Source organism: Malaclemys terrapin, chromosome 2, assembly GCF_027887155.1.
Source record: "Malaclemys terrapin pileata isolate rMalTer1 chromosome 2, rMalTer1.hap1, whole genome shotgun sequence".
NCBI lineage: Eukaryota > Metazoa > Chordata > Testudines > Emydidae > Malaclemys > Malaclemys terrapin.
The window spans coordinates 115,626,224-115,770,402 of NC_071506.1; the positions used below are offsets into that span (position 1 = coordinate 115,626,224).

General features: G+C 44.1%; 3 protein-coding genes across 5 annotated transcripts; 2 read left to right on the top strand and 1 right to left on the bottom strand.

Moving 5' to 3' along the window:
• Window positions 1–27,901: 27,901 nt before the first annotated feature.
• On the bottom strand, window positions 27,902–52,334 carry RIOK1 (RIO kinase 1). 2 transcript variants are annotated; one of them, XM_054019311.1, is made up of 18 exons: window positions 52,216–52,334; window positions 51,740–51,851; window positions 48,783–48,975; window positions 47,350–47,440; window positions 46,267–46,336; window positions 44,287–44,329; window positions 43,409–43,501; window positions 41,839–41,951; window positions 41,625–41,705; window positions 38,644–38,730; window positions 37,833–37,970; window positions 37,258–37,361; window positions 36,455–36,561; window positions 35,011–35,076; window positions 33,490–33,609; window positions 31,790–31,843; window positions 30,473–30,622; window positions 27,902–29,040 (listed from the first exon to the last, which is right to left on the bottom strand). In XM_054019311.1, the coding sequence occupies exons 2-18, from the start codon at window positions 51,832–51,834 to the stop codon at window positions 28,930–28,932; spliced, it is 1,716 nt and encodes a 571-aa protein (XP_053875286.1). In that variant the 5' UTR covers window positions 51,835–51,851; window positions 52,216–52,334; the 3' UTR covers window positions 27,902–28,929. The 2 variants fall into 2 exon arrangements, with proteins under 2 accessions (XP_053875286.1, XP_053875285.1); XM_054019310.1 differs by having other exon boundaries at window positions 52,184–52,334.
• Window positions 52,335–53,146: 812 nt separating this feature from the next.
• Window positions 53,147–83,599, top strand: CAGE1 (cancer antigen 1). Its single transcript, XM_054017591.1, has 14 exons — window positions 53,147–53,210; window positions 55,937–56,133; window positions 58,582–58,678; window positions 59,969–60,456; window positions 60,766–60,957; window positions 62,306–62,639; window positions 62,781–63,511; window positions 66,095–66,244; window positions 71,274–71,378; window positions 73,053–73,133; window positions 76,696–76,803; window positions 77,908–77,978; window positions 82,942–83,010; window positions 83,593–83,599. The coding sequence occupies exons 1-14, from the start codon at window positions 53,147–53,149 to the stop codon at window positions 83,597–83,599; spliced, it is 2,694 nt and encodes an 897-aa protein (XP_053873566.1).
• Window positions 83,600–87,920: 4,321 nt separating this feature from the next.
• Window positions 87,921–110,315, top strand: SSR1 (signal sequence receptor subunit 1). 2 transcript variants are annotated; one of them, XM_054019434.1, is made up of 9 exons: window positions 87,921–88,090; window positions 96,051–96,169; window positions 98,738–98,825; window positions 99,045–99,307; window positions 100,162–100,238; window positions 102,472–102,550; window positions 103,645–103,738; window positions 108,391–108,454; window positions 110,182–110,315. In XM_054019434.1, the coding sequence occupies exons 1-9, from the start codon at window positions 88,006–88,008 to the stop codon at window positions 110,186–110,188; spliced, it is 876 nt and encodes a 291-aa protein (XP_053875409.1). In that variant the 5' UTR covers window positions 87,921–88,005; the 3' UTR covers window positions 110,189–110,315. The 2 variants fall into 2 exon arrangements, with proteins under 2 accessions (XP_053875409.1, XP_053875410.1); XM_054019435.1 differs by having other exon boundaries at window positions 87,922–88,090; window positions 108,391–110,315.
• Window positions 110,316–144,179: the final 33,864 nt, after the last annotated feature.

Below are 144,179 nucleotides of genomic sequence, written 5' to 3' on the forward strand. Positions count from 1 at the left end.
ATCCAGTCTCAATTTTAAAGCTTCAAGTGATGGGGAATCCACCATATCCCTCAGTAAGCTGTTTCAATAGTTACTAACCTTCACTATTAAAAATTTGCCTCTTAAAAATATTTGGATCTAGGCTTACATGGGCGTTTACGGACATAGGTGCAGTGTTTCAATTGACAAACATTGATGTCCCTCATTAGTTCTCCCTCACCAGTCACTTAGACACAGATTATCATCCTATCTGACACAAAGAGACTCTGTTGCACAGTTATATGTGTGATTAAATAACAGTGTCAGGAGGAAAAGTCATCTCCATGGTCTCATTTTGGATTATGGATCATTAAATCAGTATCTTAACCTATTCTTCTCCCAGACTAGGTACATACAGTACCAGGACTGTTCAGTAATTCAGAGTAACTAGCCCCAAGAATTTGCATCTACTCCCGGAAACACTATAGACAATCACAATGTAACAGGTCTCAGCTCTATTAAAGCAAAAGGGAAAATCACAGCAACAAGGCGAAACATATCACACACTCCTAAGCCAAGTAAAACTGTGCTGCGTTGACCTCTAGCAACATCAAGCATTGCAGAAGGAACAAATTTTAGATTACATACATGTAAAATAATGCATTTAAGCAGACAATTCATTGATGTGTGTTACGAGTCTCCTAATAAGCACCTGCGGTTCTGGCTTTTAAATGTAACTAACAAAGAATATATTACTTGCAAACCATGTCTTTTTATCTTGCTGCAGGTAATAAACAAAGGATCTGCAGGAAATGTGAGCAAGGGGGTTTCAGGTGTCTGACATTAAGGATTGCTTTATATTGAGGGCCATATTGTGGCTGACTCTACATGACTGTGTGCAAGGAGCCTTCTTCCCCTCCCCTTGCCACCCTGACCACCTGCAATGTATGTGGAAGAAGCAGCACAGCACAAAGCTAGCTCCAGCAGAGGTGCTTGCCATCTCAAAGGAGGAGGGAATGAGATGGGGACATGACCATGGAGTTACCCAGAAATCCTCCTGGTGTTCCTACTCCAGTGTGGAGCCTCTGCATCCCCGATTGCAGAGCAGTGCATTAAAGACACAGTCTAGTCCAGCGGTCGGCAACCTTTCAGAAGTGGTGTGCCGAGTCTTCATTCATTCACTCTAATTTAAGGTTTTGCGTGCCAGTCATATATTTTAACGTTCTTAGAAGGTCTCTTTCTATAAGTCTATAATATAGAACTAAACTATTGTTGTATGTAAAGTAAATAAGGTTTTTAAAATGTTTAAGAAGCTTCATTTAAAATCAAATAAAATGGCAGAGCCCCCCGAACCAGTGGCCAGGACCCAGGCACTGTGAGTGCCACTGAAAATCAGCTCGTGTGCCATAGGTTACCTACCCCTGGTCTAGTCCATATTGTTTGACAATTGTGGAATGGTAGGCAGAACACTGTCACTGTTTGGCTTCTAAGTTAGGTGTGAACAATTCATTGATTGAGCACAGTAATTCTCATGTGTCTCTGGGAGGTGAGGATTTGTTCATTTCTGAGTGCTGGTGTGAGGATCACACTAGTAGACATTTTCCTGCAATTAATGCTGGATTACATTTTTCACAAGCAGTCCAGTGCCAGCCCAATTTCCTGGTGCCTTGGAGGGCTTGTCCTCCAGGTATTGTCTGGAGTCAGCTGGACAGTTGGACTTCATCCAGACAGGCTAGAATTTTATCCACTATTGTGTCTCCCATGAAGGGGGAGGACTATTGAATTGAGTGAGTCAAAACATCTGGAGTGCACTTATTATTAAAGGCCTGTTGGTTCAGTAACTGATGACATCTGAAGATATTGTGGACAAAAACAGCTAAACAGCAGGGTCCAGATTGTGACTATCGCCTACACAGATGCACAAGGGAGGTGGAGAGCACAAGAAAATTCCTCCCTTGCACATCTTGCAGATTGAACGGCCATAGCTACAATCCATGTTCAATCTCCTGAAATGGTGCTAGCCAACCAAAAGAGGGTGAGGAGGAGGTGAGGCCCAGGCCCTAAGCTCGCTCCACACCACCCAGCAGAACTGGCTGGTCAGACAAGGGAGCACATACTGTGCCCTCCGTCACACAAGCTGGGTGCATCAGGGGACAGATTCCTCCTGCATGGTTGGGAATTCCAGAAGATACTGCACCTCTCTGAGACACACTCCTCCAGACGCTCTGCCTGGGGTGAAGCAACTGTGCACTACCCTCTGTCCAGAGCTCTGGCTCATAATGACCAGAGAGTCCACAGAGCTGATCAGAAGAAGAGAGTTTCACACTTCTGGGCCAAATTCATCCCTAGTGTGACTCCTCTGAAATCAAGGGAGCTACACCAGTGGTGGTTTGCTCCACTATACTGTCCAGTTAGTGTTAGAATCAGTATTAGTAGGCATTGTGCATTTGTTATTGGTTTCTTTCTTAGCTTGTCATGTGTACATGTATCTCTGTATGCTGGGCTCAATGAATCTTTCTTGTTTATGCTATTCTTGGAGTGATGCTACTTCAGAGCGATCCAGCACTTGTGAGAAAAAACTGTGACAGGCCCACCCAAGAATATGGATGGGAAAAGGCTAAAATGCAAAGAGGGGAAGCAAGCTGAGGCATGGTGATTAGCTCCAGCATACAGAGGAACCTAAGAATTGCCATCCTCCTGGCCCAGACTAGCTGTTCATCTAGACCAGTATCCTGTCTCCCACAGTGGCCAGTGCCATGGGCTTCAGAGCTCAGTTCAAGGATGTCTGTGAGAGTGCATGACAGAATTCAAAATAATTTCTGTTTCAAGAGGAAGAAAAGAACAATTTTCCCTTTTTTTTTTGTATTTGTTACTTTGAAACTACCTGAAATACAACCAAAAAGTCTCCAGCCCAGCAATCCAGAGAAGCCTGAATCCTTCAAATCCCATGGCTGGGTGGCTCTGAGGAACCACATGGTACACTAAAAACATAGGTTGCTGCAACTGCAAGTCTCTGTTTACTCTGAGGCTGCCACATTGAAACTGAGCTCTTCCTGAGAAGAAGAGAAGCCCTTTCAGATCCAGAGGGATTGCCAAGTGCTCAGTCAGCAGTCAGTCTCAGTCTCAGGATTGAATGTAGCTGTCCTGAGAGCTCTGATCATTCTCGATAAGCCATACCCATGTGTAAGTGAAATACCTTCCGGGCAAGCCAGCTCCAATGTATTCTTTTCAAAGTTACACTAGAGCAGAGCCTTTAAAGGGACACGCCTTTATTCTGGGGAAGGAGCAGCAAGTTCCCCTCTAATGTCTTTTGCACAGCTTCCAGCTCCAATGAGGCTTGCTTTCTCACCAGTTAGCACTGGGTGTGGAAGGCAGGCAGCTTCCACCCTTCCCTATCCCTATCCCTGCTCTCGATAAAATGAAAATCCTCCACTTTCCAGCGCAGGTAGCAGCATGCACTGTGGGTGTTGTTTGCTTTTGTTCTAGAAGTGATACATTTAAGGTAATTAGCAGTTAGCCAAACAGAAAACACGAGGTAATATTTTTATAGGGGCTACTAGGCTGTGATTATATAAAAGGCCAGGATGCAAGTTGCTTGGAGAAAACAGAGCTTCCCTCAGCTAGGGGTAAACTTTCCTCCTTCATTCCAAACTAAAGAAAATATCTGCATTCCCTCCCCTCCCCATCACATGACAGAGTAGCAGCCCCACCACTGTATTGCAAAAGAGTGGAAAAAATACTTGCCATTCTCCACTCACACCCATTATCTCCTCCTATGTGTTCACCGCCTTTGAAAACTGTATATGACTCCCTGGCTTGACAATCAAACAAAGCAGGATTGTTCTGGTGTAAAATATATCTACACTAGTACAATGAGATACATTTGAGAGCAATACTTGTACCTAATAATGCAGACAATCGGCCCCCAGAGGTGGTGCTGATAGCCAGACTCCATCGAGAAGGCAGAGGGTTATGTACAATGCATTAGAAGTCAAAAAACAGACTTGTGGGTTCACAGTGCATTCTAACTTTTTAAGGGAATAATTTCACTCAGTGAAACTCAGACAAATGGAAACCCTTTCCCCAGAATGGTGTGACTGCTATATTAAAGTAAGTAGATCGTAATGGACTAGTTGTAATACCAATCAAGAGACAGAAAGTCCCCACCACCTCCTGCATGCAGACAGCAAGCAGAAGAAATGTACCAGGGATGCATTTAGAAATTTTAGATGATGCACTACCACAGAAAATGGGGCAAGGCAAAGAAAGAAAGAAAAGGAAAGTGGGTATTGGACTCAACTGGGGTACTACGTGCAATCATCCCCTTGTAGTATGTGTACGGGACAGGGGACTGACTCAGTGGTGAACAAAGGAAAGCCTCCCTGCTTTCAGAACGAGGAGTACTTGTGGCACCTTGGAGACTAACAAATTTATTTGAGCATAAGCTTTCATGGGCTAAAACCCACTTCATCGGATGCACACAGTGGAAAATACGGTAGGAAGATATATATATACACACACACAGAGAACATGAAAAAATGGGTGTTGCCATACCAACTATAACGAGAGTAATCAATTAAGGTGGGCTATTATCAGCAGGAGAAAAAAAACTTTTGTAGTGATAATCAGGATAGCCCATTTCCAATAGTTGACAAGAAAGTGTGAGTAACAGTAGGGGGAAAATTAGCAAGGGAAAATAGTTTTTACTTTGTGTAATGATCCATTCACTCCCAGTCTTTATTCAAGCCTAATTTAATGGTGTCCAGTTTGCAAATTAATTCCAATTCTGCAGTTTCTCGTTGGAGTCTGTTTTTAAAGTTTTTTTGTTGGAGTACTGCGATTTTGAGGTCTGTAATTGAGTGACCAGGGAGGTTGAAGTGTTCTCCGACTGGTTTTTGAATGTTATAATTCTTGACATCTGATTTGTGTCCATTTATTCTTTTGCGTAGAGACTGTCCGGTTTGGCCCATATACATGGCAGAGGGGCATTGCTGGCACATGATGACATATATCACATTGGTAGATGTGCAGGTGAATGAGCCTCTGATGGTGTGGCTGACGTGATTAGGTCCTATGATGGTGTCAAGACATCAAGAATTATAACATTCAAAAACCAGTCGGAGAACACTTCAACCTCCCTGGTCACTCAATTACAGACCTCAAAGTCGCAAAACTTCAACAAAAAAATGTCAGAAACAGACTCCAACGAGAAACTGCAGAATTGGAATTAATTTGCAATCTCTGCTCGTACCCAATGTGTGAACAAGAGCAACAACTCTCTTTGCCCATGCCAACTCTGTTGCATCATCTCCTGTGATGAGAATGCCAGAGATATGATGAGGATGATCCCAACTGACCATAGGCTGCTTAGCCTCTGGGATCTCAGGTCACTTCATACATTATTGGTTTCAGAACAAGAAATACAAGAACCAAAAGAAGCAGGTTTTCCAGCAGTTAGAGCAGGGGCCTGGAGGTAAGGAGAAATGGATTCTACTCCTGGCTCTGTTGCAAACTGACACTGTGGCTTTGAACCCCAATGTTCAAGCACGTACACACATCTGGAAACAAAAATGACCCTTTGGACAAAAAGTTCCAGCCTCATATGGTTAATAAAGTGCCCGTTGCAGGGATCCGGGCCTCACCCTGGTGTCCTGGCCAAGCCCCAGCTCGGGGATTCAATTCCACACCCTCTGCATTCTCAGCTGGGTCCAGTCCTCCTCCTCATTTCTTGCCCTTTCAAACGGCTGCTGTGTCCCAGGCCAGTGGTGGGGGAAGGGATCCCTTTACATCCCACACCCACCATTGAAAATGTTTTCAGAACATGGTCCATTTTCCAAAGTAGACAAGATACCCCAGAATTGTAAGGCATTATTTAGTGCCATTCCCTGGACTGACCCCATCCTGACCCCAGCATGCTCCATGATAGAACTCCGGCTGACAGGCACACTGCCTTCCAGTCATGGGCAGAGTTAATACTGGGTTATTGCAGGGTCACAGACCCTCCCAACATCACCTTGCTTCCATAGCAGGAGCAGTGGAACGGCACAGGACCCCCAGGACAGGAGAGGCCATTGCCTTTACAGAGAATCAGCTACACAGGCACCATTGCGATGGGCAGAGTGGCGTAAGGATGGCCAGTTTGGGCTTCAGGGGTGACATAGGGGCACCAGGAGGTGGGGATTAAGGGGCAGTTTATTTTTTAAAACAGTATAGCCAAGACTTGCACCTTTGACGTTTATGGCCTTGTGGCTAAGACATTAGACTAGGACTTAGGAAATCTGGGTTCGCTTCCTGGCTTTCTGTGTGACTTTGAGCAAGTCATTTAATCACTCTGTGCCTCCATTCCCCATCTTTTATATGGGGATAATAACTCTTCTTTTCACCCATCCTTAGTCTGGCATGTCTATTTAGTAAGTGCTTTGTGGCAGGGACTGTCTCTATCTGTGTGTTTGTACAGCAATGACCACAATTGTGCACCAATCTCACTTGAGGCCTCTAGACACTGTCAGAAAACAAAGAAATAATAGTTACAAGAAGTGTTTATATTACATCCTTCAGGGAGGTTGTGTTTTCACGCAAGGTTATAGCTAGGGTGAGTGAGGCACAAAGAGGTTAGGGCCAACATTTTAAAACTTGGATGCCAAACGTGAGGCATCCATATTTAGGCCCCTAAATAAATGGCCTGGTTTTCAGAGATGCTGAGCACCCAGCATCTGCCATTGAGAGTTATGCAGCTAAAAATTAGTGCAACAGTTTTAAAACTGTTTAGAAAACTGGTCACTTCCCAGGCCACAAACCATGATGTGTTAGCGCCCTGTGGTGGTATGATCCATTTCCCACTATCTGAAGGGGGAGTTGAAATGGAAGGGGCTCATCTCCGCCTGCCTGCAAAGAAGAACTTGCAGAATACCTTATCTTTATCCCACAGTATGAGGTACTTGCAGCCGCAGCGTCATCTTCCACTTCTGCCAGCAGAGTAGTGCCCATGGAGGGAGTCATCTGTGGCACTTTTAGGTACCCAGCGGAGCTCTACGCCATTAAAAAAAAAGTAACAGGACTAAAAAAAATGGAAAACGATGGAATCCACAACTTCTGCAAAGGTTGTGACAAACTTACCAGCTTAATGATTTCACAGCAAATCTGGGGGAAACATTATTATTAATTATTTGTATTCCTGTAGTTCCTATCGGCCAAAACTGGGATCATGGCCCCATTGTGCTAGGCGCTGCATGTATAATAGTAAAAGACCACACTTCCTATTCTAAAGGCTTTATAAGCTAAATAGGAAAGCGAGATGCCGGGTGGAAAAAAGGAAGCATCACTACCTTCATTTTTACAGATGAGGCACTAAGGGAGAAAAAATCACTTGCCCAAGATCACACAGTCTGTTGTAGAGCCAGGACTTGAATCCTAAACGTCCTGAATCCAAGCCTACTGCTGTAATCACAAGACCAGTCTTCCTTTTTCCAGCCCAGCATAAATACCTGATTTGCATGAACAAAAGGGGCTATTGTGCACATAAACTTGGCATGCGCATATATATGTGAGCAATAGCGTCCAACTAACTGTAAAAGCCTGGCCCATAATTTCCCTACACTGTACTATGCTGATTGCAGCTCAGTATTCTTCTAGAATAGGATACTAACATTATGACTTTGTTGTTTGCTGAAGGTGCTATATACACTTGGTAACTTGCCCATGAAGGCTCTGGTTATGTAGTACCTAACACAAATCCCAAAAGCCAACTAAAATGATTATTACCATCATGGTAATGTTGTGTCCAATTTCAAATAATGCAGAGTCCTTCTGCCGCCTGCATGCTGATTAATAACACTGTAATTATACCTGCCACTGACTGAGTTCTACACAGAGCTTATCATTGGATATCACAGTTTGGCAATGCCCTGAGAAACCCAGGCCCCTTCCAGCAATCAGTGGGAGCAGCTGCAGTCCCAGTGAGTAATATTTCCACCAGATTACAAATAAAACACTTCAGCAGAGCTGCCTTGGATTCACCCATAAACAAACCTGCTTTATCTCTCTTTCTCCAGCCTCAGCCCCTTCTCCCCACATAAACACAGAGAAGTCAGCGGATGAGATAAAAGAACTGCACATTCCATAGTCCAGTCAAGCTTCTGAGTCAGGACACCGTGCTTGGGAAAATGATATCTGAAGTACAGACAGGACACCAAGGGCATCAGAGTTTCAGTGACAAATCCAGTTTTTTTTCACTAAGATATAGCTGTCAGGAGTGAGGGGAAATAACATTACTAGGGCAGTTAATTAATAGCAGTTAACTCCCGCGATTAACTCAAAAAAATTAATCGCAATTTAAAAAATTAATCATGATTAATCATACTGTTAAACAATAGAATACAAATTGAAATTTGTTAAATATTTTTGGATGTTTTTCTACATTTTCAAATATATCGATTTCATTTACATCACTGAATACAAAGTATACAGTGTTCACTTTATATTATTTTTTATTGCAAATATTTTCACTGTAAAAAAAACAAAAGATAGTATTTTTCAATTCACCTCATACAAGTACTGTAGTGCAATCTCTTTATCATGAGCGTGCAACTTACTAATGTAAGTTTTTTTGTTACATAACTGCACTCAAAAACAGAACAATGTAAAACTTTAGAGCCTATGAGTCCACTCAGTCCTACTTCTTGTTCAGCCAATCGCTAAGAGAAACAAGTTTTTTTACATTTACGGGAGGTAATGCTGCCCTCTTCTTATTTACAATGTCACCTGAAAGTGAGAACAGGCGTTCGCATGACACTGTTGTAGCTGGCATTGCAAGATATTTACGTACCAGATGCGCTAAAGATTCATATGCCTCTTCATGCTTTGGCCATCATTCCAGAGGACATGCTTCCATGCCGATGACACTCATTAAAAAAATAATGCATTAATTACATTTGTGACTGAACTCCTTGGGGGAGAATTGTATGTCTCCTCCTCTGTTTTACCCTCATTCTGCCATATATTTCATGTTATAGCAATCTTGGATGATGACCCAGCACGTGTTCACTTTCACTACAAAATTGACAAAATGCAAAGAAGATACCAATGTGAAATTTCTAAAGATAGCTATAGCACTCGACCCCCAAGATTTAATAATCTGAAGTGCCTTCCAAAATCTGAGATGAGGTGTGGAGCATGCTTTCAGAAGTCTTAAAAGAGCAACACTCCGATGTGGAAACCACAGAACCCGAACCACCAAAAAAGAAAATCAATCTTCTGCTGGTGGCATCTGATTCAGATGATGAAAATGAACATGCATTAGTCCGCACAGCTTTGGATCTTTATCAAGGAGAACCCATCATCAGCCTGAACACATGTCCTCTGGAATGGTGGTTGAAGCATCAATGGACATAATCTTTAACGCATCTGACATGTAAATATCTTACAGCGCTGGCTACAACGCCATTCAAATGCCTGTTCTCACTTTCAGGTGACATTGTAAACAAGAAGCAGGCAGCATTATCTTCTGCGAATGTAAACAAACTTGTTTGTCTGAGCGATTGGCTGAATAAGAAGTAGGACTGATTGGACTCGTTTAACAGCGCAATTAATCGCGATTAATTCTTTTAATTGCTTGACAGTCCTAAACATTATCAATAGTTTTATAATTGTTATTATCTATAGATGCTTCAAGCCAGTCCCCATTTCTGTTTACACCATTCTCAGTGATGCTGTGGTGTCATTCCCTGATGTCACAGTGGACTGTCCTTTTCCCATGGAAGGCCATATGTTCAATGTGAAAGAAAGTGGAGTTTTCAACAGGGAAGGGTGTAATTAGTGTTGCACTGCTATTAATTCACAACGACCTTGGGGCAGGAGCACATACCCTTGTGCCCATGAGTCTTGTTTACTGTACAGTGGATTCCACTTATTAGCAACCGCTCAGTTCCCAGCAAAAAGATGCCATTATCCAGAACTTGTTACAAATAAGCAGAAGGCACGTTTGTGGGGCTGCAGTCAGGGAAGGAAGCACAGGGACGTACCGAGCTTACCCGCTGGTGCCAGGGCAGGACACAGCCCAGAGAGCACAGGGAGAAGTACCATGCAACCTGACTGCAGTTGGGGGATTTCTTCCCCAAAAAGGTGTTAGTAAGTGCCACGTATGTTGTCAATGTCCGAATCTCATTAATATTAAAGCCAGTGGGGTAGAAATGGTTCCCTGCAAAATGCTTTTATTAAGCAGAAGTTGTTAATACTGGGATTTCTATTAAGTGGAATCTACTGTAATTCCCTTTTCTTGAAGTGCTGAGTAGGGCTGGTCAGTTCTTACAGCAGAATTGCTCACTGGTTTGAGCTAGCATGATCATCTCATGTCCACCCTCCAGTCCTTATATGGACTGGTTGCAGCGATTGGCTTAAAACTAGTAGTATTGGGTTTAAAAGACTTTTTGGGGGGGGAGGGGAGGTGCCCCACCCTACTTTTGAGATGTGCTCCATAAACCTTGTATTGCTGAATAGCTGCACTTACACACCGCCTGCTGTTTAGAGTTCCCACCCAGATGTCTAGTGTCAACAGGTAATCATGCTGTTGCCATGGTGAGTCTTGCTACATGGAATTTGCTCCCCATAAAATCAATTGCATTTGATGCCTCCAGCTTTCCCCACTGGTGTCTCCCCCTGAAATCCATCTAATTAGGTGCCTCCCCTCAAAACTTTTTATTGCCAAGGTGGTGGTACAATGACGCTCAGTCCTATATTTATGACCATCTCTTTCAGTGCCTTTCCCTTTTCAAACTGGATTATTTGCTCCTAATCTTATAAATCAGATCCTTAGCTACACAACAGAATACTAACCAAATGCAATAAAATAAAAACACCATAAAATACCACCCACTTAAAATATAGACACTTATTAGCCTGGTCCTCAGCTGGTGTAATTAGTGTAGATCCACTGCAGTCACCAGCTATCTGTGTGTTTTGGCTACAAAGGATATGATATAAAAATAAAAATTCCCTGCCATTCTCACATGACAACAGTGGTACTAAAATAAAACCACTGGGCAAAATTTGGACTCAAATTGAGTTTCAAAGGGGTTTGAATTTGAGGTTCTGGTTTTTGTCCATCTCTAATAAAAAGAAAATGTGAAAAACAACCATATGTAGATTTATCAAGCTTTCTTCTTTCTCTCGCTGAATGGTGCCTGCTGGGTGTAGTCTTCATAAGTCAGATGCCATACATAAAACATGTGCCGCTCAAGGCAGAGTACTTCATTTACTGCCATTCAAGTTAGCCAGGGCTGCAGTGCCAGCTCATCGAACAAGGCACAGGACAATAATGCTCGGGAAGCAGCTTCAGTTTCAGCAATTAATGTAGCTTGGGAGACACCTGTGCCTGAAGCACTTTTGTTACACTCCAAAAAGCTGCTGAGTGTGGCTGAATGGTGGATGACACACAACGCTGTATATTATGTATTTTACACAGAAGGCGTTTGATCCAGGCCTCAGTGGTGGACACGGGGGTATGCTGTCCTTCTTTCCTTAAAAATGCAATATGGATTTTGATTGTAATTAACCTGGTCCTAAGTGGTTTGTCTGCAAGCAGAGAAATTAGGGGCCTGATCTTGCCTTCCTTGGAGACTCCAAACCTCCACTGACTTCATCAGTATCTAGGTATGATTCTGTGTTTTTAAGGGGGGAAATGGTTAGGGGGGGGGTTCATTTAAAAAAACAAAAAAACAAAAAAAAACAGCGCACATATGCAAATGTAGGTCTTGGTTAGCTCACTGCAGTGATGCCCAGTTTCTGCAGCACACTTGCACAGAACTGAATAGGTAGGGGACAACATCTCTGAAACACACAGGTAGTGTTCCAAGCCCCTCCACTCTCCTGTTTCTACAGGACAAATAAAATTCATAAGTGCAGCACTTCAGAGACTGAAAGGTTTCTTTCAACAAAAATCTCTTTGGGGAAGAGCGTTATCTCACACTGCTCAACAGGGACTCCTCTGGCTGATGAAGGAAGTGGTACATAACCTCTTTAGCACCAAAGGCCCGGCTACTCAGTGCCGCCCTGAGGATTCAGGGGGCCTGGGGCAAAGCAATTTTGGGGGGGCCCTTCCATAAAAAAAGTTGCAATACAATAGAATACTATATTCTGGTGGGGGCCCCTGCGTGGCCCGGGGCAAATTGCCCCACTTGCCCCCTGGGCAGCCCTGCGGCTGCTTGTCAGGAGCCTAAAGTCTGCACCTAGTTTGTATACAAGCTTGCATACATTTACAAAATATTTCAATCAGTGAAAAATGCAGACAGTTTTAAAAAAAAAAACTAAGCTCTGGAACCATGCAGAGCATTTTACAAATCACAGAGGCGTGTAGGAGAAAGGGAATCACTGGAAAGGCTGGCACTGCTTCTTCGAAGCTATCAAAATCTACGGTCAGTTCCATCAGAAGCACAAAATGCTGGAGGTTTCCATCAAAGGGAGCTTTGATTGTGCAAGGAATTCAAGATCAGCACCAACACCTAATACAGGGCCTGATCCAGTGTCCATTGGAGTCAATGGAAAGACTTCCCTCCACCACCTCATAGGAAAAAAATGTAGAGGCATTAAACTGATGTTAAATTGTTCTTGTTCCATGTCTTATGTATTCAGCCACTGCTGACACAGAATGGCAAGAGCAAGAGGGAAAATGTCATCTGCAATTCAAACAGATCACATATTTTGGGAGAAAAGGAAAACCACCACCTTTAGAAAAGGAAAACAAGCCTCCATGGTGCAGGCCCATGTGTGCAAGCTGACACGAGGTAGGTTTCACTTTACTAAAATTATTTTTAACCAACTTGCCTGCACCTGTCAGGGAGAAACTAACAACTTGCTATAATCACAGGGTTCCAGAGGGAGCATATCTCACACCCAGCTCTGGGGGAGTTAGAAAGTCTTAATAAATAGTATGTAACCAAAGTAAGCCTAGACTGCAAGATCAAAGGCTTTACCCATCATTCCGACTCATGGGAATGCGGAGTGCAGCTGTGCACATGAAAGGGTTACACCCAAAACTGAAATACATATGACAGCCAAGGTAGAAATTTTTGTTTCCAATCACAAAGATTCTTGCCTCCATCGTCCATGTTAATATGTAGCAGTCTCTCCCTGATAACGTCCCATTATTTTCTTCCACTCTCTTGCAACTCATTTAATTTTTCACTGTGTCCGGAAGGTCGCTTTCCGTAGGATTGGTCCCAGGCAAAGCAAAACTGAAAAATATAATCCTACTGTCTCTGGATGATAGGCCTGCCAGTCCAGACATGCTCCTGAAAAGATTTAATTCCTCTGATTCAGGGCCAGCTTCCCTGCTCACCTCTCATGCAAAGAATGTGATGGTTTTCCAGTTTCTCACATACCAAGGACCCAATTCACAAAATCTCAAGAGGTTTTCCTCAGAATTTTCTTCACAAAGGAAATGTGTTTATAAGTAAAACAAGTTCACACTCCTCTCCCTCCCCAACCACAATTAACTCTTCAGTATGCTCCCCAAGAACTGATTAAGTACAAAGGGATGGAGACACAGTTAGACATATATAAAAAGGTATCTCTGACTTAGACATGCAGGACCCAATCCTGTGAGGTGTTCAGCACCCTCCACTGCTATTGGGAGCACTCAGTTCCTCACAGAATTGAGAATAAAATTCATGAGATCTGAGGAGAAATGAAACAATAAACTGCCCTTTGAGGCTGCTAGTTAAATGCCAGAGGGAAGATGAGGCTTTGTGGATCACAGAAGCCATTTGCTAGGAGTAGACTCAAACACCACCAAAGTTCTTCCTAGTATAGATATTGAAAAATAAGAGATAAGATATTGCACCACAGATTATTTTGCTTTCCTTGGGATGGTTTGGAAGTCTGCTGCTGTCTTATTAGACTTTCCAGTGATGTCAGTTTGGGGCATGGCTTTAGTGACTAATTGTTCAAGGGTGGGTTTAAAGGAGTATGTAATTGTTGCAGGGTATGGCCAATATGGGAAAGTAGCATTATGAATGGATACATTCCAGAGCAGAGTTCTCAGTTACACCCTTGCACCTGATGAAGTCCCATATAATACTGGATAACTCTTACTAACGCTACAGACCAAGTTCCACTCTTAGTTATACCCGGGCAACCTGACTTCAGCTACACAGAATTGCTTAGGTAGCCATGATTACATGTCAAACAATGTATGTTGTCACTGACAGCTGTGTAGTACATGTACATCTTAAATCTTAAAATGTGTGGCCACCAAGTTACTGCATCAGGCAGTGTTTGTAAAATAGGCAATTGCTGACTTCAGTGGGATTGCATGGGTGTAACTGTAATTTATGAAAAAAGAAGAACAGGAGTACTTGTGGCACCTTAGAGACTAACAAATTTATTAGAGCATAAGCTTTCGTGGACTACAGCCCACTTCTTCGGATGCATATAGAATGGAACATATATTGAGGAGATATATATACACACATACAGAGAGCATAAACAGGTGGGAGTTGTCTTACCAACTCTGAGAGGCCAATTAATTAAGAGAAAAAAAACTTTTGAAGTGATAATCAAGCTAGCCCAGTACAGACAGTTTGATAATAAGTGTGAGAGTACTTACAAGGGGAGATAGAGTCAATGTTTGTACTTATTATCAAACTGTCTGTACTGGGCTAGCTTGATTATCACTTCAAAAGTTTTTTTTCTCTTAATTAATTGGCCTCTCAGAGTTGGTAAGACAACTCCCACCTGTTTATGCTCTCTGTATGTGTGTATATATATCTCCTCAATATATGTTCCATTCTATATGCATCCGAAGAAGTGGGCTGTAGTCCACGAAAGCTTATGCTCTAATAAATTTGTTAGTCTCTAAGGTGCCACAAGTACTCCTGTTCTTCTTTTTGCGGATACAGACTAACACGGCTGTTACTCTGAAACCTGTAATTTATGAGGGGATCATGAAAGAATCTCTGAACTGGAATATCAAGGGGAGCGCAGCCTTTACTGATGTTAATCTCCTTCTTCCTCCAACCACCTTTGCACTTTTCCCCTTGCTGTCCTTAATGCACTGACACAAAATCCCTAAAGAGAGCCATAAAGTTGCTCACTACCTTATCCTCCTCCGAACTCCTCCTCAAAGCTCACTTCTGCCATCATGCCTACCAAACGCTGTCAATTGATAATGGCTAGAATTAAACTGGGCATAGAGCTAGTCTGTGCAAAAACATGCTAGTATGGCTGTCACCTTGTCCTCCCTCGTCCCCACTCCCATCCATTTGTTTGTTCCAGCCAGGGGTTGTCTTTTGTCACTGACCAAGATTGTAAGTTCTTTGGAGGAGGGACTGGCTTTTTAATACTTGTACAGCACCAAAGGACAATGGTCCCTGATTGTGTCCTCCACATGCTATTGTATTACAAGTGATAATAAATAATTAGCAGAGCTGAGTAAGAAAGACTGCACAGAGCCCGCTTTTCCAATTCCGTGCTATCAGACTTTCATTTCATGAATCCCAAATTTACACATTTTTAAAACAGACCAAAAGGAAGCCATGTGTCCACTGATTTTAGTGTCTTTTCATCACATCGGAGCTGGAACTAGGGGTGCTGCCGTACCCCCTGGCTTGAAGTGGTTCCCATCATATACAGAGTTTACAGTTTGGTTCAATGATTCTCAGCACCCACACTATACAAATTGTTCCAGCTCCCCATTTCAACATTTATTTTATGATGCACTATGCTGCTTCTGACTGCAGCTTGGAAGCACCTAAAGCACATGTGGTACAATCAGCATCTTTTACAGCAGTCATTGTTTTGCAAACGTTAACCTGATGCAATAACTTGAGGGCCACACAATTTAAGAGTCCAAAAGGCTGCTCTAACTTGCACCATCTACCTGTGGTCCTAGATACACTTGAGCCAAGCACCCACTGCTGACCAAAGCGAGGCACCAGAGTACAGGGACAACTACAGCTGCTCTGTGCCACTAATGGATCTCCCTATGTAGGGGGATCTTCCCATGAGGCATCTCTCTTTTTCACACACACTCCCCCACCCGCACCCAAAGTACAGAACCTAAGGAAGTTCTCACCCCTGAACAGAACTTTCTCCTGTTTTCTTCAAGATTTGATTCAAATATGAAGCACTTTAAGTCACCCAGCAGCTGCATAGCCTGTTTCGCTACCTTTCAGTCTCTGAATTCGGAATACCTCCGGTCACCCAGTCAGCCCAAAGAGCCTCGCCCCTTATCCAATGTTCCACAGCGGTACTCCGTGCTCCCTAAGCTCTCCACAAAATGTACTCATTAATATATTTCAAAACAAATGAGGATCAGAGCAAAAAACCCTTTAGCTGTAGCTAATCTCTGCCAAGCACAATGTTCTTTCAGTGGTAAACAGTGTAACATGTAGATGGCTGTAGGATATTTTAAGACAGCTGTGGTAAAAGTGTGGTTCCACACAAAGAACTGACTGGTCACATAGCACTGGCTTCTCCTCCTTTCTAGCTGCTAAATGGCACTGGAAATACATTACTCTCATTATTATATCATTACTATCTATTTTTCCTTGTGTGTAACTGCTGTCATTACCACAAGGGTGTTCTTGGATCATCAGTGGGAGGGAAGATGGTCTAGGAGCCAATCTGTCCATTAAAATGTGGTCCACATTCTAAAAAAGTTTGAAAACCTCCATGTTAATATCTGTGAAACCAGCCTGCTGAGTTCAATCCTCTTTGAATGATTTTTTAAATGTAAAATCAATTGGTTTTTAAATGTGTATATTGTAATTGCAGGGCTGCGTTGGTTTTACTTTTGGGGGAGATTATGGTTAAGTTCCCCCTCTACTTTACTATTTAGTGACTAAGCACTGAGATCGCTATAGGAGGATAGCAATGACAATCGCTGGGGCACATCATAACAGAAAAGACTGTTAAAGATATGATATTTTTCATCTTCTCCAGTCCTTTTTAATCTCATCGTCAGGCAACGTCCATTGAAGTCTGGAGAGAGAGAGAGAGAGTGCCCATAATTACCTCTCCAGAACGGCCCCTTCTCCAAAATCCAAGTAAAAATTGTTTTTAAAGGAGCTGTGTAATTTTTTCTTCTGTTTACGTTAGTAACTGTGGCTGAGATTTTCATAGCTAACTAGGGATTTAGCCACACAACTCCCACTGAAATGGATTTCGCTGAGAGTTGTGCAGTTACATCCCCTAATTAGCTCTGAAGATCTCAACCAGTATCTCCCCTGTACCCATGCTTTGGGCCTCATCCTGCTCTCAACTTTCATTACCCACACTGGGCGTTGAGAGTGCTGAGCACCTCACAGGATTAAGCGTTTGTTTATACTGTACCCACACTGTGCCATGGTTTCACTCCACACTGTGGTGCTAGTGCTGCTGCACCAGAAGCAAGTCACTGCCCACACAGGGAGCATCCTAGCAAGCTGAAGCCACTCCGGAATTAAGTACGCCTCCTCCCTCCCTTCCCTTTACTTCGCCTCCCACGTAATCGGCGCTCAAGCTACTCTGAAGGATGTGGCCATGAGAAGGAGACAGAGGTAGGATGAACCAGAAAATGGGGGTGGGGGGCGAGCAAGCAGGTGCTCATTGCATATGGGTAGATTAATGGAAAAGTAACTGAAACAAACGAGTACCACAAACAAGTTACTGCAGCTCTGGGGGAATGGGACATTCTAGAGCAACAACATACAGGCTTTTCACAGGCTCTCTTTCATCTAGTTTTCCCATCCCCTGCAGTTGCCCCTTCACTTGAAACATAAGCATCATTGTGGCAGAGCAAGTTGTTTCTGGTATGAAAAATTACGGGAAAATAAGCCCACAGGTCATGCTTTTTTTATACAGAATCATAAAATACACTTTACATTTGCAAAGCTCCTTGTATCCCCCCATTTCCCAAAGCATGGACAATCTCATATATGGAGATATACCTATCTCAGAACTGGAAGGGACCCTGAAAGGTCATTGAGTCCAGCCCCCTGCCTTCACTAGCAGGGCTAAGTACTGATTTTGCCCCAGATCCCTAAGTGGCCCCCTCAAAGATTCAACTCACAACCCTGGGTTTAGCAGGCCAATGCTCAAACCACTGAGCTATCCCTCCCCGCCCCAATCTACAGTCTTGAGCCTACTAACACATCTGCAAGGGAGTAACTTTATGCACAAGTAGCTTCATTAAACTCAAGGTTACTCACATGCATAAGTATTTGCAAGACGGGAACCCATACAGAGTACCACTAAGGATATTTCAACACTGCAGTTGGGAACATGCTTCCCACCTCAGACAGAAAGACAGACACACACTAGCTCTGCTCAAGATATCTTGCTAAAAATAGCAGTGTAGCTGGGGGTGGCTCAAGCTAGCTGGCCGAGTGGGAACCCAGTGGGTCTTGGCAGGTTTGTCCTCAGGTGGTTAGCCTAAGCCGCCACCGACAATGGGGGGAGAGGGGGATCTTCCCATGAGGCGTCTCTCTTTTTCACACATACTCCCCCACCCGCACCCCGACAATACTGCTATTTTTAGTGCGCTAGCTCAAGCGAAGCGAACATCTGTCTATCTACCGAGCTGGGAAGAACACTCCCAGCTGCAGTGTAGGCATACCCTAAAAGTGCAGCCACCTCCCGTGTTGAAGGAAGCAAGCAGCCACCTGGTGCACAACATGCCAGGCAACAGTAGGATTAGGGAAGGAAATGTTTGGTTGGGACAAACTTTTACTCTTATCAAACACAGCAGGGGATCTATAATGCTGCACAGGATGTTGCTTTTGAAGGTCTCATCTAAGACAGCCACCCCCAGGGAGTGCATACAACTTGATTTTTAACTACACTTTAAAAAAAAAAAAAAAAAACACACACCTTTTTTTCCATTTTTAAATTAAATATTTTGTTAAGGAGCAGAAAATAAGTGCTGCAAAGAACAGATAGTTGAATGCTTGAGGTGGGTGTCACCTGTAACAGTTAATTGATGCTCTCGAAATAAGCAACCAAAAAAATAGTAGCTGCTCCATGGCTAGTGATTACCATCAGTACTATGTACTTGCTGAAGCATGTGGTATGGAGATCGCTTATTATTTAATTGCACAGAAAGCTACAGTTTGTACAACATGAATGTGGCCAGTCCTTGGACTGTCTTCTTTTGAATGAAGAAAAGACAGTTACCTTTTCTGTAACAGGTGTTCTACAAGATGTGTTGCTTATGTCTATTCCACAATAGGTGTGCATGCTTGCCACGAGCACCGATGCCAGAAGTTTTTCCCCTAGCAGTACCCATAGGGGAGCACCCTAGCAAACCCTGGAGTGGCGCCTCCATGGTGCAGTATAAGGGGCGCTGCACGCTCCTCCCACCCTCAGTTCCTTCTTGCCAGACAACTCCGACAGAGGGCAGGGCCGTAGCAATAAAGAACGTGGCCCCCTCCGAACGGTGGCCCCCTCCGAACATATGTCCGGGCGGGGCCCCTTACAATGCAGAAACTGGAATGTGGTAGTTATTTTGCCACTTTTAGGGGCCCCCTTCCTTGCGGGGCCCCCTTCGGTCGGAGGGTACGGAGGGCGCTTGCTATGCCTCTGACAGAGGGGAAGGAGGGCGGGATGTGGAACAGACATGAGCAACACATCTCGAAGAACACCAGTTACAGAAAAGGGAACTGTTTTTTCTTCTTCGAGTGATTGCTCATGTGTATTCCACAATAGGTGATTCCAAGCTATATCTGTTGGAGGTGGGAAGGAGTTCACAAACTCTCGGGACAGAGCACAGCCCTGCCGAACCCGGCTTCTTCCCTGGTCTGGGAGACAATTGTATAATGTGAGGTGAACGTGTGAACTGAAGACCACGTGGCAGCCCTACAAATGTCCTGAACGGGGACATGGGCCAAAAAGGCAGCCGAGGCCTGCACCCTAGTCAAGTGTGCCTTCACAATTGATGGCGGAGGGATTCCCGCCAGGTCATAACAGATATGGATACACAAAGTTGGAGAGCCGCTGAGTAGAGATCGGCCGACCTTTCATGCGCTCAGCCGAGGCGATGAACAGCTGCGAGGACTTTCTGAATGGCTTAGTCCGCTCCAGAGCCCATCTCACATCCAACGTGTGGAGGCGGTGCTCCTCACTGGACGTATGGGGCTTGGGGCAGAGGACCGGCAGAAAAATGTCCTGACCCATGTGATAGGTGGAAACCAGCCTTGGGAGGAATGAAGGGTGTGGGCAGAGCTGGACCTTATCTTCATGAAACACCATGTACGGGGGTTGGGAGGTTAGGGCCCTGAGTTCCAAGACCCACCTAGCCTATGTGATCACAACTAGGAAGGCTACTTTCCACTAGAGGTGCGACCAGGAGCACATGGCTAGCAGCTCAAATGGGGGCCACGTGAGACGGGTCAACACCTGGTTTAGGTCCCACAGCGGGACAGGGGGTCTAACATATGGGAAGAGGTGATCCAGCCCCTTAAGGAATCAGCCAGTCATAGCATGGGAGAATACTGGCTGGCCCTGCACTGGCGGACGGAAGGCCAATATGGCCACCAGGTGTACCTTGACTGACGAGGGCACCAGGCCCTGGGCTCTAAAGTGAAGGAGGTAGTCCAGAATCAGCTGGATCGGGGCGGCCACCAGGGAAATGCCCCACTCGTCCGCCCATCTGGAAAACCGAGACCACTTTGCCAAGTAGACTCGGCACGTGGAGGGCCGCCTGCTTTCTAAGAAGACGCACTGAACCCCTTCCGAGCAAGTCCTTTCCTCCCTACCTAACCATTGAGAAGCCACGCCATGAGGTGTAGTGCCACTAGGTTGGGGTGGAAGAGGCGGCCCGGGTCCTAGGAGAGCAGGTCCAGGCAGGATGACAATGGCCACGGTGGGGCCACCGCCAGACCCATGAGGGTCCCGTACCAATGTTGCCTGGGCCATACTGGGGCAATCAGAAGGACCTGGGCCTTGTCTGTCTTTATCTTTTCCAGGACCTTGCCAATCAGCGGGAACGGGGGAAAGGCATAGAGAAACTGGCCTGACCAGGACCGGAGGAAGGCATGGGATATAGCGCCCCGCCCCCCGGAGCAGAACCGGGGACAGCGATGGTTCTGCCGAGTTGTGAACAGGTCCACCTGGGAAGTTCCCCACACTTGGAAAAGTCTGTGCACCACCTCTTGGTGGAGAGACCACTCATGTTGAGAGGAGAAGTCCTTGCTCAAGTGATCTGCCCGCACGTTCCAGGCGCCTGGCAGATGGAAGGCCTGTAGGCAGATGTCGTGGGCTATACAAAAGTCCCACAGCCTGAGGGCTTCGCGGCAGAAGACAGAGAATCGGGCCCCGCCTTGCCTGTTGATGTAGAACATCGAGGCCATGTTGTCCATGAGGACCCTGACCACTCTACCCTCCAGGTGTGAGTGGAAGGCCATGCATGCCCGCCGTACTGCCCTGAGCTCCTTGACGTTTATGTGGAGGGTCAGATCCTGAGCCGACCACAGACCTTGGGTCTGAACATTCCCCACATAGGCCCCCCATCCCAGGTCCGACGTGTCGGATACCAGTTCCAGTGACGGGACCCTGCCCCTGAATGGGACCATTTGGAGCATGCTTCTCAGAGAGGACCACCACCACGATCACTGGCTCGGGCACCGTGAGGACTTTGTCCATCCTGTCCCTGGCCTGGGAGAACTCCGAGGCCAACCAGAGCTGGAGGGGCCTCATCTTGAGTCTCATGTGATGGACCACATACGTGCACGCCGACATGTGACCCAAGAGCTGGAGACATGCTCTGGCTGTTGTCACCGGAAACCTTGTGACCGTGTCGATGAGTCCCTTCAGGGTCTCAAACCTGTCCGGTGGGAGGGAGGCTCTGGCTGACGAGGTGTCCAAGACCACCCTGATAACCTCTATGCATTGTACCAGGACTAACGTGGACTTGGTGTTGTTTACCAACAGGACCAAAGTAGAGCACTTGGACAGGAGGAGCACCACATAATCCCGCACCTGCAACTGGGAGCTGCCCTTGACCAATCAGTCGTCCAGATAGGGGAAGATCTGGACCCCCTGGCACCTGAGGTAGGCCACTACCACCGACATACATTTCGTGAATACCCTGGGGGCAATGGACAGGCCAAACAGGAGGACTGTAAATTGGTAGTGTTCCTGCCCCACCATGAAACGGAGGAAGCGTCTTGTGCCCCTCGAATATATGAATGTGGAAGTACGCATCATGCAGATCGAGGGCAGCATACCAGCCCCCGGGATCCAGGGAGGGAATGATGGAGGCCAGGGAGACCATGTGGAACTTGAGCTTCACCATGTATTTATTCAGGCCTTGCAGGTCCAAGATGGGCCTGAGCCCCCCTTTGGCCTTCGGGATAAGGAAATGCCTTTGAACTCCCCCAGTACCGCTTCCACTGCTCCTAGGCCCAGGAGCTGCCCCACCTCCTGCCTGAGCAGAGCCTCATGCGAGGGGTTCCCCAAGAGGGACAGGGGCGGAGGGTGGTTGGGCGGGGTGGAAGTAAACTGGAGGGTGTAGCCCTGGGAGATGGTGTTGAGGATCCAGAAGTCTGAGGTCAGTCGCGACCACTCTGGGAGGAAAGCACACAACCGATTGGAGAAGGGAAGCTTTATTGAGGGTGGATCCCTGAGGAGAACTGGCAGGGTTGTCCTGTCAAAACCGCCTTTTCCCCACTTGCTTGTCCTTGGAGGACCCAGGCAGGGGGGCAGGCCGAGACTGCCTCTGTGGGGGCCGCTTATAGTCCCATGACTTTTTATAAGCAGTCTCTTATTTTGAATGGGTGGCCTGAGCGGGAGTCTGCTGCGGCTTAAACTTAGGTTTAGCTGGAGCCGGAACATAGAGACCCAGGGTCTGGAGAGTCGTGCGGGAGTCTTTCAGGCCATGCAGTTTTGTATCAATTTGTTCCGCAAACAGAGCTTTGCCATCAAACAGAAGGTCCTGCAGGGAGGTCTGCGCCTCGCTAGACATCCCAAAGAGCAGGAGCCATGATGCCCTTCTCATGGACACCGCAGAGGCCATGGACTGCGCGGCTGTGTCTGCTGTATCCGATGCTGCCTGCAGGGTTGCCCTGGCAGCCGCTGTGCCCTCCTCCGCCAGTGCTTTGAACTCCTTCTTGTCGCGCTCCTAGAGGTAGTCCTCGAACTTGGGCAGCAAGCCCCACAGATTGAACTCAGGAGAGCCTGGTGGTTCGTCACCCATAAGTGGAAGCTTGAGGACGAATAAATTTTTCTTTCAAATGAGTCCAGCCTCCTTGAATCTTTATTTTTTTGGGGTAGGGGCTGGTTGGCCCTGCCATTCCCTGTGGTTGACCAATTCGACCACCAGGGAGTTAGGAGCAGGGTGGGTGTATAAGTATTCATGCCCCTTGGCAGGTACAAAATACTTGCGTTCTGCTGTCTTAGAGATGGGGATCAATGAGGCTGGGGTTTGCCACAGGTCATTTGAAATTTTTGCCACCCCTTCATGGAGAAGCAAGGCCACCCTGCCCGGTGATGAGGAGGATAGTACATTAAACAGGGAGCCCGAGGGCTCCTCCATCTCTTCTGCCTGGAGGTGGAGGCTTGATGCCACCCTTTTTAACAGTTCTTAGTGGGCCCTAAAGTCCTCCTGCAGGACGAAGGGAGGAGGGGCCGTAATCACCTCATCTGGTACTCTGTGTCCACCAGCACTGGAGGGTCCACCACCTGGTCGGTCTCCAGGCACGGTGCTGAGGATGAACATCCCACCGACTCCTTCCTTGGAGGTCTGGAGAGGGAGACTGATGGTCCTTCTGAGGCTCTGGCCACTGAGCAAGCCCCCATTGGGGGCTGTGTCAGGGGCCACAGTGCCCACTGGTACCATTGGGCCAGCCACAGGGCCCGGTGCCACTGCACCTGCTGTGGCATCGGCAGAGCCGGCTGTTCGGCCTGGCCCATCGATGGATGACTACAAAGGGAGGCCAGGCTGATATACGACCTGCCGCTGTCCCTGGATCGGGAGGAGCGGCGGCGGCGGGAGCGATGCCAACCATGGGACCGCGATCCCGATATGGAGAACCGATATTGTCCGCAATCAGACGCCCGATGGCGAGACACCGGCAATTGATGCTCGGGACTGCTGAGGTGGTGTCGTGGCGGGGTCCTGGAGCGGGACGACAAATGGGAATGATGTCGACGTTGGTGCTGTGACCAGCTGCGATAGCCCCTCCGAGACAGGGACCTTTTGCGTCATCTGCCTTGGTCCTATTGATGTTTGCTCCTTGAGGCGGAGCGGTGCTGAGAGTCTCGGTCAGACGGAACCCAACCAGACAGCCTGGAGGGCGTCAAGGGCGATCCACATGGACTTTGCCCTGAACGGTTGCTGGGTGCTGAATGGCTTCAGGAACATGTATTCCACAATAGGTGTTCCCGACATCCCCTCGACTGAGACTGGTACCGAGACAGGGGCAACTGCGGAGATCCCAGCAGCGGATTGCCTCTGGAGCGCGGGGCCGACATTGGCCGTGCTCCTGGTACCGGCATGGACATAACATCCTGGGCCACCTGCGTGGAGGGCATCGGGACATCTGGGGAGGCCTGCTACGAATGGGCCAGGCTACTTGACTTGACTTGACTCGGAGGCCTAGAGGCCGGTAGGGATCAAGGACTGCCCAACATGGGTCTAGCCTCTGTCCTGGGTTTACTCTGGTGCCGTGGCAAAGAAGTCCTCTTCCTAGCCTTCTTGGCGTGCCCCGTGAACAGGGAGCGGTGCCGACTAGTTGATGGCACCAAAGGGTCGCCGCGCACTGACACCACGGTGCTTGGTGCTGACTCGGAGCACTGTGCTGGACCCAGGGTCACCACCGACTCCATCAGAATAGCCCGGAGCCTAATGTCCCTTTCTCTCTTGGTCCGAGGCTTAAACGACTTGCAAATCTTGCAGTGATCATGGAGATGGGTTCTCCAGAAACAGCGTCAATTGTCCGCATGGAGATCACTCACTGGGATAGGTCACCTACAAGTACTGCACTCCAGGGGTCACTAGAGCACTCTCCTATGAGTACTGTTAGGGGGAAAATTCCCAGCTCCGGTGCACGTGGCGAGCACACACACCTATTGGAGAATACACATGAGCAGTCACTCGAAGAAGAACTATACATTTTTCAGACAGTCATTCTCTTGGGGGCGGTCTTTGTATACGTGAAAAGATCAGTTCTCTTTGGGTCTGTACTAAGAGTGTGTATGTATGTCCCACCATAATTCACCAATTTTTTTAATGCAGAAGTACAAACTCATTAGCACTTTTAATATATTAACACAGATGGGCTGAAACACACTGAAACCCCAAATGTTGGGGTGTTGAAATCCAAATCTGAACTCAACTCCACATTTTGCAAATGGCCCACACCTGAATAATTGGCCAAACCAGCTGTGCCAGATTTGAACACCCAGAGTTCTGGCCTAGATGAAATCCAGATCAAAACAAGCTTATTCTTAACAATGGGTCAGAAGCTGCAGTCCTCATACACATAAAAGACCTCTGGAATATAATGTGTTTGACTTTCATAAAGGCTACAGGATCAAGCTCAATATTTTCACAAATGAATGCAATTAAGAAGTCCCTCCACTATTTATAAAAAAAAAAAAAAAAAAAAAAACCCACAAGAGAGTTGTCTTGCTTTCCAGCATGTACTGAAGAAGAACTTGCACCAGAGGAAGTAAAAATGATCTCAAATAAAGGTAAATAAAATGGGGAGCAGGACATTACACAGACACTAGGCCAGAGCTCTTTCTTTTCAGCTAATGATGCTCTAACATAGAGGTTCTCAAACTGTGGTCCATGGACCACCAGTGGTCCGTGAACTCCATTCAAGTGATATGCGGATAGTTCCCTCCAAGGTGTGTGCCAGGGCAGCTGCACGTGAGAAAATAAAGGGCCATCCACCTAATTAGTGGAGCCGCGCAGGCATGACTCCACTAATTAGGTGCCTGGACCCTGGAGAAGATGTACATGTAAAGTGAAGTGGTGGCCTTGGGGGGAATAAGGAGTAGGTGGGAGGGGTCAGTGGGTTGAGAAGAGGGAGTGGGGGAGAATTTGGGACATGCAGGGCTGTGGCGGCCAGAGAAAGAGGCAACTTGCCCCAGCTCGGAGGCTGCCGCAGCCGGGGAGAGAAGGCACATCCATCACATTAGAAAGGTAAGATTACGGATATTAAAATATGAGTTGTGTGCATTCAGGAAAAAATGTTATACATTTATTAATTTTAACCAAGCAAAACACCCCAAGAAGTTAACAGTACATGGATCCTTTGTTTTATTTTTAAAATATATACTGAACTATTTATCATGGTATCAATTTTCTTTTAATTGATTACAAAAAAAATAATAATTTAAGTACTTTATGAGCCCCCTATCACTATTACATCGAAGCAACTAAGGGCCTGATTCTTCATTCCTTCCTTCCCATTTCTGAGCAGAGGGGAGTGAGACGAGGGGTGGGGGTGGAAGATAGGAATGTGGACTCCCTGGCATGCTTTCCTTTTTTCTGTTACTATTAAATCCTCTCTGCAGCTGCCCTGTAAGGTTCATGCTCTGCTGATCAGGAATGGGCAGGGAAGGGGAAGTCAGCTGCACTCTACACCGTAGTTCACATCCACAATCAATTTTGCAGGTACAAATGACTGAACTTCATTTCTACCTCCAATGTACCTACAAATCAGATAAATAGAGGTCCACGTCTACCCTTTGCACATGCATGTGAATGAATTCAGTTGATTGTGGCTGAAAAATTACAGGGTAGGCCAAGGGGTTTTGGAAAGTGCAGGCTTTTGCTTCTCAGAGACCGTATCTTGCAGTATCTTAGGTGTAACTCTTGAATGAGTGACTGATGCAAGTACAACAGAGGCTTGTCAAAGCTAGTTTTGCATTCTTTCATCAAAATATTTCAGCGCAGCAAAAAACCTCCCTGTCGACATCTCCTTATGTGCAAAACTGGATTTACTGGCTTCACCATGGAGAACACATCTGCACATCTCCACCTCCCAAAGCTTCTGCGCAACAGTTACATAAACAGAGCGTACATCTAACGTGTGAGAGAAGCAGCATGCCAATACCTGGCCCAGTACTGTCTTTATATATGAGCTGAATTTTGCAAGGCTTGACCAAAGAATACAAATATGTTGTTTAGAATTGCAGTATCAGAGCAATTGCCATTGTGCATCAGGCCATGTAAATCCAATATCCGCTTCTCTCCAACAGTGGAGAGTGTTGGATGCCTGCAAGCAGAGGAAGGTATTTAAAAAACCAACTAATGTACAACTAATATGCAACAACATGCCCACAGGGGAAAGTTTCTTAAATCCAGTGGTTGGCTTATGTACTGAAGCATGGGGGTAAATCATCCCTTAATTTTTACCCTAGTCAGTGTAACTGTGGCTATTCATATTCTGCACGTTTAATCCTCTTGCATACTACTATGCATTTTGACCTACCTTTTCAGAAGTGACTAGTGATTTTGAGTGTCCCATGTGAGGTGCCTTAGAGGGGTCTGATTTTCAGAGGACAGGTGCTCAGCAATTTCTAAAAAACAGGCTCCTTTACAGTGTCTCAAGTTAAGTACCCAAAATCACTAGTGTCACTTTGACTCAGAGAAGCAAGGGCCTACGTTTTCTAATGGAAGTAGGAGCGGAGGGCACTTGGCACCTTGCAGATCAAGCTCTGGATGGAAAAAGTAATACCAGTTTTAAGACCTGATCAAATGTCAAACCAATGTGATGATCATGATCTTATTCACAGTGAAATGAAATATGGCTGCTTGTTCATTTGAATTGTTAGCATTATGTACTGATTAAAAACATTACATAGCACCCGTGTTACAACCAACCACTTATCTCTGTGCTATTCCTTTAGCCATTGGGGAGAACAAAAGCAGCTTATAATTAAATAAGCATCATACTGAAGCTTTTTAGATTTATACTGTTTGCTAGAATCTGAATAAAACCCATTTTTAGAAGTATGCCAGTCACAAAACATTATGCTTGTATTTTGAAATATATTCCAGACAACAAATATAACGAAGTTCTGCTTGCATAAGCGGATCTAAAGCCATATTGATTTGAAGCTGCAGTCTTATGTGATGACCTCAGTACAGATGTTCTCCTTCAAAATGGAAACATCTGCATGTTAAATTTTACCGCTGAAACACCCAATGAGCATTGAGACCCAGAAACAACAGGTATGGAACACAACACAGAAGAATTATTAGAAGCTTAACAACAACTATCACCTCTCAGCAGCTTGCAGCCAATTGACATCAACCGTATGAGAAGCATCTTAGATGGGGGAAGAGTTTTAAGGTGAAGCATTTAAATAGCTACACCAACATTTTCAAAACTTGGGTACCTCAAGTCAAGCACCTATACCCATATTTAGGCACCTAAATAAGCGGCCCGATTTCAGAGGTGCTGATCACTCACCGCTCCCATTGACTTCAGTGGGAATTGTAGTCAATTTAGGGAATTTAGCACCTATGAAAAAAAAAGTCACTCATGGTTCAGTCCTACTTCCATTGTAGCCATTGACAGTTTTGCCACAGGTGCTTATATGTGCGCCTAGATAAGGATTTGTGCATCTGTATTTTCCCTCCATGTGAAAACACTGACCATGGTACTAATGCCCATGATAAAGTATAACTAGACATCCATGCTGCTATTGGGGTTTTCCTTTGTTTTTTAAAGAGAGAAACAAGTATGTGCTTCTTTTTTTTCTGTGTTGGGCTAGAATCATAAAAAGCTCCTTCTTCTTGGCAGTCCGAGAAGGAGAACAGCCACCCACATTGAGGGCTAAAGGCTTTGCACATTTTTACACAAGTCAATCTTCTCCATCGAAAAATCCATGGTATACGCTGCGTCCAGCCAATCTCAAGATTGTTAACAATCCACCATCACAGTGAAATCTATATTTACATAAATAGAATATTTTGGAGCGAAAATAACTGATGGAGACCAATAGTCAACAACAGCTAACCCTGCCCCCAAGATCAAAGACATGTTATTTGCCTTTCTTCATTTTTGCTGTCTTCTCTTTTCGCTTCTTCACATGCTTTGGGATTTTGTTTTTTCTTTTCTCTCTTTGGGCTTCTTTAACCATCTTTTTCCTTTCCTATAAAAAGTGAACAAGACTTCATTTACAATAACGATCCAGAGTGATTGTGCGCAAGTTCTTAACATGTGATATGTTACTATTAGAAAAGGTAGAGGGGGGAAGTTAAGCAATTTTGACCCAGGCTTTCAAATGCTGTATTAGGAAATTAAATGAACTCCACATTTCTAGAGATGAGACTGAGCCACAAAATCCAGTTTCCAAATTTCAGAGGAGTTGAAGCCAGGAAGTTATGGTGGGAGCAACTGCTGAGCATAGCAGATTACGAAGGGGATGAGGACTCATAGTATTTAATTTGTAAATTCCACTATTAATACAAATTGTAATAGGAATCTGATGCATGGCTTTCCGATATCCAGGCTGGACTACTGCAATGAACACTTTCATGCACTGCCAAGAGAGACCAATCCATTGCCTGCAATGAGCTCAGAAGGCAGCAACTTGATCATCATCAGAGTTGAAGGGAGGGGATTTGATACCACAACACTATGCAGCACTAAGTCCAGGGGTGAATGCTACTTTATCTCTCTGAGACGGCAGCTACAATTTAGCTAAACAGAATATAATTTAAACTGGGATCTGACCAATACAATGTGATTAACATCCCATCCTACAAAAGAGAAAAAGGAATGATGGTCAGAAGTGGCCAAGAACTCTCCATTTTACAGCACAAAGACAAATCCTAGCCCCAAGAATTTCACCATGGCACAGCCACTGCAGTTCCGATTTTTAGGCTCAATGTTAATTATCTCATCTTCTATGACACTTTAATCCTTTTGAACTGCATGGAGTTTTCCCTTCGTGCAGTGCCTGGAATGCTGCTAAAGGGTAGGGACACTCAGTGAAATTTGCTAAGGTCTCTGACCCACTGGAGTGGATCCACTGTGCAGGGTTCAGGAAGCCACAGAGATGACTCTCAGGAAGATTCTATAGCTAGTGCTCAGGCAGAGCTGGGCTCCACAACCCAACTCTACATAAACCCTTATGGATGAAGCCGGGACCACGGCCACTGGGTCCACAATTATATAAAGTGGGCAGGGATCATGGCCCCTCTTCCAGCCCAAGAGCTAGAAAACACGCTGTAGAATTGTGCTGTGCCCTGTCCACATCGGATTCTGTTCCCCACATCTCGGGTGGAGTTCCTCACACAAAGCTTATGTATTCTGGGTTTGGGGGTGGGTGGGTAAGTGTAGGTTAAATGTTACTCTATAGAAACTACATTAGCAAAACCCAAGAGAGCACTTCAAATAACACTTCATTGGGGACATTCAAACTCTGCTCTCATTTCTCTTAATTAAAATACTCAAAAGAATAAATTAAAAACTTTTTTGTTCTCACTGAGCAGTAGATATGTAGAAAAATAAATATATTTGTCACTTGAGTAGCTCCCTGGAGCAGAGAGGGGAAGTGTACGACTTCCTGGCCAACTGACCTTTTTGTCCATGCCAGCATCAGTGGGTTGATCTTTGGGATGCAGTGACTCTCCCTGTTCTTTACAGCCTGAGTCAGAGTTATCAGAACTGCTCCCATCTTCTGAATCGGATTCCATGTCGTCTTCTTTTTTTTCAAGGAGTGCGGGGACCTAAAGGAAACACAGAAGGATCTGGTCCCTAATCAAAAGTCGGTGGAACAACAACAAAAAAGATGTAGCATTTAAGTGGTAGAGCCTCCTAGAAAGAAAGCCTTCAGCTAATTTGTGTTTATCCACTTCTCCACGAACAATGTGCCTCTAGACACTAGTATTAAAACTACAAAAAAGAGAATGAAACAAAATTAATCCAAGTTAAAAACAAAGGGTACAGTAAACAATGGAAATACAGCTTGTCTGGGGGGACTTGGTTACAAAACAGCTGCACTGCTACCTCCCCACCACACAGAGTTAAAGTACCATTCAGTTCTGTGGTGTACACAGGACCTTTTTTTTTTTTTTTTTTTTTTCTTTAAAAGAATCATACCAATGCCAGTTTTAGAAGTCACCCACCTAGGCTTTAGCAGTAACAGTCAGGCATCTACAATGCAAAACAGAGCTGTACTTTAATCATACTGGGGAACAAACGTGTTATAACCTGGTCGCTTGACATGGTTATATTTGCACTGTAGACAGGGTCTGCCTAGTGCTGTTTAACTAAGCATGGTTTCCAGAAAAGGAAAAACCCAACCTGGCTCCTGCTGTAGCAGGATATCTGCAATCACTTACAGACTGATTAGTACAGCATTTTTATCCAGTGTGTTTTTAAAGTACTGCATTGCAACATTTCCATTAGGTAGTACAATGCCCTATTCTGCATAAATGCTCCATGTACAACAATTACAGCACAAGTCACAAAACTTATGATAATGTAGCATTCTATATAAAGTAAGTTTTCTGCACTGGGAAATCTACACACACACACCCCCTTCCTAAATGTAGATCTGGCCATATGTTGTATCTTCCTATACTGACCATCTATCTGGTGGCTCCTTGAGTATTTTTGTTCCTGAGTTACTCCAGCACTGGCTGAGTAATGCAAAGTCATTCCACATACTGCACCACATAGTATGCAGGTACACAGTGGTGTAAAGATGCGATCTTAGCCCCTGATCTTGCAACTGCCTCTGTGCTGGAAGAACCTGCAGTCAGCCCTTCTGAAATCAGGGGGCTGCCTGCATGGAACCAAATGCAAGACCGGGCCTTATTTAATACTTCTCAGGCACCTTTATAACAATGAAATTCACTATAGAAGAAAAACTTTACAACAGGCCTTCTCACCTTCTGAACACCTGACAAGTCCTTCTTCAATCCTGTCACCGTCTGGTAGAGAATCTATACACCAGGATAAATGAAAATCAATTATACAAAAACATCTAGCTGCAAAACTATCATTTTCAACCTGCCAACCAGAGAAAACGGGTGGCTGACTGTATCAGGTGTGGCCGTTTTCCAGTACCACCCAGAGAGCTCTCTGCGCACAGGCGGTAGATTTTGCGCATCAGGTTTTAGAAACTAGAGATTCCCTAGGCCTGACCTCCATTTTTTGAGATCAGAGTCTGTTCCCTGTGAATCTTTTGTACGGAGGAACTTCACAACATGTACACGAAAGAGCTGAGAGGGAGAAGGCACAGCTCTTTCCTGTAAAGCCTTAGAAGGGTTTGTCTTATTATCAGCTCACTAGCACCATCACCATCTATATGGCAGTAGTGTACAAATGTGTTAGGCACTGCACAAACACACAGAAAGACAGAACCCCACCCTACGGAGTTCGCAGTCTAAAATGACAAAACAGAAGAAGGGTGGGGGACAGAACTATGCCGCCATTATAAACTATGCTGTCTATATTTTGCAAGCAATCTGGTGATTTGGCTTTTTCTTGGCACTATCCAGAATGGGAAGATCATCTAGAAAAGGGACAAATAATACTGTTTCAACGCATGTAGTACAGCCAATATGCTCCAATGCACTGATGGCACTTCTTAAAAAAAAAAAAAACCCACAAAGGGAATATTGTGATTGACTTCTTTACTTAAATCATCTCCCCAATTTTCACTTATTAGAATCTTCAGCTATACAGCTGTTCTTAATTATGTCCTTTTGTCACTCAAGGAGGGATCTGTTTGGAAAGCCTTGTTTTTCTGAGCTAGAATCTGCAACTGTGCATAACATAGCTTTTAAGCACTCAGTCCCTACATTTTGTAACACATCAGTAAATTGACTTCTCAGACCTTGAGCAAGATCTGTATTATTCATGGAGTAACAGAGGCCTCTAACAAGGACCCTATGGTGAGGGGTAGGTCTATATAAGTAGCACAGAAGCTCTGTTATACAGCTCTACTGAAGTAAGGTTGATGGATGAACACCTGCCTGTAGTAGAGTTTTAGCTTTACTCTGGGAAACAGGAAAATATCTAAAGTTTCAACAGGACAATGTTGGAAAAATGATGGAAAAATCTAAGTTCAATGATTCCTATTACTAGACTCCAGGTACCATCTTATGTATTTCCACCTTATGCTTCTAGTCAAGCCCAAAAATAATATAAAATTAATTTCAAAGGGATGTGGCAGCATTTTAAATCTTTAAAAACAAGAGTCAGAGGTGAGATTCCTGGGCTGAGATATAACTAAGATCAATGAATTTACACCAGAGATTAATTTGGTCTTTCCTCCCACAATATGTGAAGTTTAGTCCATACATAGCTGAAACTGAATGTCAAGTTGATTTGACAGCTACCGCACATCCACTCAGAAAGAGGACATGATTGTTTGCAACTGATCCCTGACATGCTAGTGTGTCTTTTGAAAGCATTCATTCTTAAAGTTTTTGATAGTAAATTGCTATAGAACCAGGATTCACCAATACTTCAAACAAACCCCGCTGGTGGTTCTTCCATGACAATCCACAGCTAATGGTACTGCCTTGGATTGTCCCTCTCTGCCAGCTCAAGTTGTTTGTAATGTTTCGGGAAGTCTACTTACATTATCCTGCTGCACATTTAATGCCATGTCCTCTTCCTTCAATTTCATCATTACATCTACATCCCTCTCGTAGTTTTTAACTTCGGTCAGGGTTCGAGGGATGTAAGCTTTCTTAAACACCTAACAGTGTGAAATGAAACAAGAAGCAGTTTTATGGATTTACATATAGTCCTGATTATAGGCCTCTTCCTTGGGAATCATTCTGATGGGTGTCTGCAATCAGACAACACCCATAACACGGTCTTTGACCAGCAGGAGATCATCTCTTTGTTGTGGTGGGCCCTACAGAATGGAGCTCACCCATGACAACATCTTAAGATTTTATAATTAAGGTCTTGATAGCATGACTGCTATTGGCCACCTCTTTATGACCACCTCCATACATTGCCCCATCCTCACTATTAATTTGTTTGAATGTTAAGGGGTTTATTTAAAAGGTCACACAGGAAGTTTGTGGCAGAGTAGGGAATTGAACCCAGATGTCCTGAGTCCCAGGTCAGTGCCTTAACTACTATATCACCCTTCCTCTCACAGTACAGGTACACTTAAATTATATATAAACAAAAATTTCATGCAAGTTACAATAGTGCATCTCCTTACACAAGATGAGCTTGCAACAATAGAGAGTATGTAACAAGGCCCTCTCTGACGTGCTGAGCACCCACTGAAGCCAACAATACAGATGGACATACTTGAAGTTCTATTGGCTTCAGTGGGTGCTGAGGGTGCTCGGCACCTCACAGAAGGCACTGTGCACCTCACAGACTGGGCCTTTGGTTTATAAGCACACCAGCAGTTAGCTAAGGGACAAAGAGTGACCTGTTTTAAAAAAGTTCTTATCTGGTACAAAATGCCCCTCAATATACTAAATTCAGGTTTTATTGTAATCCATCACTTTGCTGCTGACAAGTTAAAAGAATCAAATCAAGACAGTGATTTTGTCTTATGCTCCCATACTAAACAATACTGCCAGTGCACCACACATCCTCAATGATGCAAAGAAAACAGACCTATGTTGCCTACTGCTGCATCAGAAATAAGCAGAGAGACAATATTACCATAATTAGAAGACCCAAATCAGAATCTGGGAGAAGGAGCTGGAATTGTTTTTCAGTCAATATGAACAACCGCGGGGCAAAAACTGTTCACATCTTAACGCTTTATGAATCCTCATTTTAGCAGATTATTTGCAGAAACTCCGAGATTTCCCCTTCATTGCTAGCTGGGTCCCTTGTGATGTCTAAGTTCAAGACCAGTTATAGCCAAGCATGTTGGTCTAGGAAACATCCTAATGACACAGGTGATACTGATCAGAGATTGCAAAGAAGGTATCATGAGAAGCGTTTAGATAGCATATAAAGAACCATTTACTATCTGAAAGCCTCTCCATTTATCTCAGGATGTATCAATGTATTAAATGTAACATTCTGTGGATCAGGGTATCAAAGAGAACATTTCAAAAAGTCTTCAAAAGGGATACTGCAAAGATTCCCTCCTGGCAGAGGAAAAAAAAATCCTCACCTCCTCATCCACGTTATCTTGACTGGACCTTTCTTCCTCTGTTCTTTGGGCTGCTATTTCCATCGCCTACAGCAATATGAAATGCAATACAAAATCATCACTCTTCACAATCCAGGCCCTCATGCTGGATAATAATTCACCTAGCTGTTCCTACCTATATTTCCCCACCTCCACTCCATTCGCTGGGAAACTGTTCTCTCCTGCTCATGTAAAACACTCCAGCTTTTCATACCACAATGCCTTTAGTGACACCTAATGGTGATGAACATTTCTGCATGGCACACCCACTTAAATCCCACTCCTAGCTACTGATCTACTTAATGAGAGCAAAAAATAAAAATAAAAAAAACTTTCCCTCCACTGCCGCCAATCCAAACACAGAGCCAAATTATGGCTGTCCCTACACCAGTGTGGGATAACAGGGCACAGAGAGCCTCTGTCTGTTGCTCATGCTCTCACACAGGAGGCTGCCTACCCGCCCCTAGATGCAGAGTGTTGCTGCTATTGCTGCCAGCAGCACTGAATAGCCGGAGGAGCATGCGTGAGCAAGATGGGAGTATTGTAGCCACAGTCCTACTCCCTCCAGTCCAGTGCTCTGGTGAGTACCCAAAATCTGTGCATGCCATACAAGCGTTTATGGGCTGCTTGGAAGCACTCGCCCCCTACCCAGCATTCCAGGTTGGGGCAGGAATAATGTCTCCTGACACCCCATTCCCAACATGGCTGAGGTCAGGATACAGGAGTCTTAATTTGATCCTTCACTATCTTTGTTGCTTTGACTACCTGAGCTGGGATTTACCGCAACAGCTAATTGGTAAAGGAGAACCCGACGTGGCTGCTGGTGCTGATGAAACAGTGAAGGGACTGCTAGAGCTAGGGGGCTGGAAAATGATCATCTATTCACTAACATCCCCAGGGGCAACAACTGAACCCCAGCTGAATTTACACCCACCCCTGCTTGAGTCAGAACAAGACTAAACAGACAGAGGGAAGGGGAAGAGAGCAATGGTGAGTAACAGACCAGCCTGAAGCATTCCAGGTGTGGGGCCTAGAGCCAGCATACACCCCCGCCCCCCTAGAATAGGCAGGTTCCTTTCACCTACTGGACTAATCAGCATTTAGCTGGTGATGCTGGGTATTTTAAGGTGGAGTGAAAGCCTCCCTCGTTCCACTCAAACCCATTTACCCCCAAGTCCGCCTCACTCATCCCGCTCATACGCCCCACCCCACACAAACATGGCGGGGAGGTGTGGATAAGTTCCCACAGCTTACATGTATTAATGTTAAAACATTTCTATATTTTTTTTAAGTTGCTGTCTCATTCTACAATGCACAATATTTACTGCAGAAGCATAGTTGTGGGATAAATGGGATAGATGAGCTTGAACCAGGTCTTATTTTACTCCTTAAATCTTCCTACATAAGCAGGAACTTCAAGTCTGACCTTTGAGAGATAAGCATCCAAGTTGTCGCTTGTGATAGAAGGATCTGTAATAAACTCAAAGAGCTCTCTGACAGTCATCACCGCAACACCATACTTCCAGAAAAAGTCTGTCAGGAAGCAGGGAAAAAAAACAAATTTAGTGTGATTCAAGTTCACTTTATGCTTCTACACCATCAAAGTGATGGTAAATACAGAATAATGGCTCTATGAATTGGGGAAATTCCCTACAAGGTTTGCAGAATCCCACTGGGTGTGGTTACAGAAAACTCTTAGTCACCCAAAGCCCAAATTGCCCATCTTTCAGATACAACAAATGCTGAATGAAGCATGCAAATTCACAGCCCAATCCCCCCTTCCTATTGAAGTTAAGGGAAAAAGTCAAATAGACTTCAGTGAAAGCCAAATGCGACCAGGAAACAAGTGAAAAGCAGGAGGGTGGAAGGGAAGGCTTCATAAAGGATCAAGCAGTTGCAGTATATTGAGATTAAACTTCATCAAACAGATGTCAAACAGTGAAATTTGCAGAAATTGTGTGAACTCTGCTTTCTGTAGGCTAGCCTAAAACATAAGCTCACATGAAATTGAATTTGTGTGACATACTCTACCTTGGCTGTACTTTGCGTAGCATAGTTTGTTGGTTTCCTAATGAAACTTATGAACATCCTAAGATGATGCGCATTTTAACGAAATCCATCCTGTTCTACATACAGTGTCAGTTTGAAGAATACAAGGAAGTACACAGTTCGTTAATCTTCCTAGAGGAATGACCTATTAGAAGAGGAGTTGAACTACTGCCCACTCACCATTGATATTGGCACAGTCCTTCCGCAGGAATTCTAATGCATGTGGGTGGTCATGCTCCACCGACTGAGACACATCAATGATGTACACCTCTCCACTGTGGTATCTGGAGGTGCAGCAAGGGAAAAGCAGAAATTTTTTTTTTTTTAAATCCCACCATTTGAAAAAATGGTTCAAGTTTTGGGGGCCCGACACTAAAGTTTTGCTATGGACACGTTCCATATAATAGTTGTTTTCAGTTATACTATTGCATGTTATTTGAGAGAACAATCCTGGTGAACACAAAAAGCAATTTTAGAACAATGAATTAAAATAGCTTACTTGTTTATTCATCAGCTGATGAAAAAAACCTCCCTGAATAACCTATTCAGGGAAGTATTTTGCAAGCTAAATTATCTGAGATCGATTTGGGATGAAATCTGTATAATAATCAGGTAAATTACAAAGCAGAGCTGAAAGGAAGCTACTGCCCTCCCATAGGAGCATATTAGTACTGCACAGCTCTATATATTATGAGAGAAACCACCAATACCTACATTTTAAATGTTAAAATACAGAGCAAGGTTTTAAAACATACAGCATATTAAATTCGCTGAGATCTGCATGAACAAGTTTGGCATCCTGATACATTCTTCTCATGTACTGTATGATCTGTAGATACAACTCCCGGGCTTTTGAGTCAGATAACTGAGCATTTTTCAATAGAGGAGCAGGCCTTGGATTTAAAAAAACAAAAAAACAGAATAAATTCTCCCGTTTTACACCAGCTGTATAGTCCCTTCACCACAATACTTGATCCATTTTGATTCAGTAAATGGAAAGACCTCAGTGATTTACTCAAACACTTGGCCAGCTCCACAGCTAATATAAATATTCTTCGCTCCACTGCAGAAAGTGGAACTACAATGTTTTACACCAGCTGAAGAACTAGACCACAACGTCATAAATATTAACATTACAAATGCTGAGTTAACATTTCTGTGTGCACCACTAATGAACTTTCCAACTAAGGCATCAACACATCACGACCTGAGCTTTGAAGTTTATTTTACATTTCTCGAACATAGAATCCTCACCATCCATATTCTATGAAGTATAAAGAGGCCCATGCAGATTCAGTTACAGAACTGGGGCCTTAATTTCTAGCTAACGCAGACTATTTGCTCCCGCCTTGCACGGATAAGGCTTTGGATTCAGGCCGACCCTCTGCCACAGGAGCTGGGAGGGATCTTGATATTTTACATCTCATTTATACACCAGAGCAATGTACTCAATTAATCACCAGCCTATGCCATAAACTAAGCAAATTCAACAGATTTTTTTTTTAATTCAACTTTGTTCAAGCCTATCAATAAAGAAGTTCTCATTGATTTTCTGAGGATACTTACATGTCATCTTTACCAATAAAACTCATGACAAGTACATGACTTCTTAGCATAATTGGCTCTGGGCAAGGTATCTGTGCTGTATTCAACCTGTAACATAACAAAAAAAAACCCCATAACTACCTATTAAAAACAAATGCAATCTATATTAGTTATAATTTGTATTAGAGTAGTGCCGAGGGGCACCAATTAAGTTTGGAACCCCTCTGTTGTAGGTGCTGTACAGAGTAACAGACAGTCCCTGTCCCAAAGGGCTTACATTCTAAATATACAAAGGGAAGTATCATTATCCCCATTTTACAGATGGGAAATGGACACACAGAGAGAAGGTCTAAGGTTGGACAGGAAGTCTGTGGCAAACCTGAAAAGTGAACCCACACCTCCTGAGTCCCAGTCTGGTGTCTTAATCATAAGACCATAAATCAGACCTCCTAACAGTCCTGGGTTTTGCGGGACTGTTGCGCTTTGACCCCCTAAGCCCCTTGTCCAGGTTGAAGGGCAGTTTGCCCTGGCCCACCATTTGAGAGGGCCTCCAAACTGAGTGGCACTGAGTCCTGCGTTAGCCACTTGGAATGTGAAAAGGTATGCCACAAGCGTCTAGTGTTGTCCACACTGTGGCAATGCATGCTATGGGGCTGTGATTTCTGAAGCGCACGATCATATTGCACACTAATTGGTCCGTATAGACTAAAAGTTCCATAGTGCACTTTAAACACAGCTACTGGAGAACTTTTAGTGTGCACCAGCAGACTCTACCTGGACCAATTAGTGTGCAACACATTGGTGTGCTTTAGAAATCCCCTGCAGTGCACTGCTACACCCTGTAGATATACCCTCAGTTATACATATTTTGTTAAACTAAATTGCTCCACATACCCCACTATCCAGCTGCATCAGCCAGTCTGTCTCTCTGTTGCTGACCAAGTGTTTCATCCTTATCCTACGCTGCCCTCCCCAGACAGATGCCTCCATTAGTAACAATTGATCACGAGTTGTTGACATTGCTGTGATTTTTCTCCCCACAAAAAGTTTAAATAATAAAAAAAGATTCCTTGAGATGGTGCCTGTGTAACTGATACTCTGCAAAGGCAATGGTCTCCCCTGTCCCAGGTGTCCTTTGCAGCTCCACTCTCTTCCCTGATGGAAGGGAAGGGATGTTAGGAGGGTCTGTGCAGTGGGGACCGACTTTACCCTGCAATAAAATGGCATTAACACTGCCCATTAGCAGAAAGCAGTGTGCCCATCAGTCAGTGTTCTACCATGGAGCGTGATGGGGTCAGGTCAGCACACAGGTCACAGTGTTTCAACAGGGAATAAATAATACTTTGCCCTTCTGGCTCCCCATCTACATGGGGAAAACTGACCATGTTCTAACATCATTTTCAATGCTGATTTTGGGACATAAGGGGATCCATTCCCCCACCCAGGATCTGGGACACAGCAGCTGTTTGAGAGGGCAAGGAATGAGGAGGACTCCTGTACCCAGCTGAGAACGCAGAGCGCATGGAATCGAATCGCAGAGCTGGGGCTTGGGCAGAAAGAGGAGGAAGGACCCCAAGGGAACACACCAAGCAGTGCAAGGAAGGAGGACCCCAAGAGACTATGCCATGGAATCATGCCAAGGAGGAAGAGGGGACTTTTAGAGGAAGAAGGATCAGCATGCAGGAAGAGCCTTACAATTATTCCCTGTCATGGCTGTCACAGGTTGAGAGCGGGGATAATAAAGCTCCCTTGTGTGTGTGTTGGAGGGCTGTCTCCTGTGGGTTGTTCCCCAGTCCTGGGAGATACCTTGGTGCAGTGGCTGGGATTCTCTCCTGTTTCACTCCTGAAACAGACAACACTAAAGACTCCCACCCTCTATCGCCACTTTGTTAATGACACTATGGGTCATGGGGGATTATATGGGAGATCAGGTTCCAAACATCTTGGCCCTCCATAACTGAGGACAGGATCTGAGGCAGACTAAAATCAGAACCCACCTTTTGTGCCTGCGGGGCATCTGGGACTAGCAGGAGCTCAACAGAACAGCTACCATCAAATGATCCACCCCCTGTTAGCACCGGTTTATTGGCTAGCTCTCTAGCTTGCCTGATTCCCTCCTCCCTGAGGCCCACTACACACGCACAAACCACTGATCCTAGTGGAAGGAGGCCACAACATTGTCTCTCCTCGAGTTCCAGCAGCTTTCACTCTGTGCAGGTGTGGAAATGCTGGAGATTTAAGATCTATGTCCCTCATCGCCAGGGTTTTTCAAAAATGCGTGAGTTAGGAGAACGTGGCCTATTGAAAGTGAATGACTTGTGCTCCTAACTCACTTAGACACTTTTGAAAATCCCATACTAAATCTAGTGGGAAGACACTGGGTCTGTAAAAGGAAGAAGTGACTGATGCCTCCCCGGGGAGGGCAGGGTGCCAGAATCACTCAAAAGAGTAATTGTTTGACCCTTGCTGGAGAATCACCCTTGACACTGACAATATCTCCTATGATCACTTTGTTTCTCACCCTACTATCCTGGGGAAGGTTTTAATCAAACGGGGATAGCTCAGTGGTTTGAGCATTGGCCTGCTAAACCCAAGCTTGTGAGTTCAATCCTTGAGGGGGCCATTTAGGGATCCGGGGCAAAAATCTGTCTGGGGATTGATCCTGCTTTGAGCAGGGGGTTGGACTAGATGACCTCCTGAGGTCCCTTCCAACCCTGATATTCTATGAATTAGGGGACATGATGAACACCCTGGTTCACAGGTAGTCTGGTTTCTGCTCTGTTTATGGGACAGAAGCTGGTCTTCATTGATGTCAACATGGTGATGAACAACATCCATGCTGATTCTTTTGAGGCCTGACCCAAAACCCATTAAAACCAACAGGAGTCTTTCCACTCACCTTCACAGGCTTTGGATCAGACCCTTAAATACATCAGCTGCATTCCCACCAGCAATGGAATGCACAAGTCACGTCTGCACCAAAAGTTAAATATAAAAATCACCTTATTAAATTCCTCATCTCTTTTTCTGCCCATGTCTTCACCATTTTCCGCGGGTTTCCTTTACAATATCCATGACGAAATCTTAAAAACACGCACATCACAGAGACAAACATTTATAGAATATCTGTGACAAAAATTAAGAACAATCTGTAGGTAAACGCACTGTTAGCCCTGGAGAGGTTTGCTGTCATTAAAGAAAAGAACTCCAACTCACCTAAATTCCCCACTCACATACTTATCCCGATCTTTAAACATCAAAATAGAGGTTTTATAAATCTTTATTGCTCTGTTCTCTCCATTCACTGTACTGGCGTGATAGACATTAGCCTATAAGTGAGAAAGTAAGAGAAACAATATTAGCGTCCTGGGAATAGTTTAAGTATTGAGAAGTTTGCTCATGTATCAAATACTGTCAAGAACACCATTTTTAGGAGAGAAATTAAACCTTGGGCTTTGTCACAGGGTGGCTGCCCCTTTAAAGGGAAATGGGTCTGAATCCCACCTGTGACACAGCTAACTCTCCTTCGCAGAGGGGTGACCCAATCAGGCCTCTGGTATAGATAAGGGAGAGACGTTGGGTAAGGCAGAGATCTGAGCCTGTGCAGTTGCGGAAAGCAAGAAGGCTCCTGCTGGAGACCCTGAGACAGCAGGGGAAGGTTGTTTGCATGCTTCCTGGTGGTATGTCCTGGCCTCCAAGCCCTGGAGAAAGGTGGGAAAACTGCACTCCAGCAGAAATGCCCTGGAGGAAGGACTGTTAAGATGGTTTTGTTCTGAGTTACACTTGTTTTGACAGACTTTATTGCCAGTCCAGATAGAACTAAATGAGTATAATCAGGGGGAAGGAAGGGAGGGACTATTGGAAACTGTATGAGGACTTAATAAATTGGACCGCAGAAGGGGAACCTTGTTTTTGAGTATCTTGGACTGTGTAGAATTTTTTAAGGAGCCCTCGGAAGAGGGAAACTGAGGCCGGGGTGCTGCAGGGACATCCCAAGATATAAGGCGGTGGCAATGCTGTTACAGGCCTCAATCCTAGAGACCCCTGGACTCAACAAGGGTGCCCCACTGAAGTCAACAGGATTTTGCTTGGGCCCAGGGATCCAACCACAGGGAATAGCTTGCAGGATTGGGATCTAAAACCATACAAAGATGTTAGCATATGTATAAAGCTCTAAAATGCGTACATGTAGTAGAACTTCACAATAATGGCTGGGATGTTCATTACAGATAACTAGAGAGGAGCCTGATCCAAACAGGTGCCAAGCACCCTCAATTCTTACTGACGCTCTGCACTCCTGAGAGTGATCACATGGACTTCAACGGAACTATCTGAATGAGTGAGGACTACACATATGATAAGCAAGGGTCTTCAGGGTCAGATCTTCAGAGCCAAATACTGGTTCCACTGAAGTCAATGGCATTTTGCCTGTTACTTCAATGAGACCAGCCTTTGGCTGTAAGAGTGAAACTAGCCTCTGTGCCGAGGGCCAGCATGAGGCCTATGTACCACTTAAGTCCTCATGACCACTTATGAGGTAAGTGGAATTTAAATGGTGCTCCATATTTTGATTAATAAACAGAGTTCAGTAGCTTCACTATTGATATGTGATAAAATTCAAAGTAACAGATGTCTCATTTTACAGTAAATAAATTAACTTCTTGACAAACACAAGAAAATTAATTTAATGCCAGAGATAAGTACTTTACTATTTCCCTTTCAGCACAGTCAATTTCCTTTCAGTTTGCAAAGAAGACTGTAGCATGCCAGTTGGAATGAAACTTACTTCTTTTCCTGTGCTGATGCAGCCATTTATCTCTGATATGACACCTCTAGTTAACATCTTGAACAGGATCATTCGTGTTCTTGGATCCAATACCTCATGGGAAATGGGGGGGGGAGGGAGGGAATAAGCAAAATCACTTTATCCAGTTTACTGAAAATATTATTAAACTAATCCATCTTGAATTGAAGAACTCACAGAACCACAGCATCTTAGTGGACCAAACCATTCAAAATTCTATCTGGATAGTGCCCTATTTCTTCTATAATTTTGGAATTATCTTTAAAATATTAGGGAAAAATGTGTTTGTGACTTGTATGCAACTCCTAATCAGTGATTTATAATATTTGACATGCATCCTTAGGCTAATGCTAATAGAGGAGTGATTTCCCATCCACAATACCAAGAAAAAAAGTGCATTAGAACACAGCGACCCTAAAATGTGCCAGGTATTCATAATAGCACATGGTGGTCCTTGTGGTATACAGGCCTTTAATGTATCATACTAGGTTTAGCAGCAAAAATGTGTGGATTAAAAAAAAAAAAAAATTGGACCATTTAGTCTTTTCCATGGAAAATTCCACTTTTGAGTAAAGCTAAGATGAAATTCTATGCCTATCAACAAAATCCCAGTTGAATACAACAGCAAATCATAATACTAAGCACCACAATGTTCTCCAAACCAGCTGTGAAAGCAGACACAATTTTTATAAAGCAGTCTTGTTCAGAAAGACAAGAAAAACCTGGGGTGAAACCCTGACCCCACTGAAGTCAATGAGTGTTTTGCCATTGACGCCAACGAAGCTAGGATTTTACCTCTGGTTATTGATTCAAATGAAAATAAGCCTTTTAACAAACAGTTTGATATATATAAGACTTACTTGTTCCACTGTTGCTCTATCAGATTTATCTTTGACTCGATACCTAGTGGAAATTAAAATATAACAGCATGACATGATCTACTCAGGAGAAATACCCATAGCTCCGCCAATAATTTTTCCAGAATGATTGCTCAAGAAGAAAATTAGACAAGGAAGGGAGAGAAAAGAGGAAGCATCGTTACATTAAAATGGGATTCCTCTGCTGCCAAAGTACCGCCAGCATTTTCTGTCTTATTGGATAATCCCACAGTCATTGAAATGAATTAGATTTGCCACTGACTTCAAAGAAAGCTGGATCAAGACCTGGCAATGATTTTAGTGACTGGCTCTGCAAATCATCCCATTTTATGGGGAAAATTTTAGTTCCAAAATTTGTACTGTAAGAATTATAAACAAAAGAAATAGTATTTTTCAATTCACCTCATACAAGTACTATAATGCAATCTCTTTGTCGTGAAAGTGCAACTTACAAATGTAGATTTTTTTTTGTTACATAACTGCATTAAAAACAAAAAACAGTGTAAAACTTCAGAGCCTACAAGTTGACTCAGTCCCACTTCTTGTTCAGCCAATTGCTAAGGCAAACAAATTTGTTTACATTTACAGGAGATAATGCTGCCCTCTTCTTATTTACAGTGTCACCAGAAAGTGAGAACAGGCATTTGGCATGGCACTTTTTTAGCTGGCATTGCAAGGCATTTACGTGCCAGATATGCTAAACATTCATATGCACCTTCATGCTTCGTCCACCATTCCAAAGGACATACTTACATGCTGATGACTCTCATTATTAAAAAAAAATGCATCAATTAAATTTGTGACTGAACTCCTTGGGAGAGAATTGTATGTCCTCTGCTCTGTTTTATCTGCATTCTGCCATATATTTCATATTATAGCAGTCTCGGATGATGACCCAGCACATGTTGTTCATTGTAAGAACACTTTCACTGCAGATTTGACAAAACGCAAAGAAGGTACCAATGTGAGATTTCGAAAGATAGCTGCAGCACTCGACCCAAGGTTTAAGAATCTAAAGTGCCTTCCAAAATCTGAGAGGGACGAGGTGTAGGGCATTCTTTCAGACATCTTAAAAGAGCAACACTGCAATGTGGAAACTACAGAACCCGAATCACCAAAAAAGAAAATCAACTTCCTGCTGGTGGGATCTGACTCAGATGATGAAAATGAACATGCTTTGGTCCACACTGATTTGGATTGTTATCGAGGAGAACCCGTCATCAGAATGGAAGCACGTCCCCTGGAATGGTGGTTGAAGCATGAAGGGACATATGAATCTTTAGCGCATCTGGCACGTAAATATCTTGCGATGCCAACTACAACAGTGCCATGAGAATGCCTGCTCTCACTTTCAGGGGACATTGTAAACAAGAAGCGGGCAGCATTATCTCCTGCAAATGTAAACAAATTTGTTTGTCTGAGTGATTGTTTGAACAAGAAGTAGGACCGAGTGGACTTGCAGGCTCTAAAATTTTACATTCTTTTATTTTTGAATGCAGTTTTTTTGTACATAATTCTATATTTGTAAGTTCAACTTTCATGATAAAGAGATTGCACTACAGTACTTGTTTTAGGTGAATTGAAAAATACTATTTCTTTTGGTTTTTTTACAGTGCAAATACTTGTAATCAAAAATAAATATAAAGTGAGCACTGCACACTTTGTATTCTGTGTTGTAATTGAAATCAATATATTTAAAAATGTAGAAAACATCCAAAAATATTTAAATAAATGGTATTCTATTGTTTAACAGTTTGATTAATTGCACAATTAATCATGATTAATTTTTTAAATCCTTTGACAGCCCTATCCAAAATACAAACAGCACACAGAACATTTACATTCTCCAATTTCTAGTTTATTCAGCATCACAGATCAAGTTGAAGCTCATAGTAGAAAACAATTTGAGGGTATTAGAGTTTTCAATAAATAAACAGAAATACAGCCACCTAAAGTACTTACATATCTGCTTCCTTTTGCCTAGACTTTTCTGTGACTTTGTTTATAACAGAGTCAGCAAGATTTAACCTATCTGAAAAATACATTAAAAAAAAAAAAAAAAGTGAAGATCAAAGAGGTTTTCCACACACAAAACTGCAGCTACAGTTCTGCTGCCAATAGACATAGACATATCACACATCACACACATTCAAGGTACAAAAAAATACTTGTAACAAGATGATCAGGTTTTCAAAACATATGCACTAGCAGCATGAGTTAACTTAGCATTCTCCTCTATGGGTCTGAGACCCACTCCAGGATTGTAGAAGAGCAACAGGGGCTACTGCCCTGAAGATGAGACAGTGCCTAGAGATGCTGTCCTTCAGATGGGATGTTAAACAGAAGTCTATCTGCCCTTCTCTCAAGGAACTTAAAAAATCCCATGCCATTTTCCAAACAGAGTAAGCAATAGCCCTCAGTGTCCAAGCCAATATTCCCTCAATAACACTAATTCTGATGTTTAAGGTAGCATGTGACTTAATGCCAAGTATACTGCTGCTGTTTGTGTCTATAAATCACTGCCCTACTCACTTATCTCATCATTTTGGAAATCTTTTGGTATGAAAGATACTAGACAAAATCACTGTATCCTAGTATAAATTTGTTATCACAAGATACCATGGTACGTTACACAGCAACTTCACTGCATACTGACTATACAGAATATTGTAGAACCAAAAAAGCTGAGGTGCTGCAGCTTTGAGAGTGATCAGATGATGGTCTGATGGACAGCTGAGTCCCTCCCTCCCAGCCAATCAGATTGTTTCTGGGGTGAAATTACAGAAGAATTATTTTGTGTAATCAGGAGGAGGCAGAGGGAAGAGAGACTGACAGCTCTCTGGGGAGGAGGAGACTCCAGGAATGGTATCTAAAGACAAACATGATGTCTGAAGGGGACATCCAATATTAACCCTTTTAACTGTTTAGTAACAGCTGGCTAGTTATAATGCCTAAAAGCTCTAGCTCAATGTAATTAGAATTAGTCACTGAATGTCACCCAGGTGTACCTATTACCATAAAAGAGGACGATAGGATTATACTTACCTAGATTAATTTTATGCTCAAATTTTCTTAGGGCCTTGTCTGTAGGAGTGGACATTTTTGCTGAATTGCAACTAGGGGTCTGTCTATTTGCCTGAAACAAAGGATTTGTTACATAAATTTGCCTTCCCTAAGTAGTCCTTCTAAATACACACAGTACCTGGGGGGACAGGGGGGAGATCAGTTTATCTAGTTTGATCTGCTCGTGTCTCTAAACACCTGTAAAATCTTATCTGCATTTAGAAAATCAGAATTTGTCAGGGTATGGACATAACTGAAATCATTTCCAGTTCTAAGTTAAGAGAAAACAAAAAACATATATGGGTTCAAAATCCTATTAGCGAAGAGCTCAAGGAGAAGGTGCTTGTTAATCAGGGGATTGACTGTCACTCAGTCAACTAGCATAATTTAGCTCCCAAGAGGGAGCAAAAACACCAGTGATGAGGAAAACAAGGAGAGAAAACACCAAGAGAGAGATGGGGAGAAAAACTGAGAAGGGAAAGAATCAGAGCAAAAAGAGAGAACAAAGAAGGGGCATGCATGGCTTGCCAAAAAGGCATCAGTTCCCCTAGGTACTCTTCTCCAGACCCAATCAATGTCTGCCCCAGCCAGATCCCCATCATAAGCCCCTAAATAGCACACACCACACATAACTCCCTTCTCCTCCGGTCTCCTTCCGAAGCCCATAAGGCAGAAATAGGTAGCCCAGGAAATATGTTTTGTGCCAGCCACAACATTCTGTAACTGCTCCCCTTCAGTTTCCCAGAGACACTCTGATGTGCCTATGTCAAAGAGAAAAGGAGGAATGTTCTCCTTCTGCTGCCCAAGCTGAGAGCATAGTGAAAGGTAAATTAGTTTTCAAATTCTGTGGGTTAATTATTTAAGCTAGTAATTCAGACAAGATTTCTAACCTGATAGAGTCCCCTCTAAATCCATTCACCTTTGGTGTTTTTCATAGGTTTACTTGCCTCCTTTACTAATGATATAAAATGTATGCTTGCCCTCACACTCCCCAGTCACATCAAGCATGTTGTCTCACAAACTGGTGAGAAGGAAAAGACAGAAACCCAGGAATATAGAGGAAGGATATTGAAAAGGAGGACATCGCAGTGATATCAGGGTGGGGAGATAGGTTGAGACCCCAAAGGAATAGAACAGAGTTGCAGCCACAGGCAAGACCGAACAATAGGAGTTGAGGAAGGAGAACCACCGGGGCATGGAAAGAGGGTGGCATTGGTTAGGAGGTACATGGTGTGTGTGTATGTGTGAGAGGAGGAGAGATATGAGGCATGGGGATGCTCCTAAGCTGAGAGTGCAGTGAGAAGTCCCAACTTGAATTTATGGTTGGGGTCACATTCACATATCATTGTGTTCTGCTTTAGTCCCTTTTGCTATTAGAAACTCTGAAAAGTGTCCTGGAAGTGTCTTTAATGTACCTGTGGGTTGCAGCCTCCAGCTGCAGTATGACGCTTGAGTCTTCCAACTGAATCATCCCAGTCCCACTCTTCATCCTCATCATCATCGTCATATTCAATTTCATCAGTGTCCACTTCCTCAGACAAACATGACTGCTGATGTTTAACTGTTACCTCCTCCTGTTTAACGGTTTCCGTGCCCTGGGTCAATTCACTTTAAAAAAAAAAAAAAAATCTATATAAATAAACCCCATATATAAATAAATAAACCCCATACAGAATCATTGTGAAATTAATGTACAGTAATCCAGAAGAATGAAATAGCAAGGGTTCAATATTTTATTATTTCACCTGCCCTGAAGAGCTCTTCTGCATGGTGGCTCACTTTTACTATAGCACTTTTAAGTATCTTCTTCCTTTGTTTAAATGCTGTTTTGTAATTCGTTCATCTACTCTGTTCAGTGAATCACAGATATCTGGCACTCTCTGGAACTCCTATCGAACACCTACACTAGAAAAAACCATCCTGTTCACTCTTCAGAGGCAGACACACTCCACTGTCCTAGCAAACTAGGCTAGGCAAGGATTCTAGCTGAGATGTTCCCAAACTGGACCTTACCAGTAAGCTGCAGAAAGCTCAACAAATACCCCGGTCTGAGAGATCAACAGATCTAGCACTAAAACTGATGACCCAGAAAGGAACATTTAGTTGTTATGAGCGCTTATGATCCATCCTAAGCCCGGTCCCTATGGTCTGTCAGGTGTCTTCATATGCTTCCCATGTACCTCTCATTTCTCCTTAGTCACCTCATGGTATGTCTACACTGCAATAAAAGACATGCAGCATCGATGCAACTGGCCCAGGTCAGCTGACTTGGTCTCAGGCTGCAGCGCTGTAAAATTGCAGTGTAGACATTTGGGCTCACACTGGAGCCTGGGCTCCAGCCTGAACCCAAATGTCTACTCTCCTATTTTTAACCTCGCAGCATGAGCCTTGCGAGCTCAAATCAGCTGACCCACACGCTGACACTCGACACTGCAGGGTTTTTAATTGCAATATAAACATACCCTCAGATATTTGTAAGGTTCCCTCCCACCTCAAAAATAATCTGAATATCACCTTAGCCTAAGACATACCAATTCTAGATTCCAGATCAATTTATCATAAGCAAATGCAGTCCAGAAGATCTTTTCATCAAGTGCAATAGAAAAATGAGACCATAGGCATTAGAGGTGAAATTTACTCCTCGCCGACACAAAATCTGAGGAAATGGGTTCTTGGAAGAAGTTCAAGGATAATTTGGGAGATGGATTTTACCTCCAACATCCAGGAAAGCCACAGATTCACCACAGCCCTTCCACGGTTGCTATTCCAGCCTATGACCTAGCATTGCCCCTCAGCACCTCCTACACTGGGGTTTTGAGCCACTGCATCAACGTAAATTCAGAGCCTTCTTACATGATAAGCAAAGGAATAAGGAGGCCTCTGTGTATATCCACTGTGCTCTCACATGCCACAGTTGTAGATCTGTAGGGTTCAAGTAGGGCAGAAGGTCTCACGTGGACCCAATACGGGATGAAGAGGGGTGAATTTCACCGTAAGAATTTATCAACCCTTCCCCACTGCACTTCTCCATCCTTTGCTGACAACTCTACTATTCAATTTAGAATGGGGATCCTTCCAGATCACAAGAACAGCCATTCTGGGGCAGGCCAACGGTCCATCTAGCCCAGTATCCGGTCTTGCAATAGTAGCCAGCGCCAGCTGCTTCAGAGAGAGTGAACAGGACAGGACAATTATTTAGTCCAGTCCCAGCTTCTGGCACGGAGAAGCTAAGGGACACCCAGAGCATGGGGTTGCATTCCTGATCATCTTAGCTAATAGCCATTAATGGACCTATCCTCCAGGAACTTATCTAATTTCTTATTTGATCCCAGTTATACTTTTATCCTCAAAACATCCCCTGGCAATGAGTTTTACAGGTTGACTGGGGAATGTCAAATGTGCTGAACACAGGTTTTGTTAAACAAAGACAAAAAAAACAAAAAGAAAAAAAACTTTTCCCCATTCAAATCAACCTTTCACAAATTTTACACATAATGGAAATATTTCCATGATTTTATTTAAACAATTTTATTTTTTAAACAAAAACATTCTCCTCCATGCTTTGAAACAATTCAGGAGAATCACAGAGTGAAACAGCCTAGAAACTCCCGATAAACAAATTTGCAACAAACCAATCTATTTTTATTGCCTAAGCAGAAAGCGTAAAAAGTAAATAGACTTTATATATAGTCTCACATACAATTTCTAACCTGACAGCATTCCTTTAAATCTTGTTATGTTTTGTGTGTTTCATAGATTTTTCTTTCCTTTGATAATCATCCAAAATGTCTCTTTCCTCACAGTCCACCCTGTCCATATTTGCTCCTGGACTTAATTTACAATAGTAACTGCCTGATGCCAAAATTATTCCCTTGGCAACAGAATCTGGAGTAAAACACACTGGATTGCAATGTCATTGCAGGACCAAGAAGCAACAGCCATGCTGTGAAGTAGGACCTGATGGGCAAAAAGTATCTTTAATCATCAAGGGTCCAATCCTGCAACACATACACATATAACTGTTCAAGTGAGTGGTTCCACTTAAGTCAGCAAGACTATTCCTAACAGTAAGCACTACACTTCATAAGTAATGTTTGCAAGACTGTACCGGCCCTGCCAAGAGACCCCCTGTACCCATGTAGAAGTCTTAGGAGCCAAAACAGCAGGGAAGGAAATATCATTAACAGATTATTCCTCATTGTATTAAAAAAAAAAAAAAAAATCTTGTTCCCCACCATCCCACCAACACTGCCCCAACTCTTCGACACTATCTTAAAAATACAAGGAGGCGGTCAGTGAGGGGGAAAAACAAACTCTGCTCTAACTTTTCACATGATTTGAAAATAATCTTGGCAGCCTGTTTTCTCCTTACCTGTCTGAGGAGTCTGCATCATCGAATTGTCCTGGGACTGTTCGGCGCATCATCTCCTTCCTGTAATTCATTGTTGCAGTAGGTCTCCACACCATGTACCAAGGACTGCAATCTGTGTCATATACACAATGTGTTCGACAGGTTAATAACTTACGTACTCTTTGTTTATGAGCTATAAACTAAATTCTATGTGCAGTTTCTTAGACCTACACCTTACATTGAAGCTATGTCTGATGTGAGGGCTGCCTGTGTTAGATGTATATACACACACACAGTGTATGCTCAGGACACTCGTGTATATACTATAGTATGCAGGTTAGGCAGTCTGTGCACGTTACAGTGAATACACTACACGTGTGTGTTATACACAAACACTCGATAGGCCGTGTTGTGTGTGTTACCACACGCACAGGCAGTGCATTAGGAAGACAGCGTGCTATGTACCGTGTGTGACACACGCGTGTTGCGTAGCCTACTGGGTGGTGCGCAGGCTCCTCGCTGCCCGCGGGTCCCAGGCTACGTGCGTGTGGCCCCTTCGCTGGGCTGCAGCTCCCCTGGTGCGGCGCTCGGCCTCCTCCGGGTCCCGGGACTCCGATCTCGGACACACGCTGCCGCTAGCACCGCCCAGGAACCACCTTGTACGGCACAGCCAGAGGCTCAAAAAAGCCACGAATGCGACCGCGCGCTCTGAGAAACCGCGCCCATCCGAGTGCCGGTCTCATTTAAACCAAGGCCGAGGCGCCAGGACTTCACGCGCCCTCCTCCGTGCAAAGTATATAAAGCCCAGCCGCACCACCATGTACGTTGTGTAAGCAGACACAGTGTGCATATATCCCAAGTACCTATATGGTACGGAAGCCAAGTACGTGCATAACCGGTACATCTCTCACACCCAGAAACACAGCGGGTAGTCGGGGTACAGACACAGCCATAAACACATACGTACAATACGTATATGGCTAATATATATATACATCGGTATATTTATAAATAAACGCAATATGTATATCGTGTTCGCACACTGTGTGTGTGTGTGTGTGTGTGTGTTCAGGTGTTATTTTGTGAACACTGAAATCAGGCTTCTCGAACGTGATTAGGAGCTGGCTGTCAAAACCAATAGCGTTTAATGCGGTGTGAGGTTGCGGGGATAAGTGACAAGTCGCTGGCTGAACTTGAGCCGCGGGCCGAGGAGTGGTTGTTGCAAATCCCCGGCACCGTTTACACGTCCCCGTGAGACAAGTCCAACGTTCTGCTTCAATGCTCTCTCGACCCCGCCCCTCTGCCGCCGTTCAGGTAGGGGGATTGGTTGTGGATTTGTCATGTCACAGGGGGTCTTTGTGACGTCACCGTAGTCCTAGCCAACTGGACTTCTAAGACCAGCCAGACCCCAACCCACCTCATACGCAGATGGTCCAGGAGGCAACGGGGAGCACCTGGCCGAAATTCAGAAGAGTTTCCATGGATCCAAGATGTGAGCCCATTAGAATTTAAAACCTAGCAAAAACTGATTATGAGAAGTGAAAAGAGGTGCTGTCCAGTGATAAATTTCTCCGCCTCTTATAAAAATAGTCCCAAATAGAACTGTAAGATTAAACTGGATTAAATACATTTCATAAAATACAAAGGCGGGAGGGTAGGTTATTATCATTACCATGATAGGTATTTCCCTAGGAGATTTTTTTTTCTAAGAGAAAAACTGCTAAGCATCCCATATTATGGCATGAACTATTAACCCAGGGGTTCTCAAACTGGGGGTCAGGAGGTTATTACATGGGGTGACGAGCTGTCAGCCTCCACCCCAAATCCTGCTTTGCCTCCAGCATTTATAATGGTGTTAAATATATAGAAATGTGTTTTTAATGTATAAGGGGGGGGGTCACACTCAGAGGCTTGCTATGTGAAAGGGGTCACCAGTACAAAAGTTTGAGAACCCCTGTATTAACCTTAAGGAGGTTTGGATCAGTGAAATGCTCCAAAGTTCAAATGCTTTTCTGAAATATTTGAACTATTTTGGTTTGCAAAAATCAGGCTCTCTCACAAAAATTCTGATAAGTCTATTTTCAGTCTTTCTAGAAATACTGTGAAAATTGCCTTTTCTTATGTTATTTTGGCTTATATGCCTCTGATCCAACCAGGACCAGCAAGTGTAAAGGTGCATGAAAATTGGTCAGGGAGAGGTTTGGTCTAAGACAGGGACAGGCAAACTTTTTGGCCTGAGGGCCACATCGGGTTTCCGAAATTGTATGGAGGGCCGGTTAGTGGAGGCTGTGCCTCCCCAAACAGCCAGGCGTGGCCCAGCCCTATCTGATCCCCCCTGCTTCTCGTCCCCTGACAGCCCCCCTGGGACTCCTGCCCCATCCAACCCCCCCCAGCTCCATCCACCACCCCCCACTCCCTGTCCCCTGACTGCCCCCCGCTGTCCTATCCGACCCCTCCTCTCATTCCTGACTGCCCCCCAGGACCCCTGCCCCCATTCAACCCCCCTGTTCACCACCCTTTGACCACCCCGACCCCTATCCACATCCCCACCCCCGACCACCACCCCAAACTCCCCTGCCCTCTATCCAACCCCCCCACTCCCTGCCCCCTTACCGTGCTGCTTGGAGCACCGGTGGCTGGCAGCGCCACAGCCGCGCCACCCAGAGCACCAGGACAGGCAGCCCTGTCACCTGGCTAGAGCCATCCATGCCACACACAGCACAGAGCAACGGGTCAGGCCACAGCTCTACAGCTGCGCTGCCCAGCAAGAGCTCGCAGCCCCGCCACCCAGAGCATTGTGCCGGCAGTGCAGTGAGCTGAGGCTGCGGGGGAGGGGGAGCAGCAGGGCAGGGGCTGGGGGCTAGCATCCCGGGGCAGGAGCTCAGGGGCCGGGCAGGAGGGTCCCGTGGGCTGGATGTGGCCCGCGGGCTGTAGTTTGCCCACCTCTGCTCTAAGAACTGTGTGAAATCCTGGCTCCATTGAAATCAATGGCAAAATTCCCATTGACTTCAATAAGGCCAGGATTTAATCCCAGACCTTTTTAATGCAAACCAGTTCATCCATCGCTAATACTAAACTCTGGTGATTTAAAAAAAAAGATGAATACAAATATTTATAAAGTCATTCTTATTTTGTTACAGTTTATTCTAAATTGAAAGCGTACTTTGTCATGTCATGTCATGTCATGCTATCAAAAATACTAGGGCTTCCTCAGAGTAGGAGACCTGGATCAGTGGATTCTGCCTTAGATCTGAAAATCTTTTACTATGAGTTGGATCAGGCCCTTACTTCTCCACTGTGAACATAGTGAGCACACAGTCCTGTTTATGGCAGAAGAGTCTGACCAATACCACCACTGTGGCTCCATATGCTCTTCTGCTTGTCCCTTATTCTAAACTGATACCCCAATCACTGATACTCCAATCACCATGATAGATGGACAAACAGGGGCCTTCTATTCTGGAGGCCATGGCAGGTCTGAATTACAGAATTCTCATACATAGGTTACATAAATCAGTAGTACTATCACTCCCAGAAGTCCTTTTACCCTTCCTTATTAGGAATAACTACTCACTACTTTCAAGAAGAGTTTACTTGGCAGAATATATATATCGGGCGCAGGAATATCACGGGCTTCAATTGAAGCTTTCTCTGAGTAAAGATTGCTACTTTATAAAGGCAGATATATATACACACTCATATACCCATTATGTAGTATGTAGTGTAGATTATGTGGTCTCTGTCTTATATATACGGGTGTATATAATATTATAAAATCTTTCTTTACTCCGACAAAACTCCAACTGAACCCAATGGATTTCCCAATTTTCAGTCCTCACTAGATCACAGTTCTCTACATATGTCATAATAATGTCTTAATATTCAATACAAAAGACAAGGTGGGTGAGATAATATCTTTTATTGGACCAATTTCTGTTGTTGAAAGAGACAAGCTTTCAAGCTTCACCAACAGAAGTTGGTCCAATAAAAGATATTACCTCACCCACCTTGTCTCTCTCATATCCTGGGACCAACATGGTTGCCACAACCCTGTTAATAACCAGTACACAGACAGTTTGATCACTGCTTGCTTGTTTGTTGCTGTGTTAGAAAAATGAAGGTGGAGGCCAGCCTTTTGCTACCATTGTTTGTGGTTTATGCTAGGTGAAATTAAAAGGGTTACAATCTTTTATTTGTAGATGTTTCCCCACCATCCAGTATGTAAAGATGAAGGCTATCAAAAGTTTTTGACTTTGGCAGTAATCAGTAAATCAGAGGTCGATGCTTTTACTCAGCAGCCTTTAAATACAATGAGTGAAGGAGATGCCATTTCCCTCAGCAATGCTTCTCTGCAGGTGACCCACCGCGATTCTCTTAACGTTAAAAGCAGCAGTACAGCTTCAGAGATCTCTCAGGTATGTACGTCATAGAGCTACTTTGGGATATCTCTAAATTCTCCCATGCCAGTTTCTGGTATCAGTTCACATGGAAATTAAATATCCCATGAATATTTTTACCAAAGGAGAAGGGGAATTACATGCTGGTATCCTAACTGATATTCTCCCCCAGTAAGGCAGGTTTTCATGGTTTTGTGTGAGCTATTGTTAAGACAGTAGTGTGTCTTTGCTTTCTACACAGCATTAGGAATATGAGGAAACCAGACACAGTTGGGTTCCAAATAACTGTAGTTACTAAATATATAAGTATACGAGGCCTAGCTCCATATATACAGCATTGCTCTGTTAGGGTTCTGGTGGTGTCAAAAATAGAAGAGAGGAATGTCCACTAAAGGGTCCCAAACTATTTAAAGCACTACTGCCCAGTACCTATACACTGCAGAGAGCTGCAACGTTTCTTCCAGCCTTAACGTTCTATTAGTATGTACATCGTTTTGACGCAACGTGATTTGAGATCAGGGCCGGCGCAACCCATTAGGCGACCTAGGCGGTCGCCTAGAGCACTACAATTTGGGGGGTGGCGACCGTGGCGGTATTTCGGCGGCGGGACCTTCCGCCACCTCTGTGGGAGGCGGCATTTCGGGGCAGGACCTTCTGCCTGGGTGGCAGAAAAGCTGGCGGCGCTCCTGTTTGAGATGCCTTGAGTATGAAAGGCAGCATATGAAAACAAACTGTATTCTTACTTATTATTATACTGTAATATCTAAGAAACCCAGTCCAGGATCAGGGCCCCATTATGCTTGGCACTGTACAGTGCCAAGTAACAAAAAAAGGGAGTCCCTGCCCCAAAGGGCTCACAGTCTAGGTATTCTATATATACTTTTTGCTTAAAGTGAATCTAATGCTTATGAAGGATTGATGGTCCTGGAGGCTGAAGTTCTTTATGTGTCAACAAAATAAGTGAAGCGTGGGTAGCAGCAGCGTAAGCTTCCTCATGCTGTCCTGTCAGCATGCTGGTGACCCTGACTTAGAGGGGACCAGCAGTGAGAGTGTAGATCATTCCCTGTGCCCGTTCAGTTTTTGCCTCTCTGCTGATGCTGCCAGAGAGAACTAGGAGCTGGGCTGAGTTCACCCTCTCATTTGTTTTAGGATCAACTATCACATGGTTTCAGCTACTGCTGATCACCTGGAATAGGTTTGAAGTAGAGACTTGCAGGTTTATTCCATTATATATTTAATAAGGAACTCTTCAAGTAAACATGGTGATTCCTTTGAATGATTGGGTATTAGCTTGCTTGTAACATTGATTATTAACTATTTCCTACTCTAGAGATACTTTCTCATATTTGCTTTTATTCCCTTCTTTCCTCAAGGCCTCCATGTGGGTGACCATCTCTCTAGCCAGGGTGGGCTGGATATGGCTCCTTTAGGAGGCTAACAATGCTCATTCTGAAACAGCCATAGAAGGTGATGCAAGTGACTCCCTAAGGAATATGTGACACCTGTGAGAGGGTTGATTTCAGTGAAGCTCCTACTTCTGGAAGCAGGCAGCAAAAGTGCCATGCCCTCAGGAGGACGATCTTATATTTAAAGGACTGTGCTGGGTCTCAGGAGATCAGCTTTCATTCCTGGCTCTGCCACAGACTTCCTGTGTGACCTGGCACAAATCACTTAATATCTCTGTGACTCAGTTCCCTAGATGTGAAATGGGGAAAATAACAATTCCTTACCTCACAGAGGTGTTGTGAGAATAAATAAACTCAGATAGTGTGTTGATGGATATCCCATTGATATCTAGATAGCCAATGAAACAGAGGGGAAGCTGTAACTTATTGGACTGAGCAGAGGGCTGGAGTTCAGAGATCAGGATTCTAATTTCTGCTCTGCTATTTTCTTGTGGTGTGACCTGACCTACATGGCTGTGCAGGGCTGTAAGACAACCCCCACACCACCACCACCACCACCTCTGTGCAGCCTCCCCATGTCTCGTTGGTCTCAAGCACAGATGGGAGGAAGCAGGGGCTGCATGCCCAGAACTTTTCCCCCACCCCCATACAGGTCAGCAGTGAGTGGACAGAGAGGACTAACTTGCAGCTCTACCCCCACTCAACATGCCAGCTGGCATAAGTGAGCTGGCATGGGGGGAGCTGTAATCTACTACTGATCACAGTCAGTATCAGATTTTTACTAACCTCCAGGAACAAGGAATTGTAGCTATGCACTGCTCCAAACACAGGGTGGTGCCTAAAAGCTCAATCTAACCCTAAACCTCTCTGTGCCTCAGTTCATGATGACGCTTGCTCATCTTTGGCTAGGAAAAGCAAATACACTGTGATTCACACTTACTGAAGAAAATAAACAGAAAAATCGTGTGTAGTGACTCTTTTTGTGATGAGTGAGGCCTTGCTACCAGCTGAAGATCCAAGTGATGAGGATTGATAAGGAGTCCCCTTTTTGTGTTTACAGGATGAAATACCAAATGCGAGGCAGAAAGGGGATCCTGGCTGCAGACTCTACAAAGGAGATCATCTTTTTGAGCCAGAGTTGGAAAATTTGATATACAGTATGTTCCTCTTTGGCAATGAATCAGGAAATAGAAAGAACTTTAACTGTCTTTCTTTTATAGTGTCCCTAAGTGTGCTACAGTGGCCCTTCACAGAAGGTATAGAAAGACTCACTCCCTTCCCCAAAGCACATGAGGCCTGGTCCAGAGTCTATTGATATCAATAGAAAGCTCCTTTTGATTTCAATACATTTTAGATCAAGCACTTACCATCTACCTTTCAGATGTGACATTAGTAAGGGAGATAAGCAGTAGAGACAGGATGGAGCAAGGAGGTTTGGAAACAGTAGGAATATAATCAAGATACTGTTTAAGCAAAGGTGTATTTATTTACATAAAAACACAACTATGTCAACAGGACAGAAAATAACCTAGAGAAGAAACATGAGGTCCATATTCAATTCACCAACACACAAATTTCACTTGTAAATTGCAGTGAATAATAAATTCCCTTCCACTGTGTCCACGGTGACACTGAAATGAGATAATTTGGTCCTCACAGCTGTTCCTGACTTGTCAGACCTTCATTCCGTGCAGGCTCACTGATGACTCAGAATAGGCTACCACAACACGCTGCTGCCTACTCCTATGAGCTGGAGCAACATGCACGCCCAACTAGCACTTGCTGCTGACAGCCGCATATGTGCTTGCTGGCTGCGGGGGCTGCACACACCCACTAGCTGGCAGATTACCTTTTCTAGAGGCCCAGATCCCCAGCTGGGATATCAGCATAGCTCCACTGAAGTCAATGGAATTACATTGATTTACACCAGCTAAGGATCTGGCCCATAGCGTGCAAGCCAGCATGCTAGTCATAAGTACCTCCTAGTATTGCTTTGAGCATTAGGATTGATTCCGCTCTGCTGCTTGCTCCAGTATAAAAGGCTCCTATACCCTGTTTCCCTTTACAAGCTAGCACAATAGAGGCCAGGATCCAGTCCACAGCATGCTAATTTTTTTGCATCATTCACTATTCTCCAACCTTGTAGGCTAAATTCTTCCCTCACATGCACATTGATTTCAGTGGATGTTGTACACATGTATCTGAGGGCTGAAATTTGAGTGTGCTAACATAATTCCTGGTGTGAGCATTCACACAGTTGCATCATCATGTTCAGGTTAGGTTATTTCTGATCAGAAAGCCATGTAAACTGAAGGGAAATCATATACCTGTTGTGCTAACCTGAAACAGAACAGCATACCTCTCCCCAGTTACAGTGTGATATTTCCATTAATGTTCTATGAACCAGTTCCAATGTATTTACTCAATCCCATCCTGACTATGTGCAGATTTTGAAGACTCTTCACAGAAAGTTTTGACACCATTATGTGATACAAGAACATGCCTTAGCAACAAGGGCTCTCTGTATGTAGCAGACTGGAAGGAATCCTCAGATAATGAAAGAATATTCTTCCCCAGGGAGGAATCATTATCCAAAGGAGAATCAACACAACACAGCAAAATGCTGTTCTGGTCAAAGGAAAGCTCCATTACTGGAAAAGACTTGATTAAAAAAGCATCATGGGAAACTGAGAATGAGGAAGTTTCACTGGCAAAAGAATGGTTACCTCTGGAAGATGATCCATTTGTGATAATGGGGGAGTCATTGCTGGAGTGCATTGTTAAGGAATCCCCCATAAAAGAAGTGTCTTATTTTCTCACTCAACCCACAGGCTCTTTAATTAAGAAAAATCCGTGTTTTGTTACTGAAGAATTATTTTTCAGAGAGGACAACTTTAACTTGACTGGCAAAGCAGCCAGTCAAGAAGGAAATATGGTAAGATTTCAAACTGCAATCCACAAGAAAGTGGAAGCATGTTGATGAAAACGATGTTCCCTATTATAGCTAGTGGTGATATTTGAAATGATGTGTATACCTAATCGTACACTCTGTGGGAGAGTAGTGCACCTCCTTGATGTATGATGTTGTTAATAATAGAGTCGATGTATTCTATATCCCCCCTTGATACTACAGTTGGGTGCATTAGAAATGCCTATTGAATTAACTGAGCTCTGAATTTTCTGAGAGAGCATATTTTCACTGATGTACGGATTCAGTTTACAAACACTTACCTTCTTTTGGCAGACAGCCACTGAACAACATGTTGACTGTGCAGAGAACTTGAAGGATATTTCTCCAGTCTCTTTGGATGAAAACATAGAATATATTCGAGCTCTGATGAAATCAAATAGACTCATGAAAGAAAATATCAAGAGCAACTTACTACATAGTTGCAACAAAGAGGAAAGTGTTGGCGGCAGCGTTCTGTCTGAGTCTGTGAGATGCCTTTTATTTATAATTTTTCTATCCTTTTAGCCACAGATATGCAACAAGAGGAAGAAATTTTTAGTTTAAATGAGTTGAAAAGCTGCATAAAAATGTGTGGGCCAAATTCTGTTCCCATTTACTATTAGTTTTATGATAGCATCTGAGAACTCTCAATCAAAAATCAGGGCCTTCTTGTGTTAGGCATCACTGATACCCAGTTCTGTCCCACTGAAGTCAGTGGAGTTGCCCAGTAGAATGGAAAGCAGAATTTGGCCCTTTATCTCTCTTTTGGTTGAGTTGTACCATCATTGAGTGAAATCTTCCTTATGTAGGGCATACAGAAATTCAACACATACATTAAAAAGCAACAGAGAGTCCTGTGGCACCTTTAAGGCTAACAGAAGTATTGGGAGCATAAGCTTTCGTGGGTAAGAACCTCACTTCTTCAGATGCAAGTACTTGCATCTGAAGAAGTGAGGTTCTTACCCACGAAAGCTTATGCTCCCAATACTTCTGTTAGCTTTAAAGGTGCCACAGGACTCTCTGTTGCTTTTTACAGATTCAGACTAATACGGCTACCCTTCTGATACTTAACACATACATTGTTGCACGGATCAGTGAAAGTCACTTTTTATCTGTGATCTTGTTTACCCTTTCAACTTAAATGCTCTCTGTCTCCACTTTCATGCTATCCTGTGTAATAGCAGTGCCTGATAGCTTGAATTTTTAAAATTTTTGTTGTAAGATGGTTGCTCAACACAATTTAGAACCCAAACCTACAATGGCATCCTTGTGAGCCCCATTCATTTCCTTGGGGCTCTGCACAGACACAGTGGCCATGGGTGCCATTGCAGGACTGGGGTCCTACAGAGATGCTGTTTTTTATTCATTGTCAGTCCAGGAAAATACACAACATCCTGTTTCTGGTTGGGAAAGATTCTGTGTCTTGAATTTATTGCAATTTTATTTTTTGCCATTCCAAAATTAGCTGTTAATAATTTCAAAAGAAAAAATGATTATAAAAAGTGTTTTTGAAAATTTATATTTATCTATTAACCTTGTTTTGGTTTGCTTTGTAATGCCTGGGCCAGATTTAATCAGTTCTCAGATAAGTAATACTTCCATTTGAGTTAATGGAAATGCAGTGTGAGTAAGGAGGACTGACTAAAGAGGGACGATATGACCTCCTGTTTGTAATGGTAAAATGGCAACAATATTGGTTCTCTTACAGTAAATGGAACTCATTCAAATTATCCTCAGGTGAACTAGTCAGGTAAGGCAGACAGTCACAGGCAATCAAGTCATGTACGCTTTTGTTTTTCTAATAAGTTGACAATAGGTTGTGGTTGTCCCCCAGGGAGAATGTATATCTGAAGAGTCTTTATTCCATCTTTCTGAGAAGTCACTCGATGGCCAAGAAGAATGCAAGCAAGGGGACACAGGTAGTAAAGGAATTCTCCCATCTCATAGTACAAGAAGCCACTGCCTGAGTCCCTATGAAGCATCCTTTAATATGTATGAGACAAAAAACTCAGAGCTTGGCCCAGAGAAATGGCAATTTCAGGAGGGGGATGTGGACTTGAATGAGGTCATCAAGGGATTAGAACAGGACCAGCAAACGCAGCAAACCCAAATCATGGATCTTCAGTGTGATAATATTTTTTTGGAAAAGAAGATTAAAGAAATAGAGAAGCTGCTGCTTGAAGAGGGGTGTGTAGACTTGGACGAAGTCATAAAGAAGGTAGAACAGGACCAAAAGAAACAGCAGACCCAAATCATGGATCTTTACTATGATAACATTTCTTTGGAGACCAAGATTAAACAGCTAGAGGTGGAAATTGTCCAGCAGCTGCATTTTATAGACACCATAAACAAGCTGAAGAAGAACATTGAAGATCTAATTGAAGCAAAGGACAAGATCACTGTGGAGAAGTCTGAGACTGACAGCTGCCTGAAGAATGTGCAGGAGGCTTTATCCAGTGCCAGGGACCATCTTGAGGAAGCTGGAGCTGAAAGAAAAGCCCTTCTGCTGCAGCTGGAAAAACTTAAAACCGATTATAGTCTCCTTCAGGAAAAGCATGAGGCAGAGATGGAGCAGAAGATCAAATCTACGACCCAGTGCTTACAGATGGATCAGACTATACGCAGGAAAGAGCAAGAAATACAAGAGCTGCAGCATCTTAAACAAAAACTGGAGCATGAGGTCAAGACTGCTACTTCTGCCTTGCACAGACTAAGGGAAGAAAAGGAGAATGCAGAGAAACAACTCCTGTCCCTTCAGGCAGAACTTCAGAGACAGAAAGACGACAGGCTGGCAGAAAGGCAGCAGTTGGAGTCTAAATATAACAAGCTGGTTACTCAGATTAAAATCCTGCAAACAGAATCTGAAAATGAGCGGGCTGAGACAGAGAAAATGCAACAACAGATCAGTGCATTCAAAATAGAGAACCAAGAGCTTCAGCAACAGATAGTGAAAGACAGAGAGCAAAATCATTTTCTCCAGCTTGAAACTGCCAGGTGGAAAGAGCAGTATGACAAAATCAGGGAGTCACAGATAGTAAAGGTACTAGTATGCACTTTGGATCCTTGATGTACTGTATTACTGTAAAAAGTAAAAGAACCTATGTCATTTAGAATAGAATAGAAAGCCCAGCTGCCTTATACACTCAATGACCACCATGTTCCTTTCCTTCACTTTTTTAGATGGGGTGAAATTCACCTCTCCACAGAAGCTCAGCACAAGGCCTGTGCCCCATTTAAGACCTACTTTGAAGGCTTCAGTGGTACACAGGCCTTGATCTGCTTCTGTATACAGAGGTGAATTTCACCCGAAGAGCACATAGCAAACACACACACTTGCATAAAATGCAAGTCACACGTAGCTGCTAAATGCAACTTTTACAGTCTGAATATTGTGGTTGTGAGCACTGATTATGTATTTAAAATCCCCCACTGAAATAAATATGGTGCTCAAAATGTGTGTGTTTGGAGGGGGGAGAGAATTTTGGTCCCCTAGAAAAATACTACTTTTTATCTTTTTTTCCCCTTTTCTCATGAAAGGCGGGAGTATGGCTCTGAGTCAGGGGTGGGCAAACTACGTTCCGCAGGCTAGATCTGGCTGGTGAGACGTTTTAAGCCGTCCCCAAGCTCCCGCTGGGGAGAGGGATCTGGGGCTTGCCCTGCTCCGGCGCTGTAGCCAGGGTGCCGGGTCGGGAGCTGCACCATGCATCATGGCCCCACTCCAGCACTCTAACAGTGTCGGGGGCCACTCCATGCGTAGGTGCCAGAGAAGGGACATGCCACTGCTTTGGGGAGCTGCTTGAGGTAAGCACCACTTGGAGCCCACGCTTCTGTGCCTCTCCCCACACCCCAACCCCCTGCCCCAGCCCTGATCCCCCTCCTGCTCTCCAAACCCCTCGATCCCAGCATGGAGCACCCTCCTGCACCCCAAACCTCTCATCCCCAGCCCCACCCCAGAGCCCACATCCCCAACCAGAACCTGCACCCCTGCCCCAGCCATGTTCCCCCTACCACCCTCTGAACCCCTTGATCCCAGCCCAGAGCACCCTCCTACACCCCAAACTCCTCATCCCCAGCCCGCACCCCCTCCAGGACCCCAACCCCAATTTTGTGAGCATTCATGACCCGCCATACAATTTCTATTCCCCAATGTGGCCCTCTGGCCAAAAAGTTTGCCCACCCCTGGTCTGAGTAAATGAGCCTTTGTATTGAGCAGAGATATAAGCAGCATATGTTGATTTCTTCTTTAATTTTTCTGTCTGCATGCTAGGAGCAGATGCAGTATCAAATGATCCAAACACTCAGACATAAAATTGGCATACAGAAGGAAGAACTAAGGAAGAAAGAAGAAGAAATAGAGTGGAAGATGCACATTCTGGGGAGGTTTCTTCTGGTATGTTAGGACATGTGGTGTCCTTTCTTAGAAGAATGCTTTATTATAGAAATAGCAGTTACACTTTCATGTCTACAGATGACATAGTCCTTTTCTTCCCTACTTATGCAAAACTCCCATTAACTCCAGTGGGAATTCTGAGTGAGTAAGAAGTGCAGGAACAGGACTAAGTACTAAGACTTCTATCCAAAAAAAGTACTCAATCATGTGCTTATCTTTAAGTACATGGGACTACTCCTGCAATTAAAAGATATGCATATGTTTAAATGCTTTGCTGGATTGGGGTCTAAGCCAGGAAATATGTTTTATACAGTGACTCACACAAATGTTGGACTACATAGAATGGAGATAAGTTTTACAGTTTTTAATTTGAAGTGTACAGTAAATTAAAGTGGAAAAATAGGTGTGTCCACATCCACCTGCGCGTCCCTCAATGGAACAGATGAAAGAATGGAATTGCATACCAAATTTGTCCCAAATTATGTCAGAGGGAGGGGGATTCAGCGAATGTGGCATCATACCTTTTTCCTCCAGTACTGCAGAAACCTCTGTACATGATTTTGGCATGACTGAGTCATCCTCCTGCTTCGCTCTCCCACCACCTCTTGGGATTTCCATGTACTATCTTATGCAGACTCCAGCTCTGTGTTGTCAAACTCTCAGAACGGGGATAGATCCAGTGGGGAGCTAGTAGGAGCAGTTACTAAGAAAGTCAGGGAGAACCAGGAATAGTGAGGAACCACTGGACTTTTGCATGAATGTATCACCCTTCTGTTGATGTGTGAGACCAGCAGGGTGGACCTACAGATCTCCGGATTGAACTTGGGTAGGAGAGACACACTGCTTGTTCTGTGGGAACTGAAAGTTCCACTTCCCTAAGGTTCCCCAACACTCATGGTGTGCTAGGTACTTTCCAAATACAAAAGAAGGCATGGGGAAGGAATTCTGGTAAATAGGAATATGCCCTCAATGGCCATGTAGGAAATCTTTGTCAGAACCTGAAGTATACAAGCATCATTGTAAAAACTAGGAGCACAGCGTCATGTACTCATGTTCAGTCCCCAGATTTCACTCTGAAGCTTCCCTTATGAATGGTAACTATAGCTGGTGAGAATCCTGTGTTGCATGTAGCTTTCTTTTCTTTGGTAACGCTAGTTATGCACACTACTTGCGTTTTCATTTGGAAGGCAGCCTTTGTCCTGTAATCTGACAGAGCCCAATGTGTCCTTACAGGATATGAAGTCGATGCATTCTGATTTAATCCAGAAAAACCTCCACAGCGAAGAAGACCGTTTCAGTTCTCCATGTGTGCAGCGAGCATCCCAGCTTCTATCTAAAATTCGCAGCCTTCTGTCCCTCACAGAGGGACTACTTACCTGCCAGGTAATGCAAAATAGCCCTGTCAATGCCTATCTACACAAGTCCTAGGCACTGATTTCAGATCCATTCGGAGCTAGTCACCTGGTATTCACTCTTGCTGTATTTTTCCAATAATTTAAAATAAAGGAATTTCAGACGTCTTGAAAACAAACAAAAAAAACCCTATTATTTTAACTCCTCCCTGCAACTTTAACCAGTCACAGTTACGCGGCTGAGCTCCCATTCCCTTGCTAAGTTGGTACTCTAGCTTGGAAGCGCATTTAGGTTGCTGGTTCCAAGGCAACATTTTCTGTCCATGTATGGAAGGGCAAGAAGAAGAAAAACAGATGGAGATGTACCTGAAACACCTTCTAGCATTGCCTACCTGCCAAAACCCCACTCAGACTATTCCCTTCCACTGACAAATGGGTGGAATAAATGTTTTAACACTGCTTTCATTGTTGTTCAGGACTGTCGGTCCCGCACCTTTCATGAGCATTAAATTCACACACACACACGACGTGCTAAAAGAAAAATAATTGTGGCTGAGGTTAACGAACAATATCAAATTATTGCTCCCCTCTTATCCGTAAGCCTCTATGGTCTTGACTACAATAGGGACATTTTTGGTAACACCGGTTCAGCTCCACCAACGTAACGATGCTGAGAGCCAGGGTGTAAACTAGGCTCCATGTTGCTGCCAGCATTTTAAGCACTGTGTGTTAGACCAAATGTGTGTCTAAGATCTGCTGCTTAAGAAAGACTTCTGGTGAGTGAGTGCTGGTGAGTTACTAACACTGGTGGAGCTGAAATAGGGTTAGCAACAAGGTTGCATTTTGAGCAATGCTCTTGGTGTAGGCCATACCTACCTGCATAGTATCCTTGGCTTAGCCACAGGTGTCAAACCAGGGAAGAAACATTTTCAGTGGTTGCTTCTGGCTCCTTTTACTTAATTCCCACGGGAGCTGATTTGGTAGCTATGAAGTGTCCTCTATCTATGGAACAGATGGCTGCCATTAAGAGTGGGGCCATTAAGATTTCCATGTGACTCCTGAGCAATTGTATAAAGAATGTGAAAATTCCTGCATTAAGTTCACATTGTTTCTTTATAGACAATGTCTACTGGAAACAGAAGAATGTGTCGGAGATAAACAGTGTTGGAGATGTAGGGCCAAATTCTCTAGCCTCTTTAGCCCACTTGTCCATGCTGGCAGCACTAAGGGGCCAAAAAGGGATCTCAGTTGAAAATTCCTCCAGCATGGGGTCTCCTCCGCTGGAATAGAGCTGGCATGACTGGCTGCTACCCTCCTCCATGGCTTGGCAGAGGAGGTGTGTTGGAGGTGTGGCCAGAGTGCTACTGTGCTCTGGTATGTCTTAGCTGGTCACAAAGGTACATTTACACAGCAATCAAAAACAACCTGCAGCACCAAGTCTCAGAGCCTTGGTCAACTGACTCAGGCTTGCAGGGCTTGGACCACGGGACTAAAAATTGCAGTGTGTGTAGACATTTGGGCTCGGGCTGGAGCCCAGGCTCTGAGACCCACCTCCGGCACAGGGTTTCAGAGCTGCGCTTCAGCCTGAGCCCAAACAGCTACACTGCAATTTTTAGTCACCTGACCCAGGCCAACAGCAGCCATACCATGTGTGTCTTTTATTGCAGTGTAGGCGTACCCTTAGGCATAGTTTAGAGAAGTGTTTTTCAACCTTCTTGTGCGCACAACCACCTTTGGACTTAAAAAAAAATTTGTTTACCCCCTACCTTGAGCTTGGGCTCAGCCTTCAACACCAAGCAGCGGGGCTCGGGCTCCAGCTTCAGCCCGCGTGGTGGGGCTTGGGCTTGGGCTTCAGCCCTGCGCAGCAGGGCTCGGGCTGAAGCATGTAACTCAGCTTCACAGGGCCCCTTGTGGCATGGAGCTCCGGGAGGTTACCCTGTTTGCCGCTCCCAAACACCAGCCCTGCACCGGCAACCCTCCTAAACCCGTCCCATGACACACAGATTTCAAGCACTTACCAGGCTGCTGTAAATTACAGCAGGGCTAGCACTGGGACAGAACCAGTCTGAAAGTCAGGGAGCTGCAGCAAGGCTCATTTGTGTCATCTTTGCTCTACTTCGCATTGACAAGATGTAGCAAAGAATCTGGTCTGTAGTACAGAAAATGCTGACTTCACATAGATACTATGGAATTGTATAAAACTACAAACACATTGGGAGAATTTACAATAAATAACAAATGAACTGTTGGGACAGGATGAGAATTCTCCATTGGATCCAAGGATGGTTCTCTCTTGTATCCCTCATGAAGGTGACTATTTCATCAGGCAAATAGAAATTTCTGAATATTCTTGTTTTCTTTTGCAATGTTAATGTTTCGTAGCCATGGAAATGAGAAAAGGTCTTGCCAGTACACAAGTGGATGTGTGAAGTTTCACAGTGTTCCAAGAACTGGGGTGAAATCCTGGCCCCTTTGAAATCAGTAACATAACTCTCATTGATTTCAATTATCAGAGGGGTAGCCGTGTTAGTCTGGATCTGTAAAAAGCAACAGAGAATCCTGTGACACCTTTAAGACTAACAGATGTATTGGAGCATAAGCTTTCGTGGGTGAATACCCACTTCGTCAGACGCATGCGTCTGACGAAGTGGGTACATCTGACGAAGTGAGTATTCACCCACAAAAGCTTATGCTCCAATACATCTGTTAGTCTTAAAGGTGCCACAGGACTCTCTGTTGCTTTTTATTGATTTCAATGGGGCCAGGATTTCACCCCTGCTACATAGACTGTGAAATAATAACACCTTTCAAAAATTTTGACTCCTTCCCTAGATGCAATGGTATAAAATAGCTTCTTCCTTCCATTGTCTCCCTAAGGCTCCAATCCTACATTGAGCAGCATGTGGGCAGAGCCCACAGGAATCCAGGTGGGTGCAGTGATTCACCCATGCAGTTCACATTGCAGGAGCAGGGCCTATGTTTGTAAAAGTGGGGCTTGCCTACATGGTGAGTTAGTGTGCAGCAAGCCAGGGTGTGAATCTACAGCACACTGACCTGCCATGCATTAACTTGCTGAGTGGACCCTGCTATCATGCCTAAAAGTTCCATAGTGTGCGCTGACATACTCCGTTTGAATCTTGCTAGAGGTAGCAGGAGTCTGTATGACATTCCTTATGATAAACTTTTAAAAAATATATCAGTAATTTTCCTATTTCAGTACCATAGGGAGAGCTTGGAAGCCTAAGTCTCCCCTCTCATCTAGGACCTGACTCAGTGTCCATTGAAGTCAATGGGAATCAGGCGAATAATGATTGGTAATACAGTATGTGGCATGTACAGGAAATGGAGCACTGGCCTATTCTGTTCAAACCATACTGAAGACCTTTAAAGTTGTATGGACTCCTTGCATGGCAGAACAGCTACAAGCCCCATGGAAGAAGAGAAGAGATAGAAACGGACAATTTAAAACTCATATTGGACTAATTTTAGTTCAGTGTTTGAAAAGAGTAAAGAATTTTCAAAACCCAAGGATCAGTGAAGTGGTGAATTCTTCCTCAGTTGTATGGCTGTTTCATGATGTACAACAGCATTACTGGCTATTCCTACATGGGATATGTTTATTTAATCATTTAATTTCTTAATATGTCTATATTTTATTCAATATTTTGAGTGTTTATTTAAGCCCTCTTTGACAAATTCAGAGCAGAACAAAGGACAAAATTGAAACCAGGGATCAAATCCTACACAACTGGACTGGGATTCAGGAGATCTGGGTTCAATTTCTGTCACAGACATCCTGTATGACATTGGTCAAGTCACTGAGTCCTGGTTCTTCAACTAACTGCATGTAGTGGCAGTGAGCCCATGTGGAACCCCAGTGAAGAGAAGTGATCTATTATGGGTGTACTGCTGCAATCGCACATCATCAGTTGCGGGACCAGGGTTTTACTCTCTCTATGCTTCAGTTCCCATCTATCAAAGGGGAATAAGATTCCATTTTTCCCATCCCTTAGTTTGTCTAGTCTAATTGGATGGTAAGCTTTTTGAGATAGAGGATGTGTCTTGCTAAGTGTATGTACAGTGGCTAACATAATGGGCCTGTAGTTGCTATTGTAATAAAAATAAATAATGCACACATAAAATTCCAAAGGAGAACAGCTCCCACTTTGACTTCAAGCCTACCCTTCAATTTTAATCACAGGCAAATCCTTGGGGAGTCTTTGGGAGGGAGAGAATTATTTTTATTCCCCTCAATCCTTCCTTTCTGTCATTCATTTTTTACTTATTTCAAGTGTCCACCTATTGCTCTAGGAATTTTTATAATAGATAAGGTAACACTGAAATCATTATATGTAACAAACTAAATCTCCCACCACTGGCATAGTTATGTTTTCCCACCACAGTAATCCTAGCTAACCTCCCCTTCCCTACATTATTCAATCCATGTCCTTCAAGTCCTGCTCCCCAAACAGGAAGAGAAGAAAGATGGTCCTTTACAGCATGTCGGGAAGGTTCACAAATCTGTGCTCTGGTAAGCCAAGGGGGAAGTAAGTTCTAGAGTCACGGATCCCTCATGGAAAATGTCCTATCAGCAGGCCCTTCCTGTTTAAGCCAGGGCTCTCCAGCTACAAAAATCTTCACTGATCACAGATGAGGTTGTGCCACAAGGTGAGGGAGCCAATCTCTCAGGTAGGCAGGTGGTTCCAAACCATTTGGGACAATGTAAGTTAAAACAGACATCTTAAACTCCACCTGGAGACTAACAAGCAGCCGGTGCAGATCACAGGGTACTGCTGTTACATGATTAAAAGCCTAGTGGTTGGACTTCCAGCAAAGAACCTCTAGATGTGAACTATCTCTGGGCAGGCCATCAGGATGTCACTGAACAACAATATTAGGTGTTCTTTCCCCTTAAAGCCACTACTGTTCCTAGCACTATCTGGCCTAGGGAACAAGTTCAGAACCTAATGGTTCTGAACAGACCTCAGTTAGGCCTGGTAAATCTCATTAATCTGACTATTTAAACATTGTTAATGCTGTCCCACTGTTATGCTTACTAGGACATGGATTCTACCACTGAATATTCCAAGAAGAGTGAAATGATTACTGAATTGGGAGAAAAAATGAAGAATGTCACCCTTAAAAAGAAAACCTTGGAGAAAGAGGTAAATCTTCCCTCATTCTTGGTGAAGGTAGAAGTGAGGGCTCCTGCCAGCCCAGACTGTCCCGAAAAGAAAGACAGATTCAGCAAAACAACAAGACAACGTTAGGTGATGTCTTCTATGGGAATAACTATGAAAATGATTTCTGAGAGTCAAACTGTCCTCATCAAGGTCTGAATCTCTGTTTGGTCCCTGATGAAGAAGGTGCAATCCTCAAAAGCTTACCCATTTAATTCTGAATTATTCCAATAAAAGGCATCACCTATAATTTCATGATGTTGTTGTTTTTTATCATTCTAATTCCTGCTGAGATATGTTCCCAAATTTCTGGGGCAAACTCAGCAAAACAGTGCCCTTGATCTGTGGGTCTGGGTATTATATCCCTCTGTTAATCACCTTTTAAATTGGCCAAGAGGTTCCACTGGAGTGTAAGTCAAAACATTTTATACAATAGAATCATTTACTCAGCAACCTTACAGATAGATAGCATGGCTGCTTAATTGGGAAGACTGCCAAGAACAAACTTGGGCAATGTATTTCAATGACGCTAAAGAATGGGGATGAATGGCAGATACATTGCCGTATGCTAATACCAATACTGCATGCAGTGTCCATACCTTCTGTACTGGTCCACTAGGAGGAGCTAGAACCAAGCCCATTGTGGTGAAGCATTCAAGCTCCATTGCTAGTACTACAAAAAGAAGAACAGGAGTACTTGTGGCACCTTAGAGACTAACAAATTTATTAGAGCATAAGCTTTCGTGGACTACAGCCCACTTCTTCGGATTGCTAGTACTGTGGATGGAGAATACTCTGCATCTACAAATCCTGCCACCCTACCTTGTGCTGCACAGTGGTGGAACTTACTCTGTGTATGTTTCTAAATGGAATCAAATTGTTCTCCCACTTAACCTTGAATGCCTGGTTAAACTGACTTATCTTGGGAACCTGGCTTCTGATCCTCACATTTCATTCTGGATACCGCCTTATAAATAGGCTTTTATAAACATACCGTTTTACAGAGTGAATATGCCCCTGTATTGATACCAAAATATTGTTACAAGAGATGACAGTGCAGTTGGAGCTCTGAATTTCTTTAAAAGGAATGTCAGTTGCTGCAGTCTATTACTGCTATAAAATGTCTCTTAATGTACCCAGGTTTGCTGTTCTCTCTGAAGAAAAGAGAAAATGGATTTGAAAATCAAAATAAATAAAAAAGAAATTAATGAACAGATCTGTAGCCAGCCCCAGGGGAGAGATGGGTTCCAGCAGGGGTTAGAGTCTAACAGAAATGCTTGATCCTTAAGGCCCAGATCCTGCAATTATCTCCATGCAGCTGTACCCCTGCATCAGTGCATGGATTGGGGCCTAAGATGGGAAGTGATGAAAATTGTTGGATGAACATAGTGATGGGCATGATACAAAAATCTGAACAGAATATATTGGTTACATTTGTTAGCTGTGCTTCCTTCTGGGGATACTGAAGTGATATAAATAATGTACTACCCAGGCTCTGTGCATCATTTATAAAGCAGTATTTTTTGGTTGGGAGTCTCTCCACTCAAGATTTGCTTGTGTGATTGATAGTTTTCTACGATGTCTGTGTTAAAAATAAATTATACTTGAGTGGCATATATTCTCTCTCTCACGTACACTTTAATCACTGTAACTGTTTAGTTACAGAAACACAGGGAAAGCATAGCAGCCATGAGAGAGTTAATTATTCATGAGAAAGCTTCCCAAGATCAAGTGACTGAGGTGAGTTCAACATTATCAACAGTTACAGAAATTAGAGGTAGTAGGTTGGTTTTTTTGGTCAGTATTAATATAATATGCGGTTATATTAAAATAGAATATGACTTAGTTCCCCAGGGACAGGATTATCTCATACTGTGGGTGTGGCTAGAGAGTGTGATTGCCGTTTAAGCAGATGAACCCAAACTGGCTTTAATCTAGCTGGCTTGGGTCCTGGAGTGAAGCTGCGGTAGCACAGGCTGTACAGGCCCACCCAGAACTCTGGATAATTACTTTAAGGGCAAGCCTATGCTAAGCGTGCGCTGCTGCAGCTTCACTACTCCAGGATCTGAGCTAGCTAAATTAAAGTTAGCTCAGGAAAGTCTATTCGAGCTGCACACCCTGTGATTGTTCCTAGACATACCCTTTGTATTTGTATAGAGCCTAATATAATAGGGTCTCAGTCCTGATTTAGGGCCCTGGGTGCTAAGAAGAATACACTACTACTAGGGTTACCATACGTCCGGATTTTCCCGGACATGTCCGGCTTTTGGGGGCTCAAATCCCCGTCCGGGGGGAAATCCCCCAAAGCCGGGCATGCCCGGGAAAATCGGGAGGGCTCAGCCGGAGCCTCTTTGGCCGGGGCCGTTGCGGGGCCGGGAACCAGGGGGTCCGCTGGGCCGCAGGGCCGGGGGGTCCGCTGGGCCGCGAGCCGGGCCCGCGGGGCCGGGAGATCTGCTGGGCCGCGGAGGCCGGGGGGGTCCGCGGGGCCGGGAGCCGGTCCGGGCCCGCGGGGCCGGGGGGTCCGCTGGGCCGGGGGGGGTCCGCGGGGCCGGGAGCCGGGGGGGGGGTCCGCTGGGCCGCGGGGCCGGGAGCCGGGGGGGGGGGTCCGCTGGGCCGCGGGGCCAGTCCGGGGCCGGGGGGTCCGCTGGGCCGCGGGGCCGGGAGCCGGGGGGTGCGCCGGGCCGCCGGGGGCCGGCAGTGCTGGGCGGGCCGGGGGTGGTCGGCCAGGGGCCGGGGCCGGCACCCCAGGGCCCGAGCTGACCCAGGCTGGAGCCGCCGGGGGGCCAGCCTGGGCCGTGCCTCCTCCCCCCACACCCCCCCTTACCTGCTTCAGGCTTCCTGCGAATTAAATGTTCACGGGAAGCAGGGGAGGGGGCGGAGACTTTGGGGAAGGGGCGGAGTTGGGGCGTGGGCGGGGCTGGGGGCGGGGCCGGGGCCCGTGGAGTTCCTCCATTTGGAGGCACAAAATATGGTAACCCTACTACTACTAATGGTACAATAAAAACAAGATGTATGTATCCGAGTGCTGCCGGCTTTGCACCTGCTGCTGTGCCCCGTTGAGGACACATATGCAGGGAACTTTGGCGAAGGAGTTTCAGTGCATAGGCACAATAACAGTTGGGTGTGTTTGGATGCACTGCACTAATACATGTAAACCAAACTGTCTAATGAAGTCACACTGCTCTGTTGCAGGGCAAGACAGCACTAGTGGTGCTACCCCATTCATTAACATAGTGACTTGCCTAGTTTAGACAGGCCTCCTGTTTCACTCTTCCTTTCTCTTTCCAAATTTCATGCCTTATCTGTAAAAGACCTGTTATATTTTTATTGACTGTCAAGAAGACAAGGTGCAGGTAAGTCAGGATTCAGAATAGGGTTACCATACGTCCGGATTTTCCTGGACATGTCTGGCTTTTGGGGGCTCAAATCCCCGTCCGGGGGGAAATCCCCCAAAGCCAGGCATGTCCAGGAAAATCGGGAGGGCTCGGCCGGGGCCTCTTTGGCCGGGGCCGGTGTGGGGCCGGGAGCCAGGGGGTCCACTGGGCCGCAGGGCCGGGGGGTCCGCTGGGCTGCGAGCCGGGCCGGGCCCGCGGGGCCGGGAGCCGGGGGGGGTCCGCTGGGCCGAGAGCCGGTCCGGGCCCGCGGGGCCGGGAGCCGGGGGGGGTCTGCGGGGCCGGTCCGGGGCCGGGGGGTCCGCTGGGCCGCGGGGCCGGGAGCCGGGGGGTGCGCCGGGCCGCCGGGGGCCGGCAGTGCTGGGCGGGCCGGGGGTGGTCGGCCGGGGGCCGGGGCCGGCACCCCAGGGCCCGAGCTGACCCAGGCTGGAGCCGCCGGGGGGCCAGCCTGGGCCGCGCCTCCTCCCCCCACACCCTCCCTTACCTGCTTCAGGCTTCCCGCGAATTAAATGTTCGCGGGAAGCAGGGGAGGGGGCGGAGACTTTGGGGAAGGGGCGGAGTTGGGGCGTGGGCGGGGGTGGGGCCCGTGGAGTGTCCTCCATTTGGAGGCACAAAATATGGTAACCCTAATTGAATTGGATGTGTTTGCTTCCCAGCACCCATACTCCATTGCCACATGCCTCACCTCTCCTAGCTGGCTATAGTCCAGTTGGGGATTGCCTGAGGGAGTCAAACTTTGGTCATTTGCTCTCCACTCCCAGTCCCGATATACCCCTGGCACCAGGGCCTGCAGAGAAGGCAGCCTAGAGCCCTGTCTGACATCTGTGTGCCATCTGGGGACATCCAATGCTGGGGGAATTCCTTGCATGGGAATTAAAATTAAGGCTACGTTTATATCATGGAGGTCATGGAAGTCACAGAATCTGACTTCCAGAGACCCCCATGACATTCTCTGCTTCAGTCCGGGGGGCTGCGTGACTCTGGAGCAACACCAGCGACAGGGGGCCCCCTGCATGGTTCCAGCAACAGTCTCCTGAGGGGGCCCTCCTTGGGATTCCAGTGACAGGTGACAGCCTTGTGTGGGGGGACGGGGGCATCTCAGGCAAGCGGCTGGGGGTGTCCCATTTTCTCTTTAGGAAATATGGTCACTCTGCAGCTCCCAGTCACCTTGGAAAAGGTCCCCCTGCAGCCTCTAGCTGCTGTGGGCGGAGGGGAACCCCACAGCTCCCAGCCACCACAGTAGCAGGGGAAACCATGGAGCTGTAGCAGCAGCAAAAGTCACAGAGAGGTCATGGCTTCCGTGAACTTTTGTTTATTGCCCGTGACCTGTCCATGACTTTTACTAAAAATAACCATGACAAAATCTTAGCCTTAATTATAGTGAGTCTCAGCTTCCTTTACATTGCCTGAGAGTCACAAAGGGAGTGGAGTTGGGGTGAGATTTTGCGTCATAATCTTTTTACATTTTACACTTCAAAAAGTTATATCAGAATGAGTAGAGCTCTGTGGATCAGTCACTTTTACCAAACATTTTAAATTATGGGATGTAGTCTTTAGGAAAACTTAAACATACTAAATAGAGGGTTTGAGTTATTAGTGCATTACTCCAGTTTTAGGTAAGTGTAACACTTCTAAAATCAGCAGAATTACACCAGTTTACACCTGGATTAACAAGTAGAGAATCAAGCACAGAGACTATATTGTCCTAATTTTGACAAGCAAATTTTTTAAAAATTTAGTGGGTTGAAGACCAAACTAATCTTTGGTAGATTGTGTGGTTTGGATAATAGTTGTAAAAATAGACTAATTACATTATGGAACTTGAAATCCATTATTATAGAAAAGGAAACAAGTCTAATGACTAATATTGGATTTGACCCAATTTTCCTTAATGGCACATTTATACATAGGATGCAGGTGCTGGTCAAGAGGAAACTGGGAACGGCACAGAACTGCTTGATTTGCTGAGAACAAAACTGGATGAATACCATAACCAAAGTGACGACCTCCATTGCCAGGTGAGGAAACCAGTATCTGACAGAATAAGGCCTTGGAAGTTATTTTTGTTGGAAATCAGTGTACAATACCGCTTTGTCACACTGAATTCTAGTTCCCTTCCTAAGTCTGGTGAACCTTATATACTCCTATGGATATATGTACATACACACACAAACATAAACACATTCTGGTGGTGATAAGTAATGGCATTTTCTATTTATAGTGCTTGCCATCTGGGAGCCTCAAAATACTTTACAAATATTGATTTATGCCTCACAATACCCTGTAAGTACAAGCAACGTTATCCTCACTTTACAGTTTGGGAACTGAGACAAGTGACAAATAAAAGCTTGCAAAGACCACTCTCCTTTTTCAGGAAATCATGGCTGCCCTCTATCTTACACTCTTCCATTCTGAGTGGTAGCTCTTTATTTCTGATGTTTAACAGGATACGTTTAAGACAGTAACTGTCAATGAAATATTTGTATTGTTTTTCTGAGATTACAAAACTGGAAAACCATCTGGTGCTAAAGGAAGAAGAATGCAAGAGGCTCACAGGAGAAAACGAGAAGCTTCAAGGAGATTTGGGTAGCTTGACATGCAAGGTACAAGTGTGATTGTATAGCAGAAACTCTACATGTTAACCCGACACAATGGAAAGCTGACATTTTCAGGACATTTGTTTAAATTGTATGTTTTTCCCCTTCTTCCAACCTATCTTATGTTAATTGTCTTCTTAGACTTGTGAACTCTTTGTCAGATCTCACAAAGTAAGCAGAGTCAGGCCAGGTCAGTACCTGGGTGGGAAACCTCTAAACAACAGATAGCTGGGTTCGATATACTTTGATAGAAAAGCAAGCTAAACTCGGTGTGTGTAGAAATTTAGCATATGAGCCAAGTCCTGCTTACTTTATTCACATGGTTAGTCCCTCTAAAGTCAGTGGGATTATCTGCATGAGCAGGACAAATAGGATATAGCTGTAGAATGCTCATTAGGGCCAGTGGGAGCAACACATACAAATGCAGGGCCTATGGAGATGAGAATGTATTGCTTCGTGGAAACCTTCTTTTGCTGTTTTAGATATTACACAGCAGCTAATCGCTTGATGATTTTATTTTGAAAGGTAACATCATATGAGGAAATTATTGAATGTGCTGACCAAAGACTTGAGATAGCAAGTTCCCAGATATCATAGTAGGTTGACTAAACTAATTACTTGAGTTCCTGTACTTTGCAGAGAGAGGGTGTGTGTGTGTGTGTGTGTGTGTGTGTGTGAGAGAGATTTTCTCTTGCTTCCCTTATTCAGGGAGACAATGAATAAATAATGCTCCTTGATATGACAGTATTTTTATATTTTATAATTACTGAAATGTGCTAGATCCTGTACAACATAAAAAATGAGAACAAAGATCAGTTGTTTTGTACAGTACATATCACCAAAACTAAAAGGGTAGGCCTCCATCCTCTGCTGCAGTCATGAAGTAAACAGTGAATCTTTGGAAGGGGATTGCAAACATGGTCTTATCTTGGTAAAGATGTGTCATGGAGCATTCACCCAATGTACATTAGAGCAGCCTAAGAGTTGGGTCCCACTTACACTAGCTGCAGTGGACCAATTTACAATGTATTGGCTTACATCTGTCCCAAAGAGTTGATATGACATCTGCAGATTGTCAGAGTGTAGGGGAGCCGCCTCTGTTGGCTTTGGCCATGCTGCCTACAGTGGCAATGGGAGAGGGAAATAGGAGCTGTTACTGCTGACTTACATTAAGCATCCCATTAAAATGGGAGCCTTTCCCAGGCCTGGCTATGCCTAATTTAGGGCCAACTTGCACCATTCCAGTTGAGAACTAGGATAAGAGCTTTGCAATATATACAGCTTGGCGCTTGTATATTATTTATAACACTGTTTGGTATCAATCTTCTCCCCAAAACCAACAAACAGAAACAAACCCACCAACACCAAATGGAAGTTGGAAATTTTTTTAAGTGTGGCTATTTGGAGTGCTTCAACCATTGTGGTACACTTCCTAATGGACTTGAAAGAGTCATGATCAGTTCCATCTTTCTCTTTAACAACGACAATAAAATTGTCTAGATCACTTGATCTTTCAACAGCTATCTTCTGTTTCTATTTCTTCTGTGTCTGACAAGTACATCGAAAGTGGTCAAGCTGACAGCACATTTATTTCTCAACTTCTTTTTATTTGTTTGATCTTCAAACAGTTATCACTATTCTTTAGACAGAATAAAAATCTAGATGTTTTTGAGAAAATGTTGTTGCAGTATAACAGCAACAATTCCTGTCTGGAAACTAAAACTCTTAAGGCTGTGATTCTCAAAGGAACACAAGACAGTTAGTTGCCTGAAATCCTAATGAATTTTATGGGAGTTCAAAGTTTAAACCTCTTAAAGTGCTTTTGAAAATCCCAGCCTAAATGCCTAATCATAACACCATTGAAGTCAATGGGAGATTTTCCATTGGATTTCACTAGGAGCAGGCATGGACTCCTAGGACCCACTCCTCTGAGGTGCTGAGTGCTCCCTACTCCCATTGATTTTCAGATCTCAAATGGGTACCCAATAATAAAGTAAATGGGAGCAGAGAGCACTCGGCACCTTGCAGAATCAGACTGCATATGAGTATGACATCATATCCTGTAACAAATTTATTTTACTATTACAAGACAGGAAATGACATGGTAACAATGACAAGGCCCAATCCTGCACTATGCACAGTACTTATTACCATGAGTAGTACAAAGTACATCAGCAGGTCTGCTAAGGGTAGTAAACACCAAGCTCTGTAAATAAGGTTCTCAAGACTGGTCACTGAAGCTTTGATTCAGGGCAGCAGTTCAGCACATGCTTTTAATGTTAAACATGTGCTGGACTGCTGCCCTGAACCAGGGCCTGAGTTTGTAAAAACATGTAGTTGTTTAAATATATAAGAGATAATAAGGTTATGTAATTCAAACCTATTTCCAAAGGCTAAGATATATCCCATATAGATTGCATGGGACTAGTGGTGTCAGTTATATCACAGAAATATGTATTATGGACTATCTTTATCAATCCAGTAAGTGTCAGAGGATTTCATGGGGGGGGGAATTAAAAACGCAAGTTAAAACTTATATTTCTACTTAAGTCTCCCATTGTCTGGCAAGAAGGGACATTCAATATCTATTTCTGGGCCTACTACAATTTTAAAACATGCTTTATTTTCCTGTTATTGTTTTCTAATTTGAGAAATCCAACACAAGACAGGGAAGACTAAAAAGCCTCTATCAAACACTTGACTCGGGCTTATTGACTAAAACCAACATTTTCAAAAGTGGCCTCAGATTTTGAATGCCCAACCTGAGATGCCTTGGGCCTGGTTTTCAGAGATGCTAAAGATCTGCAAATCCCATTGACTTCAATTAGAATTGTGGGATCTCATGACTTTGAAAATTAGGTATCTCAATTTTGGAATCCAAAAATGTTGGCAACCAAAACAAAAGGCCAATTCTGAAAACTCTGACTTAATAGTATAGTAATACATGTAGTGAAGTAATAAATAGTAAAATGTGTGTTCTGTAAAGTATATGCTTTATTGGGAAAATCCCATTGTAAGATTTTCCAATAAGACCTATTATTAGTTATAATGATTATATACAATAGTCATTTACCTTTTAGAAAAATCCTATAGAAATATAATAGGGCTGAAACTGACAGGATTCCATAGACATTATATGGCTCTATAGAATTACTCTAGAAAACTATAGAATTTAATAGAGAATTATATCGCTGCTATTGAATTGTATGGGTTGATCAGATATGTATTTATTATTATTATTTAGAGACCCCAACTGAGATTTGGGACCCATTGTGATAGGCACTGTGTAGTCACATAATAAGACACAGTCTTAACCCCAAGTACCTTACACCTAGATCTTCAATAGTCCAGGGTCACCTAACTCCCATTGAAATCAGTGAGAGTTAGATGCCTAAATGCCTTTGAGGAACTGGGCCTTACATTCTAAATAAATAAGACAGAAAAAGGGTGAGAGGAGAAATTGAGGCACAGAGAGATAAAGTGACTTGCCCAAGTTCACACAACAGGTCAGTAGAACCCAAGTGTCCTGATTCCTGGTCCAGTACCCTGTCTTGTAGATTTCCTAGCCTGGTTAAAAATTCTATAAACATGTTATAATTCTCTCTCAAATTCTATAGGCCTTCTCTATAAAAGCTATATTTAATTAATAAAATGCATCCAATTACAAAATCAAGGTGCATGTATAAAGATGTGTAAGAAAAAACAGTTTATACAACTTTTAAAGGAAGAGATTTTCCCCAAAAACAACTTAAATATTAACTCACCAACTCCTCACATATGCACTTCCACCCCCACTCAGGTAGGCAATGTGTCTTAAAGGTCAACATACTGTGGTTCTCTGGGTTCACCAGAGGCAAGAATCTTCCTGAGTTGAGTGATGTTCAGTAAGAACAACCTGTTAACAGTTCCAGATATTTCATTCTAAGAACTGATATCTGGAGTGCCTCATCTAATTTCATCTATTGAATTCTAGCGTAAATCTGCCCTTATCAAAAGACTTTTCCTCCAGCCTAAGAGGAGGAGCCACTAAACCCAGGGTTCAACTGATCGCGGGGGACAACAAATGATTAAGCAGGGACAGAAGTGAGGGTCATAGGTTCAAAATCAGGGATTTGGAGGGGGACACCAAGAAGAGAACCCTGGACAGTGTCCGCTGCTCCTCAAAGATGGCTAGGGAGCCACCATACGCTGCCCAGAGGAACTCTGCCTGGATGCGTGAAACAAGGGAGAAATAGAAGTAGGCCCCACAGTGGCAGAGTACCTTCCCATCCTCCTCCTGGTATCATAGATAGCCATTTTGGCCAGTGCCAGGAGGAGGTTGATGAGGAGGTCTTTTGACTTCATGGGGCCACGGACAGGGTGTGCATATATGAAAAGGTGTGGGGAAAAGTGCAGCCGGAACCTCAAAAGGAGGCTCTGGAGGAGCTGGAAAAGGGGCTGCAACCTGGCGCACTACAGATAAATGTGTGCCAGGGTCTCCCTCACGCTGCAAAATGGACAGGCATCAGGGATGGGAGTGAACTGCGCTAGGTACACGCCAATGCTGATGGCTCCATGAAGGAGCTGCCAGAGCTGATATCCCTGGCAGGCCCGTGGGACTCATCTGATTTCAGCTCCTGCTACCAAACACGAGAGGAGAAGAAGTCTCTAGGTAACTCGGGCCCAAACCTCCTAAGACTTTAGGCCTTGGTTCAGAAAAGCACTTGAACATGTTCTCATATTTAACCATATGAGTAGTCCTGCTGAAATCAATGGGTCTATTCAGGTGTTTAAAATTAAGCACATGTTTAAGTGTTTTGCTGCATCAGAACCTTATACACCAAAGTTACCACTTTGAACTGAATCCAGAAGTAAATAGGAAACCAGTGTTGTTCCAGGAATATTGATGACTAACCCTGCTCAATAGCCAAGTAATCCAGTCTTGAATTCTCAATGATATGAATAGCCATAGCAAGGTCCAGATCTAACAGTAATAACTGCAGGTACAAAGCACTTTTGGCCACCAAAGGCACCTGAGATTCTAGGAGCAGTTGGGGACCCAAAAGCACCCCCGGTTGTGAACCTCTTGGACAAAAGGTGGGACACCTCTTCAACAGTGATTGCAGGAATCACCCCAGCTATACCCCCAAGAATTCTCTCTATCCCACAAGCATTACCTCCATCATGTTTGAATTAATCTTCAGCTTGTTCTCATTCAAGTGCCAATCTCAGCCAGGCACTGGGAACACAAATACAGCACATCATTCTGAGTTGAAAGAAAAATTAGGCAGACATAAAATGTAGTGTTACACTGATGACACTGCTGCCCAAATTGCCTTCTATACACCCTTCAACCCACCCACCCCTATTCACCCAGTGGCTTCACATACAGTACATGCAGAAGAGACAGTTTGAGAGTCTTAATTTCTGTACTGCACCTAAAAAAAATATTTTTACTGAAAAATAAGGATACATATGTGTACAGTATCTATCCAATATATATATATATCCTTATTTTATATATAAAATTATATATATAAAATGATATATAAAAACAGTTACATTGTCTCTTGTTGACAGTTTAGAGAAAAGAAACAAGCATCTGGAAGACTTAATAAAGAAGTTCAAAATGAAAGCAAGAAAGCTGAGGTAAACATCATATAGTTCAAATGCCAGAACAACAGGTTTAAAAAAAAAAATCAACCCTTTTTATACTAGATACTATGAACTGAGGGCCCTTTTTGCAGGAAAAAAAATTATGCAACTGAACACTGTCATGGTCAGCCCCTTCTAGCTGAAAATAACTCTTTTTAATACAAAGTAGCATTGCCGATTTTGGTTATATGTATTCATGGAGGTTTCATCAAGTGACATAATAATCTTTAATTAAAAATTAATCTTTAATTCCTGGAGACTCCAGAACAAACCTGTGGGGTTGGTAATCCAATACAAAGATGTTTGTCCATATCTCTTGGATAAACAATCAGATCTTCTGTAGGTGTCTTGACAAGGAATTCCCAATGCTCCTTTGATTCACAGAAATAGTATCAGAGGGGAGTTGTATCATATAATCAAGTTGTGATAATAGTGACTACTGCTACTGATTGGCTTATTACACCTGTGAACTGAGCACACAACTAGTCTATGCTAAAACATCCTACTATTAGTGTTTCCTATCAATGTCCCCTTACCTGCTTGCTTGTTTAACACACTTGTTATGTTTTCTTTTAGACTGTGAGGTCTTTGTTACAGGGTCTGTCATTTACTGTTTATACAGTGCCTAGCACAATGGGGCCCCAGCCTAATTGAGGCCTTCAAGTGCTACAACACTATAAATAACAACAATCAACCTTTCCCTAGGGCTATACAGGCTATCCCAGCTCTTCTCAAACATGCCTTCCACCCCCCATGAGTTAGAATACACCTCTAGCAATTTTAGCAGCAGCACCATACAGTTTAGTGTCCATTTATAAATTGATATGGGGCAGCGGTCAGTTAATTCAGTTAGAAAAGAATTTTCATCTTTGTTGTCCAAAAGATGTTAGGATATCATTCCAGGTTCTAGCACACCAAACAGGAAACCTCCTATGTCACAGAAACAACCTATCTTTGTAATTTCCACAGGCAAAGATGTTGGCCGGCTTTTCCAAAAGCCATGTCTGAGGTAAGTCAAAGAATGTTGCCAACGATTGTTTGTAATCAAAAGTGACTTATTTTCAGAAAAGTTGGCAAAATATATCTGTTTGGATATTATCTGCTGAGAGATACTTGCCCCAATAACCAGGATTTAGAGCAGGGGTTCTCAAACTGGGGGTTGGGAACCCTCGGGGCTCATGAGGTTATTACATGGGGAGTCGCGAACCGTCAACCCCCACCCCAAACCCTGCTTTGCATCCAGCATTTATAATGGTGTAAAATATATAAAAAAGTGTTTTTAATTTATAAGGGGGATCGCACTCAAAGGCTTGCTATGTGAAAGGGGTCACCAGTACAAAAGTTTGAGAGCCACTGATTCAGAGGGTCTTATCCAGTTTCAGATTAGACTTTATTGTAAATCAATGCATAAGAGCATTTCAATACATTAAGAATGAGAAGTTAAAAAAAAACCCTAGAGAAATCTTCAGACTGTGATTTATGTTTTTTCCTATAATTTACAGGGTCAAGACATTTAAAAATCAAATGGAAACAATGTAGATACTAAAGAACAGAAGATGAAATATTCTCTCTGTCACTGTCAGAGCAGCAAATTGCATGTGTTCGAGTGATGTCTTACCATGGACAAAACACCATTCATTTTACACCTTTCCTTTGTATATAAATTACTGAATTAACAATGGGAGAAAACTGAAAGTTTGAGGGCAGCTTTTGGATGCAGTGAATTCATTCCTGAGTGCTTTGCATACTGGACTGGGGAAGGCTTTTCCCAGTTTCAAACTCAATATATATCTTGCATTTTGATTAATAGTAAAAAATTCCTACCAGTTTGACGTTGGAGAGCCTGGTAGCTGACAAGCCTGGGATTATTTATGTGGAGAAGCCAATGCAGGTATCTCATTCTACGCCTCGCCTATCTGTGGTGGGGGATTTAAAAATAAACTCCAACTTTAAACTGGGAGCATATGAAACACTGCAGGTTATACAAATGAGTCTGCATGGAATAATGTAATAAGCAGCTGCAGGTTTAAGGCTCAATTATGCAGTGCCTTCCTTGTCAAGACATCTTCAGAGCAGGGTTTGGATACTGTGCAATAAGACCTGGGGCCATGCACTGAACTATTAATAGAAAACAAAATGTCGAATAGCTGCTTGTTAAGTAAGCACCATCCATCCTGAGCACTGAATGAAGCAAAAAATAGTATGTGGTCATGCAGTTAAATACTGTATCATAATGAATGTGTGCAAGAAGAACAAATTAAGGTTGAATTTTTAACTTTTGAGTAGTTGACTTTGCAACCTTATTAGTGTTCTTTTAACGTAGTTTGTTTAATTAAACAATTCACTCATTATAATATTAAGAAAGTTTAATTCTCAACAATATTCAGAGAAACTAGGAATTGTTTTGAAATATATTACTAAATAGAAAATTTGGCATCTCTGGTTCTTACTAGTTTGCAGAAAATCAGGCCTCATAGTTTTGCTAGATGGTTGGCTGTTTGAAATTACAGCACTTTTATATGCAAAAGTACTGTAATGCATATGGGCCCTGACTCAATTCTCACAAAAGTCAACAGCCATCTTTCCATTGACTTCAAAGGACATTGAATCAGGCTTATAGGCCCCAGTTGAAAAGTACATAGGCACCTGCTTAACTGTGATAAGATGTAAGCATATTACGCATTTATTCCTGGCAAGTGCGCAACACATGCACACACAACTCGTATTGATCCCATGGTTTAAGAAACAAAACACCAAATACCACAAGTTTCACAACAGAATCATGAGAGTTAGCAACACTGAACAAAGCCCTAATCTGAGCTTCTGGAGATGTCAGGTCCTGGTGAACGACACACCATGGAAAGACCCAGTGCCTGACATGTCCATTTCATCTATCAGTATCCTGCCCCAAAGAGATGCCTGGTGCCAGCATGGGACATGGACAGTGGCATAGCCAGGTCCTAAGTGCAGGGGGAGCAAACCTAAAAAAGGAGCCCCCCATACCTCCTCCTCTGGCCACGCCCCCCTTGGCTCCTCCTCTGGCCGGCCGAGACCGCCCCCCTTGGCTCCTGCAGCCACGCTGCGCCCCTCCCTTGGAGGGGCTCGGTCCGGGGGGAGGGGGCCGGGGCCGGGCTGGCAGCGAGGGCTAGCTGGGGCTGGCAGCTCCCCCCAGCGGAGCAGCAGGCACAGCCTTCGGGGAGGCCGGAGGGCTCCTCATGGCCGAGATGGGAGGAAAGCTGCAGCCTCCGGCCGCGTTCCAGGAACTAGGACCGCCGCCCTGGGGCCAGAGCCGTTGGGGCCAGGGGTGTTCGGCCGGCGCCGCTCGGCCAGGGCCGAAACCGGGGCCGGCGTACTCGGCCGGCGCCCTGGGGCCGGAGCCACCAGGGGTGCTCAGCCGGCGCCGCTGGGGCCGAGCCGGGACGGAGCTGCCAGGGCCGGGAGCGGGCCGACGCGCTCGGCCAGCGCTGCGAAGGCTGGGAGCGGGCCGGCGCCGCGGGGCCCGGTCCGAGCCGAAGCCGCTGGGGCCGGAGCCACTGGGGCCGAGCCAGGCCAGAGCCGCCAGGGCCAGGACCAGGCCGGCGCCCCGGGGCTGAGACGAGCCAAGCCAGGGCCGCTGGGGCCAGCCGGAGCCGCTTGGCCGGGACCAGTGGGAGCCGCTCGGATTGGGCCGCATTGCGTCGCGTCGCGTCTCGTCTCCCCGGAGCCCTCCTTCTTGCGTCTCCCCTCAGCTTACCTGCTGCTGCCACCGGCCTGCCCCCTGCTTGCTTTTAGACTTCCCGCGAACGTGTGATTCACGGGAAGCAGGGGAGGGGGAGGAGCAGGGGGCAGAGCGTTCAGGGGAGGGGAGGAGGGGGAAGTGAGCCAGGGAAGGGGTGGACAGCTGCGGGGCCCTTTTAGGTGCTACTTTTCAAAAATGTGTTGAGGGGAAGCAGCTGCTTCCCTTGCACCCCACTAGCTACACTAGTGGACATGGACCATCTTGGATGGAGAAGCCAGTGCCTGGGAGTGGATGGTGGGGGGGTTCACACTGTCCTGCCTTGATTTAACCCAGGGGTTCTCAAACTGGGGGTCAGGACCCCTCAGGGGGTCACCAGGTTATTACCTGGGGGTCATGAGCTGTCAGCTTCCACCTCAAACCCCGCATTGCTTCCAGCATTTATAATGGTGTTAAATATATAAAAAAGTATTTTTTATTTATTGGGGGAGTCACACTCAGAGGCTTGCTATGTGAAAGGGGTCACCAGTACAAAAGTTTGAGAACCACTGATTTAACCCCAATGAAGGGTGAGCCCCCAGCCAGCAGCATGAGAGTCTTGGTGAGTTATGACATGGGTGTTGGGGTGGGGTTAGTTCTCTCCCCTCCCACACATGCAAAAAAAAAATAGGGCTGGCATTAATAAATGCAGGCGGTGCTGCGTTTGGAACAGAAGTGTGGGCTATCTCACTTTATTAAAATGGACAAAAAAAACGTAGTCATGGCACAAAGCTACTGGGTACGGTGACAGCCAACAGCTAACATGGCCCCCGCTCCCCCGTAGCCAGGTTGGCTGCACCTCACAGCTACCTGCATTGTGTCAACCAACCTAGAGAGTCCCCCTGCTCCTTCGCATAAGCGCGGGGGGAAAGGAGCGCCTGCCGTAGACTTGACAGAAGAACAAGTTCGCACATGCGCAACGTGAACCTTACGGAGCACCTTGCTTGTGCGCACTAGAGGCCTGGAAAATGAAACCGTTCGTCCGGCACATGTGCGTTTGAGGTTCTGGGCATGCGCCCTAAGGGCCAGAAAAAAGCGTACGTGTTGTTTAAGTCACGTGATCCCCTCCCTCTTCCCCGGCGGAGCCACGTCCTCTGCGGTTCGGGGGCGGGGTCGGAGAGCGTGCGTAGCGTGGCGTAGCGTAGCGTGAGGGCGCCAGGTTCCCGGATGGAGGTGATGGTGATCGCCATTTGGGCAAGAGCAGCAGCCGCGGAGGGCGCTAGGTGGCTGCTACTATGAGATCCCCGACCCAGCTGCTGCTGCTCGTGCTGTTGGCCTTTCCCGCCGCTCTGTTGCTCGGTGGAGTTCGCGGCGGCCCCGGTGAGGACGCGCGCGCTCGTGTTCGGGGAGACGTTGATATTTGAAATTCGAACGGGAAACGTTAACCGCTTCCTGGAGCGGGCGAGCGCGTGAGGGGCTGGGCCTGGGCTTCCCCGGGTGGGTGGAGAGACCAGGTTCCTGGTCACAGAGTGTCGGGCCGGGGGTTGGCCCGGGATCCCCCTGTGCAGTTTGGAGGCGGCCAGGTCCTGCCTTCCTGGTGCCTGGCACTGCTGGACGTGCCGGCGGCAAAGGCAAGCGCCTTCCCCCGCGCTCAACTGGGGCGAGCCGGGGGGCGCGGGGAGGTTGAGCTGCTCGCTGTCCGCGGGGCTGACGTGTCACTGATCTCCCCACTCGGCTACCGGCCCTCGCACGCGGCTACCCCTGACCAAACGGCCCCGGGTCCGTGGCTTCTTCCCGGACACGTGCCGCGCTCCCCGGTGCCTCCTGGACGCCGGACTAGCCCGCGCCGGTACTCGGGGGTAGCTGGTGTCTCTGGCGGCCGAGTGGTTTTCCCTCGATCGGTCACACACCACAGCGCTGCCAGCCTCGGGGGCAGGGACTGTCCTATTGGCCTGACACGTCGGGCCACAGTTTGTACTGCTGCAGCGAGCCGTAACTTTCTAGCGGGCACCTTCGCTGGGGCGGGGGGAAGCATCCTTTCAAGGCAGCCAGTAAGGGCTGTGTGACTACGCAGAGCGGCTGCTAAATTACAGCAGGGAGCGCTTGAAATGGCCGTAAGGATCGCTTTTCTGGACTTGCTATATAAATTGATGAGTGCCTACTTTAAAACTGCAAGAAAATGCTTTGGCAGCCAGTCTTCTCTTCTTCCCTGCCCCGACGTGTCCTTCAAATAATAAAACAAACACTCAGGTCTGTTTACCCTGTAATTGTATCTGATTTATGCCTTGAAAATTGCTGATAATAAGTTGAAAGAGGGTTGAAGGGTAATGCTATACTTGCATGCTCTTCTGCCTGGGTACTGCATCAGATGTCATGTGTTCCTCTTCCCACAAAAAAAGCAGCTCTCTCTTTCTACTATTGCCACATCATCATTCCTTCTGAAATCCATTGAAGGGATCGCAGATTAGTGTGTTGTTTAGGAAGCACGTTTATGTAGTGAAATATAAAATAACGTAGCAGGCACTGGCTATAGTTAAGGTTATGTCATGACTTTAATTATAAATCCAGTATTCACAAACTCTTAACTCTCTGAAACCTTGTAAGGCTGAAATTATTTCAATTAGTTGTGGCTAAGCAGTAAACTTGAAAAGTTTCTGAAAGTCTTTCAACAAATTGCTAAACATAAAATTTGAGTTCTACAGATGTGCTAATCCTCTGTGAGGATTTGGGCCTAGATCCACAAAAGGATTTAGTAATTGTGATGCTAAACCTTGTGACACCTAATTTTTAGGCAGCTAGAAAATCACAGGAATTATACTTCAATCTAAGAAGCCTGAATTAGGCGCCTAGGCTCCTATATAAAGAGTGGGGAGAATTAGGCCTGGGCTACACTGAGGGGGAGAGGGGGTTTCGAACTAAGATACTTCGACTTCAGCTACACGAATAGCATAGCTGAAGTTGCCTATCTTAGTTCGATTTACCTGGCCGTCCTCACGGCAGCACGGCCGCAGCTCCCCATCGACTCAGCTTACTCCTGCGGAGGTGGAGTACAGGTGTCAATTCGAGGGTCGATTTATTGTGTCTAGGCAAGACGCGATAAATCAATCCCTGATGCATCGAACACTACCCACTGAGCATAGATGTACCCATAGACTGCAATCCCCTAAACCTGCAGGATAGGCAGGGAGCTGCCTAAACTAACCAATGAGAGATGCCAACTGGAGGGGTATAATAAGCAATCTGAATGAGACTGTTTTAGTGCCACACTAAATCCAGATTTTTCTCTGGTCCAGGAGAATTGCTCCTGGCCTATTTGGGTGTAAGTGCCCTGCAAAGCTGCTGTTTTGCTTACAAGTTCCTTAAACTTGATAACTTTGGATTTTTCCTCTATTTTTGGGGTAGAGTGAGGAAGGGAAAGCAGGCGAATTAATTTTGTTTCTGTAACAGTGAAAGGTCGCTATGAACTTGAAATCTCTTAATCTAAAATGAGTTGAATTGCTCCAGGTACTGTATCTACCCTTGACCTCCCTGACAAATTTTTTGGATTTACAGTCCCATTCTACTATATTTTAAAACCATATCTTTCCTACTTAGTTGTAGGTAGGTTGATGCCTCCAGGCCTCGCTCAGGTTTTGGGTCCACAGGGGAAATAGTAAAACAGATTGCACATGAAATGCTGTCAAATGCATGAAGTAAATAGGGATTTTTTTTCTTTTCTTTTCAGTTAAGGTAATTTTAGGTGTAACACTAACAGGTAAATTAATTCAGACAAATGGGGTTAAGTTGACTGTCTTTCAGATCAGTGCTTAGAACAGTGGGGGGGGGTCTTATACATAGGTTGAGTTATTCATATGTATGTTTGTAGACTTGGACCTCTGAATGCTTGTCAGGAAATTAAAGTTCACTTTATTATAAAAGGTGTGGCTATGTTGTGCAAAGGTATTCATGTTCTTAAACATAACTCTTAATGTTTGATGAAACCATACCATTCAGTAGAAAATGTAATATGATCAAGTTAATGAGACCCTTAATTTTCTTGTTGTTGAGCATTTAAATAGTTGATCGTGCACACCTGCAGTTCTGTTTCTGGTGGGGTGCTCTGCATGAGCTATATGATTGGGGACTAAATTTGTAGTCTTCAAACTTCGTCAGTATGTGCCTACATATTTTAAATGTGTGTCAGAACTCACTTTTACAAATGAGGATTTGAGCTAATTTCATAGGTGCTCATATCATGAATGTGATAAAACGCCTAATGACTTTGAATTAAAGTGCAATTGATCCAAACCAATTATTGATGTGAATGCTGATATTTGTGGTGGGGGGAGAATTTCAGAGCAGGTGTGGAAAAATAGCACAAGATGACTTTAGTGTTAAATCCACTATAGCATTCTGATCATTTTGACCTGCTAAAGTGAACTTTCTTAGCTTCTTGAATTGTATCCTTTGCTATAATTTGATATATACTATGATATTAGCAAGGCCATTGCCTTAGTATTTATCGAGTTCCCCCCCCCCCCAGCTCCCCCAAAATCCCAGATTTTGAAGAAGCTAGTATCTGGATTTTACTTCCTCCTCTCCCCCCCCCCCCCCCCAAATTTTGATGATGGGGGGGGGAGGGTGAGGGGACCCAGGAATCTCACCGAGGAAGCGGATGGGGTCAGGAGGGCGCTCTGTCTGGCAGGGAAAGTGGACAGGGCTCTGAGCAGGCAGTCTCGGGTCCCTGCTCATCTCATTCCCCCAACGTGCATGCGCAGCAGCCACCAACTGAAAGTTACTCGCCTCTGCCCAGGCATGCTGAGGAGGCTGACGGGGATTCTGCAAGGAAATGAATAGGTCTGCACTGAAGGGCCAGGTCAGTTGGGTTCTCCGCCCAGTAGGCGAAGTAGACTGGACTCTGTATCCTGGAGAATGAGATGGGCAGGAGCCAGGTCCCAGTAGCTGAGAGAGCCCACACAACTCCCCTTACCCCTGCTGGAGAGTGTTAGTACTCATGGGGTGCAGCCTTCTACTCCCATCCTGACCTCAGCCCTTCAGTGCATTCCCATTCACTTCCTCTGTACATGGGGGAAGCAAGAGGGGCAGGGAGCCAGGCTCCAGCACCCAAGACCACCCAACCAGTAAGTCATGAGTACCCTGGCTCCCATGAGCACTGAACACACCACCTCCCATCTCCTGCCTGCTGCCTTTTGTTTCCATATTTTACCAATTTTCACCTTTTTAATGTTTGAATAAACACTCATGTGTTCTTAGGAAATTTAAGAAAATTAAAACTGAAAATGAGAAGGGCTTAGATCAGGGGTTGGCAACCTACAGCACGCATTTTTGCCGATTTTTTGATGGCACGCAGCTCAGCCCACTGCTGCTCTGGGGTTCCGGCTGCTGCCCCGTTGCCAGCCGGGGTCCTGGCCACCAGCCCCACTCAGCGCTTGCTGCTGGCCTGGGGACCCCCAAGGAACCCCAGGCTGGCAGCGGGCTGAGCAGGCCGGCGGCTGAGACCCCGGCTGGCAGGAGCCGGCGGCCGGAACCCCAGAGTGGCGGCGGGCTGAGCGGGGTTGGTGGCTGGGACCCCAGACTGGCAGCAGGCTGAGCCGCTCAGCCCGCTGCCGGTCTGAGGTTCCTGCCGCCAGCTCCTGCCAGCTGGGATCCCGGCCGCAGGCCTCCCTTAGCCTGCTACCAGCCTGGGGTTCTGCTCACCCAGGCCAGCAGGAGGCTGAGCGGGGCCGGCGTCTGGAACCCAAGACCGGCAGCAGGTTGAATGCTGAGTGCAGACTGGCAGAGAGCTGAGTGGGGTTGGTGGCTGGAACCGCAGACAAGGATCCCAGGCAAGGATCACACTAAATTGATAAGATCTGCATTTTAATTTGAGTTAATTTTTTTTATTTTAAATGAAGCTTCTTAAATATTTTAAAAACCTTATTTACTTTAAATACAGCAATAGTTTATTTGTATAATATAGACAGAGAGAGACCTACAAACGTTAAAATGTATTACTGGCACGGGAAACCTTAAATTACAGTGAACTTGGCACATCACTTCTGAAATGTTGCCGACCTCAGCTTAGATGTTTGATTCCATTTAGTTCTAATTTCAGACATTTTCCCATCTTGAGCCAAAATATTGCAATATAACAAATAGCAAGGGATAGGTAATGAGCACTGGAGCATCTAGTTAGTTTAGCTCAGTGGTTCTCAAACTATTTTTCATGGACCACTTGAAAATTGCTGGGTGTCTCAGTGGACCACTTAATGATATTTCCAAATGTTGTTTGTACCGTTAGCTAACTGTTGTAAAGCGCTTTGGATAAAAGCGCTATATTAAAAAAGCCCCTTAATAGGTTTTTTGTTCTACAAATAAAAGCACACAACTCACATTGTAGTATCAGTAGTCTTACCTTTCTAATGCGAGGATATGCCCTCTCTCCCCTGCCGCAGCAGCCCCTGAGATGGGGCTGGGAAGTGGGGGTCTTTCCCCCACTGTAGCAGCAGCCCCTGAGGTGAGGCTGGGAAGGAGGGCTGTCTCTCCCTGGCAGCTGCAGCCTAGAGCTGGGGAAAGTTGCCTCTTTTTCTGGCCTCTGCAGCCCTGCACATCTCAAATTCCTCCCCCACCCCCTCTTCTCACCCCACTGCCCCTTCCCACCGACACCTTATTCCCCCCAAGACCACTACCTCACTTTACATGTGCGTCTTCTCCAGTGTCCAGGCACCTAATTAGTGGAGCCATGCCCGCATGGCTCCACTAATTAGGTGGGTGCCCTTTATTTTGTTGTGTGCAGTGGCCAGGTACGCACCTTAGAGGGGATTATCCGCAGACCACCTGAATGGAGCTTGCGGACCACTGGTGTTCCGTGGACCACAGTTTGAGAACCTCTGGTTTAGCTGAATGTACACATAACATGGTGCATTATTTCTGGCTTTTAAAGATTTCTCAAATATAGTCCAGATTCTGACCTGAATTGTTGAACTACATGAATGAAAGCAATCCAAACAGTCAGATTCATCAATATACATAAAATACCATGATTTTATTATTCCTAACGATTACTAAATTAATTTGCATCTGATTTTTCAACTTCTTGTTGTATAAATGTTTAAAATTTAGTGGATTACTTAGAAATAAAGAACGAAGAGTATGTGTGGCACCTTAGAGACTAACAAATTTATTTGAGCATTAGCTTTCGTGGGCTAAAACCCACTTCATCAGATACATGCAATGGAAAATACAGTAGGAAGATGTGTATATACACACAGAGAACATGAAAAAATGGGTATTGCCATGCCAACTCTAATGAGACTACTCAAATAAGGTGGGCTATTAGCAGCAGGAGGAAAAAAAACTTTTGTAGTGATAATCAGGATGGCCCATTTCAAACAGTTAGAATATCAGGATTGGAAGGGACCTCAGGAGGTCATCCCAGCCAGGGCTTTTTCAAGCCTGACCTTAAAAACCTCTAAGGAAGGAGATTCCATCACCTCCCTAGGTAACCCATTCCAGTGTTTCACCACCCTTCTAGTGAAAAAGTTTTTCCTAATATCCAGCTTAAACCTCCCCCACTGCAACTTGAGACCATTACTCCTTGTTCTGTCATCTGGTATCACTGAGAACAGTCTAGATCCATCCTCTTTGGAACCCCCTTTCAGGTAGTTGAAAGCAGTTATCAAATCCCCCCTCATTCTTCTCTTCTGCAGACTAAACAATCCCAGTTCTCTCAGCCTCTCCTCATAAGTCGTGTGCTCCAGCCCCCTAATCATTTTTGTTGCCCTCTGCTGGATTCTTTCCAATTTTTCAACATCCTTGTAGTGTGAGGCCCAAAACTGGACACAGTACTCCAGATGAGGCCTCACCAATGTTGAATAGAGGGGAACGATCACGTCCCTCGATCTGCTGACAAGAAGGTGTGAGTAACAGTAGGGGGGAAATTAGCATGGGGAAATAGGTTAGTTTGTGTAACTCTCCAGCGCATCATCAACGACCTACAACCTATCCTGAAGGACAGTCCTTCACTCTCAGATCTTGGGAGACAGGCCAGTCCTCACTTTCAGACAGCCCCCCAACCTGAAGCAAATACTCACCAGCCACCACGCAACAAAAACACTAGCCCAGGAACCTATCCTTGCAACAAAGCCCGTTGCCAACTCTGTCCACATATCTATTCAGGGAACACCATCATAGGACCTAATCACATCAGCCACACTATCAGAGGCTCATTCACCTGCACATCTACCAATGTGATATATGCCATCATGTGCCAGCAATGCCCCTCTGCCATGTACATTGGCCAAACCGGACAGTCTCTACGCAAAAGAATAAATGGACACAAATCAGACGTCAAGAATTATAACATTCAAAAACCAGTTGGCGAACACTTCAACCTCCCCGGTCACTCTCTTACAGACCTAAAAGTCGCAATTATTCAACAAAAAAAACCTTCAAAAACAGACTCCAATGAGAAACTGCAGAACTGGAATTAATTTGCAAACTGGACACCATTAAATTAGGCTTGAATAAAGACTGGGTGTGGATGAGTCATTACACAAACTAACCTATTTCCCCATGCTAATTTCCCCCCTACTGTTACTCACACCTTCTTGTCAACTGTTTGAAATGGGCCATCCTGATTATCACTAAAAAAATTCTTTTTTCTCCTGCTGATAATAGCCCACCATATTAGATTAGTCTCATTAGAGTTGGTATGGCAACATCCATTTTTTCGTGTGTGTGTGTGTGTGCGTGTAAGTATATCTTCCTACTGTATCTTCCACTGCATGCATCTGATGAAGTGGGCTTTAGCCCATGAAAGCTATGCTCAAATAAATTTGTTAGTCTCTAAGGTGCCACAAGTACTCCTCATTCTTTTTGCTGATACAGACTAACACGGCTACCACTCTGAAGCCTGTTAGAAATAAAGAACACTTTCATATCAGCTACACCAAAGCTTATAATTTTACAATAATAGGACATTCATGGTAAAATCAGGGGTCTAAGAAGCAGCTTGGTTACTTCCTAGTACCCTAAGGCAAACACCTTGACAGATCTTATCTTCACTTTTTTCTCTGCAGTTGTGTGCACCAAAGCTTTAATTTGTTTTGAGATTGCTGGTACATAAATTACTAAATTTTAAAAACTTATTCAATAGAAACTGAAGTTTCTAAACTGATAGTGATTTCTGCTTATACAGACCAAAACTTTTGCATAATATTTTGCAACTAAAGCCTCAAACTATTTATCTCCTACCAGTAAATGTAAGTCTTGGAAAACTGAAGTATGATCCCAACATCCCGTTAGTCAACCACACTTGCAGAAAATGACTTCTGGTATTTCCATCTTGTTTTGTTACTAGGTTCAAGTTTACTAGTTGCAGCCCAAGATGCTACGGAGGATGAAGAAGCAGTGGAAGATACGGTAGTTGAAGATGAAGATGATGAAGCTGAAGTTGAAGAAGATGAACCCACAGACTTGGTAGACGTGCATACATTTTGTTTCAAAGCATTAGATTATACAGCTTCTTTAAGTTAGAGGTTAGATGGATTAGAAATATGAATTTTAGTATACCGTATTTCATTTCTTTAAAGTGGCTAATGAAAAATATAATTAAGGACCTTAGAAATACTTTCAATTTGGGCAACTGGAAGGATATAAGAGGAACAACTAAATAGTAATTGGAACACTGGCTGTGCCTAACAGCATCTTAAAAAGAGAACTCTAACTGAAATTGCATAGTTTGTTTATTCCCACTTCGAGATTCACCTTAAAAAGATAATGGTATTTCTTCAGTGTAAATTTGGCTTGTCATATTGTCTCTTTGAAGTCTCACTTAGGCCCTGCAATAATGTTTGAAGTCTAGTTTTGAGGCATATTTTTGCTTCTATTAATTACATCTGCAGTCTGAAATAAAATCACCAAGGTACATTTGTCGTGCCACCAGAAATGTCACTTTCCTTTTTGAGGCAACTATTTCAAAATCTTGATGTGATATGATTTATGTAGTGTTACTAGTCACCTCTGGCAGATTTAACATTCAGCTGTTAAATACCTGGTAAAGGCTACTCTCTTGGCATCAACTCATGCACATTAATGCTAAGAAATTAAAATGAAAACTTGAGTTATGGGAATGGGAAAATAAAGGAAAATGGAGAGAAGATGAAAAGAGGAGGGTGTTTGTGAATTTTTATATATAATAAAAGCAAAGAATTGCTAGATTACTGCTTGATAAATACATTTGATGCATTTTACTGGTTTTTCATCAAATTTATTTGATGCCCTTCCATACTACGTGACCAACTTAACAGCAGTCAGATACTATTCAGCAGGAATTAAATATTTGTGGTATTAATGGAATACATTCAGTGTACATTGTCTATTTAACCATCTCTAGTAGTAAGTTGAAAATTGTTAAATAGTGTTCAAACAGTATAGGACTTGTTTTGAAATAACACAAGATGTGGCTTTGCATTGAGGCATGAGATATCTTTCTCTCTGGTTAGTAGGCTTAGTTCTTGGGTTAGTAAGGGAATAGAGGTAAATTTTTGAAGTCCTAGGGATGAATAAAGTAGTGAACACTCTAAAAATTTCCTGTGTTCTTGATTTTCTTCAAAAAATATTTGGTCCAAGAATAAACAAGAATGTAAGCTTAACTGAAGCCTAACCTTGACCAACATGTTGACAGCACTTGGTTAAAAGTAACCTTCACACTCTAACTTTTATGTGATTAACAGTCTCTCTCACAATATATCTACAGAGTTCTACAAGTAGAAAACAATATTATAATGTGAGGTGTACCTCATTTCAAGGATTGTAGCATTGGTAATATCCTTACCAGGCTAGAAATACCTTTTATTATAAATAGCTGCTGCCCTTAAGAATTCCTAGATTAATAGTAAATCACTACCCAAATTTTTACAAGACATAGGATACCTTGTTTCGAAAGTCTGTTCTTATTTGCAGATAGAAGGACAGGCAATTGGTATACTATTATAAGATAGGGATGAGAAAATGAGGCCTGTCCAGAATGTGTACTCAGAACAATTAAAGGGACTGAGTTCAAACACAATACAACTTTTTTACCATTAACATCTTAAAATTCAGTGGAAATAGTCTTTAAACAAAGATTTGTCTGCAGCAAAACTTACTTTTTATTGTCTAAGTTATATTCTGTAAGATCTTTGTTTTAATAAGCGACTGACACCATCTTGGAGTGGGTATGGAAACTTGCTTGAATTTTTGAAGTTATTTTTAGACTGTTAGTTTAAACAGTGATTCTCCTGTTGCTTTGTGATCAGAAGCCTTATCCTTTAGGTAGAATTGAAAGGTTTGTCAAGACATCAGTTGAGATTATCTTCCTTGTAACAGTTGACTACTTCTGACTCCTAAAAAAGTGTCAAAGTACTGCACTGCTTTAAATGTTTAGTTATATCAAATAATGCAGAGGCTATACAAACTTATGCACCTATCTTGGTTAGTAAACAGGGAATTATATTTTGGCTATTTAAGTAGTTACTTAAAAATCTTCTTAATACGTTTACATTTTATGCAATATAAAATTGTGTTGACAATTATTTACAAGAAGGATGCCTTGTTCTCGGTTTTCACTTTATAATAAAGTAACTAGATGCAGAGGGATAAAACAGCCCTTGGCTTAGACCAAGCTCTTTGCTTGTTTTAAAAAATAGAGAACAACCATGTAATCGGGGAAAACAAGACTCCACAATTTTAGATTATCAACTTCTAAGCACCTCTTGTACTCTAGAGCCTATGACTATGGTAATCATGCTGCATTTAACTCTGTGGCCATTTACAGGGCTGGAGAACTAGCAGCTCAGGGTCAAAGAGAAACAAACAGCAGAGAGTTGGCAGTCTGTCACATCTGTTACAGCAGCAGCTGTAAATGTTTTGTCCCACTAATTTTGTTACAGGATGCCACACAACAAAATACTTCCGTTACACTTAACGTATAGGATTCTCATAAAATGTGCATATTCTTTGCTTCACTCTTTATTATAGGTTTTTCAAAACTTTCTCTTGTCTTAGATAGAAGAAAAAGAGGAAGAAGACTTATCAGGAGAACCTAAAGCCTCACCTAGCGCCGATACAACTATCTTGTTTGTGAAAGGCGAAGGTAAGATTGCTACAGGACTTGTGCACATCTAACAAATGCTTGGCTGTTGCTGACTGGTCGTTAGTTTTAAATGTCATTACACATGCATAAAACAATGTTGAAGCTCTAATAAAGCATTGTACAGTTTTGTTGGGGCTGAGTTTAAACTGGGATTCTTGTGCACTTTAACGCTGGCATGGCATATAAAAACTTTTCTAACTTTATGATATTATGTTCTAGACTTTCCTGCAAACAACATTGTAAAATTCCTGGTAGGCTTCACCAACAAGGGTACAGAGGATTTTATTATTGAGTCTCTTGATGCCTCTTTCCGGTACCCTCAGGACTATCAGTTTTTCATCCAGAATTTCACAGCTCTTCCTCTGAACACAGTGGTTCCACCACAAAGACAGGCCACATTTGAGTACTCATTCATCCCTGCAGAGCCTATGGGTGGTCGTCCCTTCGGACTGGTTATAAATCTGAACTACAAAGACTTAAATGTAAGCCCAGTTTTGGAATTACTTTTAGTCATTCAAATTAAAGTGGAATTGTGGGCAGGAAGGGAAAGGCTAGTGTTTTTAAAAACACTTAGTGTCTATGTAGATTACATTAAATGCTTAGACCAACTTATTTTTTCTGTTATGGATATGTATTTGATTGTAGATCTGTACATGTTTTGTGTGCTATAAAATTACACTTGAACTTCCATTAGCTAGGGACATTATAGCACTTAAGGATAGTGAATGGTGCTCTGTCTTTACAGAAAATCTTGACTTTCTCCTGAGATCTTGTAAACTCACTGGGTGAGATGTGTAGCCCCATGAATTTGAATGAGTGAGCAATGCTGGCAAGTGTTGTCATTAGCTTTTTAAAAGATTTATCAAAGGCACTAATGGGAGTTAGGTGCTTGGCTCCCATTGACTTTCAGAAGGAGTTAAACATCTAACAGCTTCTTGCACCTTTGAAAGTTCCCTCCAGTGAACAATGTAATAAGATCCTCGGTGCTCAATAGAACATCTCTATCTCACTACAGAAAGACATGAAATTAGTATAGCATTTGTGCTAAAGCCATGGACACTGTATCACATGTTCTTGTGTAAGATTTTTTTGTATTCTACGTACTTACCAAAGGTATTGCTCTGCAAGTCTTCAGCTAGCTCCAGTTTCAGAACCTCTTGCAGTGTTTTCTCCCATAGTTATGACTTACCTTTTTGTTGTGAGCTAATCAGTTCCTCTGCTCTCCACATAGTAGTTTGTCCTCAGCAGAGGTTTTAGAATCTCATCACATTTCCTTGGAAGGCATTACAATTATGAGAGGTTAAACTGATTTAAAAAATAATCATCATTATTGCAGGGCAATGTGTTCCAAGATGCTGTCTTCAATCAAACTGTTACAATTATTGAAAAAGAAGATGGATTGGATGGAGAAACGTAAGAGAAATTTGAACTTGTTTTTGTTGGTAGTACATCAGCAGTAATGTACTGTTATATGTGGCCACTTAAAAATGCTTTTGTCCTCATTTCATGGAATGCTGGAAATCCTGTATGGCCTGGTGATGGTAGAGTATTCAGAAGAGGGGAGGGGAAATGTTAACCCAACACCTCGGAAATCGAGGATGTGCTTTCTTGTTTAATGTGAAATAAAACTGATTGGATATGCAGTTAAGAGAAATTCTGTACCTAATTCATATTTCAAAATATAGCCATAATATTACTATTTCAGATAGGATAGTTTTCATTACTTTTCTGTCTCAGATCCAAGTCCAGAGCATAAGTGTGGCCTATTGGTAATTGCATGAATAGCCTCAATCTGAGGCTGTATTCCTAAATAAAATTATTTGTAGGGAGGAAGGGTGACACAGATGGCTCAGGGTATTGAGATGTGGGCCACATTTTGAAGGCTGAAGTACCTGTGATATACAATTTTACTTCTGAGGCACTGTTTTAAATTAGTCTTGTTGCAATCTGAGGGATTCTTTTCAGGTGGCAACATGTGAATTTTTAGTCTAATTCCTAGTTAACACATGCGCTCCTCACAATTTTGGGGAAATGCAAAGAGGCTAAAGGTGAATTGCTGTGAAAACAGAATTATTTGTCCCTGGAAGTAGCTTGCAGTTCCTTGTGGGGAAACTTTTAGCTGCTTTACTTAATCTGTGGATTAGAGGCATTCCTTATGAGCATTCAACTAAATCGTTGAAAGAAAGGAAATGATGTGGTACTCTCACTACTTGTTGCAAGGACGTGGCACAGTACATACTTGTTAAACGTACATTAAAATATTGTGTGTGGCATTTTCAAAAGCACCTACATCACCCTTTTGAAGAAGATACCAAGCATTTACAGATGACTGTGTACTAGAATTTGCCTGCTTAGCAAATCAGTTTTCAAAAGCTTACTGAAAACGTTTGTCTTTTGATGAAGATTCTGATTAAGCTCTTTCTGCAATGATTTTTATGAAAACAAGAAGTCCGATGGCACCCTAAAGGCTAACAGATTTATTTGGGCATAAGTTTTCGTGGGTAAAAAACCCACTTCTTCAGATGCAAATAAATCTGTTAGTCTTTAAGGTGCCATCAGACTCCTTGTTGTTTTTGTGAATACAGACTAACACGGCTACCCCTCTGATACTTGGCACAATGATTTGGTTCATAGATTTAGAACTTCTTGTCAGCTTCAGCTTGTAAAATTGGTTAGTTTAATACCTTGGAGGATGATCTACTGTTCATAAGAATAAGGAACCTAACCTCTTAAATACTGAATGAGATTTAAACTATAGTTGGAATCTATAGAAAAAGAATTCAACTATCCACTTAATCTAGGAAATGTACAGGCTGTTTCAGAGAATTCAGCTGTAGAACACTCTCTCTAAGTTCTAATTTAGGTACCCACTTCTTAGGATGCTCCATCACCAGTAAAGACTTCAGGGTATCCTTACAACATGAGCATTGAGGTGGTGTATACTACAGAAGTGATTATGTAATGGGGCCTCATAGCTCTTGTAACTGATTAGTAAATTAGCAGTCACATTTATTCATTCTCTCTCACTCACACACACCCCATTTTAGAATTTGGTATGTTACGTTAACTTTAGCAAATGTGAACTTAGAGAAATGTCAGTAGCTAAATACATACACCTCTACCCTGATATAACGCGACCCGATATAACACAAATTCAGATATAATGCAGTGCTCCGGGGGGGGGGGGCTGCGCACTCCGGCAGATCAAAGCAAGTTCAATATAACACGGTTTCACTTATAACGCAATAAGATTTTTTGGCTCCCGAGGACAGCATTATATCGGAGTAGAGGTGTATTTGTTGAAGTCTACCAAATGGCACTTCTGTATGAAAATTTACTGTTTTTCCATGTAAAAGTTAAGATTACTGTAACTTATCCGAGCCAAACAACTCTATTTGGTTTACTCTTTTTCACAGTACTTTGTATTAAGCTTCATTATTTTTCATCCTCCATTCTTTTTCCTGAGAGAGACCTCAAAACTTATTTAAAAAAAAAAATGCTTGTAAAACCACACAATATGCAGAGGCACTCCAAGGGCCTGATAAAATTTCTGCAATTACTTCTCATTCTTTTAAACAACTGATTAGACTTCAAACTGAAGATGACCCTACATTTTTTTTTTCCCTTCTCCCTCTTACCAAATAAGAATCTTCATGTACGTGTTCCTGGCAGGACTTGGCCTACTTGTCATTGTTGGTCTACATCAACTGCTAGAATCTAGGAAAGTAAGTAAGCAATTATGTGCACTTGTTAATCATATACAGTATTCTGTTGATACTGAAGTGTTAGCTTCCAATCGGAGCAATACACCTTTTGTGGCCTGTTATGGCACAAAAGAACATGAAAATTTAACTTTGATCAGTGAAATTGAAGGGAAGCAGATTGATACTAGAATTCCTCCTAGCCTTTAAACAGAAATGTGTCTTATGAGCTGTTTTGTAACTTGAAAAATCATGCTGATGAGTTGCTTGTCTACCACTGTACCTTTGGTTACCTTCTTCACCATAGCAATGGTCAACCTTGTGGAATAAAAGGCTCTGGTGTTTTCCAAATGTCAGGTGTGTGCAGCTACAAAACTACATTTTCACGTACTCTTTACAACCTCATTGAAGTCCTTCCTCATTTCCTGCTGTTATGTCAGCTGTTAATGCCCTGTCTTAACTTGTATTGTAACCTTTGGGATTGGGATCATGTATTCCTACATGTTTATATTTGCTTAGCATGATAGGCCTGAGTCTTGAACACTATCATCATATTACAACTAATGGTTTGTCGTCATATTGATTTGGCCAAGTAGTACATCTAGTGAAAGTGTAACTCAACACTCCAGGTACCACAAGGGTGTTCATTTCAAAGAGTAATAATAGAATGCTATTAGGGAAAAATCCTAAGTATACTGGAGAGAAGAGTAGTGTTTTGTAGATTTGTGCTTTCTTGGTAATTATTTAATACTGTACTGCATCACTGATATGTATGGAGTTGTATGGGAATCTAGATATAATTCCTGCTACATGGAATGAGGATAATCTGAATTTAAAAGCATTAGATCTGACACTTTATAAGAGTTCTGACAAATTACTTAAGGTGCCAAGTTTGCTGAAGTTAGGCTACAAGGAGGGCTTGACACTGTAACTGTTCACAAGCTTAAAGGTGTATTATTTTGTGTTTGCTTAATGACAGTTTGCTTTTACTAAATGCAGGAATTCCTTATGTAGGTTTAATACCCTGACATTTGTACTACATAAAGCTTCCTTATGGAAGGCAAATCTGTTCACATCTCTGTGTGAGATAAATATATTCTTACCTCAAACTCTTCCAGAGAAAGAGACCAGCACAGAAAGTAGAGATGGGCACATCAAATCAAAATGACGTTGACATGAGCTGGATTCCTCAAGAAACTTTAAATCAGATCAGTAAGTAGTAAGCCTTTCACAACAAGGGTATGATTCATTTGTTTTATCAAACTCTTAAAAAAAATTTTTCTTCCAGATTCTTAAGCCATCTGCTTCATGAAACAAGTTCAATCTAGAAGTATCTTAAGCATATGCACCTTTTTGTAATAACTCTTTTGCGTATTACACAGTAACTGGTTATTTTAAATAGTGAGCTGTTTTTAAAGGTAGACTCTAAACAGACTTTTGAAGAGCTAACAGGGGCAGCCACCACAAACTTTTCCTCCTGCCTGCTAGTCATTTTCATTATATTCCATTTCACTGGTTAGCTGGAAGCGAAGTCCAAAATAGGTGTTACATGGCAGAAGTGATCTATATAGAGACTTTTTTTTAAAAAAAATAAAACCTTTTCTTTCTTACCCATGCTTTCATAGACTGGCTTTCAGCACTGCTGACCCTCCAACCAAAGTTTGATCACAGAAATCTGAAGGGGTCCTGCGGAGAAGTCCTAGTGGAATAAGACATTTTCCCATTCCCTCCTCCCTTCCCCTCCCCCCCCCCCCCCCCCCCGAGTTTTCAGTCTGTAGGATGAACCTATTTAAGACTATCAAATGATCATCTAAGTGTATGATCTTGTACTTATCAAACACAACATTAAGACTAAGGTTGTGTAGTTGTATTGGAGTCCTAAATATCACTAACTTCTGTTAAGAATTCTAAACCCAAATTCAGTATCTGATTTTTCTAAGGCTGTTTGAATGCTTGTGGATATTTCTGACTTCTCTTTTGCTGTCTTTTCTGTTTTGCTTTCCTGTGGCTTCAGTGCAGAGTAGAAGAGGTGAGGTATTTAAACTTTGATGGTGCTTTATATTAACTGGGGAGCTTTTACTATGCATCTACACTAACTGGTCTCTAGTAAAATTCTAATTCATCGCTGTATGTGGGAGTCAGTGTAATAGCATGAAAGCACTGGTAAGATTTAGGGCCGTCAAGCGATTAAACAAATTAATTGCACAAACAATAATAGAATACCATTTAAATATTTAAATATTTGTGTATGTTTTCTACATTTTCAAATGATTTCAATTACAACACAATACAAAGTGTACAGTGCTCACTTTATATTTTTTACAAACATTTGCACTGTAAAAAACAAATGAAATAGTATTTTTCAGTTCACCTGATACAAGTACTGTCATGCAATTCCTTTATCATGAAAGTTTGAACTTACAAATGTAGAATTGTTTTATTTTTGAATGCAGTTATTTTTTGTACACCATGTAAAACTTTAGAGCCTCCAAGTCCACTCAGTCATACTTCTTGTTCAGCCAGTCACTCAGACAAGTTTGTTTACGTTTGCGGGAGATACGTTGCTGCTCGCTTCTTGTTGACAATGTCACCTGAAAGTGAGAACAGATAGTCACATGGCAGTGTTGTAGCCAGTGTCGCAAGATATTTACGTGCCAAATGCGCTAAAGATTCATATGTCCCTTCATGCTTCAACCACCATTCCAGGGGACATGCATCCATGCTGATGGGTTCTGCTCAATAACAATCCAGGTCAGTGTGGACCAAAGCATGTTCATTTTCATCATCTGAGTCAGATGCCACCAGCAGAAAGTTGATTTTCAGTTTCAGTGGTTCTCGTTCTGTAGTTTCTGCATCAGAATGTTGCTCTTTTAAGACTTCTGAAAGCATGCTTTACACCTCGTCCTGCTCAGATTTTGGACAGCACGTCAGATTCTTAAACCTTGAGTCGAGTGCTGTAGCTATCTTTAGAAATCTCACATTGGTACCTTCTATGGGTTTTGTCAAATCTGCAGTGAAAGTGTTCTTAAAATGAACTACATGTTCTGGGTCATCATCCAAGACTGCTATAACATGAAATATATGGCAGAATGTGGGTAAAACAGTAACAGACATACTATTCTCCCCCAAGTAGTTCAGTCAGAATTGAATTAACACATTTTTTAACAAGCATCTTCAGCATGGAAGCATGTCTTCTGGAATGGTGGCAAAACATGATGAGGCATATTAATGTTTAGCATAGCTGGCATGTAAATACCTTGCAGTGCTGTCTACAAAAGTGCCATGCGAACACCTGTTCTCACTTTCAGGTGATATTGTAAATAAGAAGCTGGTACTATTATCTTCGGTAAATGTAAACAAATGTGATTGGCTGAACAAGTAGGACTGAGTGGACTTGTAGGCTCTGAAGTTTTACATTTTTGTTTTTGAATGCAGTTATGTAACAAAAAAAATCTACATTTGTAAGGGTACGTCCAGACTACCCGCCGGATTGGCAGGTAGCGATCGATCTATCGGGTATCGATATATCGCGTCTTATCTAGACGTGATATATCGATCCCCGAACGCGCTCCCGTCGACTACGGAACTCCACCGGGGCGAGCGGCGATAGCGGAGTCGATGGGGGAGCCACGGCCGTTGATCCCCCACCATGAAGACGGGAGGTAAGTCGAAATAAGATACATTGACGTCAGCTACGCTATTCCTGTAGCTGAAGTTGCGTATCTTACATCGACCCCCACCCCCCGTGTAGACCAGGCCTTAGTTGCACTTTCACGATGCAAGTACCGTCATGCAATCTCTTTATGAGGTGAATTGAAAAATACTATTTTTACAGTGAAATATTTGTAATAAAAATAATGTAAAGTGAGCACTGTACGTCTATTCTGTTCAATATAGTTGAAAATATAGAAAAACATCCAAAAATATTTAATACATTTCAAATGGTATTCTATTGTTTAACAGTATGATTTAAACTGCAATTAATCACAATTAATTTTTTTAATCGCAGTTAATTTTTTTGAGGTAATCGCGTGAGTTAACTGCAATTAATCAACAGCTCTAGTAAGATTATAACAGAAGTTTGGGTGTTGCAGGTAAACAACGTATTGCAACATTTAACATATATAGATCCTCCTTTAGTTTTAGTATTTTTGTGACTCTTGTTTTGGTAGTCTAGTTTAAAGTGCACAGCATTTTATTCCCCTCATAGTATTGCATAGATGAAGGCTGCAATTGTGAGGAAACTTTTAGTGAAAAGAACAAAAATCATGCATATGAAACAAGGTCATGTATCTCATTTTAAACAGTTTGTTCACTTTTAGTACAAATAACTACATGTGCCATAATATCTCTTGCATGTAGAATTTTGCACACAGTTAATCAAATCTGTGAAACTTTAGAAATGTTTTATTACGGTGTGGAACTACTCATGACCAGGACAGGGAGAAAGATAGGTGAGAACTGCAGCAGCATCCAGGAGAATACCACAGTGTGCACCTACTGTATGAAATTAGTTATGCAAGCTGATGGAAGTAATAGTGGCTATGGATCTGTGGCCTTAGATAATGTGGCATGTGAAGTGTAAGAGTAACCATTAGAAAACTGACAGTTATATGGCTCGTGAGGGACACTGATCTGCTGGATTAGGCATCGATGTTATTGAGACCTAGTTTATAATCTTTAGGCTGACACTGAGTTGCTGTGATTTTGGGCAGACTACTTAAACTTCCTGTGCCTGTTTCCCTATCAATAAAATGGGAATAGTATTTTCTTACCTGATAAAGGTCTGAGGACTGGCTGTTTGCACACTGCATCATAATTGTGAAATGCTATAAAACTATTGGGTCCCTTCCTGTATCCTACCTATTTCTTTCCACAGGTCTTTGGATGGGGAGGTAATGGTATGAAAGACACTAGAAGGAATAAGGAGATTTGTAGAGGGAATGTGTATTAGAATTATGAAAAGGTGCATAAATTAGCACCAGAGGATTTTAGAGTAAAATGGAGAGATTGATAGGGGTCTAAACAGCAAGGCATAAAATACTCTCCCTGGAGCCATGGGTTCAAATTTAGGCACGGATTTATATTTTGGATTGTATTAATTCTTCTACTCTGTTTTTGTTTGCACGAAAAGCATCCCTAGAGCAAAGGACAGTTGTAGGCCTGCCATAATCAGTTTTTTGTAAACTACCAGGATTAAACATCAAATGATTTTGTAGTATTGTAAGGCTTGAATGATTCCTAGAGTCGTGGGATTTAAAATCATCATGGCTAATATCTCTTTTGCCCTGCTGAATTCTGATATGGTTACCTCAAACATTAAAGGAATACTTGATTCCAGCTGTCAGCTGGTAAAGCATTACTCTCTAGAGGTTGATATGATGCATGAAGATAAGTTTGCATATTGAAGGTGTTTAGTTAACGGAAGGTAAGTGTAGGGTTTTTGGCATGGCTTCTAAAGGAACGGATAGAGCGTGTAATCCCGTTTAGCTGGGTACAGATTAATGTTTTGAATACAAAGCATCTTTCATTTAGGGTGTATTTTAGCATTTTTAGTTTTAGTTTTTTACAAACAACTAAATATAGTTAGTCCTGTGAGGTGTGTGTCAAAGAACATGAAGATTTATGCCCTGAAGTCTAATAATAGATTTTAAATACTATGCTATTAGCATGTTCAAAACAATCAAGTAAGTTTCTCTTTCATCCCCAATCTGTCTCCTGCATGGCAGTGTGCTGGAAAGCCAAATGGCAATTTCCATTCTATTCAGGAAACGCATGAGAATTTTTTTTTTTAAATAAAGTCCTTTTAATCTGATGTACTATTTGCAGCAGTTTAGGTAATCTTGTCTCCTTTTCTCCTTCAGATAAAGCTTCACCCAGGCGGTTGCCACGCAAAAGGGTACAGAAGAGATCAGTGGGATCTGATGAGTAAATGTTAATTAATACAACAATTCAGCCTTTACTAATCCTGCCTCTCCTCCCCCTTTTTTTCCCCTGGATTGCAGTAGTGCACAGAATCCATATCAACACGAGGAAAATACTATTTGGACTGATCAATTTATCTGACTGGTGATAACATTGCTGAAAATGTACTTCTCATCCCTTTTTTAAGATAACAAAATTGCTTTGGGGGCAGTGGGAATGAGAGTTAACCATTAAGATGTGTGTGTATAAACAGTTGATCTTAACAATCATTGTGCTACCTGAAATGTGCCTTTAGAGTCCTATGTAATGCTGGCTTGTCATCTGAAACCTTTCTGAAGTTTCTCTCCCCTCCCGCCCCCCAGAAATCCAAATGTGTAGTTGCCTAATCTAGTCTGATTGTATCCTGTTTTATATATAAGTCTTCATGCCTTTTTATTATGTAGTATCCTAAAGCTATGAACTTCATTCTTTGCTACACACATAGCTACTTTTGTTAGGATTTTTTGTATGTTCCTACTTCAGTGATGATGCACTGATTATCTGGACTTTTTTTAAATGTAGTTAGTATTCTAAAGGCACAAGCAGGTGTAACTGCTTTTAGCAGTACAGAATTTTTTTTGCTGCTGTTTGATATAATGCGCACACTGAGACCTAAGAATCCAAATGTATTTGTATAAATGTTAGAGGGATTTTTACAGCAGCAAAATTTGTGAAGCATGGAATGGTATGTAATCTATATAAAATTCTTTTTACAAAACCCCCCGTTATATCTGTTTAAATTGTTAGTTTATTTAACTGGTGCCAACAATTCTGGTATTTTGGACCATAGAGAGCTTTGGAATGTTTGCTTAAGTAATTAATAGGCCCCAATTAGTGTTCAGTGACTTCCCCACCCTTACAAAAACTAGAAGAATCACAGGTAGCAAAATGCATTGAGTTTCATAAGTTATATTGGATGCAAAAGATAACTCTTACGAAGTTGTATGTTACGCAGAGACTCTAGTTAATGTACAGTAAAGAGACTAATTTTAATTTCAAATATAACCTGCAGGTGTACAAAGCTGAGTTTTTAAATGACAGTAAAAAAGAAATTAACTTTGGCCCTTTCTTTTGTGAAGTTATGTGAAGTTTTGATCTTAGTGAAGTACATAAATTTTGTTGTAAAATACTCATAGCTTTTTAAAGTAGCTGAGTCATAGTGAAATGACAGCTATTGGAAATACCTAATTCTTACTCAGACTTTAAATTAGATGGTGCTTCATGCAAGTTTTGTTTAACTTCTTCAGATTGATAATTCCAGTATATTCCCATTATTAAATACATGCTAGTTTAACATACATTTAAAAGATACAATGCAAGCTATCCACCCTCAAATAGGATTTGTGTTGTAGAAGACTCTAGCTTCATGATTATTATGAACTTAAGTACAGATCTGTCACTAAAAATGTATAGGAGAATAAGTTTTGGCATAGGCAACTGGATTTCAGTCCTGCATTCTCTGACAGTAAAAGGAAGGAACATAGGGTCATAGTTTTGTATACAGATATTTAGGTATCTAAAGATATAGATAGGTGCTTCTGAAAATCCAACCTGTCTGAGTCATTAGGTGCCTAAATACCTTAGTCATCATTTTGAAGTTTGCTCAGTTTGGGAAAGGCAGTGATTGGGACGTGTAGCTTAGTTTTATAGTTTTCCTAGTGCTTATTTCTTGATCTGCCTTTGTTCTGCAGGGACTGAGCATCTGAGCCAATGACAGATGAACAATACCTGCAAATCACTTCACCACACTCGGTGTGAAACAGGGTCTAAGGTCTGAAACTCCCTGTACTGGCGCTACTATACTATAAACTTCCCTGTAAATGAAGTGTGAAGTATTTTGACTCTTGTCTTGGTGTGGAAAGTAACTTTAGAAAATCTACTTCCTGTTTTTAAAAGTGCTTGACTTACAAACTTAACATATAACTAGCCAGTAAAGAACATTTAATTACCACATTGCAGGATCTAAAAGATTATTAGAAATCTTGTACAGGCTGATCATAGTAAATCAAATATACTTAATCAGTTGAATGCTACCTTCAAAACAACAACTTTGTACATCAGCTAATGCAAGCAACAAGCCACTTCAGCTAAACCGAGGATGGTTTATCAGGTTATATTCATCCTTCTCCTGATTCAGCAAAGCAATTAAGTCATCAGGGGAGAAACTGACTGAACCCTTTGCATTTTAATCTCAGGATTATGCCTGGTATTTAAATTTACGGTTGCCCATCATCACATGCTGGAACGATTCTTAGTGAATTCAACATCTCTCCTAGAGTCAATTTGAAGTCTGGAAATAAAGTGTTATCTCCATTCACATTCCCAAGGAAAATAAAGGTAATGAGGACAATTCTGGATGTGAGTAGTTCCGTTGGAGACAGTCGTCACACAGGAGGCAAATCCTCTGCACTGTACAAAGGCAAAGGACCAGAACGCAGTTACTGTGATGGGGGTTCCATACGATAGCAATTTGGAATATCCAACTTCATTCTTTCACCTTAGTGTAAATGAGAGAGTGGCCCTTATTCTTAAGACTTCTGAAACAGTTACATACATAGTACAGCTTGAGATTTAATAGGTACAGCTCTTAAACTACACAAAACTCTGATGGAAGTATCATATTTGACAGTTATTTCTAAACAATACACTCACCTAAGTTGAACTGAACTCTTGATCTTTCCTACCAGTGGACCAATTTAATGTAAAATAGAACTAAGAATAATTACCACTGGAACAACTTTCAAAAATAAGTTGTATGAATAGATTGTTATACCATTAAGTTAGTAAAATCAAAGTGTTTTTTTTAAGGAGAGCCAATTGTTTAATACCTCCATTACATCAGGTAATCAAGGTCACACTTAATGAGCACCCAGCCTGTTGGGAAGGGAGGAAGAAGGTGGCTGTATGTGGCACAGAAGGAACTAGAGCCAATCTTCAAATTTCTAAGCTTGCATGGGTGTTGCAGTAGAGGCTGGCTGTGATGTAAGAGGAAAACTTTGGAGTGGGGGGTTACAGTCTGCTAATATTAATTAGTGAATTGAGCTGTAGTAATCACACATGCTTAATTTCTTTTTAAGGCACTAGTTCCACCACTAGCATGAAATGCTTATAGTGCCACCATTGACCGAGGGGTTGCTTACTACAATTTAGTGATATCTAACAGCTTCTTGGGGAGAATCTTCCTAGTTTTAGCTCTCCATTAAGTACTTTGCATGTATGAAATAGCATAGTTCCAATTTTTTGTTCCCCTTTAATATACTATAGTTAATTTAGCAATACTGCAGTTGTGTGTGAAATGGCTGAGCCTATAGCAATAATTGATCCATGTGCTGAGAGGAGATGCTAAAATCAATCTAGTACACTAAGGTCTTAGTTGTATGCCATAATGGGCTACCTTACCATCTGCAATTGTATACTTATGAGTTAAGTATTAAAGCTTTTTAGGATTACCATATTACTTTAAAGGGCTGTAGGTAGCCTACTTTATGCACATATTGGGCAGTTCATCAGGTCACTAACTTTTAGTCTAAAAAGGGAAAGCTTTAATCACTTTCCCAAAGGAGAACTTGCATTAAAATCAGTTTCACGTCGTTAGTGCTCATAATAGCATGCTGACTATTAATTTGAGTATGTGTCTTAAACAGTTCAGATTATCAATGCTCCTCTTTCCTTCATCCTACTATCAAATGCTCTATCACTGAAATTTCAGCCTGGCAGAAACAAATAAGCACAAAAGTAAATCTGAATGAACTGCTTTCCAGGCAAATCTGATACAGGAGGAAGCGACTAAAGCCAGACTTGCAAATAGAATTTTGTATGAAGAACCATGGCCAAGGAGCATAAACCAAGAAATTAGATGAAGACTGTTCTAGTGATAGGCCTGTTGCAGATTTAGTATGACTGGGAGACATTTAACATGGCTGTACAGATCTGTGAAAAGGGACTAATACTTCAGTCTTTATGCACTGTTTATAAAGGACTCTTGAAATCCTTGCTGGTGCTCAAGACCCATTACTTACACTGAAGAGCACTGAATTTATGGCAGCTAGGGGAAAAGGTCAAATACAAGTCCCAATCTCTGTGAGGGAGTTAATGTTAAGTTTCTTTAAAGATGAAAAATGCTAAATTCATAGAAGTAGCTCATGTAATACTTGTCAAGATTTTCAGTATTGTGCTGCAAGACTTGGCCCTACCCTGATTTGAAGAGGTGGTGATTGCTGTATAGAAGACTTATGCCCTTCCACTTGATCAGTGCTCATACTGGATAGAGTGCAGCAGCCTTACAGGGCCATAAGAATCTGGATTTTTTTATATACACCATACTATTGTTTTGCTAAATATATGAACAGAGAACCACAAGGAAGTTTCACTGTAATAAAGTAGGTTCAGAAGCTGACTTCACTCTCTCCATTCTGTTTGCAGTACACTAACCTTCTTAATCACTTTTCCATGTAAGCAATTTAGTTACCACAGCAATGTTATGATTCTGAATGGGAGGGAACATGCTCTTTACAGATATAGTTTACAGACCCACTTTGAGAACCCTTTTGAAACTGAAGGGACAGACTGTTCTGGACAATTGAGGTTCAGCTCATTGAAGTTATACCACAACTGAAATACAAATTGAATTTTTACTTTTCTTACCTGCAAATTCTTAAACAGTTTAAGGGAAAGCAAAATCACTCTTGAAAGTACGTCTAAGGATTTTTTTTATTTTTATTTTTATTTTTTTTGTAAAACAAACTTGAAATTCTTAGCTTTTTGTAGTTTGGTTTGTTAAATAAAGTACTGGTATAGCACTAAAGCTTGATTGGTATTCTGTGATTATTTTTGCTGATAAGTGACTGCAAATAATTTAACTGCACACGTATTTAAGCAGACTTAAAACACCTTGTATTTTAAAAACTACTTCTGTATTGAACTGTTGTACACAAACCAGCAGCCTGAGCTCATCTGTAAAAAGAATAAAGTACTCGATTGGGAGCGAGGGGGAAAGCAGCAGCAGCACCTGTTCTGAGCATAACTTATTTATATTCTTCTGTTATCCTCTTGAAACACTTCAAGAGGTCAGTTAAATTTACAATGACCAGGAAAATTTTCAGTTACCTCCAACTTTCTGCCAGCTTGAAAGGGTTTACAAGTTCCTGGATGATTGGATCTATGAATTTCTGTACCTAGGAGAGACTGAAACAAAATGCTTAAGTAGTTAATTCATAGTTGATGGTTGCCCACACTCTAATTCACAAAATCAAACTTTCATGTTTAGCTCAAGTTGCTATGGAACAGTGGTGAAACAAGCAACGGGAGAAGTAGTAGAAGCAGTTTCCAAAACACTTATCTTTGTTTCTGGTGCTACTACCTTTTAAAAGAAACTGGAACGTAAGCACACACCTTCAATTTAGTTACGACATTTCTTAGATGACAAACTAGCCTTAGGTATGGATTCCTGGCACAAATCTTCACATAAGCTAATGCTGGAATACAAATTTGTACATTAAAGCTATAGGGTAGGGGTGGCTAAACTGCTGCTCCCAAGTCATATGTGGCTCTTTTACAGTTAAAGTGCAGCTCATGAAGCTCCTCATGTCCCCTACCCCATTCTTTGCCTACCAGACTGAGGGGAGCTCTAGGCTTCTGCCTTGCGGCAGGGTGGTGATATAGGGCAGAAACTCCAAGCCCTGGCAGATGCGCCCAGATCTCAAACTTCTGAAGATCATAGTCTGCACTCCAGAGGGTCAGTAAATTTGGCCATCCCTGTTATAGGGTGAATAGCAGTAAATTATAAGCTGCAATAGACTAGTAGTGTAGTTTGTAGGCTGAAACTGAAGGAATTAGAACGGTACTACTATTAAAGGTGTAAGCTGTAGTTGCCTTAAAGTATAGTTCACGTGCTCCTTGTTTTTCTTATACATGCTGTTTTTCTAATGTCCTGAAATGGGACCTAATGTCAAATTCTTTCATAGACATCTTTCACCCCCAGCTGCAGCCTCTAGTTTAACTGAGACCAAACCAGGTTCCCTTAAGTCTTTGAAGAAGCTGGGCCTGCTTTCCCCTTTGTTACCAATGTTGCTCATTCTCTTTATAACAGTGCCCTTACCACTTAGCTGGTGCTTGGGCCATGTGGATACACTACCATGCTACTCTTTGCACAGTACTAATTTCCATGCATGATATACATCTTCCCTCTGTTAGTTCCTAATAGTTGGGGAGTCAGTGTAGCCAAGACTTCCAACCTGCCTCAACAACCAGATCCTTTCTCTTGGCATAGCAGGCATTAGTGGCAATCCAAAAACACACATTGTCCAGTTCCCAAAATATTAGCAGCTGGAGTTTGGCCAGTCCCCTAAGGTTTGACACTAGAAAATGTGCATATGTAATTTGGTTTCTAGAACTACTTGACTGATTTAGTTAATTCAACTACATTTAGTTAATTCTGATAGTGTTATGCTGACAAATTTATTGACCAACACCTGATCTAATCCTTTTTACACTTGAATATAAAATGCAAACAGGGCATTAGAATTTGGTATTGGATCCATGGTGTAATAGCCAAGTTAGTGGCTGCTATTAAGTCAGTTTTTACTATGTTAATACAAAGTGAAGACTCGATTCAGTCTCATAACTTACAAAAAAGTACTGTGTAAATTACAGAGGAGTACAGCAGGACTGAGACACTGGATCAGGAAGGGAATATATAACAAGGCAGTTTTAAGCGACAGGAAGAGCTAAGCCAATCTCCACCATAATTTATTTTCAATGGGTGCAGAAAACCGATCACATCTATTTTACTTTCTGTATCATACATACTTTCATGAAGCATCAAGGTTTAAGTTGGACAACAGGATCCCTTATTGCAGCACCAGAAAATAGAGAAAGGAGTTGGGTACAGTCAAACATGTTAAAAATTAGCCCCACTCAAAGTACACAATTAAAAATAAACAATATAAAGTTAGTATAAAAAAGCCCCCAAGTGACAACCCTAATGTCACACCTATCTGAAAGTGAGAAGCTGTCCAGCCTTTAACCCAATTTAGCCAGCCAGCCAAGCGACAGCTAAGCAGCAAACACTCACAAAGGAATGAAGTACTCAGAAACTACATCAAAATGTGCCGCAAGTCAATAACACATGCTGTGCAGATTCAAGAGCTGAGACTTCAGGCCACTTCTGCCATGTCTGAAGCAACATATTGGAACACTACTTATTTACCAGGTCTTCTGCACCTCTCCCAACTTGTTCTGGGCAGCTCTGTCCACAATGCTAAACTCATGGTATAGACAGCTAGTAGGAAGTGGCTTCCACAGTCAAAGTGAGAGTGCTGATCCTCTCATCATGAAAGCTAGGTGTGGTCAGGGTCCTCCTGGCATGTCCCTCAGATGGGCAGGAGATGGGTACCACCAGGAAAAACTTCTCCATAAAATTTTCCCCTGTAGTTCCTACATCTTGCCCTCTGTAATTTGTGAGTGAACTACTTACTAGACAAGTGAGACAAAAATGGACCTCTAGATTGTCATTTTTTAAACATACGAAATCACAGACCTACGTTAAGTTTTCTTTTTTACAGCATACATTGTGTGCTGTCATATAAACATGACCAAATTTTGTAAAGGGGTTCACATAGATCAGTTCGCTAACTCGAATAACCTGTGTTGGGGGAAAGGGGTAGGGGCTTAGAAAGCAACAGAAACAAATCCAGACTAGACATGTAGGAAAATGGCTCAACATAAAAATAAAGTGGTTGTGGCATGTCCCGTTGTCATGTTTGGGGGGGAAATCATCTTAACTCATGGAGTCATGGGATTAAACTATCTGCAGCAATAGAAAAACACCCAAGTCAGGAAGAGCTCTATTTGAATATTAATATCTCATGCAACACCATGTGCTCAAAAAGTGAGCCTGGAGTAATGGACCTTACCTCACATCCAAGTCTATGTGCTACAAATGAGAGGGAGGCTTTCTAGCTTTCAGTCACAGCAATCCAGGTCCTTCTCTTGGCACCTACCTGCAATTTGAAAGCCTTGTACTATTTTTGGACAGTCAGATGCTAACAAATATTTGACTATACTACATCGAATATGGAGTCAACAGGTTATACTCCCTCTTTTGGTGATCTGCATGGAACAAATCCATGGTTCAGTACAAGTCACATGCACAACAGCCCACTGCAGCAGAACAACCACTTAGCAGTCTTGTTTGCAATCTCAAAGGGCCCTGAACGGTCATAGAAACAAGTGCCCCTAGACATGGGTCTGGGTTCTGAATCATGCTTGTTGGGCGGTTGCCCATGAAATGTTTGTTGTGAGGATAGAATGATTCCCTGTCCAGAACTGTCAATCTGACACCAGTCCCTACTATTCATTCACTTAAACAAAGCTCTCTACTTAAAACCAAACATAAAAAGTGACTTAGGGTCTGAGCCTCCGTTTCCCTGCACCTTGTGCAATCATTTACACCAGTGCAAAGTGAATACAAAATGCTATCGTGATGCTGTGGTAGTGTTTTACACTGGTGCAAGTAACCACAATTTCTGTGCTCCCTATTGACTTGATTTTCCATTGCCCTGCACTTGTGTTATCACTTATATATCTGCAAAGTGAATGTAAAACACTACCAGATCAGAATGGTAGCTTTGCACAAATATAAGTGACTGGACAAGGTGCAGGGGCACTGGAGAATCAGACCTCGTGATTCCAATTCTGGAAAGTTCATAAACACATGCTTAAGTCTGTCCCTATTAAAAACAGTCCTTAAGCATATCCTTAACTAGCTCATGTCTATAGGATTTATGCACCCTTCCTCAATAGGGATGCTTCCAAATCCTGCAGGAATCAGTATGCTTGCTGGGTACAGATTTTAATAACTTAAAATAAGTGTCTTGACTGCTGCCTCAACCTGCTCTGTACACATCCATTTGCCTTCAAAAATCGTAAGAAAACTAGTGTCATCTGTTACATGTCTGCCAGTATTTCAAGTTTTGCCTGTCCCAAAGATTTAAAAACAAGGAAATAATCTAGCACAAGTTCCAGGACTGTGAGATACACATATGTTCCTGCAAATTTCATTTACAGAAAAATGTGTATGGAAGTCAAAGAGCAGACATACTTCTCATTCAAGAGCCAAGATTTCCAAGTGCACAAAAGAGCAAAATCGATTCTCATTTTCCTGAGATGGAATCTGCACCAGTTCCTCCCCAGAGACCAAGATATTGAACTTTTTGAGAGCAGACAGTATAACCACCAGTTAATCTGCACCACTTGGGTGAAATAGTTAAGCATTAATTAGACAGGATCATGGTAAAAATCTTACCACACACATTACTATAGCCTGGAGATTACGCAGGCAGCCAGCTGCGGGATCTCCAAAAGCAAGTTACAGTTCATGTTCATAAAAGGTAAATCTAAAGTTTCTTCTCTCAACCGCTCACTCTTTAAAAAGCAGAATTAATCTGAATGGAAAGATCACAGATTAAACTGACCATTTTTTTTAGGTTTTTATCCTTCCCCAACATTCATGGTGACTTTTTTTTTTCCTCATCTCCAATTGCATATTTGTTAGATGGTATGAAATGATCATGTTTTGATTACAGGCATCTACTGCATGTAACTTTACGTTTGAACTTTGTTCTTATACAAATGTTGCAGTAGTACCATGGAATATTAAAGTACTGCTGTAATATTAAAGAGTTTCGGCAAAATACATATATGCAGATACTTGGTAACTCAACTAAGTAATTAAAAAAAAAAACTCACCAACCTCAATCTGGATGACTCCATTTGTTCTTTTTCTTGTGAGAAGGATTTGATGATCAAGAAGTTGAAGTTCACGTTTTGCTTGTGGACAGTTTGCACCTAAAATCATGGTTGCACATATACACAAATTTGGCCCCTGGGGGCCACTGGAAGCAGGCGCAGGATGACAAACTGTATGCATGTTTCACCCACGTTGCTCCGCCAATGCACCTTCGGTTCCAAACCTCATCACCTGTGGTCTGCGAGTTGTGCCAAACTGTGTGGTGGTTTTGTTATTGGAGGAGGAGACCAACAGCTTCATTCACTTGGGACCTAAATCAGGCTTTCAAATCCAGCCTCTAACTCTCCATGCCACCTGGCCACTCCGTGAGGTTCTTAATGATTCATTAGAGGAGATGGGCCAAGTTCTGCCCTCACTTCTGTGGGTTTTCGTGAGATCTAAGTCAGAGAAGAATTTGGCCCAATTCATCTAAAAATTACTGCGTGTCACGTGGTCATTCAAAGTGCAGCTGACAAATAACCAACATGCTGAGCAAAACACTTAACACGGTCACCTCTATATAGTGAACAGTGGAGGAATATCAGAATCCCAAGCAAGGGCCTGTAAGACCTTTTAAACCTGGTTGACACCAATTTTTTTTTACTGGTGTACCTATTTTGGTTAATGGTAATTTTTACACCAAAATACTTATGACTTCATCCACACTAGGGGATGTACTGGTATATTGCTATAAAAGGTACCGTAGAGTTTATTCCCCTTTCAGCGTGGGAATAGCGATACCAATATAAACACCTTTATACTGGTATAGCTACATCACACTCGGGGGGTTGTACCACTTTAACTACACTGGTCTAGTTAAAGCACTAAATCTTTCTAGTGAAGAGAAGCCCGCAAGTCTTTGTCTTGCAGGCAGCCAAAACGGCTATTGCAGAAACCCAGAGGCAAAGCTTACAGGGATCAAAATCTCACTGGGTACCTGAGTAAGCATTCTATTTCACATTCAGCTAATCATTTCTACTGCTGTTAGTTCTTAGAGGAATGAGGGATGGCAAGCAGCCTTCTAGGTTCACACCCATTCCCTCTCTCCCAAAGGCTGCTTGACATCCTTTTTGGCTGTGCAGGATGCTGATCCTTTCGGAGATTAATCAGTCAATAAGGCTGTGTATTCCTTTCCCCAACATGGGCTGCGGGGTGTGGGAGTGCAACTTTTCACAGAACAAAAATGTACTGTGACAGATTCCAAGAATCAAAAAAATAAAGGCATTCAAACATGATACACTTCAGGAAAATCAACCCAGGTGTGCCAGAGCATCTACTGTATCAAAGTCTTTGTTCAGCTGAGTTCATTCCCCTGCAGCATCCTGTTCAGATACAAGTTCTATGGCTTAAATGACTTGTGTTTACCATGTAGCAGTGGGGCATGACCTGAAAAGGATCTTTCGGCACTTGCGCTGTGGACTGGCACACAGACAACTAACCACAACATTTGCCAGTTCTAGAAAACCGTCTGTACTGGCCTGCCAGTTCTGAAGGATGGTAATAAAATTAGTGCATGCCTAAACCCTTAGGCCTTGGCTACACTTGCACATGTACAGCGCTGTGAGTTAAACCTGACTTTGTGCAGCTGAGTAGGGAAAGCGCTGCAGTCTGTCCACACTGACAGCTGCCCAGCGCACTGTCGTGGCCACATTTGCGGCAATTGCAGCGCTATTGGGAGCGGTGCATTATGGACAGCTATCCCACAGAGCACCTTTTCCCATTCTGGCGCCGTGGGTTGTGGGAAGGGGGCGTGGGTGCGGGGCATTCTGGGTCCTGTCCCAACGGCCCGTGATGCATTGCTTCGCATCCCAGAAATCCCTTTGTTTCCGTTCACCTTTGGCGCCATCTTTCAACGGTTTCTGTGCAGCGCGATCTGTCTGCAGGAAATGGAGCCCGAACTGCTGAGGCGTATGCTGACTTATCTCACCAGCACGTCACGTTTGGTTGTCGAACTAGTCCTTAAGATCCAAAGTGACAGTGAGAGTGAGGAGTCCGACGATGCTATCGAGCCGCGTAACGCGTATGACACGAAATTGCCTGTGGAATTCACGGACATGCTCAGCACCTTGGAACGCTGCTTTTGGGCTCGGGAAACAAGCACCGAGTGGTGGGATCACATCGTCATGGAAGTCTGGGATGACGAGCAATGGCTGCAGAACTTTCGGATGAGAAAAGCCACTTTCATGGGACTGTGTGAGGAGCTTGCCCCCACCCTGCGGCACAAGGACACGAGATTGAGAGCTGCCCTGCCAGTGGAGAAGCGGGTGGCTATTGCAATCTGGAAGCTGGCAACTCCAGACAGCTACCGGTCGGTCGCAAACCAGTTTGGAGTGGGAAAGTTGACCGTTGGAATCGTGTTGATGCACGTTTGCAAGGCCATTAATCGCATCCTACTCAGAAGAACCGTGACTCTGAGTAACGTGCAGGAAATAGTGGATGGCTTGCACAAATGGGGTTCCCTAACTGTGGAGGGGCGATAGATGGGACGCACATTCCTATTCTGGCACCACCCCACCCAGGATCCGAGTACGTTAATTGGAAGGGGTATTTCTCTATGGTTCTCCAGGCGCTTGTGGATCACCGTGGGCGTTTCATTGACATTAACACAGGCTGGCCCGGAAAGGTGCATGATGCACGCATCTTTCGGAACACTTGGCTGTTCAGGAAGATGCAGGCTGGGACTTTTTTCCCAGAGCGCAAGATCACGGTAGGGGAAGTTGAAATGCCCATTGTGATCCTTGGAGATCCCGCTTACCCGTTAATGCCGTGGCTCATAAAACCCTACACAGGGAGCCTTGACAGCAGCAAGGAAAGGTTCAACTACAGGCTGAGCCGGTGCCGAATGACTGTGGAGTGTGCCTTTGGCCGTTGAAAGGGCCGCTGGCGATCTCTGTATGGGAAGCTGGACTTGGCTGAAAACAGCATCCCCGCAGTTATATCTGCGTGCTGTGCCCTCCATAATATTTGTGAAGAGAGGGGTGAAAGCTTCACTCAGGCATGGACCTCCGAGGTTCAACACCTGGAGGCTGAATTTGCACAGCCAGAGAGCAGGGCTATTAAAGGGGCCCAGCGCGGGGCTGCAAGGATTAGGGATGCCTTGAGGGAGCAATTTGAGGCTGAAAACCAGCAGTGATATCTGGTGCCCTGCATGGGAGTGAAGAGCAGTAGTTCCAATCTTTAGGAATCAGTGTCTGCTAAGCAGACAAGCAGACTTGCAGTGCCTGTTTATTTCCTGGGCTAAGGAGTCTTTTACTTTATACAATAATAAAGAATGTTTTCAAAGCCAAAGAATCCATTTATTGAAAAGAAACAAGAGGGTGGAGTGGGGAATGGTACAATCACAGATTCGCGTATGTCCTGCCTGGTGTGCTGTGCAGTGAGTGCTGCACTTCAGGATAGCTATACTCAGGGCCGGCTCTAGGCACCAGCAAAACAAGCTGGTGCTTGGGGCGGCACACTTTTAGGGGCGGCATAGCCGGCGCCGGAATGCCGCCCCGGCCGCCCTAGCTCACCTCCGCTGTTGCTGCCACGGCGCGCGAAACAGCTGATTCGCGCGCCGCTACTCGCCCTCCCTCCCAGGCTCTCAAACCTGGGAGGGAGGAGGAGATCCCAAGCGGCCGTTTTGCGCGCCGCTGCTCTCCCTTCCTCCTAGGCTTGAGAGCCTGGGAGGAGGAGGCAGGGCTGGGGATGTGGGGAAGGGGCAGAGTTGAGGCGGGGCCACGGGTGGGGTTATTAAAGGAGCGGGGGGGCGGCCAAAATTGTTTTTGCTTTGGGCGGCAAAAATCCTAGAGCCGGCCCTGGCTATACTGCATGGTGATGGGGGTTGAGTGCAGAGGTTAAGAGTCGTGGTTTTCAGGGCTGGGTGGTGAAGATACTGGTGTTGGAGGCAGCGGGTGGCGTGAAGAACACGGAAGTTGGGGAAAGTGGGTTGGAGGTGACAGTGGGGCACAATGGAAAGAGTTTTGGGACAAGGGCTGTAGGGGGGGGGGTGGCATTTGCGGTACTGCTCCTCTTTCTGTATGGCTATGAGCTCCTGGATAGCATTTGCTTGGCACTCTAGGATGCTTATGAGCCGATCCATGCTTTGCAGCCGGTGCTCCGTGCTTTGCTGCCGGTGCGCTGCATTTTCCTGGCGGATTCTGCTTTCTCTCTCCCTCCAGTTCTGTGCTTTCTCATTCTCTTTAATAGATTGCCGCATCACTTCTTGCAGCATGTCTTCTTTGCTTTTTCGCAGTCTCTTCCGGAGTCTTTGCAGTCTCTGAGCAGGCGATAAGAGGGACGGCTGAGGTCTCAAGGTTGATGCTGCTGTATAGGCAAAATGCAACATTTAACAGAGGCAGCATTGTTTATACCAGACAGAGTAATGATTCCCCCCGCACTTAAGGAGTAGAAAACACACAGGGTCTACACAATAGCATAATTTTCCCGTCCGAAACAGAGCACACATATCCCACGGGAGCCTCAAAATGGTGAGTAAGGGGGATTGATTGTTTCAGGGCTGCACTGTTCTCTGGGTTTCTGTGCCTTGGGGAGAGCCAACAGTGTAAGGTGATGCATTTAGGGATGACTAACAAGAATTTTAGTTACAAGCTGGGGACGCATCGGTTGGAAGTAACAGAGGAAGAGAAAGACCTTGGAGTCCTGGTTGACCGCAGGATGACTATGAGTCGGCAATGTGACGTGGCCGTGAAAAAAGCCAATGCGGTCTTGGGATGCATTAGGCGAGGTATATCCAGTAGGGATAAGGAGGTGCTGCTTCCGTTATACAAGGCACTGGTAAGACCTCATTTGGAGTAGTGTGTGCAGTTCTGGTCTCCCATGTTTAAAAGGGATGAACTCAAACTGGAACGGGTACAGAGAAGGGCCACTAGGATGATCAGAGGAATGGAAAACCTGTCGTATGAAAGGAGACTCGAGGAGCTCGGTTTGTTTACCCTAACCAAAAGAAGGCTGAGGGGGGATATGATTGCTCTCTTTAAATATATCAGAGGGATAAATACCAGGGAGGGAGAGGAATTATTTCAGCTCAGTACTAATGTGGACACGAGAACGAATGGATATAAACTGGCCGTGGGGAAGTTTAGGCTTGAAATTAGACAAAGGTTTCTAACCTTCAGAGGGAAACAGTGGGGGCGAAAGACCTCTCTGGCTTTAAGATTAAGCTTGATAAGTTTATGGAGGAAATGGTTTGATGGGATAACGCGATTTTAGTCAATTAATCAACAGCGTGCCATCGCTGGTAAATAGTATCAATGGTCAATGAGGGTCTGGCTGGAGAATCTTGCCTGCATGCTCGGGGTTATACTGATCGCCATATTTGGGGTCAGGAAGGAATTTTCCTCCAGGGTAGATTGGCAGAGGCTCTGGAGGTTTTTCGCCTTCCTCCGCAGCATGGGGTGGGGGTCGCTAGCTGGAGGATTCTCTGCGACTTGAAGTCTTTAAATCACAGGATTTGGGGACTTCAACAGCTGAGTCAAGGGAAAGGGGGTGGGTCAGCTTTTGTGGCCTGCATCATGCGGGAGGTCAGACTAGATGATCATAATGGTCCCTTCTGACCTTAAAGTCTATGAGTCTATGAACAGCTTCAGGGGGCACCTACACTGAATACTGTCCCAACATTTTCCACAGGAGTTTGTCCTGGACGATATCTCGCTGCTGAGGGTGACCTGGGAAGCAAGGGAGGGTTTTCTACTGCAATGCGGCTTCTGCCTTGGCCCATATGCAGCTTGCCTGTGTGCAGCAATGGTCCCCCCACCCCTCGCGGCACAGTGGCGTGGACACGTTAGCCTGGCTGGGACAAGGACCCCGGTGGCTCTCCTGATAAACCTGCGCAAGCGCATTGCACACGTTCTGGATGAGACATTCGAGGAGATTACCGAGGCCGATTACCACGGTGTGATAACCACATCAATGCACTATTCCGCATCTAGGCATGCATGCCTAACCCTCCTTTCTCAAAGAGCCCGCACCGAAAAAATTCCTTCCCGAAAAAAAAAACCGCTTACTGGGAACCTGCTCTTCTGTTTGTCCTCCACCAAGTACCGGCCGCTGCGACTGGCTACCTTCCTCCTGGCTCGAGAAGAGCTCCTGGCTGCATGGCTCCAGGGATTCCGGGGTGTCTCCATCCGGCCCACCACCATCACTCCCGTTTTCCTCCTCCTCCTCCTCTTCCTCCTCCCCTCCCCGGCTCTGAAGTGTCCATGGTGGTGCTCGGAGTGGAGGTGGGGTTAACCCCAAGTATCACATCCAGCTCTTTGTAGAATCTGCAGGTCACGGGGGGAGCACCCGAGCGGCCGTTTGCATTGTGGGCTTTGCGGTAGGCACTCCACAGCTCCTTCACTTTAATCCTGCACTGCAGGGCGTCCCGGTCATGGCCCCTTTCCATCATGTCCTTTGATACCTTCCCGAAGGTATTGTAATTCCTACGGCTGGAGCGCAGCTGGGACTGGACAGCTTCCTCCCCCCAAACACTGATGAGGTCCAACAACTCGCCATTGCTCCATGCTGGGGCTCGCTTGGTGCGTGGAGGCATGGTCACCTGGAAAGATTCGCTGATAGCACTCCACGCCATGCCGGGCTGAGCAAACAGGAAGGGGATTTTTAAAATTCCCGGGGAATGCAAAGGGTGGGTCACATGGTTGGTTACCTGAGGCCAGGGCAGTAGAGTTTGAACTGATGACCAGAGTGGCTAGAACAGGCATTGTGGGATACTGCTGAATAATTCTGGAGGCTATTCACAGCGCATTGGGCAGCCACACTCGCGCCGCAGCACTGCAGCGGCAGCGCAATACTCGCTATTCCTCTCGGGGAGGTGGAGTACATGCAGCGCTGCAACCACGGAGATACAGTGCTGCAAATGCCTTGCCAGTGTGGACGGGGAGTGGGTTACAGCGCTGGAGGCGGCTTTACAGCGCTGTAACTTGCAAGTGTAGCCAAGGCCTTAGATACTTCTCATCTGCAGATCTAAATGGCTTTACAATGGTGACCAGTATCATTATGCCCATTTTTAATCGATGGAGAGACCGAGGCACAGGAAGGTAAAGCAACTTACCCAAGGTCACCTAGTGTCAGAACTAGGAGGAACAGAACTCAGCTTTCCAATTCCCATCCAGGGCCTTGTCCAATAGATTATCATCCTATTCCGTTCAACTGAGCTGATTCCTTGAACTTTCTGCAGGTAAATTCCATACTGCACTTTTGCTGGGACACTGGAATAGATCTGATTCCCTGTATACAGACAGGGAGCCTTGGAAGAATCAAAACTGGCACTTGCTTCAAATTAGGCAGCAGCAGAGGGAAGTGTGATTAATCTGAGCAAGATTGTTGTCAAGCTTAAGATGAACAACAGTATTGCCAGTGTTAGGCCTAAAACTTCCGGATGCTTTATAAAATGAGCTTTGCAAAATTATCTTTAAAAAGCAAGCTTTGCAAAATTAAGATACAACTTGTGGTCAAAAGACGCCTACAACCAGACAATATTTTATGCTGACTCCTATATGGTAAAATAGGTCATGCCCCCGGGTACAGTTTATTGAAACCACCTTTGAAATTTGTGGTTGAGAGACGCTGCAGCCAAAGAACTGATTCCTATGTGGGTTTGATGGGCTAGGCCTTTAGGCATAGGTCTTCAAGATAACCTTACCCACAATCAAGTTAATAGCCCATTTAAAGATAAGTTACCTAGAAAACGAAGTAAAACCACAGTCGAGACAGTGGGCTATATAGAAATAAGCTATCTCCTTAAGCATAACTTATAAAATTAAAACAATAATTGACTACAAGAAAATAAGTAAGCATGAATTATACAGCCAAAGCAACAACACTAAATTTGGCCTAACCTGATTGGTTGACCTGCTTCAAAACACGGCGGGCAAATAAGATTAAATGTGTAGAACTTCAGGGGGTGGGTGGGTGGGTCTAAGAAGTTATTCTCTTTGATCGGTCTAACCCGCACCCCCTGAACCAAGGAAACCTGAACTGCACCGACTATCTGCACCTGGCCAATGCAAAAAGCGGTCGACTAGAAGGTAACATTCTCGGTAGAGTAAGGTTTTAAAAAGAAAAAGTCTGGTTGCATGCAGAATAAGGTAACGGAGTAAAGAAGTCTGGGCTGCTTGAGCTGTTTTGATCTCAAGTTGTACTGACACTATAGTATTAAAAAATAATAGTGTCGGGATAATTTGATCTCAAATTATATTAGTGCTGCAGTATTAAAAATAGTAGTAAAAGTTTAATACTAGTGTTAAGTTGTTTAAAAATAATAAAAAGTTGTTAATTTATAGTATCTTTGTTTGTACTTATGATTATTAAGGGCAGGAATAAAACTTGTAAAAACTGCCAATGTTAAAAACATGCTTTTATAGTAATAAGTAGCTAATGTAGAACATTACCTGTACTTGTGCTTGTTTGCAATACAATTTGTCATTTATATTAATCCTTATTCAATGCTGGTCTTTAATTTTTCTTTTCCTATTCTGTCTGTGTTGCATTTATAGCCGTAAGTCATTAAAAGCCTATCTTAAGAAATAATCAGTAGTTTTAATTTCTTTATACGGACACCACTTAACCTCATTACATCTGTGTTGGATGGTGGGAAGTAGCAATCACCCAGAGCCCCATTTGGGCCCTGATGTGTGTCCCCTTCTTCCTATATCTCCGCAGGAAGAAAGGGAAGGAAATAAAACTTAGGAGAGAGAAAGGGGACCCTGCCCAGATTCCTTTGGGAGCATTGTGTCCCCTTCTCCTGTAAATCCTCTGAGTTTATTTCCCCCTGCTCCCTCCACTGCTCTCAGTGATCTGGTCTACAGGCTCAGCCTAAGCATGCCCAAGAGCAGGTCAGCTGGCTCCAGGCATCCCCTCTGCCTCCTACACTCCCATCTCTCCCTCAGTGAGAGTGATAGGTCCTCCCATCATACCTAGGGTGACCAGATGTCCCGATTTTATAGGGGCAGTCCCGATTTTTGGGTGTCTCTCTTATATAGGCTCCTATTACTCCCTACCTCTGTCCCAATTTCTCACATTTGCTGTCTGGTCACTCTAATCCCACCTCTCCAGTTTTTCTCTGCACATGTGAAAAAGGTAGAACGCCACCAGAGTTTGAATCTCACGCTTCACAGAGGTTGTGTGTCTTTCATGACAGAAGATCAGGACTAAACTTTTGCTGACCTCCTGTAAAGGGGAAAACTAACCACCAATGCCACCTACTGGTCAGGCTGGGGTAAGATTGCCAATTTTGGTTGGACATATTCCTGGAGGGTTCATCACATGACAATCTTTAATTCCAGGAGACTCCAGGTTGATCATGGAGGGTTGGCAACCCTAGGCAGGGGTGCAGCAGGTGGTTGCCCCTTTTCAGTTATAGTCCTGTTCTTCAGCTCCCCAAAGGGCTTCAGGGCTTTTTCCTTAGCGTTGTGGAAATAACACAGCCTTCTGCCTGTCAACACAGCTACTTAGGCTATGTCTACACTACAGCTTATGTCGGCATAAGTGACTAAGGCTATGTCTACACTGCACTTTTGTCGGTAAAACCTTTGTCTGTCAGGGGTGTGAAACCCCCACCCCACCCCTGACCGACAAAAGTTTTACTGACAAAAAGCGCCGGCATGGTCAGTGCTTTGTTGGTGGGAGAGGCTCTCCCACCGACAAAGCCACCGCCACTCTTTGGGGGAGGTTTTATTTTGCTGGCAGGAGAGCTCTCTCCTCCTGAGGAGGCGGAGGCAGTGGAGGACGGAACGGCTTCCTAGCCTGCTGAGGAGTGTGCAGGCCCAAGGAACAGAGGGTAGCACGGGAGTCTTTAAGGCTGTGGAGCCATGCATCAGTAAGCTCAGAGAAGAGCCCTGCTCCCTTAAATGGGGGATCCTGCAGAGTAGTCTGCATGACCCTAATGCCCATGGGCCGTATCCGGATCTGGCCCCTCAGGGCTTTGGATCCGGCCCGTGGGATTTGCCCCCTGTGGTGCCGCAGGCCCCGCGCTGCTTTCAGAAGCCATCAGGGCACCATGTCTGTGGGGCTGGGGGGTTGCTCCTGGCACTGCCTCCCGAAGCTCCCATTGGCCGGGAACGGGGAACCGCGTTCAGGGGAGGTACCTGGAGGTGTGGTAAGGGCAGCGTGCAGAGTCCTGTGCCGCCCCTCCCCTCCCCTGAGCTGCGCGGGGATGTGATGAGCGGCGTGGCGTGGGGCAAGGACAGGCAGGGAGTGTGCCTGCGGGTAAGCGGTGCTGGGCCGGGCCCCGAACCCCTCCTGCACCACCCATCCCTGCCCTGAGCCCCCTGCCTGCTCCTCCGTCCCGGCAGGCAGGCTCGGGGGCCGGGCAGAGGGGGCCGGGCTGCACGATTGGGGCCAGGCCGGCAGAGGTAGCCGGGGTGGATCGCAGAGGGGCCGGGCTGCTCCCAGGGCTGGACTCAAGGCCGAGGGTGCTGGGCCGGAGCCCACGAACAGTGCCGGGGAGCTGAGCTTGCAGCCAGGCCCCCTGCCTGCACCTTGCCCCGCAACCCCCTGCTCTGAGCCCCCTCCTGCCCCCCAGCCCCCTGCCCTGAGCCCCATGCCTGCACCCTGTACCCCTCCTGCACCCCAACTCCCTGTTCTGAGCCCCCTGCCGCACCTCTCCTGCACCCCAATCCCCTGCTGAGCCCCCTCCTGCACTCCGCACCCCTCCTGCACCCCAACCCCCTTCCCTGAGCCCCCTCATACAACCCCACACCCCTCGTCTGCCCCAATCCCTTGCCCTGAGCCCCTTCATGCACACAGCACCCCCTCCCAGACCCTGCACTTTATGATGTTCGCCTTTAAAAAAAAAAAAAAAATTCCCTGCGTGCACACCCTAATGAAATGTGCTGCGCACACCTATGGTCTGCATCTCCTGGGACAGCCCAAGGACCGTAGCCAGGAGCTAAGCCTCATGACCACTGCGAAGGCGACCACCCTGGCTGCCAAGTCTGTAGCATCCCAGACCATCTGGGGGGCACCTGTCGCTACCACTCTGCGTTCCTCCACCAAGGCGGCAAACTCCTGAACTCGGTCCTGTGGAAGGCCTCCTTGAACTTGCTGATGGAGTCCCACAGGTTGAAGTTGTACCTGCCTAGCAGGGCCTGATGGTTAGACACCTGAAGTTGCAGGCTGGCCATCAAATACATTTTTTTGCCAAGCAAGTCCAGCCTCTTGTTGTCTTTATTTTTCAATGTGCCACTCACCTGGCCCTGCCTGGCCCTCTCATTGACAGCGGACATGACCAGGGACCCCGCTGGAGGGTGAGCGTACAGGTACCCAAACCCCATTGCTGGGATATAGTACTACTTTTCCACCTTCTTGGAGGTAGGCGGGATGGAAGAGGGGGTCTGGGTGGACGGGCAGTGCATCCCGGGCCAGGGCGGAGAAGACTGACATTAAAGAGGTCGGACTCCTCTGTTAGCTCCTTGACCTCCAAGTTCAGACTGGCAGCCACCCTTTTGAGGAGGGCCTGGTGCTCGTTTGCGAGGAGCCCGCCACTGCTTCATCCAGAGACGACAATGACGACTGCACTGCAGGGGGAGGGGCGGCTTCCCCTTGCTTGTCTGGGGACAGCTCCTTGGGTGTCAGAGCCTGCTATTGGATTCAGCACTGTGCTCCAATTCCAGTGCCAATGGTGCTGGAGGTGGCTTGTCCCATGCGGCCAGAGAGGAATGGTGGGAGTATGGGACTGGCATAACAGGTGCGCCCCACGTGTTCCAGTACTGCCACTGAGCAGGAGCCATGCCGGTCTCACGGATCAGTGGTGATTCACCTTTCCTCGGTGAGGAGCTCAGCTGAACTGTCCTTCGGACTCGGACCACTGCCTTTCCAGTGACCAGGGCGGAATCATAGAAATCTGAGTGTGCCGACTGACCCTCATCAGTGACCGGTAAGAAGAGGACTGGTGCCTGCCCAAAGAACAGTACCAAGGAGTTGGAGACCAGTGCCGCGACCGGGAATGATCCTTCACTGGGGTGGGGGTCGACACTGGGAGACTGCCTAGGCGATGGTGACCTGCGCCATGGTGATCTCTGGTGGGAGGTCCAACGGGTATGTGGGTATGGGGATCGGCGTCACAACTCAGGTGTCCCGTGCCTCATAGGTGGAGATCGTGGTGTGAGGGGCCTGTGTCTTCTAGCCGGGGACCAAGGCTGCAGTGCTGGGGTTCGAGGCTGCAGCGATGGGGACCGACACCTGCAGTCTGGGGACCAGGGACATTCCACTGTTTTAGAGAGTGGTCCCATAACTGGCTTGCCCTTGGATGCTGGGGCCTTAGCCGGGTCCGTTGTTTGGCTTGGTGTCTGCGGTGCTGGCCAGCCTACTTGTTCTTTGGCCACCGGGGCCCATTGAAGGCCCTATGGGAAGTCAGGGTCCCCTGCCGCTCCCAGGAGTCAGATCCCTCGCTGGACTAGGAGGGCTAACCACAGTGGTACTCTCATGTAGCTCTGGGATGGGCATGTGGCCTGACACAGGTCCTTTGCCTGAAGCCCCCTTCCCCTCTGGTTCCGGCGGGCCTGTTGACTTCTTAGGCACCAGGGAGGGGGAACGGTGCCAGGTGGGTTCTGGTGCCGGTGACGCGCTGCGTGCTGATGCAGAAGTGCTGGGTGTGGAGTCTGATTGAGAGGGCTCTGAGGCAGGATGAAGCGCAGCCTCCATGAGGAGGGTCCCCAAGCAGATATCCCTCTCCTTCTGAGTTCGAGGGAGAAAGGTTTTGCAGATCCTGCATTTGTCCTTTCTATGGGACTCCCCCAAACACTGTAAACAGCTCTCGTGGGGGTCACTAATGGGCATCGGCCTGCTGCACAATGAGCACGGCTTAAAGCCTGGGGACGGGGCATGTCCTGCTCTGAGGCGAAGTCCCAGCTGGGACTCTAACTACTAAACTACGCTAACACTTAACAGTCTAACTAAGTACTATAAATACAAAGGAGACAGAGAAATGGGTTGTAAGAACCGTGAACGTTCTTGCGATGCAAGACAAGGTGCTCCGACCAACCATCACTGGCGGTAAGAAGGAACTGAGAGGGTGTAGGGCCGGCGGTGCTTAATATACCGATGCATGAGTGTAGCACTCTAGGGGGCGCCACAGCCACCCTACGGATACAGCCAAGGCAAAAATCTCCTATAACTGTGCACATCGGCGCACACACACCTAGACTGGAATTGACATGAGCAAGCCCTTGAGGAGGAAGAAGCAGCAGCTAAAGTACAAGACCACTCATCATGCTGTCTAGATATTATGGAGAGGAGTGCCATAGAAATAATATAGATTAGAGATATAAATGTGTCTGTAAATGTCCTAAGAACTCAAGCAATAACAGAAATGTCCTTTGTTCTCCCTAGACTCATTTATATATATTTCAAAATTAATAAAAACTTCCCTGGCTCTTATCAATATTCAATTACTACAATATACATAGAAGAAGAAAGGTGCTAAGCGAATGCCCTGGGCTCATTAACCAGTGATTATCTCCATCACCTTAGGTAGCTTGGAAATACCTGTCAATGTTTCACTTGTGCAGGGTGCAGGTGTCTCTTTCTGTGGAGCTGACATTTTGCTGACACTTCATCAGACAGGATTCACCTGCTGAAAAGCGAAGTGAGGAACAGGAAATGCATCTGCCAGTTAGACAGCACAGGAAAGGCACCATCTTTTTAGTCTCTAAGGTGCCACAAGTACTCCTATTCTTTTTGAGGATACAGACTAACACGGCTGCTACCCTGAAACCGTCTTTCTAGCAGATGCTTTAGAGTAAATCCCTTTGCATTTCCATTTCTGGTTTTACTGTTTACCCCAGCTGGGAAGTATCTTTTCTAATGCATTTCTAGTTTCCTAACTCACTTCCTCAGGCTTGTCCCAGTGGCAGCTGCCCATTTTATTGACATTGCCTTGCGTTTAAGGCATGTGTGTTTGGCAATAAATACATACATACAATTAAGGGCCAAAAATTCTGCCATCAGTTACACTGGTGTCAATGCAGACAGCCCCATTGACTTCAGTGGAGTTACTCTGGTTTTACACCAGCATTAGCAGGGTAGAATCTGACCCTAAAGGCTCAATCCTGCAAGGGACTAAGCTCACTCCACTCTCCTGGAGGGCACTTCACAGGATTGGCCCTGTAGTAGTTGTCTCTTTTTTGTAGTTCAATGTAGTGTTTAAAATCTCTTTTCTACTACCCAGCAGTTTTCCTTTAAAGTGACAATATGGAAGTGCCTCCCCTCCTTATTACTCTTTTGTCAGTTCTGCAAAATCCTATTCAGACTCTGGTGTCTGGGAGATGCATTGTGCTAGCAATAAAATAGGCTGCTAACAAGGAAGTGTTAGCAAATCACAGAACATCCCACTGCTGCAATAGTTCATTGAAGTACTGCCACAAGGAGCCTTTCTAAGCAAAACGTTAGTGGCAGCAAGGGAATAGCTGCCATCTCTTTTAATTAGAAGTATGTTGGTTAAAGTGAGAACCTTTATCACCAGGCAATGACTTTTGCCAGGCAGAAGCTGACATGCGGCTGGAAAAAAAAAAGCACTATAACGATACCAAGAGAGTCTGGAGTACATTGAAAGACAAGCACTACCCTGGGTACCATCACCAGATCCACAAGTGATGACATAATCCAATAGCCAAAACAGGGTAGGCATTCAGTGCCAAAACCACCCCGTCCTCTAGTCACCACACTGATCAGTTTCAAAAGGCATTCCTTCCTCTCTCCTGGGACCCAGGAAGGGCACTCTGGGATTTGAACACTGGTGGGCCCAGGTCTGGGACACAGCCTCATGGGAGATGTCTACACTGCGATAACAGAACTGCAGCAGCAAGCCTCAGCGCCTGGGCCAACTCACTTGCACTCAAAGGGATAAAAATGGCAGTGTAGATATTCAGGCTTGGGCTGGAGCCCAGGCTCTGAGACCCTCCCCCCCTCACTGAGCCTGGGCTCAAGCCCAAATCTCTACACTGCTATTTTTAGCCTCGTAGCACAAGCCCCACTGGCCTGAGTCACTTGCTGCAGGCTCTGAGACTTGCTGCTGTGGGGTTTTATTGCAGCATAGACATACCCAGTGGCAGTTTCAGTCCTGACTGGTGCTCATTCTACAAGATTTGAGGGATAACGTCCTAGAGCCCGGAGTCTGAATTCTTGGGATATAGAGCTGGTTCTGCCACAGACTTGCTGTGTGACCGTGGGCAACTCAGCATGTCTTCGTTTCCTCTTCTGTGAAATGAGGATGATACTACCTTGCAGGGGTGTTGGGATGCTTTGTTCCATAAAGCCCTGTGAGGTCATCAGAGGCAATGATGCTGCAGATGTGCAAAGTATTATTATTTCTATTATTCCTATTACCATAGAGCCTCAGAGGCCCAGTCATGAACCAGGACCCCAATGCATTCTCTAATGACTTTCTTCCACTGAATATTATGTGAGTAAGGGGAAAGAGAAGGAGACTGTAGCTCTGAAACCCAGACAGGATGGAGCGCACTTGGGGTTTGTTCACATTAGAGATTTTTGCACTGGTGTTGCTATACCAATGTACTACTGCAATCTCCCCAGTGTAGATGTGTAGTACTGGTCTAAAGTGGGGCACCTGTGTGATGAATAAGTGTAGCAACGCCAGGGCAAAGTTCTCTCAAGTACGTGGCACACAGCAATATTTTAGAACAGGAAGTGAAGAATGCATTTTCCAAATCAAACGGCAAGTGGGGTAGATAAAGTTATTGCTTAGTATTATTTGTTATTTCTACAGCTGTAATGTCTAGGAGCTTCATTGTGGTAGGTGCTGTACAAACAGAACGAACGGACAATTCCTGCCCCAAAGAGCTGACATTCTAAGCAAATTAAAGAAATTGCAATTCTGATGGACAAGGAAGGGATTCAAAATCCTGAAGGCATTCAACCCAAACTCCACTACTTATATAGTGAGACATTGTATAGTTGTTAGTGGAGCTGGAGACACTAAAGGGACACAGTTAAAAAATAATTTACAGAAAAAATTCTTTATATACTTGCATTACCTTAGGTCTGAAGAACTTTAGAAACACTGTGCTTACCTCCATCTATGCTTGTTGATTGTTGCTTTCCTCTCAGCATGGATAAGGAAAATAGAGTCATTAATTTCACATGTATTTGTTTACAGTCAGTTTCTAATCCCTTTCACTTAGGTTCCCATGCCATAGTCCTCTAGCACAATGTTTGGGTTGCAAACACTGCATGAAAATGTTTGCTGTTGAATAAAAATAACCCAAACTCACTATTAGAACCAAAACAAAACAAAACAAATAAAAAAAAACCCTACCCCAAAACATTTCTTTAGGTTGTAGGTTTTTAAAGAGCCTGGGTGTTTTTATTTGTTATAACACTGAAATTTGAGGCCACCTTTGAGCTGACGGCAGCCCTTTCTGCATATGCAGATTCTCTACACTTGAGCTAGTGAGAGGAAAGGTAATCAGACAGCTATGGATATATGTCCAGATTAGGACAGAAGATAGTTTTTTAGTGTGTGTTAACTAGCCCAGTCTAACACGTGTTCTGTAACTTGAGGCAAGTTGACGCTAACATGTGCTACAGTACAACTTACCTTGTCTACGCTAGAGTTATACGACATGTATGTTAGAACGTGGTAATTAACACATTCTAACCCCCCCCCCCATACTTTTTATCCTACTTTACACATACCAGTCCTATAAAGGCATGTTCACCTAAAGGAATAGCAGTGAGTATGTTTAAATTGGAAGCTCTTTGGGACAGGGACTATCTTTTTATTCTCTATTTGTACAGCGCTTAGCACAGTGGGTTCCTGGGTCTATGGCTGGCATGGCACTCCTAGGTTCTACCACAATACAACTAACATCCAAGAATAATAATAAAGGTGTATTAATCAATGGAAAGGCTTTTGCATAGTTCAGACCTGATTCTCTGAGGTGCTGAGCACCTCCTGCAAGGTACTTAATGCTTTCACTTTAATTGACTTCAGAGAGGCTTGAGAGCACTCAAGCTGCTCTCATGATTGGGCCCTTCGCAAGGGCTTCATGAGTACGCCTGATGAATTCTGTTTACCTGAACCTTCCTGAGCCTGTTGTTCTGCCCATCCCTAGACTCAGAAGAGAGGCTATAAATGCTAAACATACTTGAATAGTTCTCTGTGTACATGCTGCTGACAGAAGTGTTTTGCCGCTTGCTTACCTCTACTGCTCAGATTATGTATCATAATAAGACTGTCTCTCATGGTTCAGTCTGGCATGCTATACTAGCCAGGACACATCTTTATCAGTGACTTGGCCATGTTCCATATTCTGTCATGGGTTGTATGCACAAGAGAATAACTGCCTGAAAACTAGCCCCGGGCAAATTATTTTGCACTTACCACATTAATCTTCAGTCATAAAATTATGGAAATGATCAGGCCTTTCATATTGAAAGGGAAAATTCTCCTTTTCAATCTGTATTGTTTATCTCTTATCTACTGGGTTGCCCAATTAATACAGTAACTCCTCATTTAACGTTGTAGTTATGTTCCTGAAAAATGCGACTAAGCGAATCCAATTTCCCCATAAGAATTAATGTAAATGAGGGGGTTAGGTTCCAGGGAATTTTTTAGACCAGACAAAAGACTATATTATATTTGTGTGTGTGTGTGTGTGTGTGTGTATACATATATATATATATATATATATGTATATATATATATACACACACACACACACACACACTCTATAAGTTTTAAACAAACAATTTAATACTGGTACACAGTGATGATGATTGTGAGGCTTGGTTGAGGTGGAGGAGTCAGAGGGTGGGATATTTCCCAGGAAATGCCTTACTGCTAAATGATGAACTAGCAATTAGCTGAGCCCTCAAGGATTAACTCTCATACTCTACAAGGCAGCAGGAATGGAGGGAGGGGAGACAGCATCGCAGACAGAGACAGAGACACACACCTGTGTGTGTGAGAGAGAGATGCTCATTTCCCCTTTAAGTACACTGCCTCGTTAATTAGATCAGCTTGCTGAGACCGCAGCTGCTGCCAGCAAGCTCCCTCCATCCTGAGCCCTGTCGTGTGTGCCCCCTGCTCTATGGAAGATGGGGTAAGCAGGGTGCAGGAGCAGGGGACACCCTGACATTAGCCCCCCCCTTCCTCCCCTCCCCCCTGAACAGCAAACAGGAGACTCGGGGAGCAGCTACAAGACAGAGGGCAGGAGCAGCACATGGCAGTGCGGGGAGGGACAGCTGCAATTGCTAGCCTGCTGGGAACTGCTGCACAGAGAACTTAGGGGGAGCTGATAGCGGGGCTGCCAGTCTACCCTGGTTCCAAGCCCCCACCAGCTAGCTGCAATGGGCTGCTCTTCCTGGACAAAGCAGGCAGCTGCCAAACAACGTTAGAAGGGAGCATTACACAACTTTAAATGAGCATGTTCCCTAATTGATCAGCCATGTAACAACGAAACAACGTTAACCGGGACGACTAAGTGAGGAGTTACTGTATTTGAAAACTGCTTTACCGTTCTCTGATGATTTGAACTTCTCTAGTGCCTAAGTGGTTATTATCCACAGTGTAGATCTCTCCATGGCATATTCTCCACTCCTGCATATAGAACATCCCTTTGGGTCAATGGCAGTGCTCTGAGCAGAACAAGTGAAAAAAAATGGAGTGAGGCTAAGCAGACTGCCTTAGGGATTGGAGGGGGGGAGTTTTCTCTTCAGTTTTTACTGTTGGGAAGATCACTGTAAGAATTTCCACTGCTCAACTTTTTGAGCTAGTTGTGGAGATGTAGCACACATTGCCCTGGTCCACACCACTAAATTACTTCAATATAAGTACGAATTATTCACACCCTTAAGTGACGTAGTCATACTGGCCTAAGCACCGGTACAGGCAGCGCTATGTCAGCGGGAGAAGCTCTCCTGTCAACATAGCTACTGCCTCTTGCGGAGGTGGATTAGCTAAGCCTATGGGAGAAGTTCTCTCCCATTGGCATAGAGCGTCTTCATTAAAGCGCTACTGTGGTGCAGCTATGCTGATGCAGTGTTTTAAGTGTAGACCTGCCCATTGTTACAGCTACATTATCAATAGCTAGAAAGTGCCTGTTTTGCCAGCAGGATTCCCTTTCTCCAGGGGATACTAGAAGTATTATGATTTATGTGGGTTTCAAAGGTTCTCTGCACTCTGAAAAATCCTACTACTGCAAGGATTTATGATTTAATTGTGATAGAAAAATTCCTTCTTTTCTGGAGTGGCTCCGGCTTGTAGGGTCTCTGGAAGGAGCCATGGTACATTAGCTTTATTTCTAATGTTCCCCACACACATCTTGGATCACCCAGGGTCTTTTACAAATTCATAAATACTTTCTAATACACAATACAAGCAGTAACATTTCACAAACTCTTGAAATTTGAAACAGAACAAATGGAGGGGATTGAATACAGGGGAAAGTGGGAAAGGGAAATAAATGTGAAGCCTCCACGATGCTACTCAACTAAACCTTGGGGGCAAAAAAAGGTTTAAAGATGTTTGTTGTTTGCTTTTTAATTGGGCAAGGTGATCTGAGTGGATTCCAAAGGGGGCAAGCTCTGCCCCCTAGGGCCTACCACAGGAATAGCACAACTGATAATCAATTGACAGGTTTGTCTGCACTGAAAATTTAACCTGGCTTCAACAGAGTTTTCCCCTTAACACACACTGTGTTCACACATCAACACGCCTCTAGTCGTGCTGCACAGTGAGGCGGCCACCATGTCCTGAGCTATCAGACAGACCCTAGTTAGCAATAAGCAGGATAAGCTATACCAAGGTTAACTTCAGTGAAAACTGGGTGGCCACTACCAGTCACAACAATCAATAGATGATGGTCCTTCAGTCCCTTACCACAAGCTCCTGAGCACCCAATCCTGTGTACTAACTTGCCATCTAACTATGCTCTGATTCCTCGCTGCAAAGGATCAACCAAAGTGGACAGCACTGCAAGGAAAATATAAAAGGGCTCAAGGTGAGCTACCAGAAGACCATTTCCAGGTCTGGCACTGCCCTGATGAGCTACCCATTGCATGATGCTCTGTTCTCAGTAGCATCCTGAGCATGGAGCTCCATTTCAGTTGAGAATCATCTGTAGAAGTGGGAAGGGTGTGTGTTGGAATTTGGATGTCTGCAAGGATAAGGAACTCTCTCCCTCTGGACAGCCAGCCCCCTAGGGAGGGAGAGGACCTTGGCCCCAAATTGCAATATTTCTTAGTTGATCCAGACCAGGAAGAACACAGGAGGGTGGAGAAGAAGAAGAACCATAAAGAAGAACCAAGGGAGGACACAGCCATAATGATCCACAAGGCCCTGCATAAAAATGGAGCAGTATCCTTTCCAGTCAGTGTACTTGCTTGCTTTCTATGGTGGCCTTAGGGTGGGTACATGTTTCATGTAAATTGCACTGGTACAACTCAAGAACCCCATCTGCACAAATCCCACAAATATTTCAGGGATATTTCCAACTATTACAATCCTGGAGGCCAGAACAACATTAACAACCTTGCAAACCTTTATGCCTACTGTGCCAACTGTGGCTTTACCAATCAGGAACTGATTGGCATCCACAGACTGTTACAAATCTGTAACTGTTACAAATCTGTGGTAGCCTCCACAGGGCAAAAGCCACACACTTCTCCTCCCACCCTCTTATCCCATCATCTGCAAGCATTGGCATGCAAACATCCACCATCTTAGTCTGTCTGAAGTGGCACTAAGGTCCACTTGCTTACCATCTTCTTGGATGCAATCCATCCATCGCTTCCTCAGCTTTCCTGGGGGCCCTCTTTCTTACCACCTTTTCCTGCCAGGCTATCTTCACCACGTTGTCTTCATTCATCCTCTGTTTGTGTCTGATCCAGTGAACTCATGCTTCCTAGATTCTGTCAGCCACATCATAGACTGATTTCCATCCTAATGCTTTCATTTTGAAATCTGTCTCTTCATGTAACTCCTCTTATGGCACAAAGAAATCTCATCTCAAATATCTACAGGGCTTGAACCTGCCACCTCTTTACCACCCATGCTTCTGCACCATACAGCATTGTGGGGTGCACTACTGTTCTATACAATTGGGCTTTTAGTCTCAGTGGCATACAATTGTCATACACAACACCTGAGATGCTATTCCACACTCTTCCAGCACTCCCCAGTTTGGACTGTATCTCACATTCTAGATCGTCATCTTCTGTGACCCACCCACCAAAGTACTTGAATTGGTCAGTCTGATTTAGTCTCACTCAGTTAATCTCTATGCCCAGTTTCCCTGTGGCACCGCTATTGGCCAAAATGACCTCAGTCTTAATCATGTTCCTTTTCATCCCATTACAGCTTAGATGGTCATACCACTGATTTACTATTTCCTCTAGGTCTTTTTTTTTTTTTTTTAAAAAGGCTGTCCTTATTTCAATGTCATCTGCCTATAGCAGCTTCTCACCTTTTCCCATTGGGATCCTCCTGTTGACATAGTCCATCAATGTGATAAAAAGCAGCAGACTGAATGCCAACCCCTAGTGCAGCCCAACTTTCACTTCAAAGGGACTTGTCATTCCAACATATGTTTGGATCATTGTTTTGGATCACTCACCATAGCTATTAAATCATTAGACAATCCATATTTCCTCAACACTGGTGTGAGAATCCTTTTGGCCATTTTATCAGATGCCTTTTCTAGGTCTATAAAAGCACAGAAGCCATCCTATGGATACTCTAACTGTTTCTCTATCACTTGCCGAATTACGAAACGTGGCATCTGTGGTTCCTTATATTTTCCTAAAGCCAAATGGTTCTTGTTTGAGGAGTAGCTCCATCATTCTCCTAATCCTAGCATTCAAGATACATTCCAGTAACTTCATCCCTTAATGGTTTCTGTAGTCATGGAGGCTTCCCTTCTTATGTACTGGGACTAAGACAGACTTGCACCAATCTTCAGGATTTCTCTCGTCTCACTGTACAGCTTTAACCATTCTGCTCATCCATTTTATGCATCTCTTGACCAAGACTTTCTGCCATCACATCATCAGGTCCTACTGCCTTAACATTCTTCATTCCCTGGACTGCATTTCTCACCTCCTCCTCTGTCATGTCAGGCTCAGACACCATATTAGGATCACAGATTTGCAACACCACCACCAAAAAAAAAAAAAAAAAAAAAAAAAAAAAAAAAAAAAAACCACGGGAGGGGGCTTGCCTCATTTAAGAGACTCTCCAAGTATTGTTTTCTCCTCTCCTTCACTTGTTCAGATATTACTAGCTGTTTTTCTTGGTCAGCTTTTACAAATGGTATTGGCAACACCAACCTCCTTCCCTTTGCGTCTTGTTTTTGCAATGCTATAGATGGATAGTGATTAACTTTTCAGAAGTGTTTCACCTCATCTGGGCATTCAGCTATTCAAAGGCCAAGGTGAGCTCCTCACAAACCTCCAAGAATGGGGCTTTCCTCAGACAAAAGTACTGGACCCATTGCTATTCATCACGTTTCCATCACAATGTAGTCCCACTGCTCTGTGCTTATGGTCCTGGTCAAAAGCAAAGCGCAGCAAGTTGTGGTGCTATGAACCACAGAATATGCACCGAGACAGCTGCACTGTCTCTCACGGCCAGATACAGCACCAGTGAGAATACAGGGCATGACAGCAGCCTGCTGATGCAGACACTTTTGTCCAGTGAGTTAGTCTACCACATTTTAATTGACCCATGATTATTTATCCCATGGTTAACATGCATTGAAGACACAGCTTAATACACATCAGTGGGAGCCCCTGCAAGGGAGATTGAGAGAGGAAACAGCTGCCAGCACAAGAGGCATGACCGCAGGGACAAAGAAAAAGGGAGTGGTCTCTTGGACCATAATCTAAGTCAATTTTGAAATTAACATCAATGTGCATCCTTTAAAAAAAGGAAACAACAACAACAAAAATGGCATGAATTACTGAAAGAAATGGGAGGGAAAAACCAAAGTATTGGAACTGAAATAGGAGGGGAAACAGGAACATTCAAAAGAGTATATCATTACCAAAAAACCTTACATACAAGGAATTCAAGTGATATTTGCATAGTCAGGGGAATGAACATGACAAAGCATATTTACTTTCCATCGCTAAGTTCTATGAAACATTTTGGATGACCAGGAAAATCCTGTGAGCAAAGCAGTGAAGGTCATACAAGGCACATCAATAGTTTCAGAATGTAGATGATTAAAGAAAAAGAAGATAAGAGCAAGAAAAATTGCAAGTGCAAAGAGGATTTCATAGAATCATAGAATATTAGGGTTGGAAGTGACCTCAGGAGGTCATCTAGTCCAATCCCCTGCTCCAAGTAGGACCAACACCAACTAAATCATCCCAGCCAGCGCTTTGTCAAGCCAGGCCTTAAAAACCTTGAAGGGTGGAGATTCCACCACGTCCCTAGGTAACCCATTCCAGTGCTTCACCACCCTCCTAGTGAAATAGTGTTTCCTAATATCCAAACTAGACCTCCTCCACTGCAACTTGAGACCATTGCTTCTTGTTCTTTCATCTGACACCACTGAGAACAGCCTAGCTCCATCCTCTTTACATGATATTAAGACAAATGTGAGATTTCACATAATGTGTGTGAAACCAGAAACATTAATGAGACGTTTCCTTGCCTCAGTGTACTGGAGACAGCCTGGGAAACATGCCAGAAGCAAAGATGAGTTTTCTGAGGGGAAGAGGGGCATTACTTACCTGTAATTGTAGGGTCAATATATGTGGTCCCTATTTGTATTCTACACATGGGTATGCATGCACTCCATGTACCTGAGACTGGAGATTTCTATTAAGTAGTGTCCGTTCGTCTTTGCCTGTGGAGTTGCTCTTCTTGTGCTCTAAAGTGAGGGTGTAATGGGCGGCATGGGCTGACCCCTCTCCAGTTCCTCTTCTTACTGCAAAATAAGGAAAGATCCAAAGCAGATGGGAAAGAGGGTGGGCAGTGGAATATAGATAGGGACCACATATCTCAAAGAGCCTCCAGTTACAGATAAAATCTCTATTTCTTCAAGTGCGGGCCTTTATGCGTATTCTCACATGGATAGTGAAAAGCAGTATTCAAACAGGACGAGGGTGCCAGGATGCAGTTGGAATAGATGCCTGCACGACTGCAGTCCCCCCAGCAGTGCCTGCTGAAGAGGCCTGGACTAAAGCATAACGTTCTCTGAAGATACAGATGGCGCTCCAGGTAGCTGCTCTACAAATGTCCAGTACAGGCACTTTTACTTGAGGTTACTTGTGCTCTAGTGGAATGGGCTCTCACCCTGCTCAGGGGAGGAATAGGTGCCAGCAGATAAAGAACAATGCAGCCAGAGATCACCTTAGAGAGTCTCTGAGTAGATAGTGCTTGTCCTCACAATTGCTCCGCTATATGGCAAATAATTTTGGTGACTCCTAATCACTTTTGTCCTTTGTAGACATGTCCTGGAAATGTTTGCTACTGATGTAGAGCATGATGTAGGCCTTGTTCCATTGGAGTTAATGGAACAGCAGTGCTTGCAGGATCAAGACCCAATATTGCAGGTAGTGGTACATAAGACACCTCTCCCGTGATGGAAGTGATGAGCAGAGTTCGGCATGAATTAGCATCTGGTTTTACTCACACGGAGTATCAGTGGCTTGGACATAGGAATGCAGAGCAGCCTTTACAAGTCTACAGCTGACCCAAAACTAGAAGGGTTTGTAAATACCTCTGAGGGAGAGACATGAGATCTAAAAGAAACTTTACTAAAAAGTGGGCAAGGCCTTCAAAGCTGCTCATCTGATTTAATGGAGAGTGGTGAGGTGGGTTAGGTAGAGGTGGACAGGAAATGTAAAAATAGATTGGGCAAAAACAAGGAGAGGGATTATCCCTAATAAACAAACATACTACGAGACACTGACATGGAAGAGGATGTAGGGTTGAGATGGGGACAGACCCTTAGCCAGCAACTCAGTGTTTGACATCGGTTACGAGACGACGAATAGCACCCATGACAGAAGGCAATGTGTCGCGATGCTGATCACAAACACTTCTGCGTATTGTTCACAGTCGTGGGCACCACATCACAGGACAGCAAAAGCAGTGAAGAATTAGCAAGAGGTGCAGGGGAGGGCAAAGGTAGTAAGTGTCTCCAGAGCTAGCATTATGTGGAGAAGGAAGGAACACTAATTCATATTGATTTAAAAGGGGAATGAGGAGACCTTCTGATGATCTCCTAGGCCCTGGAGGGGGTTCACTATTGTAGCCCTTTGGGGAGCATTTGCCTTTTTTTATAATCACTGAGATCCTGAGATTTACAGGACAGCAACATTGATGTCCCACACTGAGTGGAGATGGCACCACCAAGGCCTCCTTTTCCCAGCACATTGCTTTTTTCCCCAGCACATTATGTAGCTTCCTTACCACTAGGGGAACCTCTCAACTTTAGGTGGCCATGCATAGGGGACCACTTTCCTAGAGGAGACTGGCCAATTTCTCACTCTCTCTCCACATGCCTTCTCTTCTGGCTATAGAATGCCTTTGTACTCCATGCATGATTCTGTCACTGCTCTAGGATCAGTTTCTCCAGCATTTTATGCTTATTTCTTACCCTCTGCCCAGGTCACTTCATGTACAAACTTCCCTCTCCTGACCCCGAAAGCCTGGCTTTGGACTCTCCCTTTTCCTCCTTTCTAACTGAAAGAAGACATTATCCCATGGTTGAAGAATGGAGGCCTGGGTGCAATTCCTGGCTCTGCCCCCAGACTTGCCGTGTGGCTTTGGGCAAGTCACTACACCTCTCCATGACTCCATTTATCCCCATTTTATCAATGGGGATAATGATACTAACTTTGCAAATCACACTGAGATCTACAGCTGTTAAGTGCAAATTAATCTGTTACTATTATGATTATTGCCAGGGTGGAGCATGTTATCCAGCC

Bases quoted from the DNA above. Each gene is read 5' to 3' on its own strand.
- RIOK1 (XM_054019311.1), bottom strand. From the start codon at position 51,834: ATGGTGTGGAGACCTACTGCAACAATGAATTACAGGAAGGAGATGATG. The intron at 48,976-51,739 runs GTAAGGAGAAAA...TTTTTTTTAAAG, and splicing joins GATGCAGACTCCTCAGACAG to TGAATTGACCCAGGGCACGG. The intron at 38,731-41,624 runs GTGATTTTTATA...GTTATGTTACAG, and splicing joins GAGATGAGGAATTTAATAAG to GTTGAATACAGCACAGATAC.
- CAGE1 (XM_054017591.1), top strand. From the start codon at position 53,147: ATGGTCCAGGAGGCAACGGGGAGCACCTGGCCGAAATTCAGAAGAGTT. The intron at 62,640-62,780 runs AGCTGCTGCTTG...AACAGCTAGAGG, and splicing joins GAAGATTAAAGAAATAGAGA to TGGAAATTGTCCAGCAGCTG. The intron at 71,379-73,052 runs GTAAATCTTCCC...GTAACTGTTTAG, and splicing joins AGAAAACCTTGGAGAAAGAG to TTACAGAAACACAGGGAAAG.
- SSR1 (XM_054019434.1), top strand. From the start codon at position 88,006: ATGAGATCCCCGACCCAGCTGCTGCTGCTCGTGCTGTTGGCCTTTCCC. The intron at 88,091-96,050 runs GTGAGGACGCGC...TTTTGTTACTAG, and splicing joins TGGAGTTCGCGGCGGCCCCG to GTTCAAGTTTACTAGTTGCA. The intron at 102,551-103,644 runs GTAAGTAAGCAA...AAACTCTTCCAG, and splicing joins AACTGCTAGAATCTAGGAAA to AGAAAGAGACCAGCACAGAA.